The following is a 144,179-nucleotide window of genomic DNA, read 5'->3' on the forward strand; positions in this document are numbered from 1 at the left end:
GAGCACTAATAGAGGTTTGTACATTGGAAGTTATTCTGGGAAATCAGGGTATCATTTCTCTTCATTTTACTGTGATACTAAGAGTGTTATGTTTAGCCTTTTTTATCTTTTAAATGAACTGTGGAACCCGAGTAGCTTTGGCACTGTGGTAGAACCTGGACCTTGCTCTGGCTTGTTTTGGTCAAAGCCATGGATCAGATTTGTCATTGAGAAGCAAAGTTTTAGAAGCTCCAGGGATGGCAGGCAAATATTTAATAGGTCAAAAAATCCATAGCTCATTTGTGAACCTTTCAGGAAGGCAAAGAGGATACACATTATAACATAAATTTATTTCTGAATAAATTGCAACATTAAGAACTACTGTACAGAGAAACTGCATCACACTGTTACAACTCTGTCATGATATTTGTGCTTTGTAAACATTTATTCTATCACAACAAAAAATTGAATACTGATAACTAACTGTATTTGGTTTAAAAATAAATACACTTTCCCATTTATTAACTCAAACAAAGCACTCTATAATTCTTGGTGCTTTTCAATAGCTCAGCCTCAGAAATGCCGAGCATTCTCAGTTGCCACTCATGTTAGTTAGTGGGAGTTAGAGATGCTTAGCAGTTCTTAGGGGTTGGCCCAGTGACTCCAGTTATGTTCAGTGTTTGCAATAAGCTGACCTTTATTTTGAGTGTAAAGTGACCTCTCCTGTGTATACTGCAGAGTAGACTGAGAATTACTCATGTTATTTAATGTTCCACATTAGATTTTGATTTACTAACAATTTGCATTTTGTAACAAATGAGTGATGCAATCATGCAAGTCTTCTAATGGTTTTAAAGATAAAACTGAGAATATGGCTCTTTTTCATAAATTATTTAAAACTACTTCAAAATTTTGAAAAATATTTAGTGCAAAAGGATAGGTTTTTTTTTTTCAAGAAATATTACAGAAGCATATACTGCTATATGGAAAATAAAATTTCTCTTAAATATTTTTTTTTGGGAAAAGCAGGCAAGTATTCTATTACACTATTTGGGTAGAAGAGATGAAAAGTAAGTATTTTCAAAATAACAAACTGCAGAAGAGCTGTGATGTAATAAGCTGTTTTTACATTTAAATTCACACCCAGTCTCTTTGGCAGACTCAAGAGAATGTATTACTAAGTGCATGATACCAACAGGTCATCTCAACAGGACAATAGCAGAGATATCTTATCAAACAATTATAGAAATGTTATAGGAATGTGAACTCTCACATGTAGTCCAAACAGTTATCTTCAAAATGAACACATATGTCTGCTGAAATTTTAACAAACATTTTGCTTCCTTGTAAGTTACAAAAACTAACATTGATATTTGTAGGACAAGATGGTGCTCTTTTCAGATATGCATTTCTTCACCTCATTAACAATTTATTCCATTATACTAAAATTAAAGCAGTACATTTTTACTGCTTTTAACTGGTATGTAGAATGTTACATAGTGCTTTCAGCAGAAGCACTTTAGGTAACAATTGTACTATCATGATTCCCTTTTGCCAGGCAGGGACACTGAGGCACAGAGGTGAAATGACTCGCCCAAGGACTGGGCTGGGGCAGGACAGGGCTTGAGAACTGCAGCCCTGGCTCACAGAGCTGTGTGCAGGAATCTGGCAGGTGTAGCTCTACTGATCTGCACTGCTTCCCAGGGAAAAGGAATCAGCTTTTTAAGAAAAGTCACTGAGAGATTGGATTTTATTTCTTTGGAAAGGTTGCAAGAATCAGGAACAGCTATGGAAGAGAAATAAACACATGGGAAAAACCTAAAATGTGTTTTCAGCAGCTTTTTATTGTGTTGTCTAACTGCAAAGGTGTTAAGTGTTCAAAAGCTTTTACCTTTTAGCAATTATGGGGATTTCAAAAACCCATAGATACTACTTATCTAGGGACAAGGTGCCTCTAGGCATTCTGAAGCACACTCTGCTTCTAACAGTTAAACTGTACAAATATTAGTGTTTTTTTAAAACTGAATGTTAGGGTACTATCTCATTTTACCCTAATTGATGAAAATTGAGTATCTTAGATAATTAAGCCTTTACTGTGCAGTTCATTAATTCAGAAGGCTAAAAATCCATCCCCTCATAGTACAGTGCATCCTATAGCACAACATGTCAAGAGTCCCTCATGACACAGAAAGACACAATAAATTTGGGTTCACTTTGCCCCTGGGTCAGTTGTGACACGGACTCGTGCTGTTCTTGTAGAGTCTGTACATCTTTGCACACTTTATCAGGGATGGTCAGAAATCAGAGTGTTATACAAACCACTGCTTATTTAAACTGGAACACAACAGAAAAGCTGACCCAGTGAACCTTGCTAACCCAATTCAAGCAGCCAGTCAAAGAGGCTGGGTGTGCTCTCTCTGCCCTCCTCGCTGAGCTTGCAGTACTGCACCACGGCTTGGAAGATGTCCCCCACTTTCCAGGACTTCCGCTGGACTAACTGCACCACATCTAGAAACTAAATTAAAAAAACACAATGAAATACACATGGGATTTGGTGAACATTCTCTAGGGTTTTGTGGAATGCATACACACAAACTCTTGTTGGCCCACCCTTTGTAAATGCACAGCTGTATGAGGGAGTGGACACCATTCAGTGCACAGCAACATCAACGCTCTTGCTATTTATAAAAACTTCATTTCTCAAGTTCCAGAGCTCCCCAAAGACTGATGGGCTCTCATGACATTTTCTAAATTAACTGCTTCTGTCAATTACTTCTTATTTATTGCAATGAAAGTGAAAACAGACAAAGTCAGTTTGATAAAGGATCACTATTTGCCATGTTATCAACAACTCATTGTCAAAATAATGGATGTGTGATTATCCATCTTAAAAAAATAATTTTGCATTACCACTAGCTATATTTTACTTTATGTTTAATTTTCTGTATTTCCATATATATACATCCCATAGTATTTTAAATATTCAAATAGTACTGGTGAGAGGGAATTCTGTAAAATTTTGTCACATGAAGACATTTATCACAGCTGTGTTTTAAACATAGTATCTGTATTTGACTTTTTTTTTTTAATTTCCAGAGAAAAGAGAGTTTAAATATATGTTCTTAAGCAGCTGTAAAAAAACTCCTGAGTTTTGTCCACTTGGTACTTAATAATGGGCTTCACAGGGTCATCCATCTTGTCTCTTTTTCTTTTGAAGCACATAAATGAAAAAGCTTTTAGCTTCTTTCAATTTCACAATAATTAGTTTGCTCCTTATGTTTCTAGTTTTAAAGTACGAAAGAAAAGATTGTGTCTTTAGTTAGTGTAACTGTTTGCTATTTACATACTGCAGCCTAAACTTTTAATATGTATTTTAATGATATTTAATAGGCACGTGATTTCCATGAATGCTGTTGTAGGCAGGATGTGCTTCATTATACTCTAGTGTATTTTTGCAATTGAATTAACTGTTTGCCAAAGCACATGGGTAAAGCTGACAGCTGTTTCTTTAATTAGATGCAATTTGGACTGTTGCTGTTGAATGCATTTTAAATTATGTTTATGATTCCCAAATGCATGAAAATCAGACAATATCTCTGTTACTCAAAATGATCTTCTCATTAGAGACCAAAATACTGATTTGTAATACTTTTTTCATTAATTGACTTAAATACTAACATGTTTTTAAGTCTTAAAGCTTAAGTTCTCTTGCTGATCTTGGAAATGGGTTTCTTAGTCTTTCCTGAAATGCTGTGGCTGGTATTTGAAAGGAGCACCAGCTGAGGAGTTTGCACTTCTTGTGGCTATTTTGTATTTCAGTGTTGCTCCTGGCTCTGGCTTGGACTAGCACCTCAGGAGGTTTCTCAGTGATCTGTGTCTGTCCACTCTCTCTGGAAAGAGACTTCTGCTCTCACAAGCTGTATCCCCAGCTGGAGCAATTTATGAGCAGCCAGGCACAAGTTCACACCAACCTGAGGCTGTTGTAATTTGTGTTACAGGCAAAGCAGAACCAGCATAAGGACTGAAAATCTCGAGTCCAAACAATGTCTCACATTATAGTGACCAAGCAGCAGAACATTGTACATGTCCACTCACAAATGTTTTTTATTTTTATTTTATAAACCTTTGTACTTAAACTCCATGTAAACCATGTGCAGCCTTTCAAATGCAGCCATGTAAAGGACCCTGTTAATTCTGCCTTAGGCATTATTTAATATTTAATGTATCATTGATAGGAAAAAGTGAACAGATTTGTCAAAGCTTTGCCAAAGACTTTGTTGGAGAAGGTCTCAAGCATTTTCTTATGCCATAGACAATCCACTACATATTATACCTTAAGTTCTGACACACCTGTCCTCTCATTCCTTTCTCTCACAGACAGCAGTGTTGCCATCCTGCTGTAATGAAGATGTTTTTGCATCTGCTTTTAAGCTCAGTAACTTCAATAAACCATAACTGTTACAGTTATGTGGACATTAACAGTATGACCAAATCTGTAAACACTACCTTTTCAATTCTGTTTTCCTGAGATTTCTTGAAATAGATAGTTGGAATTCCAAGTTCAGAAGCAGCTATCCACTGCAGGGTGGCTCGCAGCTCCACGTCAGGACACTCTGGTTCCAGATCAAAGTTTATCACCAGGAGGTCCTTTTGACAGTTGGCTGTTCCCACTGAAAGCTCAGAAGTACTTTCTGGAAAATAACCCCATCAGTTACTGTGCAACTACTTGTGTTATCTTCAAACTGTATGTTTTAATTGATATGGTTCAACTTACCCTCAGTGTTTTCTGTCTGTTCTTTAAGGAAAACCTTTTCTTCTACTAATTCACTTAGAAACAAACAACAACAAAGCTTATTAGTCATACTTAGGAACAGTCTACAACATTGCTTCATGATGAATAAACTTCTCCCTCAATGCAAGACCTAGAAAACTGCAAGAGAAAGGTTACATAGGATGAAACAATAAAATGCTGAATATATTTCATTATTTAATCTGTGAATCAGGAAAAACTGTATTACAGCATTTTTCCATAGGACAATGAAGTACTTGTATTAGTTATGTCATATTATGTTTCACCAGGATCTGTACATCTTTACAGTTCACATAATGACAAGCAAACGACATTATGGTAAGACACAGCAAGTCTCAATCTGGGTGGAAATGCTGAATTTCCAATGTCTGTATTTTGCTGTGATAATTTTCTGGTGTCACTGACTTCAGGAAGTTGCCATGTACAGTCTGTATGTTTGTGCAGTGGATGTGCCCTGGCTGCATAATGACATTCACCAGCTGGCAGGTTGTACCAGGATCTTTAGGCAGGATGTACTTGCACATCTCTAGATAATTAAATTGGGTGTTCAGTAGAAAAATTCCCAGAAAAAATATTCCCAGATTATTATTGTTATTATTATTGGAAAAAATGAAATTGGGTTTTTTAAATTGCTTTGATCCTTATTTGCTTGACCTTCCTTGGTATTGCAGTAGAGTTCTGATACTATTTGAAGTTATTCAGAGAAGAAGGTTCAAAGACAGAAAACCAATGCCACACAGACCTGTCTTCTGGACAGGGTGGTTGATGGATCTGGGTTCTCAAGAGATCCACCTGACTGGGTTTTCCTGTAGTTTTTCACTGTCTGGTGCCCTCACTCTGCACAGACACCTGCATGTGCTTTTTTCTGAAACCATGGGCAGGCACAGCAGCAGGTGCAAAGCAGGGCTTGGCATGGTTTTAGCAGTGTAAATGATTTGCAGTTAAAATTGGACTAAACATTAAGTCTCACTTCAGTGACTACTTACTTAATCATAGGAGAAGATGGCACGTTCTCCTGATAAATTTCCAGGTCCATAATGCCAAGACTGCTAGTTGTACTGCTGTTGCCATTGCTGACAAAGCAAAAGTTTAAGTATTAGTGCCAAGCTGTGCTGAACATGTCTCCATACATCTTCTAAAAATTTATTTCTGTAAAAAACCAAGTAGGGAGCAGCCCTGTTCTATAAAATTGACTGTGCTCAGCAAGTGGTTCCCTGAATGAAGCACACTAGTCTGCTCAAAATAGTGAGGTTTTTATTAAAATAGTTCTAGACTGAGCATGTATCAAGTGCATCAATGCATCAAGTGATGCTGTAAATTGCAGGGAATAAAAGTGAACTCTCTTCTTGTGAATGGTTTCTGCAATGAACACTTGGCCTCAAACAAAAAACGAGTCTGCCTGAGTCACTGAAAAGAAGGATTAGCAGGTACAGAGATGTCCTGCAAGAAACCTGCAAAGATCCAGCCCCCTCTGAACAGGGAGATCAAGCAAGGCACTGGCTGCCCCTCATGCACTTACCTGTGGGGTGAGTCCACATAGGGAACCAGCAGCAGTGCCAGTGTATTACATCACACCCCAAATACTGTTTGGGATCTGATGGAACCCACAGGTACAGAGATGGCCCCTCATGTTTCTGACCACTCTGAAAGACTGAGATTTTAATCAAAGCCAATGCTCATTGGGACCACAAATACACAGAAGTATTCTCTTTGGCTTCTTCACAAGAATGAAGCAGCAAACTTGAGGATATTTGGAAAAAATATTACCAGTTCACTTTGTAACATCATTATAAATGTGACAGTGAATGTTTATGCAGATACTGTAATAGTCTCATGGACAGGTTGTGAATTTGCTGGCTGCAAGTCAATTACCATGAACAAATTCTGTGTGGCAAGTCACGGTGAACCACTTAATTTTTACTGAAAAACCAACTAATAGCATTTTCCCCTACATTGGAAGGATTGATTAGACAGTTCCTTTCCCCACCAGGGTGTTCTGAGACATTGTCAACATGCCATGCATTCAGACTTGCTGTAGCAATTTCTGTTCCAGTGCAGAGCTGAAAGGCACAATACTTCAGCTCTCTCAGACCAAGGACTTTGTTAAGGTTGGTACTGTAATAACAGGATGGATGTTCAGCTGCACTGACAGCCATGTTTTGTTCAGTAATTTCAGCCAGCCAACAGTGCTCTCTGACAGAGACTCCTTCTTTTCCCTGCTTCATTACCATAATGTCTTCCCTCCTTGTCATCTTAATACTCAAAAGATGTAATTACTTGATAATATTTTAAAACATAGTCTAAGAGCATGTGAAAGAAAAACCTTACTCAATTTGATGCTGTGAAAGGGCTGAAATCAAAATACCATCACTCTGTGAACTCCAAGGACTATGTAACATTTTCAAACATTTGTGCTGACTTCAATTGGAACAAAATCAGAACATAGCACTAGGAGCTCTTGAATTTATGACTACTCAGGGAAAAAGTGGTCATCCTCTGTTAATTTGTGTCCCTGTGCCAGTCTAAGCAGATCAGGGCTCAGTCTTTGTTCTCAGTGCATAGATTTCTGGTGGGGATGGCAGTCTTGTCAATCTAAGGAGGCTAAGGAGGTACCAAAATTAACATTATGCAAACAACAGCAAATAAATCAGAAAGACTGTAGCAATTAACTTGTCCCCTGGCCTTTTTGCTGTAGGACTGAGACAATTCAGTGGTGCCAGGAGGTTTTTTTTCTTTGTCTGAATCAAGCTACTCACCAATGGTAAAAAGCCCTGGCTGAAAATCAGAACGTGGGTGATTTTTTTCCCTTATTAAAAATAAAGAGAGAAAGTCTGCCATTAGACATTCTCTACAGTATTCTGAGTAAATCTCGAGCTGTTGCCTGTCCCTGCTGCTGCAGGGTGGGCTTGGTGGGCAGAGCCACTGCCCAGTGAGGAGACACAAGGTGGGTACCTCAGGGAGCGCTCACTGAGCTGCAGGTAGCTGCTGGTGTCATCAGGATTGTCCTCATCGTTGGCAAGCTGGGACCAGCTGCCAGTGCTCTCTTCACTGCTGCTCAGATGGGCTGGAAATTCTTCAGCTGCTTTTGTGTCTCCTATGACTTCAGCCTCCGATCTGCTCTGAGGACTGGTGCTGGCAGGGTGATAGAGAAGGCACACTGATATTGTAATACAGGCAAACAAATATGGTGCCACCAATCTTCAGGCAATGCTGCTCATTAAAGTCAACCAACTGCAGAATTACAGACATGCAAAAGATTGGACAAGCTTATCATTTATACAGAGAGTCCAGTGGAACATATGGCCTGAGATGCTCTTGAAAAAGGACTTTCTTATGACTGCTATAAATAAACACAAATCTTAGATTTAAGCATGCATAGAACAGTTTTACCCTGTAGAAAATGATTTAGCATGTATAAAAAAATCTGATCACTGTAAAGGTTTATTGTTTAATGCATTTCAGTCAATCAGTGGTTGAAATATGTGGTATATGGTACTGCAGAATGACAGCATTTCTTGAAAATATATATTGCTGCTAAATCCCTGTCCTGCTAATGGATGAATAAGTTTGACAGTGTTTTCTACTTTGTTAAAACTGTAGATCCAAAAGAAGTGAAAGTAGGAAAGTATTGTGGGTTGTGAATCACTAATGATTCTGAGTGTGCTGTGTACTTGGGATCTTCACTGCTTAGGCTGGGGAAGGAGAAAATATTGCAAGTCAGAAACCAGACTGAAGATGGGGCCCAGATTGAGTTTAGAAAGTACAGGGTTAAGGGAAAAATGCTTTCTAATTCTGCACACTTGATATGTCACATGTGTGTATGCCATACATATGTACACATGTTCTCACAAACACATATAGAAACATCAAAAATGTAGGGTTTTTTTAAAAGTTTTTAGAGCTAAACTGGAGTTTTAATACAAAGAAAAATAAAAATCAATCCCTCTAATAATTATATCACTGTAGTGCCAGAATAACAAGTAAAGCAAAAATTGTAGTTTTGTTATATTCACTGGATAGTCTGCATTTGCAATTTAGGGATTAAAGCAATGCTATGTTCTGTACTGGAAACACTCTGGATCTCTCTAGAGAAGTTCTTGCCTTCAGACCTTCATTTGTAGTTATGGTTAAGGCACCTGCCTTCAATTAAAGCAGGAGATCACACCAGAAATTCTACTGCTCCTGAGTAATTACCTTGATTAGGCATATATTGAGACAGAATCATTTTGGGTATCTCTTTTTGCCAAGCTCTCAGTCTCAGAAGTTGCTGCATTAATGCTGGATGACAGAGAGGTGCAGCCTGGGCAAGGAGAACAGGACTTGCTCCCCTGGCAGTCAGCTCTGCCAAACCCCTGTGCCCTGAAACCCTGAACCTCAGGGCTCTGCACTCTCTGACACATGGCCACAGGGCAGGGCTGTTACCCAGATTCTTAGTACAGGACAGGTGGCTCCTGATACTTGGTCCAAAACACAAGAGATTTGTGTGGGCGGTGTTTCTTGGTGTTTTGGGTTTTGTTCGATTCATTATGCAATTACATCTCACACCAGCGATGCTTTGAACTGACAGTTCCCCACTTGTGAACAGTCACTTGGAACAGTTTCTGTGTAACTGTGACAGGACTGGCTCTGTTGCACTGCCTACATACAAGGAACAGCTTTTTTTTCCATTGCTGAAGGCCTGCATGGCTTTTTTTTCCCCCTACCTGATTGTGTCTGCTTGATATTCTGCCTGGACTCCTATGTACCTGCATCTGAGCTAGCAAGCAATTTCATGCAATAGGAGTGGATCAAAGTGATTCTACTGATGCTCTTATAGCTATATTGTATCTATTTTTAGGTTTTCACTTCAGCCTATTAGTTCAGACAGCCATGCCACAAATGGTTCAGATCTGTGTGAAGAACCTCTGGAGGCTTTGCCTTCCCAGCAGGGATATGAGCACATCTGGACAGCACTTGGGCAGCTTCTCTTTGAGACTGCTTTGGAAGAATTCTGCATTTCGTGCTGCAAATGAGGCTGAAGCACAGAAGTGGAGGCAAGTTGAACCAGAACTGCATGGCATTGCTGAGCCTCTGCTTACTAACTCTGCCCTACCAATCCTATTGCTTTAAATGTCACAGCCATGTTGGGAACTCTGCTTCAAAGGCAGGGGGAAAATTATGAAAGGGCTCGTATACTGCAGAAATAACTTCATTTTTAAACAGTCAAGATTCCAAATAGGTGTATTTCTAAATTTATCTTACTAAAAGCAGGTTGCATTTTAAGGAAGAGAAAGGTAGTGGGGGGGAGTCAGTATGAAAGACTAGTGACACCATGGTAATTACCCACCTAATTGCTGCCTTACACAGGGAAGTACTTACAATCCATCTACCTTCTCACTTCAAGTGAGAAAGCACTTGTGCTTTATCACTTCAAACAGAGCTTTGTCAAATGCTGAAACACAGCACTGCCTAGAATAAAATGAGCTACAAAATGGTTTCTAACACCAGCACCTGCACTCTTTCTGCCACTCTGAGATCACGAGGTGCTGCAGTGCTCCAAGAGACTGGCAGTTCAGACACCTCTAAAGTAACAGATATGATGAAGCAGTGATAGAGGCAGTGTCTTGAGAGAGAGCATTTCCTTCACCTCAGAGCACCTACAGCAATCCTCTGCAATTGCACTGCACTCTCATGCTGGCTCACACTTCACAAAAGCAAGCTGTGGATTTCCTTACAAAGGGAGTACAGCTGTAAGGAGAGGGTGGTGAGCTGTGATGTAAACTCCATCAAACAGCATTAAAAGAAAATGCTCTTTTTCCTTATCTAAATTCTACCAGAGAAGTCTTGAACTAAGAGGCGAACTTAGGCAAACTAAGAGAGGAACTTTTATTCTTTTAATTCTTTCACAAAAGAATTTTTATTCCTTGTAGCTCCAGACTGTAAACACAAAGTTAAACTTCAAGGTCTCAGAAGTCTGGTCTTGTTTCCAGGCACACAAAAGGTTACTTGCAACAAGGATAGCAAAGAACAACAAGTCAAATCATGCTATCCTCTTTTATACACTAGTACTGATTTTTATTTATCTAGTTTTTGGTTCAGCTATCACTCCGTGCTAAATAGAAGTTTAAGCTTTTGTCCATCTTTCCTGTCTTATGGGAGGCTTAAATGTCTGTAGAGAGAGAACTTGTCTGTGCAGTATTAGATTTAAATCTTAAAACCATGATGTCATATTCAATGTAAGTTTTCTCCAGAAAGTAGCATTGTGACACATGATTGGGTGATTTTATCCCAAAAGAAAATCAGTCAAAGCTTAGTCTGCTTATTTCTTTAAAAGTACCACTCTTACCTTCTTCCTCTATCAAGATAACTTTTACTCAGAAAATAAACCAAAGACAAAAGCAATGTGCTGATTTGCTGTTTTGCCACTTACCTACTTACTGGGGAACTAGAAACTGTGTGTTTTCCATCCAAAGCTTCTGGAGGCTTTTCTTTGCTTTGATGCCCCTTTCCAGATGGGCCATATGAAGTTGACTCTGAGTCTTTATCTGGCTCATCTCGCTGATCGGTTTCTATCTGAATTAAAGGCACTTCCCTGAGCTGTCCTGCAGGGAGGCTTCCAGAGCTCTTCACATGCTCTTTTTTCTCATCCGAGTTTACTTCCTCCACTTTGGGTTTGGGCTGTACCTGGGCTGTGCTTTGGGGATGTTTGCTTTCCAGCACGTGTTCTCGGCTTGTTAAATCAATGGAGTCCTGCTGGACAACGATTAAACTTTTACCACTTTCAACAATATTTGCAGCCAGTCTTTTTGCATATTGTTCCACATGTGGTGGAGAATCACTGTAGAACTGGTCTGCCTCTGCACCCTCTGCCTCATCTGCTATGATTTTGTTCTTGCGCATCAGAGACTCGATGGAGCTGGCCCAGGTCTCGTGGATCAGCATGTCTGTGATCTGGTCAGTCTTGCCTCTCTGGTACAGGCACGAGTCAGACTTGCAGAGCCCTGCAGAAGCCACAGTACTGACAGGCTGCACACTTAAGGAATCCTGGCGATGGTGGGCAAACCCATCTAAGGAATTGGCTTTAATTGGGACGTTCACTGTGAGCCTCGAGCCCGAGGATCTGCTGTCGGGCACCGACGACTGCCTGAAGCAGAAAGGTGACCGCAGAGAGGGAGCCAGCAAGCCACACCAGTCCTTTGAATTCTGAGAGGACGATGGATTTTCTTTATTCTCCTTTTCGATTTCTTTTAGCATATACCTATAAAACTCTTCTGTTATACTTTCTGTGCTGGACTGTTTGGATGGGCAACTTGGTCGTACATTAAGATGGCCATTTTTCTTGGCTACCTGTTGCAAGGCAGAAGTTAAGATACTGTTTGCATTTTTTCCTGCATAATAATCCAGTAATAAATCAAAACCTCTTCCTTCGTTTTCCATCTGGTTCACCATAAATCTTGAAAATTCATCGGTAATGCTTTCACAACTAGACTGCTTCGAGACAGAACTTGTCTGGCTCAGAGAGTGACCAAAGCTGTTCATGAGGCCTAGGGTATTGAAAGAGGCTTTGGAATCTGAGTCCTCCTCTGGTATGCTCTCACAGCTTGAGGCCTTGGCTCGGCTCCACCTTTCACAGTGCAGTCTGTTCCTGGGGTGGTTTGTACCTTGCCAGATGCTATCGACCATGGAGAGTTCAGTGAGGTTCATGATCTTGGCAGCCACTTCATTTGCAAAGAGATTGACTGAATCTGGTGTGTCCTCAAGGTTTATAGATTCATCCACTACCCGATTCATCAATTTTTCCTTTAGCTCAGGATGCTCATCTGTTTTCCTTTTGATCTCACTAAGCCGAGGTGCCCTGTGCTTCCGAACCACAGAACCATTGGTGTGGCTTTCCTTCTTCCTTTTCATGGCTCTGCATGACAAACTCTGGGTCACCAGATATTCATTGCCTCTCTTCCATGCACAGAACCAGGGTTGCTTGCCATTTGAATTTTCTAGACAAATGGCAGCTATTTCTGTTGCCATAGAGACAACAGTTTCTGCCAATTCTTCTGCAAAGTCTGTTATACAATATTTGTCCCTTGAATTTTTCACCTGTAGCGCAGGCTGAGAAGGAAGCAAGACATGGTTTCCTAACAAAGACAAGCTAAGTTGAATATCATTATTTAGCACAGAATCACACTTAATCTTGGCTTGGTTTTCTGTATTTATGGTGGCACTGGAAGACAACTGTTCTTGAACACCGTGCCTGCATTCACTGTTTGCAAAAGTATTTTCTCTGTCTGAAAATGATCTGTAGTCTTTCTTCTGCTGATTGTTACTCAGATTTGGGGATTTGTAACAGTCTCGTGCAGTTCTTTTCAGGTATCTCTTCTTGGGAGATGTTTTTGCACCAAGTGTGTAATGCCCTGTGTCTTCACTTGGTTCTGAATTCAGTGTGGATCTTTCATTGCTATTTACATCTTTGATATTACACTCACAAGTGCTTGTGACCTTTTCAAGGTCTTTGCTAGTACTGGTGCTGTAGGATGTACCAAATGGCTTGGCAGCAGAGCGATCAGGGGGGCTGTGTGAAGTTTCACATGCTGTTGCCAGTATTGGCCATCCTTCTGCTCTTGTTACCTTCTCTGCTTTTGTGCCCTCAGAAAAGAGAGGAGAACACTCTTCAACTTGCCTTATGTCATTCATCTTCTTGCAAGTGAAATATATTACATTAAAAAGCAACTCATTTGCAGTCTCTGTGAAAATGTCTTGTGTACTTGAGCCATCCTCTGAATGGGCTTGTAGCTGTCTCTTCTTCCTAACCTCTTCCATAGAATGTCGCAGAATAATATTGGATAAGTTTTGCGCAAGTTCGTCCCTGATTGCTCCATCGGTGCGTGGAATACGTGGTCTTGCTGCTGTTTCAATAATTTTCCCGCTTATACATTCCATAAAATGCCCTACATTTTTGTATGTGTTGGGTTTTGTCAGAATCACAGATGCCTCTTGGAGAAGCGCCTCCGCAATGCTCTCATTCAGCCTCTCCATGCTGCTCCCAACAGCTAGGCTGCAGTGCAGGGTAATGGCTGCAGAGGCCTGAGCAGCGGACAGGAGTCCACTGGACGTTGCAAGGAACTTCTCCTCCTTCGTTTCCCCCAGGCCACAGATGGCTACAGCACTTGCTACTTGAGTCATGCCACAGAGCGCAGAGGGGAACGAGAATTCCGTGCCAGCACAGTCACCAAGGAGCTGGGAGGATGCTGCAGGCACCTCCTCATCAGCACCCACTCCACTCCTCGAGTCCGGGACCTCCTGGTCCCGGCGGAACTTCTCTGCAGCCTGGGGACTGGAAATGGTTCCAATGACAGTGGCTGCACAAGCCAGAGCCACTTCCAGTGCACTTTGGTCGTGTCTGTCTGAATGTTCTTCCTCGAAGTCATCTGAAACTTCAGCAGAGCTTTCTGCCTCAGCCCAGTGGCCCAGGCTGGGGAAGGCAGTCCCTGGCCAGTCAGGGACATTCTCAGAACTGTCTGGACTTTGCACTATGACGATCTTTGGGAGCTCATTCCACGATCGGGAAGCAGATCCATCTTCTGACTTACAGGAGCTTCCTACAGAGATGCTGACTGCAGCCTCCTCACTGAAACTGGGTCGAGACTGTGACAGTCTAATGAACGCGTCCTGCAGAACAGATTCTGCTAAGTTTGTGGCGTACTGACCCGTGGTCGCCTGCTCCTTCTGGGAGGGAGGATCAGTTTTCCTGTTTCCTGCACAGTCTTCCCTGTCTGTCTTGCTGCTGTGTTTTGTGGAGCCACCCTGAGGCTCCAGCTCCTCTTTAGCCATTTTGGTTACAGATACATCTTCTAACATGAGTGCTGAGTTTTCAACCCCACCAGTCAAATTAGTAGTGCTAAATGATGAAGCACCTTTTTCAGCTAATTCCTTCTGCCACAGTATTTCCTTGTCTGATTTATCTTCAGGTTGTGAGATGCCATCTTCAGACACAACATTCACACTTTCAGAGACCTGAGTAGTTGCATGATCTTTACTAATGCAGTTCCCTTCAAGAATGAATGGCAACCTAGCTTTTCTATAGTGAATGTTTTCAAATCCCTTCCCTTTATTTTTTTTGACATCTGAAGATGCTTCTGAAACATTTAATTTTTCATGACCTGTTGAGAAAAATAAAAAATTAGTTTTTGCAGAATAACTTGTGACTTTTAAAAGAAAAGAGCTGCACAACTTTGTACTCCATTACTGCTCTGTAAAAGTACTGCACAGCCATGTCTTTGAACCATGCCTTTGAACAAAAAATTTAAAAATATGAATGGCTGTCCGTTTTCTAAATTACATATGCTTGAATTAACATCAAGTGGAATTTCTGTGAGAATTGTTATAGCTGTTTTGCAGTATGAACAACAGCAGAGTTATGCTCAGTCCCCCTGCTTTTACCAGTTTTATATTCATCAGCCTCGTTGTCATCCTCAAGGTGCTCGGAGGCTGTGAGGAAATCTTCTTCTATTGAGGACACAGAGCAGTTTGTGTCATCCTCAGGCTTTAGGACACGAGTTTCTATCTGCAGCTGCCTCTCCTGAACGAGCTCAAGTCCAATCAGAAACTTGTTTATTTCAAAAATGATGCAGCTTGCACTGTTCCTCCTGTCCCCCCTCGCACACTGAACCAAGCAGACATCTGCCAGCCAAGGACACTAGAGGGGAAAAGAACCACAGTTACTCAATTAAAAAATAAAACTTATTTTAAGCTCCCCTGCCTATAAACATCTTGGGAATGTTCTGCTGCAAAGATGCAATATGATTTGTCATTTCACTGTTAGTAGCAGTGTGCAGTTACATGTATGCCAAAATAAGCTTTCTTGGACTGACAGCTTTTGTTATACAAGTGTTTTAGTAGAGAAGCCAGCTGTATCACAGGGGATACTTGGCAATTTTGTGGAAATTTGTTTGTTTTCAATCAATTTGTTGTTTAATGAAAGAGACTTATTTGATGTTAGTCATCAGACATGCTGTTATTAATGGCCTCACACTACCTGATATTACCTCTCTGGAGGGAATTGTTTGTGGGCATGAATTCCTTCTCAGGGTCATTTCTGTTGCAATTGTCTGAAGACAGCCCTGTAAATACTGGCTGATAAGAATGTGAAGAGCAGGTCACTGTTAGATGTTCAAACAGATAATTTCTAAATAAAAAGTGTTTTATTTTGTTTCTTTGCTGCTCTTCCTCTCATTCCCTCTTTGTCCAAAGCCCCATTATTTCAGGCAATCAATACAAGCTCCCACTGGAAATGGGGCTCCAGTGCACAATGTGCTCAGCCTTTATATAAAACTGCCTTCTCTAGAGGAGCTGTACAATTAAGTTGAAAATTGGACAGAAACTGAGAGGAAGGAACTCTTGTTATCCTCATTTTACTGATTTAAAAACAGTTGGACATTTATACAACAGAGCTGAGTCGATGTCTCTGCATGGGACCATGCTTGTTGTATGGATATACCCTGAACTAAAGCCAACTTTTGCAGCTTGTGATATTGTGCTTTGAACTCCCAGGAAAGAGCCAGCTTGGGTGGGACCAACTTTGGATTGGATTGAGGCAGAACCTTTAGGCTGTGCAAAAGATGCTCGGGACCCCCTGGGCATTTGCAGAGTATCTAACATAGGAAGGTGACCCCATCCTGGGCCTTTTGTCTTTGACTGTGAATGCAAACCAAATATCTACTAATAAAGAGAGTGGGATGAGTGTTTAACATGGGTTAACATGTTTATCAGCTTGCTCTTCCTTTCCACCTAAAAAATGTGTCTGAACAGAAAACCAGATAAATTACTGTTAAAAAAGAAAAGATAGATTAGATAGCTGCTATGAAATTGAATCAGGCTTGAGCATTCACCATATTGTGAAAAATACTATGAAAAACAGATGCAGCCTTAGATCAGACATTTCCCTGCTTCTTCCCCAGTCCACAGTTTATGGGGTTGTACTTGTGAAAATGGCTTGAGGGGGAGGAGCATAAAAATCCTTTCACAAAAACTCTGCCACTCATCTTACAAATGAATTTCTCTGAAAGCCAAACTACAGGGTGACTGTGGCCAATAAATCTCATCCAGTCTCAATGCAAAGCTTTACTTAACAGAAATTTATTTAGTTCCTGTTTGTCTCTTGCCTCCACTCTCTGTGAGAGGGCTGCCAGTCTTAGTGTCTGTAGATGGGGGTGACTTGGGTATTTCAGTTACCTTGTTTGGGTCTCAGACCATCCCTGTGTGTATTGCAACATCTTGGGATGTGAGGTTTGGAGCTCCATCACTCCCACAACAGCCTTGTGATTGTATTTGTTAAACATTTCTAAATTCAGCCGTTAGTCGTGAGTGGCAAGAAACCTCAATAATCAGGTAATTGCTCTCTTTAATGATCAGCTTATTGGTACACCATAAAATTCAGTGATCTTTGCCATACAGCTGTCATGGAGTCTGCTTCAAGAAAGCTTTTGTGCACAAGGTAATTTCAGTGAAAAGTTTCCTGTTTTTCTTATCTGCAGCAGACAATATACCTGTTCACATTTTAAACTTGTTGAGACAGTTTTGTACTCCAGGGTAACTCTGCAGTTTTAATGAAGTTCAGAGGTGAAGATGAATTGAGAATGAAAGTGGGAAGTGGCAAGACCACAGGGAGTCTGTAGGAGCTGTGCCCTGGCCCAGCTCTATGCACAGAAGTGTCACTTCTCTCCTTTCCCCCTCTGCTGCCCTTCTGCTACTCTTGAAATCTGGGTTTATGAATCAGCCATCTCTGCCACCAGTGCCTGCCTCCCCTGAAGGATCAAGTGCTAATGTGGCTTAAAGCATTACCAGCTGCAAGCCAGACATCTGCAGGATCCAGGGGGAATAGCAGGAGCTCTCAGCTATCTTTGTGTACATGGTGTGTGTGTTCCCCACCGTGCTCCACACACTTAAATCTGTCTGACAAAGGCTGTTTGCATGTTTGCAAACTTCCACTCATCTCAAACTGATCTCAGGTCTTTCATGGTCCTTTTCCCATTTTCCAAATTCTATCTTTCACAGGCATGATATGACATTAAAGATGAGTTTGATTTCTACCTGGGGAACCTCATAATCAGCCTGCAGGTTTCCTGATGTCAGTCCACTCAGCAGAACTATTTCATTTTCCTTCGGTGGCTGCACGTTCATTGAACTGATGAGTTTGGGCAGATTGGGTGAGACACTGATCAACTTCTGTAGTAAGAAACAGAGATTTTGCTCTCAGGTAATGAAGTCAGAGTTGCACAGTTATAAATATTAAAATGAAATATCACTTATAGGCATCCTTTTAGAAAGCTCACTTGAAAGTATTACTTCAAGTAGATTAAGAATAGAACCGGCAGCATTAAAATGCACATTCTTTCTTTTGAGACACCAGACAAGGATGACAGTATAAACTTTTGCTCAAGTGTCCAGCAGGACAATCTGCCATCCCTCACACTGCTACATGCTAAACATTTTGACTGGATTGGTGCATCTAAATACTTCCTATTACATATGAGTTCATTGGGCTGTGAAAGCAGTGTCTCCCTCATGATCTGAAACACAAAAGCTTCAGTAGGTATGGTCACGAGAACAGGGCAAATTTTCCTGACCAGAGTTACCTGGAAATTGCCAACCAAATTGATGCAATGCTAAACATGGAACACTAAAAACATTGGAGATACATGAAATATGCCTTTCTTTGCTGTTACACTGTGTACCTTCATGACCTTCCTTTGTAATGATACAGTCACTCCCTACATGTTATGTATTTGCTAGAGGCAAAGGCAGTAATAGTCACAGCATCAGTGATGCTATACAGATCTGTACTGTCCCCATCACGTGCAGGGGACATTTGTGCTCCTTTGTGTACAAAGGCCAGGCCAAAAAGGCAACACCTGCTCTCAGAGTGCAGCTCTCTCTGCCAAGGATCTTGGTGTCCTCGTTCTGTGAGCAGAGAACCACGGCTGACCCCTCAGGGCAGGAGCAGAGTAAATACCACCCCCATTCTCTGCACCACCATGGCCCATGTGTTAGTGCAGAAATGTGGCAAAGCCCTTCAGGGAGTGCAGATTTGGGCACCCAGCCATCTGCTTTAGCTACTAACCAAGGCAACAATACTGCACTTTTCTTCCGTTCCATCCTCAAAATACTAAGCTTGCAGTACTGTTATTTTTCCTTGGATTGAATTAGATATAATAAAACTTTCTGGCTTAGGAAAGCTAAATCAATATTGGGAAACCATTCACTTTTCAGGGGACTGATCTTTAGATGAGACTAAGTATTTTAATGTGACATAACTGAATTCAGTGCTTCAATTCAGTTTGATGTTTCACTGTAGCATAAAAAAATCTTCATCCTTTTTTTTTTTTTTTTAACTTTTTTAAAATTACAACCTTTCTGTTATCACAAACACTTCCTGAAATATCTCTATTTTTCTACTGCCAAATTGCCACATTTTATCAGATTTCTTGGGTAGGAAATTATGGCATTTTATTTATCTTTTACTGTGCTTCTATACCTTTTCTTCAGAGAAAAAAGAAGTCTGGAAGCATAGTTATTTTACACAAATCCTGCAATTTAACCCATTCCAAGGTTCAATCAGTAATACAAAATCCTAAAAGTACCTATTAGTAAATCAAGTACCTGCTAATAAATAGCTATATATTTCATGTGAACAACAGCTGTGCCAACATCTTCAAAATTCTTCTAAGAAGTAATTTCACCACAGCAGTGTATTGTATAAAATTCCATGCCACTCAATGATAATTTACAAAACCTGCTTATTATACACAAAAATAGGGATGAGGGAGTTTCCCTGGAAAAGAATGCATAGCACCTATTACCTACACTGAGAACAGATGTCTAGTTCTAAGATTGAGGGAGAAACTTCTGGTGCTTCCTCTTATAGCTTTTGTTCCTCAACAAACACTGTAAACAACAATAAAACCACAGCATTTTAGAAAACAACCAGTGCTTCTGTGGCTCTCAAGCTGTTCTGCATAGTTAACCTGCTGATTCAATAGAAAAATCATTTTGCTGCAAAATGCCATATTTATTTTTGACAACTGAATTTTCACAGATCCAGGATGCAGAAAACAGCACAGAAAAACTGTTCCTGCTAACAAATGACTTGCAGGAGGCATCAAGGTGCCAGTACTGGCTGTTCTATGAGCTAAAAGTGTTTCTAGCAAATGAACTGTAATGGTTTATCCAGGAGATCCTACCTGTGCTCACTCACTACACATTGCTTCTGCACTGGTGTGTCAAACATGGGCACTGAGCCAGGATGATGAAGAGGAGCTGATAAAAAAAATGTAAGCACAAAACTGACACCCAGCCCTTTCTTTAAAATGTGACTTCTGCAGATTTAAGGGTTTTTTTCTGGAATGGTATATGTTTTAAATATCATATCATATCAATCATGATGTAGTTTGTCTCAGTGTTTGTAAAATAACCAAGGTTTTTAACTGTTTTTTAAAAATTTCTTTTTTCCCACCCTTGTAACTTTCAGTTAAACAGATCAAACCTGCCTTTAGTTCTGTTAGATCTAGCCCCCCCTCCTCCTCCTTAAGAGCACATAATCTATCTAAGTGGAATTTGAGTAAGATCTCAGCTGAACAAGACCTAGATGAGTGGAAGATTTTCAGAGGCTTTTAGCAGGAGTAAAGAGAAAGAAATCAGAAACTCTTTTTATGTAGCACTATGCCAAATTTAAAAAAAAAAATAAATATGTATGACATGTCCATGCTCACTTCTCTGATAAATGCAAGAAATCTACTCATATAACTGCTGTGAATTCAGATTGCAACAATCCATTACAAAGTTCTGGGATGGGAATAAGAAATAACATAATAACATAGTTCACTGTTGATCCAATTTCAATTGCAACTTTATGCATTGCTCTCTGTAACACTTAAAAATCTAAGGTTGGCTTTGATTTGTTCATAGAATTTTAAACTGTATTTTTACTGGTGGTCCTGAATAGATCCACTGTGAATGTTTTTAGGACCTAAGCAGTTACCTGTTTCACTCGCTCATCGCTGCAGTCATCTCTGCTGGCATCTAAATTCACAAAACAAACCTGTAATGAGAGAGAAAAAGCACTTTATAAAGTTCTATTAGAATGGCAGCAACCCTTTTTAAATCACTATACCTTCCTTTTTCTAGCCTTGCAGCTGAACCTGTGAAGCCTTTTCCTAGCACAAGAAAAGTAGAAATGTTAGTGAAGAGAACAGCAGAATAGATGTTAAGAAAGGAGGAAAAAAAGGAGTAAGAGTCATGACTTTATCTGTGCTGATAATTGGCTGTCTGATGAATGAGCAAATGTTCCAAATAAACTGTAATACAGAAGGTGTTAGTAAAGGTAGAGGAAATGTTAAAAATGCATTTGATTATATATCTGATAAATTCTCCATGCCTTGTATTTCAAATTTACTTCTTTTAAGGCACTTGTTGCTAAATGTTTTGTAAGTGCAATTGTGCATTGGTTTTAGAGTTTTTCTGCACACCACATAAATATTGGAGTATTTTCCCTAACTTTCCAGAATGTCTATGAGAAAATTTATGAAAGTAATTTTTGAAATTCGGCTCATGAGCCAATATTCAACAGGAAGTTTTCAGCACTGCTAACTGGGCACCACAGGTGCAGAACAGCTTCACTGCCTGGTGAGCACCTGGAAGTTCTTTGGATGACAAGGGTTTTTATCACTTTGATTATGATGAGTTTCAGCAACTATTTAATGGTAGTGAGATTGATTTAAACAGAAACTTCAGATCTAAAGACCATTAATTTCCAAAGACTTTTATTTTATTATATACTTACTGGAAGGCCATTTTCTGATGAGAAAATCTCTCTTCCAGCTCTGAGTTACAAGCAGGGACTCCAAAACTAGGCTGACTGTGAAATTTATGAGAGTTTGGTGTTGTCCTCATTTAACCCAAAACCTAACAAATTCAAGGTGCACCTGAAGCCAACACCTAATTCCAAATAAACTGCAGATCCAAAATTTAACATAAAAGAGCTGAGTAATATTTTTTGATTCTTTTTTTCAGTGGAGAGGAAATACTTCCATTATTCCATGTAAATATCCCACAGAAAATGAAAATGCTCTAAATTATCCCCTTCACCAAGACTGTTGTGTTAGGCACCCAAGCTCCTGTTGTGTGCCTGCTTTTACACCAAGACAACCCTGATTTCAGTTTGTATATGCACATGCCATATGCACAGATTATGACCATCTGCAGTAACAGCCAGCACAGCAGATGGAAAGATCCAGCCAGTGCTCCCATTATAAACCAGAAAAACACCCAGTGAAGAAGAAAGCATTTTGCCCTTTTAATTAGTTTAATGTAATCTTTACATGAACTTACAAACATATTTTCCAGCCCTTCTACAATTTTAGCAAAAATATTTCTATGCCTGATAATGATAATCAGGATATGCCACTATCACGTGCTGAACTTTTAAGAAATAGTTATAAAAATGTCTAAGCTTCAAAATAGTAAAAATACCCTCTAGCAACATAGTATGGTGGTTATGTAATGTCCTAAACATTACAGTTGATTAGACACACACTTATCTTACTTTCTACTGGGTTTTCATGAGTGACCATTTAATATATCAACAATAGGTAGTTACCAAAAAGCATTAGGAAATGACACTCTTGATTTGCATGTGAACTTGCCCACAATATGAGTCTGCAGGTGCATGGAGGTGTGTTCGCTTTAATTTGGCACCAGGGTAGGAGTGTGGGAAGGTGTGGGGCCAGTTTCAAGTCCTTTCCAGCCTGGCCACCCCATGCTGAAGGCAGGGCTGCTCTGAGGAGTGTTGTGAAAAAGCTGCACAGGAGCACTTGTGTCTTCAGGGATGTTCCAGCCAGAGAGCTGATTCCCTGACAAACCCTGGTTTGCCCTTTGCTGCCTCCATGGGATGATGGCTCCTGACTCTGCTGTGATGGGCACTGGCACTGCCATCCTAAAGCCAGGCCCTCTGCAAGGGCCAAAGCATCCATCGTCTCAGGTCCAGGTGTGCATGGCACAGAACTCACTAACAGCTCCACAGAAGAAGCCTCAGTACAAGCAGGAATATCTAGTATTTTAAGTAACATTATCTTTTTATTAAAATTTTTTTTATTTGATTTTCAGAACCTAAGGAACTTGCACCATAAAACCTGCAGCAGTACTGAATCCAGCTTCCAAACACACTTGGCAAATTCCATTCACATTGATTTACTACACAGCCAATGCAGTCTTTTAGCATCTCCTGTTCTGTGGATTTTGCAGTTTTAATGATAGGCAGTTTTTAAACAAAAAACAGTTTCACATTGGTGAAAGACATTGACAAACTCATTTGCTTTTTCCCTTTGCTGTGAGCAGGAGGCAGGACTAGATGGGGAGGTACTGTAACCACAAATTCCCTCTACAGTTCCATCCTGGTCTGCTCTGCACCACTGCTTCCTTCTAGGATATTTTTGTTGGATACTTTTGTTGGAGATACTTCACCAGTGGTGCTCAAAGAGAAAATTATCTATTATGAAAAATCTCTCCCTGTTTTCTGCTTACACAATACAAGTTTCAAGCTCTCATTAGCTTGCTTTGCTTGATTAACTTCTAGTAATTATCATGGACACCTCCATCAAAACAAGGCAAAACAACACTAGAGAACAATTAATAATCTTTAGGATGGAAATACTGCATAAATTATGAAGAAAGAGCCAAGGTCAGGTCAGGATTTGCTAACCTCAATTTAATTCGGATTTTTATTTTTTTTTATCAGATGCAGCTTAGTTTAGCTGTAACCCAAGCTTCTCCTCATCATGGTATCTTTAAATGTCAGTCCTTTCCCAGCCACCTCTTTACACTTCACATCCTTGACTTCCTACAAACACCTTTTCAGTTCCAAAATGTGTCTGCTTTCCACTTACACTGATCTACTGTCTGGAAACCATACAGAAACTTCAAGATATCACTTTTTTTTTTTTTTTTTTCTGTCTCAGGAAATACTTATTTTGGAGGGAGAAAACAACAGAATTTAAAAGGTGTTGCATAATACAAAAAGGAAACAAGGCACCACCCAAATTCAGGCTTTACACAGTGAGAGAGTCACCCACAACTTCCCGGGGAGGTGCCAGTATCTACTTTTGGTTCAGTAGTTTTTCCAAGTTTAGAAATCCCATTTGCTCAAGAGAGAAAACTGCTGTTCTTTTGGTGATCATGTACCACTGCACTGAAGAGCAGGATGCAGGTTCCTAAACCATTTAATGCACAGGCACACTGTAAATAGCAACTCTTGCACTGTGCAGATTGTTGTACATCAATAGCACAGATTTGGGTCTGAGCCCCAAACTTCCTCTCATCAAACCCTCCAAGCATTTCTCCTAGGATAGTTCCAGGCAGGTTATCATCACTAACTTGCTGAGCTCTTGAAGAAGTCTTTACTTACCAGAATGATATAAAAAGAAAATAGAGAAACTTTGTTTTTGCTTCTTCTTCTGTATTTTATATGATAATTTCTAAGACTGGTAAGAGCTGCATGGGGTAAATTCTATAGATCAGTGAAGTCCTGAAGTCTGCTCTTGAGTTGGTGTAGAAATTATGGAGACACTTCTTAAAAGAACTATATATTAAGAAATTATTTTGTATAAAGTATTTAAGGATGTAAGTAAACACAGTATATTTTCCTCACTGACAAATGGCTTAAGGATATAGTAACCTGGTAAGCACAGTGAGAGCCACAGGTCTGTGCTGTAAAGGACTAAGGTCAACACTTGCTTCAAGTGACAGGAATGAGCTTTTTTTCCCCCATAAAATCAAATACATCTACATTATACCACCCTCCCAAAAATTTCAATATCTATTTTAAAAGAAAGGAAGTCAAACTGAAGAGACAAGACTCAAAAATGGGAACTATGTACAGATGGCTTGTGCAACCTGAATTTTACCTCATATGCCCACATTTATGCAATGCAGTATTGCTGCCTGATTCAGTGAACAGGAAGGCTGAAAAAAGGGGGAAAATTATGTAGAATCAGAGTACTGTGTATCTGCCATTTCCTAACATGTGAGCTCATGACTTTGTAACCTAGAGGACACTCCTAAACACTGTTTCTTAGTTTCTAATCCATCAATAGCTGGATTAGGACAACACAGTTAAATAGACCATCAAAGTGGTAGCAGGACTACAAGCAGGTGACACAAACTGCTGTCACACTTCATCCCTGTCACTCCACACTGCACCCATCCATCTGGTCCTCAGCTTTGGCCCAGGTGTCACCAGCAGGGTTTGGTGCCATACACCTCAGCTGAGCCTAAATGTCTGTGCAGATGTTTGGATTTGCAGCAGGACTGTGTAGAACTCTCCATGTTCTGTGCTGTCCTGGTTGTATGTCAGGATGTAAATGCTGTCTAGAAAATGAGCTTATTGAGTCTTTATCTCAAAGTCTTCTTTTCCCATCCTCTTCCTGACACATCACTGAGTCAACTCAGGTGCCAGTTCAGACACCCCATGAGACACTTAGAGGGAACAACTTGTTTGGGACTGCTCTTTTATCTGCCCATAAAACTGATATTTAATTTCCTACAAACAGAAGTGAAAAAGTAATTAGCCCCAGGAGAGATCTCAGGAGAAAGCAGTTCTGAGCAGGCAGCTCCTGGGTGCCAAGTTAAAACAGTGTAAATGCCTAAACTTGGGGATGTGCAGGATACAACTGTGGGATGGGAGAAGGTGAGCAACTGCAAAGCTCAGGACTGAAGGCAGTTTTATGTAAAACACCAGGTGAAGTGCTGGTAGGAATGCAGTGCTCATGGCAGAGAACTGCAGCTGCAGGGCAGGAAAGGCAGCATCAGACTCTGCCCCCCTTGCAGACAGAGCTCCCCCAAGTCCTCAGCAGGGATTTTGCTCCCTTTGAACGCTCCCATCTGCTGCTGACCAGAGGGCATGGCAGGAGCAAAGGGCAGCTGTGTCAGGACAGCCAGCTGTGTCCTCTCTGTCCTGCTTTGGGTGACCAGGCATGCAGCTCTCCCATGTTTAAATGTTTAAATTAACATGCACCTTGCTGCACTTCTGTGCATCTTGCCTTGTTGCTTGTGAGTGACATGCATCTTACACCAGAGCAGTGACATTCTGATTATTTAGCATTGTCCTTTGAAATACTAAAGGCTTGGCATTTTACTTCCATGTTGTTTCCTCTCCATATTTTGGGCAGGTATTGTTTATTCTCAGGGTGTGTGCTGTTTCTTATATACCATTATTCAGAACACTTTATGCCTTTTTAAATGTAGGACTGTGAAGGTACAGCTTGTGAAGAGGGTCATTGAATTTTCCATCAACTGTGATTGCTGTGACAGTTTAATGGAATCTTTGACCACAATAATTTCTGCTCTTAGCAATAACTCTGTGATAGGATGGCAGATTTGGAATTCTGAGCCTTCTCATCCTAATTTCATCTCTGCAAAGTAGAAAAACAATGCAGTTGCTCTAAAGTCTGAGTCTCCTGGCTCTGGAAAGGTTAGATCACTGTAATTTCCCCACAGCACAGTAACAGAATAGAGCAGCTCCAAGGCATTGCTCACTGGAATGGTGACTATTTCAGAGAACCTACAGCTGCATGATGGGCTCCCTCAGGAGCTGAAGTCAGCAAAAGCCTGAGGAAAAAATATTGTTTTACCCTGTACTTGAGAGCCAAAGTAAACTGTAACCCAGAGAAAATATCAAAGGAGAGGCAATGTGCCAGATTCTGTTCAGAAATTTGCTGTGAGCTTTGTCTCTTTGAAAATGACCTGAATCACTCATATATTTTTGACTTATATTAGGATGGCATAAAATGCCTTTTCCAGCAGATTGTATCCACACAGCCAGTTGGTGTGACAGGAGCATTTGTTTTAATGGCTATCAAAATGCTGATCTGCAAAGCTCTCAAATAGAACTTTGCATGTATTTTCACTTGTCTTATTTATGCTAATGTGATGGCTAAATAAAAATCCTTGGACTTCTTGTGTATATAGAGATAAATGTGTGTGTAGACATACATACATACATACATACAAACATACATACACACACACACACACACACACACATACATATATATATATATATATATATATGTTTGATAGCATATATACATATACTGTCTGAAAGGTCCCCTAATCACTGACCTCTCCATTCTTGAAAACTACAATTTCTTAAATCTTGTAATCCCAATAGAGTTTCAAGTACTATTTTTTAGAAAGATAAAAACCAAATAGCTGTGAAATGATGGTTTCTAGATAAATGTTCTAAAATGTCACATAAGATCATCTATTAGCTAATAAGGAAACTAATAGTTTTGAAGATCCTAGGAATTTTTTTATCATCTAGGTCTGGTAGGACTTGTGTGAAAGGAGGCTGATTGCAAACTTTTTTTGGAAGCTTGTGGCTTTGTTTATTCTCAGGGTGTGTTTCTTACACACTATTATTCAGAACACTTTACCACCTTTTAAATGTAGGACTGTGAAGTACAGTTTGTGAAGAGGGTGATTGTTTACACCAACTGTGATTGCTGCTATAATGAGGCTTCACCACAATTATTTACTGAAAGAGAACTTTCATAACTGATACTTGAGGCCTCTATGGCTCCAACTCTCAGTATAAATTCTACAATATATTCTGATTCATGTGCTGAAAAGCTGCTCTCAGGTTTTCCCTGTGACTCAGGCTTTGCAGAGAAGTCTCCCTAGATTGCATCTTCAGACATTTGGGCTCTTGGGCAAATTCACTACATTTGATGGGAATCCTGTTATCAACCACTCTCTGACTGCCCCAAGGAATATACACATGTTGGGTGCAAAACTTCCTTCACAGAAATCACATTGCACCAGGACCAGGAGCAATAGCCAGCCTAATATTTCTACCCTTTGCTTGTCTCTCATTAATATTACAAAGTTAATTTTTTTTCTGTCACTTTTATTTATAGACTGGCATCAAAAGGAGTTTTTACTGCAGAATGAATAGAAAGTATTACTGCTTGTGCAAGACTAAAGAGTTAATTTACATTTCTGCACAATCTTAGATGCCTGCATTAATCTTCTTAATATTTTTGTAAGTCTTATTATGCTTATTTATTTTCTTTCTGTTTCCATTTAAATGTTAAATAGAATCTCAGAGGACTAGATAATATAGCTGTGACAGTTAACAGATCTGATTTCAAGGCAAGTCCAAATAAAAAAAGAAAAGATGAATATAAACCAATAAACCATAATTGAGACCATCATTTAGCTTTGTTCAAGTTAATCTTGACTTTTTCCATTTCCTGTATTTGAAAATTATTGGCATGGAAAAATTATGGTTCCATCAGACCGTTGCAGGAAGTGTTATTTTAAAGGAGAATTTGTTCATGAGGAAAATAATAAGTAGTAACTTGAAATCAGTTTGTGGGGTGCTCAGAAGCTGGTCCTGCACTTTATCCTTTTCCTGCCTCCTCTGCCCCCCTGATCAGCAGGGTGGGCCTGTTACTGAACACAGGACTTCTGAATTTTAGACACTTCCAGGGAAAAGATTTCATAGAAACTGTTCAAACTTTAAATCACCAAAATGCAGTGATGCAATAAAGCTTTAACTGTTGTGGTTAATTATAGGCCAGACTCTGCTAAACAATTCACAGAAACAGAGGTAAATCCCAAAAGGTTTTGTTTAAAATGACTGAAACCATCACTGGCTAAAAACACTGTCCCAAATGCACAAAAGAACACAAACTATTCAATGGTTTTGAAAAACAAGCCATTTAACAATGAAACCAAGGTGAAAGACTGACTCCCTGCAGCCCCAATCCTGATTGCCTTGGCAGTCTCTGCCCAGGCTGCTTTTGGTAAGCCAAGAAATACAACTGCCTGCAGTCTGCAAAGCCAAACTGATGAATTCTTTGATCCTATAAGCAACTGAAGCAGGAAATTATGATGATGTTTGATTTCCAGAAAACAGAATATTGATGGCACATTACTAAATGAATGCTCAGATTTCTGGGACAGTTGAGTATTTTCTTAATGTCTTTAACACACCTAGATATTTTATTTGGTACATGGCTCTGAACTACTATAAAAATCAATTATTTTTCTCAAAGACATTTGTGTGACCCGCAGAAGCTAAAAATGAGATTAAAGCATTATAAGCACTTAAATCCATTCTGCTTATCTGTGCACAGCAAACTGTTCTGTGGTGCTCTACAGGATTTTTCAGTACTTGTGAAAGATGAGGAAGTCAATGTGGCTAAGCCTAATTAAAAAATGCAAATGGTTTTGCTAAACAAAGATGTCAAGTGAAAATATTCTATAGCAGAGCCTGTGAGAGATGATCAGACTCAGGTTCTGCCTGCTCCAGGTCTCTGGGGTGTCAGGATGAGCAGGAATTATCAAGGTGCAAGTGGAGCTATCAGCAGATAGAAAGAGTCAATTGTGCATTATACAACTAGATACAGGTCTCAGATCAGCAGCTAAAACACCAGTATGTGGAACAGTGTATTTGGTTTTGAGGTTTTGGACTGAGCTGGTTCTTCCTTACTTGCCTCTGTTACTCTAATTATACTTATCACTTAATTATAATACACATTATGTTCCAAACTCCCCCATCTTTTAAGTAAAATATTAGCATGCATAATAGCTCAGGCCATATATCTGATTTTTGTTCTGTTTTTCACACAGTGGAGCAGGTCTATATTTTGCAGTCTCCCAGTCTTAGGTGCCTCTTGTTCTGGACTACACTGGGGGGAAGAAGGAAGGGGGAGGTGGCACTTTGCAGGGCAGCAGGGAAAACCAGCAGCTCCATGGTTGTCACACTTTATGAAACTCTTCCTGATAAATCTCAAAGCTTTCTGTGAAGGGATTTCAGGACTGTATCCAGCAGATCAGAAACACTTGTCTCTAGATGAAAAACATCTCCCATTTCTCCTCTGATTAAAAAATTCTTCAGTAAAAGCAGATCATTCTGTAAATTCTCTCTGCTTTTCAGAGGATGGGGTGAGAATTAAGGGAGGAAGCATGCAGGTCTGATGATGGGTTTTGACTGAGCTCAGTTGTATGATAAATATGCACCATTATACACTGTAAGAAATGAGGACTGCAAAATCTAACTGATCTGGATCATTTCCTCAGCTCTTCCTTTTCTTCACCAGGCCCATCCTGGCCCCAGCTCTCCTTCTTGCTTCCTGGCTCGTAAAATTACATTTTTAATCCAAGACCATTCTGTTTTCTCCCCTTGAAAAGGATTGTTTCACCCTTCCCTTCACAGAATTTACATTCAGCATACAAAAGATCCATCTACTGCTGACCACTGCTACAAGCAACAGAAATGACAGCTTTGGGATGGGTACAGTTTGGTGACAGTGATGGTTTCTGTCATTTTTAACCAAACCTTTTGGGACTGACCCCTGTTTCTGCTGCAGTGGACGTGCACAGCATCTGTCTGCTCATGCATGCTCTACAAATTGCAGGGCAGCTCTGCCCAGCTGTCAGACAGATCATAAATAGGTAGAGCTCTGAGGCAGCTAGATTACCTGGAAAAGAAGGAATGGGACAGGTTCTTGTGCTTATGAATCAGTCTGGAAAACAGCTGGCTGTCTGGCTGTGAGAGTGCTGAGATTAGAAGAGTCTGCTTATCTGTGCATTACCATCTTAAGGTTAACTCTTCACATGTTGATGTGTAAGCTCTGCCCTGGCCACTCTCCTCTCAGTAGACTTTCATTAAAGTGTAGCCCTGTCTGGTTTCTCTGTTGTATAAGGAAGGTTTGAGTTCACAGCCTTAAATCCCTCAGTTTATCTGTATTCATGAAACCTGTAGGAACTCTGGCTCTGGAACCTCTGGCCTATTGTCAAATTAGACAGATATCATCCAGTAAGCTCAAAAGTCACTACTTTACTTGAGCCTGAAATTATTTCTGTTGGTAAACAAGCAACCAGAAACTCTAATCATGCATCTTTACAGAGGCTGCAATCCCAGGTGTTCTCTTGATTCTTTAAAAAAACCTAATCAAACTAATTTAAATCTAATTCAACTGGTTTGTCTAATTATTTTTATTCACACAAACCCACAGCTGTTTTGAGATAATGTTTTGCCTAATCAAATGTATTTTTTGACAGATTTAGGTCCTTCCCCAGTCAAGGTCTGTTTTACTGAATTCCTGAATTCAGTATGAAATGGTAAAGCTAAATAAGTTCCTCTCACAGAATTCTTGAGGGAAGTAAAAAACAAAAAGGATGCATGTGTGGATTTGGAAAGACTGAGCTTACCCAAATAAACTGTTCAAGAAGCAAATAGGAAAATTCTTTAAACTCTCATAGTAAATAAAGTGATTTTAAGTGGGAAAATTAATTTTGGTGGATTTGATACTAATTCTTCCCATACACCTAGAAAAAATTACTTAAAAAATATGACTACCCACATTTATATACTGTCAGTTAAAAAGAGCATGGAATGTTTCAATTAAACATCTGCTACAATCTGGAGGAGGTGGCTGTGGCATCAGAATTATGGAATCCATCCCTAATCCCTATGTGTCAGGCAGAAGTGCCTGTACTTCTGCAAACTAACCCATCCTCACAAACTCTGCAATCCCAGAGCCAGACCATAGAGCTGCTGCAATCAGAGATGTTTCTCTACTAAATTACATAGCAGCTGACAGAAATAAAGATCAGTCCATGAGTCAGTTGGATTATTAGCTTTATCATTACTATTTTTAAGCTTTGCAATTAAAAAAAAATAGTTGTTTGTTCCACATACTTAGTTGCATACACAGTTGGAGAAAAAAATAGCTGAATAACACTTCTGAGGGGTTTAAAACAAACCCTGGAATAAAACAAGAATCTTCTAACTTTCCACTTCTTTTATCTGAAATAGTGAAGCTGGTAATCAGAAAAGCATTGTGGTTTGAACTTCTTTGCCTAGACAAGCTTCTACCAGGAAAATATCTGCCTTCTTCATGATCATCCTAAACCTGCAGACTCAAACTACAGAAAGAACTCCTACAGTGATGATTAAAGGCTGGGCCTCTGTAGTTCCCAGTCTTTGCAGAAGACCAAAGAGATGAGAAATATTGGCATTTACTTGAGGATTGGATCTTTTTGGAAAAGGAGCTGGAAATGTCAGTCTGAGCTGGGTTCCTGCAGTACAGTAAGGAGGGTTTTTGGTAATTTCAGTGACCCTGAAATGGGCGGTGATTTCAGTTCTCTAACTTACAGATCCTGCATGGACAGCTGCAGTGCATCTTTCAGCTCACAGGGCACATGACACACCATTGGTCTCCACAAGGTGCTGACAGAAGCTCTTTGGACTGGGGAGCACCTGTGACAGAACACAGCTGCAGCTGGGTGCACCCTACAGTGGAAGCTAAGGCTCCATGCTAAGAGCACAAAGCTGTGCAGAAGAACTTCCACCCTGCTATGTTGTTCAAGCTCCCACAGTGTCACAGGGCTTCTGTGCTTATGTGTGTGCTAAAGAACTGCTCATTTCACCAGGAGGAGCTCTGCTGCCACAGCCAGCAGCACCCCAGCTGGAGCAGAGCAGTCACACCCTGCCTGGGGGCACACGGCTCCTGCACCCACTCAGACCCACTCAGACTCCTCAGCCATTTAAAGATTTAACTGTGCAGTCACACAGACACTAATGAAGAGGAAATGAGGATTATCTGAAGCAGGAGTGTGCACATGGCTTTCTTTTGCATATGGTTTCATAATGCCCAACATGTCATCTTCATTCATCTTCCTTCTGGTTTATAGCAGGCTTTAAAATGCCTTCATGCAGAGCAGTGAGGCTTGTGACACTGCCATTATAATGCATGTAATGGAAAAGACTCTCTTACAATTTCTGGAAAAGAGAGATCTCAGCCATTAACAAACTGCTAGCTGAAATGTGTGGGTTTCAGGTAATGTTATTCACAGTGTTCCTTCAGAGTGTTCTCCCACTTTTTTTGTTATTTAATCATTACTATTATTTTGCCTTCTATTACTCCACCTCAGAGTAGTTTTGGGAAGCAGGCAGGATTTTGTTTCATGCCTTGTTTTTGAATTGGTGTGCTGTCTTGGGATGTAAGAATGCATACAGGTAACTTCCAAAAATGCCTCCTTTTCCTGAGCATACAGATAAATATCTACTGAAGAAGTACATAGAGTGTATATAGCATATAGTGCTTTAAGGATTGACATATTTTTGTGAAGATCTGCAATATTATAAGAAAGAAGGAAACTGAAAATAACCAGATGTTGCTTTCCTGTTGCAGGTATTTGTTTTTAGATTACAATTTCCCTTCCTCCACTGAACAAATTCTGCCAACTATTTTCACTGCCATTGGCTCTCATCACTTCTTTTTTTGGGGTCATTAGTAGTTATCACTAATATGCAGAGTGCCCATTTTCAGTAGATAGGAGACTGGGAAGGAGAGATGCAGCTCTCTCCTCCATGCATGGTAAAATCTGACCTTTTATATTGAAATGGTTAAAGGGGACCTTGCACTGGAATATGTCTTATATGAGGTGTTTGAAATAGTCTGATAGTGACTCAGAATTTAAAAAAAAAGTTTCTAGAAGACAGAGCTAATCATCCATTAGCATTTGGATGCAATGCTTGTCTTGCATTAATTTCCATGCTTGCCAAAATGATTCTGGCAGAGGAACCAGCTGTGAAATGTAGAAATTAAAATATTAGTTTGGAAGTACTCAATATGCCCTGTAGCTGCTCATAAAAGGATTTGCATGAATGAAAATGTGAGGCAGCAGTATTATACAGGTGGGAGAATTTCTGTCCCCTCTTTCTCCTTGTCCCCCCTGCCTTCTGTGCTGAGCACAATGTCACATCTATGGAACATCCCTTGAGCCAGCTGCTGTCCCAGCCTGCTGTGCACCCCAGTAAACTCACTGGTGGGGCAAAAGGACTTGACTCTGTGCAAGCCCTGCTCAGGAGTAGTAAAAGCACCTCTCTATTATCAACCCTGTGTTCAGCAGGAATCCAGAACACAGCCCCACACCAGTCACTGTGAAGAAAATTACCTGCAGCCCTGCACACAGTGGTAACCTCAGAGCATGAAGCAGCTCAGGCCCATCTTCTGTACTACAAGTAACTCAAGAGGCTTCATGACAGGTATCCCTCAGTGGTACACAGTGGTACCTTCCTTATCTCACCAAAGTCAGATCAGGCTACCATAAAAAAATCCATTTGTGTCAAAGTAGGACCATGGCACTCTACCGACAGTTTCTCTGCCCAAAATTACAGCAGGATGCAAGGCAGGTTGAGGAAACATCAACTTGAATTGAGATCTGGGCTTTCCTTCTGTTGTATGGCCCTTTGCATGATTAATGAGAGGCAATTTCCATCTCCAGCTGTGAGTGGAGGAAGCCCTTTTCCCCTTCATGTCCTATATTTTCATTGGGATGGCCACAAAAGCCACATTACCCCTTTCAGTTTCCATGTAAAAATCTGTCCTGTGAGCTGCACAATTGCTATCTAACATGAGATGAGGTTTCCAAACACTCTTCTGGCAGGTCCTAATGGAGTATTTCCAAAAGCAGACAACTGAGTGCATCTCCAGTGAGTCACTCACACTCACCTAAATAAGGTCCTGATATGACTTTCCCTCATCTCCCCAGCCCAGCCACAATTCTCTTTTAGGTACATCTTATATGTTGTCATAAGGATGTGTTATAATGTTCTCCTTCCAGCATTTTTAGCAGTAATGTGTTTGAAATTTAATCCAAATTATTCTTCAGAAGGTGCTTATCTCAAATGACTTGGTGGATTTATGGTTCTTGATATTTTAGAGACTATCCCTATTTTAATGGCTGGGCTGCATTAATGAATCTTTCCAAGTTATCTCTTCATAATCCATTGCTTCAAAACCAGCTGTGAATATTTTCTTCCCATTAAAGCTTATTCCTTTGGGTTTGATGTAATTAATTGCCACTTACAACTTAGAGAAAATATTCCAATAAGTATTTATGTCACATGCACCATCTCCTCTCTCCAGTGCCCTGTATACTTAATGTTTAACAAATTTCTGTGAACCTCAGCCTGCAATTCATGTTAGAGGGAGCCTGTGGTTTTAACAGCAGCACAGTCACAGATGTCCACTCTGGAGGTAGCACAGGAATCTCATTTAATGATAAAGCAGGTCATGGAGGCACTGAGAATATGCCAGAGTGGAATGCTGGAGAGGATACAGCTGCAGTGCCACGCTTGATGCTCCCAGTGCCTATTTACAGCTTTGCCAGAGTAAGGTTAAGCATCTGCTTCTCTTAAGCACAGACAGAAAACCACTGCAGTGTGAGACTGCCATGGAGGGACAGGAAAGAACATGGCAGATCTAGACAGAAGATTAAAGACTGCCCCAAGTCTGAAGTGACAGGAAAGAGAAGAAAATCTATTGCCAATCTTCCACATTCTGAAATTCATGAGGCAGCTTTTGACTGCTCTACGATATATGTGTGGTACTGAAAATGTGGAAGTGCCACCCTTTAAGGGCATATTTTAATTCTGTCTTAACATTAGCTCATATGTGAAGATATATTTTTCAGAGCCAAGTATGTACAAGAGCAGAAAGTGAAAAACATATTTTACAGATGATACAAGTAATCCTTTCATGGTCTCTAAAGCAAGTGCTCAGTCTGCCTGCACTGGGCTCCATAAGGCAGAGAGCAACTGGTGAAGAGGAGGGGTTTTATTTATTCCTCTGTGCAAGGCAGAGAGGGGCTCTCTGGAGGTGCAGTTCCTTACCACAGCAGCATGAACACCCACACATGCCTGAGAAAGGACTACAACTCAGTGCCACGATTCAGCCTGCTGCTGTTGATTCCTGCACCTTGTCAGGATGTAATTAAGGTATCGTCAAGCTGAATAGGAAGATGAGACTTAAACCTAAAAATATCTCCAGTAATTATGGTTTGGATCTGGAAAGCAACGGATGGATTTTGATTTCTGAAAGAGACAATGCTGTTCCTGAAGATGGTAGAGTAATTATGGAGTGAAAGGTACAATAAACACCCTTGTAATTCCCTGTCTATGACACAGTGCTGAGGTGTGCAAGCAATCTCCTGAGGGAGGAAAAAGGTCTTAGTACATAGGTCTGGTGGTTTTAGGCAGGAAAAGAGGGCTTTGCTATGTTTGCTAGCAACTGTAAAACTTCATTCAAACACAGTAAAACACAGCACCAGTTCCAGCTGTGCATGGTCACTATTCAGAAACATGGCTTTGTATAAAACCAGCCAACAAACAAAAATCTCCTCCTTTGGGATTCAAGTTTGCACTTCTGTGCTTGCCTGTGTAAAAAGCCTTGTTGACTACTGGTCCTGGGAATAATCCTTTCTGAGCTCCTGTAAGACCACACCATCACTCTTCAGTGAGGGCATGCTCTCATTCTTTGGACACTCTGAAGAACATATTGGATAGAGGGGCCCTGACTAAGGGATAGAAAATGTTCCTGACAGTGTCTGCACTACTGCTAGCAAGGTACCTGGAAGTAAACTAGTATCAAGGATTGATGCAAAAAAAAAATTAAATCTGTGTATTTGTATCTAAACACCAAAAGATATGTAGTGCTGTATCTTTAAAAAGTCTTGAGTGAAGAAAATAATGAAAACCACTCATAATCTATTTTAATTCAAGTGAAAGCTGCTGTCCTTTGTATCATCAAGATACACCTTGCCAAAGATTTTTCCTTTTTGCATATGTTATCATTCAGTTTGAATTAATTTGTGGGAACTGTTTCCTGGATGTTTTTGTTCCATCCCCTGAGTGAGCACTGGCATTTATCTCACAATATGGTGAGATGATTCAAGGAAGACTTGGCTAGAAAAACTAATTTCTTAATTTCATAGTCACTTTTCTCTCTCAAATGATTTACTACAGACTTGTACAAATGCCAGGGCAGTAAATGAGATGGAGCAGGAGCTGGAGGAGGAGATGAGACCACAGAAGCCCTGATTTGACCAGCACAAATTAGTGCATAATGGCATCCTTAACCTCCTCCTGAAGCTGTCTGAAAGCTTGATGGCTAAACTGCAATGAAAATGATAATGCTGAAATACCTGCTAGGGCAGCAAAGTGACATTCTTCACTATCTCAGTTATCAGAGACACCACAGACCATGTGGTCCATCATCACATCACCTGTTTGCTTTGGTAATGATCTGGTTTCTCTCTCACTTTCTCTCTTCACTAAGGTGAAGCATTGCTCCCCTTCTTTGAAAAGCCCAAGTTTGTCTCCTAGGTTGGGTATGTTCTGCACTAAAATAACCAGATTACACCCTCAGCTGTAATCCTTTCTCTTTCTGTGCTGCAGATGCATTAGGGTTCTTCCATGTGGCATGAGCCCACCCAGTGGTTGCTGCTGCCTCCACTGCCCCACTCCCCCAGTCATGTCCTCCACTTTCCTTTGTGCTTGCACCACCATCACCATCATCAGAGCACTTCCCAAACACAGACCACTGCCTGTGTCTATGCATGCATCCTGCATCACTTACATCCCTGCAAGCAGCATTCTGGAGTGAGCATTTCTGTAGTTACAGAGTAGGAGCACTTGCAAATGGAAAAGCTGCTGGACTATTTCAAGAATGTTTCAAAACCTTTAATGCATTATTGAAACTGTTGTCTCATTCATCTGCCCGAAAATCCAGTTTTTTTCTCAGCTTTAAGGAGATACAAAACAATTCAAAATAAGCCCTTGTCACATTCTTACTCTTTAAGAAGTGTTATCTTGTTATGCTAGGTAAGAAATAAGCACTATTTCTTAGTGCTTTGTTTTAATTGAACAGCAGGTATTTTCCACCTTCCATACCTATCACTGCCATGTAGGGGTGTAAAGTTTCTGCTTTTCCATATTTGACAAGGAGTTTGCAGGATTTCTGGCAGTATGGGAATCCACTGTCCCTCACAAAAAGGCTTGGGAAGGAGAGGTTCTTCCTTCCTACATCAGTGGAAGTGGTTCCTCAAGGAAAATTCCTTGTTAGGTGTGTGGAGTGGGAATTTCTTTTTCCCAGCCTCTGTGTTGGGACAGGATGGTCATGAAAAGAGTGATGGGGTGTGATGATTTTTTGTGGGGAGACCATTGAAGTCTGGGTGCATTTTGAGAGAATTTTTTTTCAGTGCAAATACAATTTCTAATGGCTTTTTACTGGCCTGGAGCATGAAAGGCCAAAGAATTTATTGAAAATTCACTTATAAGCGTCTTGAACCAATGAATGCCAAATATCTTGAAGGACTATAGTGCCTTTTTTTCTTTATTCATTTTTGTATCCTGATTTTTTCCTAAATAACATTTTCATGACTATGTTCATGAAGAATTCCTAAAAGAAAATCAAGATACATCTTGAGCAGTGTGGCAGTACCACCTTAAACATGGAGATGCTGCAGAAGCATTGTGAAGAAAAGTGTTAAATCTTAGCAACTGCTAGGATAAAGTCATAACTGACATTTCTGTGTGCAAGATGAAGAGACTGTGCTTTAGGAAAGTCCAGTGCTAGAAGAAAACTATAAATAGTGGACTAAGCAAAAATATATTTTTATGTGAAACTACTTCTATTTTATGAGGTCACTCCATGGAGTAAGAAGAATGTTGCATTATAGAAATTTTAAGTGCATTTATAGATCACTGTGTGGAGCTTATGCATGATTATGTCTCACAAATCCATGTATTTTATTCTATTAGGTGCATTTTGATAGAGTTTTCATCCAGACATGCATAATTAAACTACCTTCAAAATACTACCTGATTATATTAGCAGGAAACTATGTATCCTAATCTCAGTGGTAAACTGCTGCTAAACAGTACCAATGTTAATTGAAGTAAGTTTAATGAAATGTGTAGCAATTAGACAAATATCCTCCAAAGATAAAAAGCCCCCTTACAATACTGGTGTAGAAGAAAAAGCTCTTTGAGGCAGTTCAAAGCAGACAGCATGGCAAAATCAGAAAATGTTGCCTGAAATAGGGAGGGTAGTGATGGCATAATCTTTCTGTAACAACTTATCCTTGCTTGGTATATCCAATCTATCAGAGATAAATATAATTTCCTCTAAGCTTCTGTGGAAAATTGAGCAAAAGATCAAAGCTCAACAGGTCAAAAAGCAAACCATAATTAATTCTTATATTATTATTTGAGATAATTTCCTCTAAGGAAATAAACCATATTTTTAGGATATTGAATACTAAATAGTAAAATTAAGTGACTGTAGTCAATATGTTTTGCATTAAAAGTAATCCCTTCCTATATGAAAAAACAAGGATCCCACAGATAATCTGCCTGACGAAGATGGTTAAGAATGTGTTCAGGCTCTCACCTTGCAAGGCTGCTCCCTTTGCACACTGAGATTAGGTTGTGTGTTTTCTCACTCTGTCTTGTGCAAACTGGTGAACCACTGCTTGGTATGACTGAATTAAGCCCAATAACCTCTGGCCATATTCCTGAATGTCAGGACTGCAGTGCCACTGCAGTGTCACCCCTGCTCCCAGGCACTCTGCACTGCCCGTGGGATGGAGACTCAGTTTCCTGGCAGCAGCAGCCTGGGCTCATCGGCTGGAGCTGTGTCCACATCCTTGAGGGAATCCCAGCAGACTCCATGAGAGCCCTCAGCTGGTCTTTAGGCTGTGTGCAGCACAGGCAGTGCTTATTTGAGATAAAGCTGATCTTTTCTAAAGCCCTTCTTTCTCACTGACACCAGGGAATTGCATTCAAAGAGGATTCTGAGGAAAGACCTGCTCTTCTGACTCCTCCATCAAGTAAAAAACTATTAAAAACACAGCTATGTATTTCCATCCAGTTTCATGTAGATAGTTTATAAAGCAACATAACTCCTATTTCTTCATGCACATTGTTAAACAAAAGCTGATCTTAATGGCATTATAACCCACAATAATGAGATTGAAATTTAATTTCAAGTGCAAAATAATTCTGCTTTGAGTTCTTCAGCAGCTTCCCCTCATCTAACATGGAAAGAGCTTTTTCTCCTTAATTGTGTCTCTCTGCCTTCAGGAACATTGAGCAGCCTTTTAAACATCTGCTCTTCACCTGCCACTTGACAAGTTATGGTTTGGAATCATTTTCTCTTTGGCTTATTTTTCTCTCTTGAGAGCTGCAGATTATGACCATAAAAAAATACAGAGAGCCATCCAAGTCTGAAAGCCAAATGTGGGGAAACCTCTGCAGCAGTCTATATTAATGTGCTCTGTATAGAAATCTGTATTTTTAGTTTATGAGTCTGCTTTTACAAGAAGGCTGGAAATTACAGACTTTTTTAGTTTACCATGCACTGCTGTCAGCCCCACACTCTACCCAATAACTGTGAAGGAACTTTTCTCCAGAGGAGATGGCAGTGAGTACTTACTGAAGCACAGTTGCTTTCCGACTTGTCTTCCAGAAAGCCAATTTGGCATGGTGTCCTCTGATTCTGCAGCCAGTAGTCTGTTGATTCTAGCAGACTGTTACTGCAGAGAATCTGTTAAAATAGTTAAAAATAGTTAAAATAATTACAATTTTTTTCTGAGCGCTATTGTGCTTTGGGGGCCTGAACCTTACTGTTGTAACTCAATGGAAATTTGGTTGACAAAATTGGTGGGAGAAAGATGGACAAGACAGACCTGTTTGGTTTGGACCTGTCCATTTCTGCACCTTTAGTCACATCACTTACATATCCCCTAAAGTATGAGCCTGTTTTCTTCCAGAACTGAGAGTCCTTGGAGATAGACATTTGAAGGAAATGCCCAAACCCCGTATTTTTATTGGAAAACATTGCTATGAGTTTTGTTCTCTGTTAAAGTGACAAACAGACTTGTTAGGAAAACCAATTATTCAATTACACCAGAGTACACAGCAGCCTTTATGACTGACTGTATCTCTCCCCACAGTCGATCAACTCAGTCTGTCAGCAGCCTCATTTCAGGACTTCCAAGGCTCCAAACTCCTTAAACAAGTTTTTCTGTTTTTTGAGAAGCTTTAGTACTTTGGTCCTTCTGTAATGAGTCCTGAGGCCAGTCAGCACCCTGAGACCAAAACTTTGGGTTTAATCTCTGTGTTGACTCAGCCCTACAGCCTGTGCCACAGCCTCCATTCAAACAAAATCAAAATGGGGCTACAGAGATCTGTAGACTTTAAAGAGCCAAAGCCAGTTTGCAAAACTGAATTCTTTACTTTCTGCCTCTGTACTAATATTCTACCATGAAAAAGAGAGACCATTAGTATCTTCAAAACAGCCAGGGAACAGCAGGAAAAATCTTGCTGCACCATTGGTGCTACTTACAGAACATTTTCTATGGCTTATCATCTTCCCTAGGCAGCAATGTTAAGAAGTATGTTTGTGAAATAGATGTATATTTTATATTTGTACTTCTTGCAATTCTTCTAATACATAGAAATAGCCTGTACTCTTATTTTCGGACTTTTAATAATGATATTTAAAAATATAAATTTGTTGCTATACCTAGGGAAAGAAAATCTATCTACAGTACTTTACTTGACTGCATGTTTTGTATTGACACACATTCGTCCTACTTTAAGAACACTTGATCTCCAAGCCTAGATCCCTTCCTTAGGAAGAGAAGTGAGAATAACTTGTGAGTCCTTCTCACTTCTCAGGGAAGATGAATGACTGTGGAAAGCTCATCTGGCCAGCTGACACATTTTTCTAATACTTGGGGGCATCCAGAAGTAAGCTTATTACCACCCACAGACCAACACCCACTCTCAGTTTTATCTTTCTGGTAGAAAGTCAGTTACACAGTTAATATTTCACTCCCTGTATTATACTGGTTTCTGAATAAAAGTCAGCAGGAGAGGGATGAGGAGGTAATGGGCAACACCACAAGCCCTGAGCTTGGATTGCTTCAGTGCCCTTTTTTGGTGCCCTCCACAGAGACTTTCCACCTTTGTGGCTGTTTCTCAGTACACCAGCCCTGCTATGGGTTTTCTTCTAAAGAGTTTTAAAACACAAATTTAAGGTTCACAGGAAGTACTGTGCCCAAAGACTTTCTTCTACGAATGCCAAAGGCTCATGAATGCTTCACATGAACAGCAGCTCTTCCTGGGGGCTGCTAGCTCATCTTGTTTACCAGTGCAACCACTCTGCACTCAATAAATTTTATAACCTCCCATCTCAGTGCAAAAACATTCCTGCCATCATAACTAACTCTGAGATTAGATGGGGAAAATAATATACTCCATATCCCAAAGAAACAATTTCCTGTTAGTGTAATAAACTATTGTGTGGGTTTGGTTATTTTTTTGAGGAAATCTGGAATTATGAACTGGTTGGTAAAATCTAGAATTAAGCATCCTTTTGCTCTTTCTGAAAAATTACCATTCTCTGAGGCTTTATGAAGACAGCATAGAATTGAACATACACAAACACACATACTCATATATATATATGATTAAGATATCTTGTTTCATTTCCTTAAAGATCACAGTTAATTTTTCTTCAGCCTTAATCACTTTAGATCTTTCTTTCCCAAACCTCTGACAGTTTCTGAGAAACTGTGACAGGCAGAAGTTTTTCAGGCAGAAACAAACTGTAGGTATCCTCGGTGCTGCTCGTCTTTGTCTCAGGACCTGGTGTAGATTTCAGAGCAGCTCCATCATGGCAGATGTACACTGTACATGTAAAGCCATGAAATGGGCTGGGCAGTCCACACTTCACCCACTTTGTCTCCTGTGGGATGACCCTTGGCAGCTTTACCTTTCTTTCAGAGGATGTTTTTATCAGGAAGCAAATACCAGGAAAGCAGCTGCAGAGGAATAACTCTCCTGAACAAATGTTTTGGTCTGGTCAGGTCAGGTCATCGTTGCCAAGCCTGAGTCACTCCAGGGTGGTAAATGAGCTCCAAGGCTTTATATTGTATTTAAATTTTTGTATGCAACTTTTCATAACAGACTTTGAAGTCAAGGGTAGAAATTACTACATGGAAGTTTTGGAGAGCATGTGATTTCTAAGTAAGCTCAAGCAGATGAACACCATTAGCAAGATTATGTTTTCCCTGGGTCAGATTCTGCAATCCTGTGTGTAAGGAGTTCTCCACACACTCTTGAGGATGTATCCAGAAGTGTGAAGAGGGGTGAATAGGTGTAACATTTTTAATACTGGAGGTTGCAGAAAATAATTCACAACAATTTGGATTTGAAAAAGACAGGTGAAAAAAAATAAAACCATTTGAATCCACACAGCAGAAGCTGGCAGAGGTCAGCTGGTCAGATCTAAGGAACAGAAGCTGGCTCAAAATCATCTGGAAAGGCTCCAGAAACTGCTCCAAAAAGAGCCCTGTGGGAATGGGGAATGCAGGAACGTGTGCCAGAGGTGTCCTTGCACATGGTCTGGTTTTACACAGGGCTCAGTGGTGCTCAGGACATGGAGGGGACATCTGAGTCACTGGTGGCAGGAGTGAGGGGTAGAGCTTGGATCAGGTTAAACTCCATCTTATGAAATACAAGTTCTTGCATTAGGACCATTATAGACATGATATTGCTCAGAGCTTTCCCATCAGTACTTGTGGAGGAAAGATAATTTGGGCCACCCTGCAATGCTGATAACAGGCAGGGTTACACACACCTGCTGTGCAAAAATGTATCTCTGGAAGCCATGTGAACTTTTGGGCATATTTCTTTGGTAATAGACAGTATTATTGTGGACAAAGACACACATTTGGTAAGAATAAATGGAACATTTCTTACAGCCTCTTGCTATTGTAAGGCAATTCTCCCTGTTAAACAGATTCATGTGTTTAGACAAAGTGGGAGTTTGCACATGCATGAAAACTTGATGGGATATTAATGCTTTTAAAGGAACATACTGAGGTCCTTATAATAAAATAATATATGACTGCTATGATCAGAAGTGAATGAGCTTGAAGGAGTTGATCTAAATTAACAGAGCTAGTTAATTAATCAAAAACAATGTGAGAACTGGTGTTGTTATCTCTACCAGCATATTACCACTGATTTTCCTGTATTTAAATATTTTTTAAAAAATACACTGAGGTGATCTGTATCAAATGGCAAGAAAACTAAAACAGTATCACTTTCCAAAATTTCATCCTCCTGTCTTGTACTTACTTCTCTTCATTCTTATTTAATTAAGACAAGTGCAGGGCAAATCCCACTGACACATTGTTAGGATTTTTGCTATCAGCTGAAAACTGAAAGCAGAATTTGATTCATTGACCATACTTGTGACAGCTGCACACACTACATACTGCTGTATATCTGGTTTGGAGCAGGACCATCACACTCAGAAAATAATTCAGGATGAATCTGCATCATGCACTAAATGTGAAATCAGCAGTAATTCATGGTTCTAAAAAAAAGTTTTCCACTCTCATCTAGAGACTCAGCCGTCAGCATTACTCAGTGTGTTGTGAATCAATGAACTAAATCAGCCTCTAGCAGAGTGTGGATTAGAAAAGTCACTCTTTCCCAGAGGAAAATACTGCATATGAGTTTAGTGTAACAGCTTCCTGCTCCCTGATTTAGATCACAAGGCATTAAAATACAGTAAATATCTATAACCAAGACAGCATTAAAAAGGTTCTGCTCCACAAATGAAACATCTGCATCTTCGTGACTGAACATCTTAATTGCTTTGGTTAATTACTACTCATCAAAAAAAGATAGGAAAGTGGGACATACAGAATAAAACGAGATATCAAGGGGCTCATCTTCTGCATTTGTTTAGGTTGGTCTGTGTAGTAACTGGCTACATCTCACATGGTTCCTTATGGCTCTCAGCTGGTTCCACCAATTACATATTTAACTTCAAAATCACCTAACACAGGCTAGAAGAGAATTCTTCCTTTTCCACACATACACAAGGTAAACTTTCTCTGGCAATGGTGTAAAGAAGCCCAAAATATCCTGCTGTTTGTCAGAACTATTGTCAGAAGTGAACAACTTCTTTTAGTGTGATAACAGTCATAAAATGGACTTGTTTTAAAATGAACAGATCAAATGTATGGGATTGGACAGGTGATGCAGCCCTCAACCATGTGATACAGGCTACCCTTTAAAATAAAGTGATGCTTCTGAAGGTGACCAAGCAGGAGCCTTTTTTTGTAAAGGCAGTGGCAACACTTAGTGCTGTGCCACTGTCCTTCACTCTTACATAGAAGAGACAATTCTAAGATTAAATGAAAATTTAAGATGTTTTCCCACACAGTAAATTTTTCTGCCCATATGAGGATTCCACTTACAGTCAGCAGCATTTTTAAAAACCAAGTATTACTTTGCAAATTAACCCTCTGATCAAATGAAATATTGACACTTTATCTTTTAGCCATGTTGGGGTGAGGAAGCCCAGTCCCAGCATACATCTGTCTTACTGAGTTCTCTTTTTGAATCAGTGATATTGTACCTAACAAAGTTTCTGTGTGTGGTTTTCAGTATAAGGAAAATAAATCTTCAGCATCTACATGCTTTATCCTTCACTCTTCCTACACAAAACAAACAGACAAAAAACTCTAAACCCAGAAGGAAAGCATTATTAAAAGTCAGAATTATGAGAGGACTGAACAAACTGTGAAAGTTTAAAATGAATGCTATTTTCAGCTCTAGAATTATGCCTGTGTGAGACAGTAGAGCTCTGAGGTTTATTGCAAAGTGAGAAGTGAAAGACAGCCTGTCCTCCTCAATAGCTTCTGGTAGTGCTCCCTTCCCTCACACTGTACTGCACAAGGTCTTCACCTTTGTATTATCAGTTGTACTGAAATCAGCTACACGCATAAAATGACATTCGACCCCTCCTAATGACAAACATACAAACACACTTTCCCCCCCAACATGCTCTAAATTAAATTATTACATATAAACCTGGTTTTAGGAAACAATAACAGCAGCCTGTACCACCTTTTGTTGTAGAAACCATTCCAGTCAAAGTTTTTTCATGAATGACACTCCACTGGATTGACTGAGAAAAGTAAAGCTCTGTCTGGGTCCCAGAAAGTTGTTATTTATTCAAGAGCAGTCCTGAAGGTATTTGTGCTATGCACTGCTTTTATTTCATATAATGAAATGTCAGATAATGAGGTAAATTAGAAATGTTCAATGGGAGTTTATCTCCCACATATGCATAATGTATTTTGGGACCAGACAAGTATAGACCACACAGACAAAACTTGCAAGATACCATAACAGCACCATTAAGTTAATTTTCTGTATGAAACCTTTTCTAAGTATCACTTAAATTTTGTATTCATCACTAAAGCTGAAAGCTAAAAAGCAAAGCTATATATAGACTGGATTTTGAATATAACATAAACTTAAAAGTTACCTTCTTACATGCTGTGACAGAGCTTCCCAAACTGCTTGCAGAACTGTCTGTGCTGCTGCCTTGGCGCTCTGGGACTTCATGCATCAGTGGAGATTCAAAGTTGCTGAAGAATAAAAAAGAAACAAGTCCCCAAAAACCTTTCCAGTGACTCAGCTACATAAATAACTCAATACCAAAACACAGGTCAGTAAAGAGATGTAACTTAGAATACGAGATGCTGTCTGTACTCTCCTACCTGGTCAGCAGTCTATTTATTGCTAATTTTCTCTTTTTGGAAGACTATCCTGAGCTACACACTTTGGATATAAAACAGCAGACTGATGTCTCACTAGAGGAAAGCATAAACTGCCTACAACCAGACCTGTCTGTCTTGAATGCCACTGTAAGAAGTGGTACCAGCTTGTTTTCATAAGCAGGCAGCTTGGAGCAGCAAATGAAACACTTGCTGCATTAATTCCACTTGGTAAACAACAGAAATATTTGTTGCATTTTACCTGCCAGGAAGGAAGGAAAGGGGTAGTGATAACAAAGTAAAAAACACAACAGGAGAGGCAGCATTCTGTAATCCAGGTGGAACAGCTCGATACCCTGTAGGTCTGGGGCTAAGGTAAGTCATGCACATTTTCTGTTTTGTGGTTCAGTGGTACACAACAAATATGTTTACTTTGGGTCTGCACAGATATGAAGTACAAAACCATAAAAAACTAGCTCCCCCAGCCAAATTATTGGCACACACAGCAAGAACCAATCCTCATACTTTTCTTTTGGAATAGTTCAGACCAGTCTTCAAAGATCTTCCATTGTATAATAATTACATTGGTCCAGGATTAATGAAGCTTCTCCTCCTGGTCACAACATGATCACAGTTAAAGGCCACATGTGCTAAAGGACTATTTATCCAGGAACATACTAGGGGTAAAGTACCCTACATGACCATGTTCTTCTTCCCAGACTGGGTCTTTGGATTGCTTTTAATTATTGCAAGTCATCTATGAGAATACATGAAACATGTTGTGATGGACCACAGAGTGACAAGGTTACCATGGCTCAAGTCATGATCTCTATTTGCTTCCAATGGGATAACAGACCATGTGCAACTCCTGCTATGCCCAAGCCTAAAGTGCATTTCCCTCAGTCACCTTTACTGGAGTGTAAACCAGTATGTTTTTTTCTGAAATCCAGAGCCAAGCATGACTAAGGCTACCTTTCCCTTAAAGATTCATGCATGTACATTTCACCTGATACTGCTTAGGACTAGCTATGAATATATGCATTCCCACTGGTAAGCACCTGTAAGTTCTAGAAGTATCTAGATGTGCTGAAATTAGAAGAGTGAATAAAAAATATAAAAATAATTTAGGACTTGTTAATTGCTAGCTGAGGGGAAGTTTAATGAATCACATGGGAGGACTGAATATAGATACTCAAGAGAGACCAGAGGGTTAACTGACTTCACTTAGAAAGCGTGTTACCACTTAATACTCTGGAAGATACCAGCATCATTTGTACTTAGAAGACTTTTGCCTGTTTACAAAACTCTGCTTCATTGCTCAGATGATATACATACACAGTAATACTTCTGGGCAGTAACTTTTTGGTATTTGACACAGCAAAATGGCTTTTTATAAGCCTTATACTGAGTTCTGTAACAGAATGAGGTAAATTAAACACATGAAGTAAATTCTGACTATCTCCATTTAAAGTAGGAACCTATATTCAGAGGGTGAAATCTTATATAAGTATCCCCCTTGATAAGGCCAGATTGAGATGAAGCCTTCGGACAAGACAAAACCCACCACTACCAGAAGAAGCTGTGCACTGCCTCTTTTTATAAGATGCATCACCCCTGCAATCTAAGAGAAAATTACAGATCAAGGCTGACCTGCAGGCTGGAGTACAAGGCCTGTTGTACTGTTTTCTCCTGCTCTTCACTGAGAGGAAGACTGAGGGGCCCTGCCACAGGGAGCTGATGGGCTGCTAATGATTATTTGCTCTCAGTTCCACTGTCTGCAGAGAACTGAACTTCAGTGCCTGAGTATTGCTGAGTCCAAAAGCAGCAAAGATAACAATTTGACAATTACCTGAAGGTGTTCTTTGGAACTTAATTAAACGGTACAAATAGAGTATCACATTGAAGCATAGAGTTGAAGAGTCACATTCTGGAGTATCCACAAATCTGTGCTATCTCTGGACAATATTTCAGCCAGGGGTAGCACATGACACGTCCCATACAGAAATAAAGCTCTCCTCCAAGTCATGCAGAAAGTGAAATGATCTGTAAAAGCTTCTTAATCCTTTAAAATCTGTGTTCTTTTCAAAATAAGCCCACTTTTAATTGGTAAATATAGAAAACCTTGTTAAAAGCACGACTGAAATAAATGTAGAATGTCATTAAATATTTTAAATGGCACTAGGCTCCCACTCAGTCTAAAGTTCAGACAGGGAATCTAACTGCCTTTGGTGGCCCCAAAATTTGGTAAACTTAAATTGTCCTGTCACCTATCCCAGTCCTCAGAGTTGTATTTCATATCCAGCTGATTACTTGCAGCACAGGAAAAATCAAGCAACTCTGTTTCACAGGACAAGGGACAATGCATTTACAAGTATCTCTAACACTTCCAGAGCTTCTGCTTTGTCTTGGGTTCCCGTCTCCTGTTCTGTCACTGCAGAGCAGAACTATTCTCCTGCTGCACTGCAGTTCAACTCCTGAATTGTGCCAGGGACAGGAACTCTGGGCTCCCACCACTTGCAAGCAGCTTCAGGGTCAGGGTTCAGCCACTGAAATGCAGAAAAATTCTAACAAAGAAGAGTCAAAATAGGAGAGTACATTCAGTTTGAGACTCCACAGCCTTTTCCTTATTGAGTTTATGGCTACACAATTTCTAGAAGCAGCACAGGGAAACCCTGGCCACTCCTGCTGGTCAGTCAGGTCATGAGCCCCCCTAGGTGTGACACAAAGGAGACTTGCAGCAATGGAAACTGATAGGAAAATGACCCAGCTGTGCTTCTTCAGGCTGGGAACTCAGCACCACAAATGTGAGTCTTCCATAGGTCAGGAGGTGCAGTGAATGAGGTCCTGCAGAGATACCTTCAGGGGCACAGGTCTTTCTTCCAACATGGAACACGGATTTGGCTTTTCAACATCTCTTTTTCAATTATCTCAGCTCTCACTTAGGGCAAAGTTTCCTCTTTGTCCCATGGGTACCCTTCCTAAGCTTTCATTTTCAACAGGTATTTCTCAGGAGGCCCTCCTCAGGCCATACAGCTCTGCCACCCTCTGTAGCAAAGGCAGTAATATAAACTTATTTTTCATTAACTCTCCAGGGAATAGCTATTGAGGCTTTGAGAGGCTTCTACTCTCATTAGTTTCTCAATAGCAGGAAGCAGAAAGAAACTCTTGCAGAGATGTAGCCAGCTCATCATCAAGTGATAGCTCTGCATTCACATACTATGCTCCTTACTTCACATTAAGAACTTACACCTAGTGCTGGACTTTCAGGACATCTGGCACAGATTGGAGCCTTTTCCCCACAAGATAAAGAAAGCTCTTGGAGCTTTTAGGTCTCAGTTCTCAAGTTTTCTTGGCTCCCTTGTTTAGTATGTCATGGAGAATGCTAGATGGGCTCATCTGACTTGGAAGTATCACAAAAAGCCACAGGCACAGCAAGAAATGTCTGTTAAGGGATGGCTCATTTTGAGAGTTTTCTTTTGGTGTGAAAGGTCTTAATCTGTAATTCCTCTTTTGAAACTGAAGTTGGGAACCTGGACCTAAGACGTGGTGCTAAGTGCACCATTTTCACTTTGGTACTTGCATTAACAGAGAAGCTCCACACTCATCTGTCACCAGGTGCTGTCTTACTGATTCATGAATTGTAACTGATAATTTTTTTGTACAAGCTCTATGCACTCACAAAGAATACAATAAAGTTTCCTGGAAATTAGAGGACTGTAGTAAATAGCTATGTGATTTATATCACTAACTGTCATAATAACAAATCGTGTATTACTGTCCATAATGCAAACGAATTGCTTCATCTTTCCTGTGTTAAATAATTCAAAAATACTGACCTCGATGACTCAAGACTTAATCAAAAAACCCACAACTGCTCCTAAAAATAATTATCTCCTTTGCAGATGTGGCAGATGGTGCTACATCAACTAAGATGAAGTAATTTAAAGAATTCCCCAGGTTATCACTAAAGAAAATTAATCTTGTGAAACAATATCAGAAACTTCAATTTCCTACCATCTTGATCAAGCACAGCCAGCTTCCCAAAACTTGCTGTTCAATAATCATTCCTAAGGAGCAATCTCAATAAATAATAAGTGACCATTACATATATATTTTTTGAATCAATCACATTACAGCTTGCTGCTTTTCCTCTTTTCATTATTACTCCTAATCTTGGCATTTTGAACATAGAAAATGTACTGATCCATGAAAAAAATAATCATGAAGGAAGTAAATGAATGAACACAGCGAGGTTTCTCAGTGTAATTAATGCCAAGCTATAGTGAGCTACATTTCTGGTGTTCTGCTAATATTTACAGTGAACATCATGAGCAACAAAACAAGGATAAATCTCATTTTGAAATAGAAATACGAGAGAAGTGATAGCAGAGCAAAATACCTTAGCATCTTCTTACTTCTACCTTCCCAAATAAAACCAAAAGCTAACTAAGCAACTGAGGAAAGCAGCCAGCTTAATCCAGACCCTAAGCAAGAAGCAGTTTTGAAAGGCATGCAGTGTTCAAACAGCATCTCTTAACTTCAAAGCCTTTTTGAAGTGGACAGACCAGTCATACTCTTTCCTCATGCTATCTTTCAAATTTTACAGTTTTAAAATATACCTTTGCAAGTAAACAGGACAGGAAAGCCACTAGGAGCAAAATCTTTAGATGTAACAGTGTCAAAGTTACTATTCCAATCCATAAAAATGGTTTTTCTCAGTCCGGACAATGTGTATGCTTCAATCAAATCACAGATGGTTAGTCAAACAGAAGCTCTATAAATACCTCAAACAAATGTCTCTCTGATTTTGTTATGGATTTGGAGCTCAAGTACAGAATATAATCACTGGCAAGATCAGGATCACATCTTGTAAGGTATTCACAGACCTCAGCCTCCCACAGCTGCTATTGGAAACAAAAACATTGAATACTTCCCTTCATTGTCTGTGCAATCTAACAGGTACAGGATTGGGCTTTACAGATCAGCACACTAAAAAGTCTAGAAATTTAAATGCCTTATATTCAGATTGCTCATTTCATAGTGTCTGTTGGGTCTTCTTGATTTACATTTAATTTTTATCAGTGATACAGCTGCCAAAAGACCAAGTCTTTAGCTACATGCTGATGAAAAACAGATGCAGAGAAAAGACAACCTGTGCTGGGGAACACTTCACAATGCCCAAAGAGCCCTGAATGACCTTTATGCTGCTCCAAATTAAACCAGTAAATAAATCTGTAAGTCTCTGTAAGCAGTAGCAATCATCAGCCTTCTTTCAAATCATGCTTTTAAAATATTATAAAAGAACAGACAAGTTTTACCAAAGAATAAATGTAAACAAAACTAACTACATTTTTTATGATCTACTTTGAAATATTCCTTCCTTCCTTTCTGAGTTTGCTGATTGAATTACTAAGGATAAAATAACAGGGCTTTATATACAAGTCTGACAAACTCCTCCACATTCAATATCTATGGCAGGATATATTCAGATCAGAGAGCTGACAATCAAATCAAAGAGTTGGCACTCAGGAGCTGAATGACAGATGATTGGGCTGGTGGGTTCTGATGGTTATCTGCATTTCAGTAATTTACTGACAGAGCCAACTCAATATAAAACTGGCTTTTGCACACAGCTGATAGGCATCCTGACTTTTCTGTCCCCATCTATCTCTGGATATTTGACATGGCTTTAAGACAATTCTAGATGGTGCTTTGTTATGCTGGTAGAATGGCTACTTACTAAGGAAAACTTCCAGAAAGTACAGGCTTGGACCTCAGTCAGAGGAAACTACAGGAAAGAACAGGAGGAACTGTGAGATCTCTTCTGGTGGGAAATGCCCATAATTCAAGCTAACAATTCAGGCTAACAGGAATTTCTGCTGAGTTCCTGTGGTGGAGGGTGCTCTAGAACCCTGGATCAACAGCCAGGGACCAGCAAGGTCTGATGAGAAGAATGACTGACTTGGAAAAGATGAAGGAACAGACCCTTAAATGCAGGGAAGGCTAAAGGACTTTACCTTATGGAGATGGACTGAAAGACAAAGACTGCTTTTCTGCCCCAAAAGCAAGGAGTCTGTACTCAGGTCTGGAGTGCCAGCCAGTGGGAAACTAAGGCTCTGCTGAGGGCTTGACTGCAGGAAAGATAAGAAATCTTGTTAAAAGAAGGATTCTTTGAGCAATTAGAATGTATACACAAAATTTAAGAGCAGTGCTGATTGGGAAGATGATTTTAGAGAGATACAGGCACAGGTACCACAGAAGCATCAGAATAAGGCAGTTTCATTTCCTCTGCAGCAAAGCAAAAGAATTGCTACTGTTTAAGCCTACTAAGTCAGCAAAAAACAATATAAAATCTGAAATATTCTTGAAAAGATGTCCCACAAAATATTCCTTACTCACTTAGGATATGTAGGTGTACTGTACAATATTACTGGTCCTTGTGCTGTGCAAAGGAGAACAAAAAGGGAAATAATTGTTTTTCCATTCTTGCAAAAAATGTTCATGACTGTGTATTTATTAAGAAATTTATATTATTTCTGCATTTTTGATGGCAATGCCTATTCTTAATACAGGATATGTTGTTAGTGCAGCAGAATGTAATAGTACAAATGTATGATGTTATTTGATCCTCCTTTAAAAAAAAAACAACAGAAAAAGCATTGTGACACAGCTGGAAACTGGTGGAATTTGGTCCAATTTAAATACATAACAAATGTGCAAGCAGCTCCCACAGATTTCAACTAGAAATAGAAATTCTCAGCACTTTTCAGGATGAAATCAAAGACATTGAAAATTAAGCTTTCATGCCATAAACCACTGGGTAATTTTTTCACAGCCTGTTTTGTATGTTTCTTGTATCTAACAAACAACTTGTGTTCACTGCCTGCTCCTCTCATCCTTTTGCTGAGCACAAACTGTCAGCTGGGCATTTCAGGACAACCAGTGCAACACGACACAGGAAGACTCCACTGTTTTTATGTGAAGGATGTAAATCTTGCCTTAACTCATTCATCAAGTATTTTTGGCATCCTATTTATATCATATAGTCAAACATCACAGTCAAACTTCTCAACCAGCTTTTGTCATCAAGAAATGTGATCCTCATTCGGAGCATCAGAGCAACAACAGGAAAATACTGACAAAACAAGCCTCAAAGCACAGCACATGCAAACAAGTATTTCACTATCTGACAACTTTTTTTAAAGGCCATCCTCTAAAGATCTCAAACTTAATTTATAAAAGCTTTTCAGTGATTATATTCAAGACAGATATTGAGTATTTCTGAAGGGAAGAGTAATGTGATGAAGACGCTCAAAATTTAGAAGTAAATGCATATGTCATGATTTTATTTGGATAGAAAATGCGTGTAGCTAATCACAACTTGCTCTTTGTGTGTTTTCCTTTTTAGATTGATTACAAATCAAATAGACTGTACAAGCATAATTGAAATGTGGTAGGTAGTCAGGATTATGTGCGTGATCAGAAGGTGAACATCACTTTCATCTTTTGAATGGCATTTTCCTAATATTCAGCAGACTTTCTGAAATTCTTTGCACCACCTCTCCACAGAAATAATAAATCTGGCTTTGCAATTATGAGACAAGAAAGGGGTCCTGTCTGTACCTAAATACAGATATTTAAGATAGGGGCTTGGGAATTTTCCACTGTTGCAGTATCATTTTCAGCTACTTTCAAAAACATAAAGGGCAAAACTGTCAGTGAAAATGGACTACTGATACTGGAAAACCAGATTTTTCAACACAGAATTTGAATTATGGAACAGCTTGAGGTCTTGGAAACAGAAAAGTATGCATATGATAAGCCAAGTGGTTATAGTATCATGATGTACAGTGCTCTTTATTACAAATCATGAGAATTGACTTCAGTGTAGTGAAGATGCACCTTTCCAGATCACAGAAGTTAATGTCCGTGAATACTATAGGAAACTATTCAAAATATTCATTCCAAAAGGTTGAAGACTCCCCACCAGTAAGCCACAGAACTCATCAGTAAAGCATGACAACTTCTTTTTTCTTCTCCTTTTTCCCTTTTTCTTTTTTCTTTTTTTTTTTTTTGGGGTGGGCGGGTAGGGTCAATCAGAGCAGAAGGAGAAAAATATGGTCTGCTCTTCTTCCTCTGTTCTCAGTAATAACACTGTCCAGTTGTAACATCATTTCTACAGCTGTAAAATGAAGGAGATTTGTAGCCTACTGTAATTATCTCCTTTGGTCAGGCACCTATACCAACATATCCACACATTAGAAAAATAACTGGTCTAAATCACGCTATATAGTCGTGATATTGATCCCTACTAAACTCAATTTGATTATGGCAAATATTTTACCTTAACAGTACCTAAAATACCTTCAAAAGTACCTATCCAGCACATGTATTATTTCTAGTGAATGTACATATTTCTTCAACTCCATTCTGTTTCCCAGCCCTTTTAATTTGCAAGAAAGCCAAGTTGGTTTAGATTCCTGCTAAACCTTCCAAAATATTGTCTAGGGTTATAATAGAGTTCAGAAAGCAATATGTTTTTATCTTGACTAATGATACTAGAAAAGTAAAACAATAGTCTAAAAATAAGTGTTTTCATCTGAAATATTCACAGAAATTTCCTATTCTCTTTAATCCAGTATTGTTTCTATGACCACCTGCAGTTATATTCATAAACTTATCTAGTTAAAATGTCAGGGTACATTCTGCTTATTTTAGTGCCAAAAATACATTTTGTCTTTGCTTATTCACAACAAATCTTATTTTAATATATTTTACATACTTGAAATATTCTTGAACAATACTGATTTACTACTAATATCCCAAAGAAAGACAAATCTTTTCAATTTTGATACTGTGTAAATATATCAATGAGTACAATCTGTGATTAGACAGGAAAAATCTCAAAACTCATTTGCTTAAGTGTTTTTTAAAAAAAGCATGATAACATTGTCAGAGATGTGAACAAAATGAAGCTGCCTATAATCAACTTGGCTTTTAATATGATAAAACATGCTTTTGTGCCATTCTGTCAAGATGCTGAGAACATTGTATTTGGCTTAACTTGCTTCAATTTGTGAAACTTTTTTTTTTTCCCATGGACTGTAATGTGATTAAGGGAATTGAGTGGTAGGTGAAGGCAACATTCACAACTTTTTCCTCACTTATACCAGCTTAAAAAAAGCATGCGATTTCAGTCCAAGAAACTACGATTGGGCTTTTTTTGGCAAGACGAATACTTCTTTCTACCCTCTGAAATCTACAGCCTTTCATACTCTATATAATAAACATGGGGCATGATCTCTGGGAGTCCAACAGTGAATCAGGTCAATGTGTTATTAATTTAATTAATTCCTTGGTGGCGTGATGTAGATAAACTGCCACTGCTTTGCAGTGAACTTCAGATGGATTATGAAACTGTTGTGACACCTGGGCTTGACACGGTTAACTTGTTCCCACTGGGATGCACAAGGTCCAGCAGGACCATCTGCACCATGGACTGAGCTCAGGTTAAGCTCTCAGACAACTTTATTACTGCCTGCAGCACGATTCTGTGAGTACCTGCTAAATGAGTGCTCCTACACTTACACCTAATGAAAAAAAATATAAGTCAGCTCTTCCTATTAACTTCATTAAGAGTAGAGGTTGCCACTTGCTTCATACCTTTGGGTGTGTTTAAATTTTACTCTGATCACACTAAGCTCTTTCAATTCAGAGGAACAAAACCAGAAATACTCTCTGAAACCCAGGTTTTGTCAAATTCCTACTGTTCCATTAGTGGGGGTCACTGTAACAATTGCAGTTACAGGAAGACACAGGTAACACAAAGGTCTGGTTTGTGTCTGCAAAAGCAACCCCTGCAAAGTACACCCAGTCCTACAGCCTCTTTCTTTGTTTCACTACTGCACTTGGACTAGTATTTGTGTTTATATTACTTGTTTATGGTCTGTCACTATTTTTTTCAGTAGTTAATTATTTTTCTTATACATGATGCCTTAAAAGCCTTGCCTTCTGAATCAGAAAATCACCTGCTGCACTCAACAAATACGTACTTACCTATGAATTAATTTCTCTTGTATAAAATAAAAATCTGCTACTGTTGCTAGTACCAAAAGACACCTCTCTTATAGTCATATGCACTGCACTGTTCCATAATGCACAGATTTCCAAAATCTGAGAAGTATGGGTATATTTGTAAAAGTACCAAAACTCTGTGTTTGATAGCAATACTATCATTTAAATTACATCATGCAGACACTGATACAATTCATATAGGCTACCTGTGGGAATGTGAATAATGTGACCCACTGGATTTCACTGAATTTATGGCACAGATTTTGTTTAGGATTGAAGGTCTTGGCAGATACAATGTGATCATATAAGTAAGCTCCCTAGGAGCTGTGCTATTACTTCTGTATTTTTAAACATTCAAGAAGCAATTTTTTTCCAGAGTTTATGTGAGGATAACAGGTTTTCATTTCAATACCACAGCATGCAAATCTTTTCCTTTTAAAAATAAATGGCCTGTTCATTTTTATTAGATGTCTACAGTGGTAATACACATTTTTCACTGAGAAGGAGGACATTGCCCTGACAACATAGAAGAGGAACAATCTATAAGTATGTTGTTGAAACATTACCCTGCTGATTCCATCTCTTCCCTTTTCAAATTGAAATAGCACAGATGGTTATAAATGCATCTTAGGGGAAACTGATTGGGACCTAATTTAAACACAGTTCTGAAAACCAGGAGACACTGTTACTTTCTCCTGTTAATATTCTGAAGAGCCACTGCATGTAATGAACAGCTCCACTGCTGACAGAATGCCTGTATATGAAATTCTGATAACTATGCAATCTCACAGGGACTGCATGAGGACCACACAACTCAGAGCAAACATAACTTTGATAAAAACTGTAGAATAGCTTGTAAGTGTAGGAGAATAGTTTGTAAGGATAGTGCAGGAGGCAATCTTTCCCAATGAATTACAGCTGTACTGATCACCAAGGAGTAGAAACAGCCTTGCCTGCCCCATGAGGGTGGGTATTATAAAAGAGTGGGCTAGCTGGCCACAGGTTACAGCTGGAGTTGGAGACTCAGAGTCTGCTGCAATTTGGGATGGAGTGTGCTGGCTGTGCTGTGAGGAGGAAGGGGTAAGTGTCATGTAATGGACAGATAAGGTAAGGAGATGCTGTGTGAGGGACAGACAGGGTTAGGTGGCTGGGTATGGGGCAGATTGGGTTAGCTGGTCATGTAGAAGGAAGAAGGAAACTTGCAGAGAGGGCACATCTTGAAGTGAAGAAAATTACTGAGAGAAACTAAAGAGATTAATGACAACAATCCAAAGGTTGACAAGACTAAAAAAAAGGAGTTTTAAATTTCATTCTGAGCAGCAAAAAAATCCCAGATATCATAGTGTTAATCTGCACATGTTAACTTTGTAGTTCTGGTTAAAAGAACCAGAAATACATGGAATGATTTTTTTTTTTTTTTTTTTTTTAAATCTGTTTCAGTGAAGCAGGAGGAAGGGAAGCTGAAGCACTATCAAATCCACTGATAAGCAAAGAAGTTGTTAAAAAACTTGGAAGCAACCCCCACAAATCTCTGGCACTGAGATCCTGAGAGATGTCAAGTTTTTCAAAGTGCCTCATCCCTGTGAGTGCCAGGCAGGCTTCCCCTCCCTGCCTCTTCCTAGAGCACAGCCAAGAGCTTGTACAACACACTGGAGAAGGGAAGCCACTGCTGCATTTATCCAGTGAGTTGGTAATTAAAGCTATTGTTTTGATGTAGAAGTTTAATTAATTTTCCTTCTTCTGAGGAAAAAAAAAACTAAAGCTGCCTGCTGGACTTCTGAGTAAGTGCTCAAAATTACATGGCTATTATTCCTGGTCCTTCATGTTGAAGCTGTTTCTCCACTGAAATAAGTCAATACTGTGTCTGAGAGCAGCTGCAGTGGGTGTAATACAGAGCAGTGAGCCTGGAGGGAACACTGCTGAGATCCTGCCATCCCAGGCTGCTGTCCTCTCCCTCTCAGCCTGCTCCTGCTCATCAGCACCTCTGGCACATCTCTCTGCTGTCTGCATGGGACTTCTGGCTGTTCAGGTGCCAATCATGGCTTAAAATGCTGCTCTTTAGAGGGTGTTTTTGCACTCAAGTTTAGGGAAGGTGAGCTGCATGAGGAGTGACCAGGATTCATTATCCACAGTGCAGATAAAGGTTCTCATGAGTCTATGCCTCTCTCCCCACACCTTCTCAGCTAACAGCAAGAAAGAGTAAAGTGATTAATGTAGGGGTGAGGAAGGAGATGACAAAACCCCGATGAATTAGTGAGTGTGCCTACAATAATTACTGGGAGGAGGTCAATCTAAATCATACACAAAATGAGCAGCATAGCTACAGAATATGGATGTTCCAAATTATCAATGATAATTGTTGTATTTTTCATGTCTGTCTGAAGAAGAAGAGGACTGAATGACAGAGGAGAAGGGTTGGTATGCAGTGGCAGACTGTGAACAGAGTGACTAACACTGCTGCAACTATTGCAGTCATAAAGGGGAGAAGGGATGCACCGGATTAGAGCCAGAGCTGAAAGAGGAGATTAATGGATATTTCAGGAAAACAGTGAGAAATTCATGTGGGAGGCTAGGGTAGGCAGGATTAAAGAATTCAAAACAGATGGAATTGGTTAAATAAGGAAGAAGTGGAGATACCAAGCCTGGACATAAGCAGTGTGGTTTGGTCATTGCAGTGTGCAAGTGGGTTTGTGAAACATAGCATGGAAATGCAAGAGTTAAATTCTTCACTACTTGTACAAGTTTCCCTCCTCCCTTCATCCTCAATCCCATTTCTCAAGGGATCAGATTCCTCATGCACAGACTTATGGCCTTTGACAATTTAGGTTCCTTATGGTTTTAGCTGATTTTTTTTTTTTTTTTTTTTCCCCTCCCCTGGCCTCACTGAAGAAAAGCATCTCTGAGAACTTTGTCTATGTTTAACAACACAGGTTAGCCAGGGTAGTTAACTGCTTAAAGTAATTGCCCATGAAAACAGGGCACAGCATATCATTTCAGGAATTCCAACCACTGAGACTCAAACTAACATTTGAAGAAGTTAGTGAATATTGAAACTTATCAGATCATTTTTCTGGCTGCTCCACTCATAATATCTGGTACATTCATCTGCTAATTTGCAAATAAAAAGCATACCCAGCAAGTATTAAACTGATTCCTCTGGTTGGGCTGCAGTACTAGTTCTGCATGAGTGCAGAAAAATAAACTTCATCCTCATGTGATGCCAGTTGGTGCTCTAATGCATGTAGTTTCCTGATAATGGGAGTTCTGACATTACTCACTTGTTCGGGGGATTTATTTGCTCTTTCATTTAAGTAAGATTTTGTAATACATTTGGTTTTCCTTCACTCATAGAGGTGGAAAAACATGGAGAACAGACCTGGAAGATGTGGTCTAGTGGTCAGTCCCACCAAACACTACCCATTGCTCCTCTTCACTTATACAATTTCACTCATTACTAGTAATTTTTCAGAATAAATTTTTAGTATTTATTTCGGTTTATGTATTGCTTTTCTGTTTATTTTTGTCAGCAGTCTCTTTTCTTTAGTGATTTATTTAAATTAATTGTTATTTCTAGCTTAGTCCTGTGGCTGTTATGAAGACTTTGCCTGCAATCTTGTCTCCTTAAAGGATCAAAGTTTTATTTCACTCATTCCCAAAAGCATCTTAGTTCAAAGCCACCAAATCTGTTTTCTCTGTTACACAAGATGCAGGCTGCTTTGCTGGAGCACAGGAGCAGCTGTCAGCTCTGTGACAGTGTCACTGTGTGTGTTCCAGTGGCACTGAGTGTGTGCCACATGCCTGCTGCCTCTAAGGAAGCTCTGATACAGCCACAGCTTTCAGATCTCTTCTCAGCTTTAAATATCTTAACTTACCCCTTTACAGTCCTAGCATGTTCACCAAATGTAAGCAGTGCTTGGCTTCCCATCAGGATCCTGTAAAACCAGAAAGGCTTTTCCTAGCCATTCTTTGTGCACTATGTGCCACACCAGGTATTTCTGAGATTTAGCAAAGATCACTCTGTGTTGGTGATACAACACCTCTTTCATTACACACAGAGCAAATTCTCAGAAATAGCCAGACTTCCTTGGGCTTGTCTTTTCATCTTTCAAAATGTAAAACATGTTACTTCTCATTTCTGTTGAGTGTACAGGCACTTTAATCTATCCAAATTACTATTCAGTCTAATGTTGCTTCTGAGCTCCACTGCTGTTTCCAATTCTGAATTGAAGAGCACATTTAATTCCTCCATTTCTTTCTAGTATTTACAGAAATGGTGTGCTGAAATCAGGTGCCAGTCCAGAAGACATGTCAGAAGACTTTCGCTTGGCAGCCAGCATTGGAGATACATGATTTGTCAAAAACTGTGTATGTTTATAGGTTTGGTTTCATAAGCTTGAGCAGAGAAACTGCACCCTCACTGAAGGGGGTGGTTGTATGTCCTTAAGCAGCTGTGCAGCAGCATCCTGGATAGTCACTAACACAGGCAGCCAGAAATAAGCAAGTTCCTGCCTCGTATGTAAAAAGTGCAAAGACTTTTCTTGCTGTCACTTTATTAAGCAAAGTGCAAGCTGGGATATTTAAGATTTTAATGTGGGGGTGTTTTTCCTCCATCATAAAAACCACACCAAACCAAAACCAGCCACCACAAACAAACAAAAAACCCAAACAACAAATCTTTATACCCCAACTGCAACACGCATCCAAAATGTCTTTTAGCTGCTTGAAGGAGAAGTGGCAGCCACCAGTTCTGTGCAGTTCTCTGCAGCTGCTCATCTGACCCCCCAGGCTAAGTGCTTCCTGCAAGAAGCTGCTGCTGGAAATGCTGAATTATCAGTGGAAGCCACTTGCCTGCTCTGCAGTGACTGCTGGCATCCCAACCCAGGGCTTATGGCTCTGCCTTCAGCTATGGAAGGAAGGGAAGGTACTGAGCAGGAACTGATGTTCACCCTGAGTTTCTGTTGAACTCTAGGAATGATGGTGATGTGTGATAGCAAGTGAGCAGAGCTGTGGCCTTCATTTAGGAAGATGTGTGTAGGTGACTAAGATAAGGCATAAGTAGCCACAGAAACAGGTTAATGCCTGAAGTGATTCTATAAGGAAAATGACAAATACCTTTGATTAATAGCAGTTTGACAGTGAAAACTTTCTTTGTTGAGGTCAGTAAAGCTAACTCCTAAATGCCCACATACAAAGTTTGTGTTTCTAAACAGCTGTTGTAACTACATCTCAATTAAAAGTTGCCTAAATATTGTGTAGCGGGCATAATGAGCTGAAGGTGTATGACAAATGATCTGTCCCATGGCTTCCCAGGTGCTTTTTTTTTTTTCCCCACAGAGATTCTTGGTGAAGACAGGAATGACTGAATAAACTACTTGCTGTTCTGGTCACCCTTTCTGGAGTCCTGTGATCCTTACTCACAGGGAGAAAGCTTACAATTAAAGCTTTAGCAAAGAAAGGGTTACCTCGTTTGACAAATAGCAAAGAACTGTCAGCAGTGAGCCTCAGGAGATAGAAGATGAAAGAGAGAATGGTAGTTCTTGGTGCAGGGACATCTGACCTGCTCTAGGAAGAGTCACTCTTCAGGAAGATGAAAGAGGTTCCTTGCTCACATGAACAAGATTAGCCTTGGCCTTGCTACAGAAATAGGCAATTCTATCTGGGTTAATAGGCCTATAGCAGAGGTGAAGAGATGACCAGATGGTAGAGCTCTGGAATGGAGTAGGACTGGTTTCCTCAGGTCCTAAACACAGTGACAAAAAGCTTGGCAATAATCATGGAGTTGGAAGATGGCTGTAAGGTTATGAGGGGGTAAATTTGTAACAATGAGAACAAGACTATAGGCAAGGAAAGCAGCAGCTTGTCCACTTTTGATACATTTAAGACTATCTTGTTGGAATGTCTGTTTATCTTGGGGTTAAGATTTCATTGTACCCAATTTTTGTAGAGTGTGAAATACAAGGTGTTGTATCAGATAACCTAAAAGTCCCTCTTCCCTTGAAGTCTGCATCCCTCTCTTTTTCAGATTGTGACTTACCATAAAATACTAAAGTTATTATAATCTCTTTGTTATTCATAGTGTAAAAACTGCATTTAAAAATTACTTGCCATGATTAACAACAAAAAATACAAAGCTAAATCCTTTTTATTTCACTCTGAAATGCTAAGGAAAAATTGGGAAGGACTATTTCTAGATCGGGCAATTCAGATCAAAGTGCAAAAGCATTATTAAGCTTTGGTCAGTAAATATTTATTGGTATGAAACACTATTCAATCCAGTCAGTCTCTCTAAGGGATTGCTTTAAAGCTTTTTGTTTCCTTCTGTAAATAGAAGCAATTTCTTCTCAAAGTAATTATCACCCACTCAGGTGCCATTGTCTCTCCCTCCCTCTAGTTCCTCTTGTGTGTTTAGGTAGTTATACATCGTTTCACCATCTTTCTTTTAAGGTTGTGCGTTCTGCAAACTTTATCGGTTTTTTGCGACTCATTTAGACATTGCACTGGGAATAACTAAACCAAAACGAATTGCAGTAATTGACAACATATGGTTTTTATCTATGATAGCCTTAAATGGTACAATTTCTATAATACTTCTGTCTGCCTGCTACTATCAAAATGCAATTTACTTGTGATTGTTGCAAATTATGCTTAACCACATCTTGCATCTCCGGTAGGCTCCTGCTACCCGCGCGTCCATTTCCGTCTTGCAGGAAGTTTTGCGCTAATCGGTTCTTCATGACCGCTATAAATGCACGTTTGGTGGAGCCAGGACAACAGAACTACAGTCTTTTTTAGGTTTTCCTTTCATCGTGGAACAATCTGATTTACTAGGTAGCGGACACGCGTCGAAGCGATTTAAACACAACATCCCAAAGGTATCATTAAGCACTAATTGACTTACCGACTCTCTCGAGATGCTACGGCATGAAAACCAGCTGTCAGATTTAGATGACCATGTCTACTTTGTCTTTCTACCGTAAGAAAAGCCCTCTAGCTCCTGCTTTAGGCGCAGGGGCAGAGCGGCGCGGGTGCCCGAGCACCTCCTGGCAGGTGCAGCTCTCGCCCGCCCTTCCGCAGTCGCCCGCGAATTCCCGGAGCCCGGCAGCGGCCCCGCAGCCCCCAGCGCGGCTCCTCCGTTCCCTTCTCCGGCCGGGAGCCCTGCCCGCGCCGCGGAGCTGCCGGCGGGGCGCTCGGCACCGACACTCACCGGCGGGGCGCTCGGCACCGACACTCACCGGCGGCGCGGCCCCGAGCGGAGCTCCCGGCGGGGCGCTCGGCACTGATACTGGCCCGGCGGGGCGCTCGGCACTGATACTGGCCCGGCGGGGCGCTCGGCCCCGAGCGGAGCTCCCGGCGGGGCGCTCGGCACTGATACTGGCCCGGCGGGGCGCGGCCCCGAGCGGAGCGCGCGGCGGCGGCGCGCGGGGAGGGGCGCGGGCCTTACCTGAGGGCGGCGGGCGGGGGGCGCCCGGCCATGGCGGCGGCGAAGGACGGGACCCTCCGCTCCGGCCGTGTCGGGGCAGCGGCGGCGCGTCCCCGGCGCTGCGGCGCCTACCGGCCCTGCCCTCCGCCTCTCTCCTCCCCCGCCCGCCCCGCCGCCTCCCCCGGCCCTCCCTCGCGGCCGGGCCCCGCGGGGCGCTGCGGGCACCCGGAGCCCCGGCCGGTGCCGTGCCCCGCGCCCCCCGCACCTGCGAGCCGCCGCCTGGCAGGCGCTGCCCGGCCGGGACATGCGGAGCCGCTCGCCGGAGGGATGCGGGAGGCGGCGGCTGCCGGAGTTCAGGACGGCTGCAGAAGTTGCGGGCGTTGTGCTCCGGCTGCGCTGTGGGAGCAGGGACGTGACAGCGAGGTGCTCGTTGGCTCCGGAGAGACACGGGCGATCCTTGCTGAGCTCTCGTTACGAATGTCATGATGTTCTTGGAGCCCCAGCCCCGTACACCATGTGATTGAAATGACGGGGGTTTCGTTCTGGCTGTCTCAGATGTGACACCCGAGCATTTACAGGAGCCTCGAGTTAACGACAATTTATGTCCTGTTTTGACCTCATTCAGACTATTTTATTTCGTTCCTTTAAGCAAACTTTATTGGTTTGTTTGCTTTTTCTTTTCAGGAAAATGCCTAGTGCGTTCAGGCTTGGTATCTATCGTGTTTGCAAAACCATGCCAGAGAATCTGTGCAGTGCAGATGATTAGCATTGCTCTCTAGTCATGAAAGGAGCGATTAGAAGCACTTGAATCCTAAGTGATGGATGCACGGTGCAAAGATTGCTTTGAACCCAGGGTTTGGCAGGAGTCCTTTTGCCTTGGGTGTGAAAATTGGAGGGCTGGAGACAACTGGTATCGCCTTGTAGTTGCAGGCAAGATTCCATTTCTGCTGATTCCATTTCTGTTTTCAGTAAGTTTAGTCTGGCGGTCAAAGCCCAAGATCTGCCCTGTCCAGTTCGTTGATGAGTATTATGCTTCTGTTAGTTCCATAGCAAACACTGCTTAACAGGAATTCAGCAGTAAAACCATGACAAGAACATTTTATACAAAACTACAAATGCTGCTGAAAGCTTGACTCATATATGGTGATCCCTGCTCTTTAGTCAATGCCCTGTTTAGAGATTTTTTGAGTGAATTCAAAGACAAAGAAGAAGGGCAGGGAGCAAAGGCAGTAAATCCATGTTTGGACAAGGTTTTTGGGTTTTTTCTGCAATAAAGATTCAGTGTTTCTCTAAATGCATCATTCCTTTGCCTTTTCTACACCTTGCTATTCCCTTTACCTGGCACATCATTATGAAATTGTGAAGTTTAGTGAATTTTGGAAGGACCTGGGGCATGTGGAGAGGATTCTTTTATATATTAAATCAGGTTTTTGTTCGCTGTTCCAATTTACAGTGCAGAAATTTCTTAACCAACTGGCCAGAGGCACAGTATCATTTAACTACTCAATCAACACTTTTTGTTGTTAAGAAAGGCTACCTGAAACCTGAACGGTTTGTTCTTGGTGACTTCCCCATAACCAAGAGGAAGAAGTTTCATCATAATTTTTAAGTATCTCAGGATTTTGGGCTAAGAATATGGGTTACACCTTCTGCCAACATGTGAAGTGACATAAGAGACAGAAAAGCTAGCAACTACGTCATGGTCGCTAGAGTTAAAGGTGAGTCAGAGCAAAGGGAAGTATTGGGTTTTAAATGTAAAGTGGAGAAGCTGAGGAAACAGAGACACAACAGCCTAGCAGGGGGATTGGACTGGACAGTCTACTGAAGTTTCTTAGCTCCTGATTTCTGTGATACTACCTAGGTGTCTCTTAGGCTGCATTTAGGCTACTGATTCAAGCCAGGCAATTTGCTTGACAGATATGATTTTCACATTCATATGCCTAGGTTTACAGAACAGCTTCTTCAGGATGGTTAAAAGGTTTTGCTTCTGTTGTGAAGGGGAAGGACAGACAGACCTTCAGTTAGGGACTGAGAAAATAAATTACCATTTTCTCTCACTGATATTGTCACTCCAGAAGTTCATAACAGGTTTTCTACTCTCTAATTTTAGACTTTTTTTCTCTTGTTATTTGACAAAAGGGAAGAGCTGTGAGACAGAAAAAGATAGGACAGGTTTTTCCCTTGCTAGGGGTGGGACTATATGTTTAGTCTCACCTTTATGTTTGATTTTTGTTCCCTGATGTGAAAAGGCTCTGAACCCTTGTTTTTCCATCATTGACACTGCTATTCATTGGTCCCTTGCTCCAGCAGATACCACTGACATTACCAACAGCTTCTTTGTTTGATTTTAATCATATCCTTGTAGATAATGTGAAGTCCTCTGATTCTCCCCACATAATTTGACTTCTTCTTTTTTTTTTCTTTTTTTTTTCTTTTTTTTTTTTTTTTTTTTTGTTTTTGCATTTGTAAATCTTTATTTTCTGTTTCTGTCATCCTGCAAAAACTCCAAACCTGTTGCACAGACATACCCTCTTCTATTGCTTCTTTCAGAGCCCTTCTTTGCCTTCTTTGAGCCAACCATTACAACTTGACTTCTTCACAATCTACCAGAATTATCATTTTCTCAGGTAGCCATTGCCCCTCTTCACTGAAAGCCGATAGTCTTAACTTCTGAGGGATTTAGCCAAGTACTGCTTTGTGCCTTTGTTCTTACTCCTTGACAATCTTGGCACATAGCCTAAAAAAACCTATTCTTTTTCCTGGAATCCAACTTGACAGAAGAGAACTGATTACTGTCACACATTGACTTGTTTCAAAGCTGTCACCAGGAGTGTATTTTTCTCTCAGCTTTTAGATATGAATTGGCAACAGGAAGAGAATGCTGTGGCATTTTAGTTAGCTGTCTTTTATGTGTCAGCCTAGGACACTGTTTCCATACTGGATGACAGAAGGCTATGGCCAGAGAATACAATATTCTTATGTTTTAAGGGTACAGACTATTCCAGTTAAGATTTTGCTGGTTTCAACTTTTATAAAAACCCAAAGGGCTGCTTAAAAATAATTAGTCAGCCCTTCTATTGGGAAGAGAAGCAGAAGAAACTGCTGTGCAGCTGCTAGTTTGAACTGACAGAAACTGTGAAACAATAGCACCAAACCGAGCTGACTGTCTCCTAAGAAAATATGTCAGTCATTCCCAAAAATCAGAGAGAGCCAAACTTACACTAGGACTTTGTTTAGACTTCAGCCATTTTTTGAGATTTCCAAACTCCATCTGGACATGGTCCTGCACAACCTGCTATAGCTGACCCTGCCATAGCTGACCCTGCTGAGCAGTGGGGTTGGAACAAGTGCTTTCCAGAGGTCTCTTTCAGCCCAGAAGATTCTGTGCTTTGTAAGATTCTGTGCTTCAGTAGATGTGAAATTTTGTTCACTTGCAGTGAAAAACTCTCCCCAAAACTTTGCTTATGAATGACTCTGTTTGTCTCAGGAACTTTACACTCTGTACTGACCCTGTAAGTGGAAGGTATTTTCAGCAAAAGATAGATCAATGTTGTATGGGACTGGACGAAACAGCATTTTTCTTTCCACTTCTCTTTGCTTGTACACTTCTCTTTAGCTGCTTTGTACAAAACTCTGCTAATTAAAAGTACAGAGGTGAAAAGCTTAGCATATTGCAAAAACAGAACCAAAAACCTGTTTTTATTTTGGCATTTTCTGGACACAGGCATAATATTTCCAAAATAATTACGATATTGTCAAATCCTGAGTACAGGGACCATCTCTCTTACATAATAAAAAAAAACAACTTGATGTAGTTAGGACAAGCAGCACCTAATCCTTTTGACACTAGCATTAATCAACAAGTATTTTAGGATGAACTTCTGTTTATCCTCCTCACCCATGTTGCTGTGCAGCTGGTGCGTGCAGACAGGTTACTGTTTTGATGGATATTTAGTTAGTCCTTTGCAACTAAACTATATCCCTTTTCCAATGACTGTTAAAGGGGTTCTACATGGTTGTCCTGTAGTTACTGAAAAGTTTTTAAAATATAAGCCATCTAACATGGTTTATATTTGTTTACTAGATGTTTATTTACCAAAATGGATATTACAGTTGGCTGTATTACCCTGTGTTTGATTATTGTGAATAAGCAATGACCTTGTGCAGTCAGGTTATTGATGAGATTGCATAATTCTCTTTGTGTTGTTGCTCAATAGATTGGTTGAGCACTGACACTGTAGAGGAGCACTTCTTTTACCCAAAATACCAGGGGTATTTTGCTTATAGCATTACATTGGTTAAATTGTTTGCAGTGAAGATTAGGTTGTTACCTTTTTGTATGTTACTGTTTCAGACAAAGTTTTTTGTCCTGTGCCTTGTTTGTTTATTTTGTTTGTTGCTTTGACTTGTTTAAGGTTTGGAGTTTTTTACAGTTACCAAGTTTTTTTTTCTGTCATTCAAAGTCCTGTTCCCTTTGAGATGAGTACTTGGGCAGTGTCTAAAGCTAAGTCAACAAACAGAATTGAAGAGGTGTCATAATCTGTTGCAACAAGTAAGCAGCATGACTTACTTTAATTTATGGCAGAGCTGGCCAACAAGATTCTTATTGACAATGGCCAGGTGCTTTAGAGAAAGATGGTCTGTACAAGACAGCTGTTGAATGTAGTCAAAAGGAGAATGAACATTTGTTTGTTGCTTCACTCCAGACTGGTGACACGGCTCCCTGCTTAATAAATGCAGCTCATTGCCATAGGGCGTGGGTGTGAGATGATTTATTTTTCATCTATGTACATATCAGCAACTACAAAGAGAATTTTTTCTAAGATAACCTCATTTTTTTGAGTTAAAAGGCAAGTTTAAATATTAAACCTACTCTCTCTGTTTGCCTGTCTCTCTCTAGCTCCCAAACCTTCACTCTGTTTTCAGCCTACCTGTGTCCCTGGATGATGGAGGAGAAGGGGCTAGGAGATAGCATTTAAATTCTGAAGGCTAAATCAAGAATAGTAAGTTATCACAGATTTTTGAAATTTTGAATAGTTTGTTGTCACTCTCATTCCAGTAAATTAGAGAGCTCCTATAACTGAGTGTTCCAGCTGACCTCAACTCTATTGTTCCATAAACTGAGCCATGCAGCTCCTCTAAGGTCGAAAGTAATGCACTCATTTTATTCAGAACTGGGCTAGAAGCTGATAATAATCTCCAGCTGGTAGGCAATGAGCCATCATGTGAAGCATTAACTGAAATCTTTTAGGCATCTGAAGGTGATGATGCATGTAGAGTAGACAGAAGGTGACACATTCCCAAACACACTCTTTGAGTTCATCTATGCTGCCCTGGGTTTTTGATAAAGATGAAAAAAATGCTTTTGGCTTTCCCCATTGTCTGAGCATCCAAACCTAATGTCCCATGAGCCGTGAGAATGTATTGCAAAATTGCTATATGCTTGCTCTTGCCTCTTCCTGCAACTCCAGAGGTTGTTCAGAATGCTGCTGCTTCCTTAAAAGGCTGTGGTGATAAGGGTCAGCTCTGTTTTCAGAATACATGTAGAATTTTTAGATTATTCTAAGTAATTAATGAAAGTGGGATCTGAAGTTCTGAGTCTTCCTGAAAATCACCAGCATTTTTCATTGCTAAACTATTTTTGGAAATTTTATCTAAATTCTAGCTGCCATCCTCCAATGTAGTGTTTCCCTCAGGCTTCTTATTTTTGGCTGTTCTCCTGGGTGAAATTTTCAAGTGCTGAGAGCAGTTAGATTTTAAATAGGTAGTATATTTTGTATGTCTCTAGAAAAACAGGCAAAGTCAAAAGACTTACTGAACAGGTCTCATAGTAGCTATCAATAACAACTATCAATTGTTCCTTCATCTCAATAAGCAGGTAGAAAAGAAAATATGAAAGAGGTCAAAAAAGAGGCTGAAAAATAAAATGCAAATACCAATATAACTGATAAAGCAGAATGTTTGATTTGATAGGGTTGTCTGTAGCTATAGTGTTTTGTGCCTTGTAAGATTGCTATTGAAGCATACAAATTGCATAGATGGTATGAACATACAATTAAATGTGAAGAAAAAAAAAGCATTATTTTTTGGTAGATTTTTTGTTTAAGAGTATACCAACTGCCGTGTGCTAGTTTTCTGTGTGGATTATATATTCATGAGATGCAATGTGAGAAATTTGTCATGCAATGTATTTGGATAAATGACAGGATATGCTGACAATAAAATGCAGGTGTATGAAAAATGCAAGACAGTTACTATTGGTAAAAAAAATAAAAATATCTTCAGTCCTTCAATCTCATTTTAAACATCTCTGGCTAAACTTGCAAGAGAATAACAAAAAGCTAGCAACCTTTTTACAAACCAGAAGGACTTAAATAAATGTGAAAGTCTGACCTTTTATGTTTTTCATACTTTAGACTGCTAAATTACCATGTACAGTTGTTTAAATAGCTGCAGGAGGGGAGACTGTAAACAGATGCCAACAGTCACGTACAAAAACCTATGGAGTTAAAAGTTTCAAAATTACTGTGAAATCAATTTTCATCACCATAGTAGCTAATGGTATTTCTAGAATCATAAATACCAGTTGTTAAACTGAAATGTGTATTTCCACTGTAACAGGTACACAGGCATTTATCATAGTTCAGACCTCCTCTCTGTTCTGAGGAAATTTAAATAATGTGACCCCTGCACCCCAAATCCTCTGTATTTTTTCAGTAAGCTTGTTAAAGTTACATGATAAATTTTTGAGATATCCATGAGACCAGGGTTGCATCAGAGCCTAAATTTGGAAGGGCTGAAACACTTTTGAATGAAATTTTGTTTGTAGAGAAACCTAGGGAAAAGACAGATAGATAACTAGCAATAAGGCATACTTGGGGAAGATTTCAAGCAGGAAAAGGCAATTTAATTTATAGTTCTGAACAGAAAGAGCTCATCTTGATTTGGGGAGAAGATGGGAGTGTTTAGAGCTTGATGACATCCTGAAATAATTTTCTGATTTATGAGAAAAAAAAAAAAAAATTAAGATCCTATAACTGCATGTGAAGGCAGACATTTAATTCCATAAATCTGTTTTTCACTATATGCTTTTTGACTTCTGTCAGTGAATTTGCCCTTCAGTGTTTAGGTTATTTACATTTTGATATAGAAAATAAAAATAAAAGATAATAAAAATGAAGCAAGCTACATGTACTTCTGTTATGTGTCTGACTTCTAATTCCTAAAAGCACAATTAGCTGGAGTCAGAGAGATGCCTCATTTAAAAAGGTAATTGAATATTCATCTAGGGAACGGTATATTTGAGAAATAAGTGAGTGTTTCATGTGGATATGCAATGCAACTTCACTTGAATTGGATGAATTGCTCATGATTGGAAGAGGAATGGGTAAAAAAACCTATTGCTCCTTTTAATGAAAAATTTTGAAACATATGATTCCCATCCCCAGCTTTTTGCAGGGCTTTTAGATATCAAGTTGTAATAGTTTGAGAGACATTTCGTTCATGATGTATGTTGGGAATTTGTGGAGGACAAAATTCTGAATATTTCTGGCATGGTTAAACATACCCAGAATGAGCAAACATGCAGTAAATATTTAATGAGTCCTAGTTTGGTGATGGCTAGGGGTTTTCTAGGTCTAATTTTCTATTTTCATATTTTTTATTTGTGGTTGCATTTAAAGCATTATGAGGGTCTGCTGTCCTTGCAGACCACAGTAATTAGGAGTTCTCAGAGTCTTAAGAAATTTGGTTTAGATAACAGCTGGAAATTTACAGTCACTAAAAACTACTGTGGGATCACAGGATGCTCTTGGGAGTGGCTAGGAAGCCAACAGTAAGGAATGAGTTTAGCTACACTGAATGAGTGTATTAATTACACTGATACTACAATATGGGCTTGCTGACTTTAAGTTCTTGCCAGTATCAGTTTCTGTATGAAACATGAAAAAAATTGAAATTAATTTTGTTAGTTTGAAGAAAAACACAAATACATCCAGAGCAAACAAAACCCAGCTATATTAGCAGAATAACAGATCACACTTCAATGAGCTCTCCCATGAGATTATCTTCTCATGCTGCTATAAATGAAGAGTTTGGTTCTGACATTGTACAGTAAATTGTGAAGGAAGGATTATGTCCTTTCTGTGTAGGTGTTAGGTTAAAAATTGGTCCAGGTGAGTAATACTATTAAAGTTTAATTCTGGCAAAAGGATTTCTGCTACTAAACTATTAAATTATGCAAATATATTTCTTGCACTATTTTGATTATGATATTCTGATGTGAAAATCAGGAGATGGGAATAAATGTTGCTTTTTCTGCTGTAAGCTATAGCTCATTTTTTGTGGTGTAGTAAAATTTTATCTACAAGTTATATGGTTTCATACAGAAAACTGCTCTGCAAAGCTCTAATATTTACAGGTTGTTTTGCATTTGGCATATGTTTGTGTGCATATTTTGTGTAGAACTCAATTTAAATCTTGATAAATGAAATTTAATTGAAAATTCATTACTTGGCCTCTTAGACTTAAAACTGGAGGCTCAAAGATAAAATATATAAACATCCTATTTAAATAGTTTTAGATTAGATTAGATTAGATTAGATTAGATTCTGCACCACTGCATTTCTAAAGTACTATGACCATAGCATCATGGGTCCTAACCATGAAGAAACTATTACAGAATTTACAAAATTACTGTTGCTTTGAGGTGAGAAAATACATATGAAACTTAATTTTCAAGAGCTAATCCTTTTTTGGTTGTTGTCCAGAATGAATTTTTATTGTTAGTATAGAGTGAATAAATATTGGAAAATTAACATTATGTTTAACATCAGTGACCTCCAATGGAAAATGAGTTTCTGAAGTTTAACTCATATTCATAAACTTGATTAAGATGACTAATTCCCATTTATGTTCAAGAATCCAATTGCTTTTCTAGTGTTTTAAGAATAAAGTAATGCTAATACCATTGTTAATGCTAATACCCTCCCTGATGCAAATGTTAGGACTTGGTCAGTCTGCATTGGCAGATGCTTGTGAGTGTTTCTGTTGCTGAAGAAGGGAATCTGACACGGTTTTGTATGAACAGATAAGATAAGGCACACAACTGGAGAAAACCCTTCTGATTGTTTTGGTGTTTTATTACACTTTGGAGATTTCTGTAGTGCAATAGGAATAGCTTGTGTGAGAAAGGCTGAAGAAATGGAACTCTGAAACACAAAGCTCTTGGTAGCCCTCTTCAGAGATTCTGGATAGAGATCTATAATTTGTAAGTAATTGTTTGGAATTTTTTTTTTCAGCTATGTGGGACAGCCTCCTGAGCAATGTGTAACATCACAGGCTCAGGCTGTACTTGCTGCAATGTGTCTTTAGAGAAGGCAGTGCTAATCTGAAACTCTACAGCTACTGCTTTTATGTACTTTTAGCACTTCTGCTCTCTTTGAAACAAATAGATCTGTCAGCTCGTAGTAGTCTCTAGAGACTCATCACCAGAGTAGCCATGTCATTAAACTTTAATCAGGCCACAGTAATTCAGTGACAATAAAGATGTGTGTAAGGATAACCTTTCAGTCTAAACAAATGGGGATTTCCTCTGTTTAAGGACCTACAGATAATGTGAAAGTCATTATTAAGAACTATCTTATTGCATGTTGATATTCTGGCAATGAAAGTACGTAATATGAAAAAGGGTGTGATAAAATGGAAAGGATGGGATGTCTTATATGGCTTAGATTTCATGATGTCTATTACTAACCTTCCAGTTTTCCAAAGTTGAGCCATATTTATTTACAAGTAGATAAATAATGGCTAGTTTTTTATTTTATTTTGGAACAGGAAGGATTAGAGTTTAGATTGCTTTAAAAGAGCCTAAAGCATTAATTACTAGGTATTTGTTCTTGAAATTAAAAGTATTTTGCAGAATTAACAGAAGTCAAGACCAGAAATGATAGTAGGATGAATTTGTAAAAATATCTGTCATGGACATCTAATTTTAAGTCTCTTAAAATAGGGCAGAGGTTTTGCTTGTGTTTGGTTGGTTTGAAGGTGGAATGTTGCAGTGTTGCTACTTACTGAAGTGTGTAACAAGTTACTGCCTAATTAATTTGAAAATTATGACAACTTAAAATTTAAAAAACACTGTGAAGTTCATTTTGTTTGGGTTTAATATCTCAGACTTCTCCCACACTCCCATTTTGCACTGAGCATTTATCGCTCATACCTTTGGTTTTTACTGACATGCCTAATGACACTTCCTACATTTCCTGTATTACATTTTCAACTAGCAATATTTTTCAAAACCAGGCAGCATTATCCACACTATCCATACTGAATGTCAAACTGCACCAGTGGGATTTTTAGGAGTCCCTCTGTCAGTCAGTAATTGATAATTCAGTAAACTCAAGAACTGCTTCATCTTTCTTCATAGATTTTTCTTGACCATTCTGTCATATTTCCTCTCCTGATCACCTAAAAACAAGAAAAATACTGTGCCAGCTCTACTACTTTTTGCAGAGTGAAGCTGGTCTTTAATTATAACCTTCAGGATTGGAATTGCCAACTAGTTTGGAATCTGGAAAATGTTATATTCTGTGCAAGTCTTTTCATAGGCACAGCAGACCTAATTTTGGTCCTCTGCAGGATTAACATTTTTCTTCTTCATAAATTGTACCTGTTCTCTCTTCTGACTGAATCTCTAGCACCATGAGTCTGCATGTGTACGTGCTCTGTACCTGTACAAGAAAGAGTGCATGCATGAGAAATGTAACTTTTCCCAAATTTTGTATTTATTCCTTACGTGCTCTGATCAAATCCCTTTGCACTCTGCATTTTCTCAGGAAAGAGGAGATTGGGAATTTTGGGGTTTTTTTAAGGGGGAATATATATTGTATATATATGTACATATATATATATATATATATATATATATATATATATATATATATATATATATATATATATATATGTAACAAATACAGTCTATATCCTCTTCCCTGAGTGCTCTTGAGATAGTCTCAGGAAAGAGAACTGATAAAAAACAGTCTCCTTTCTCATTGACTTCTCATTACAGTTTAAACCCATCCTCATAACAGCCACAGTCTGGGTTTGGGTGCATGTACATAGATGTGCTAACACTGATTTTGCGCTTTTTGTGCTTAGTGACCATGTCATCTGCTGAAGATATTTTGGTTAAAAGTACAAATTTCTTGAATAGCTCTTGACATTAATTATTGTGTATGATTTTTGAGATTTAAATTGTTACGGCAGAAAATTTTGTTGCAGAAGAGGTCTCTGAGGCATCTGTAGTCTTTCTAAAGGCATCTGTTGCTGGGAGTGGCTGAGCAGGGACAGTGCACTGGTACAGGACCTGTTCCTTTCTGCCAATCTTCAGTGCCATTCACAACTCCTGGAAAGAGCTGGCATATACAGTAGGACTGACCTTCTAGTTGACTTTTGCACCTTTTTGGCTTGCCAAAATGTTTGTACTTCACAAATGAATGGCCTATTTCACTGTGCCTTTACAGGAACCCAAATTTCAATTCAAAATGCAGGAAGCCTGGACAGGACTGTAAGAAATGCAGTGTGAGTAGTGGTCTGAATTCAGGCTGGGCAGCTCTACTGATCCCTGATCTCTCAGGTTGCATGACCTGTCCTCTCACTGAAGTCATGGCAGTTTCTGTTCTGGTTGCAGTGTATCACCTTCTTTCAGATTCCTAAAAGTCACACCCAATTTCAAGCTTTAAATTTCCTGCCAAACACCCCAGAGATTCCACTCATGCAACTCTGACATCTGCCATGTCAACAGCTCAGCCTATTCCTGGATTCAATACAGACAATCTGAGCACCCACCAAGCAGCTTAGACCTCTAGCAAGCAGCAGTGGAGCCCAAGTGAGAGTAGGCTCAAACTTGTATTTGGGCTTCAAGTTTCTGATTTAGGGCTCTTTTGTTTCCTTTTAAATTTTTTAAAACACCTACTTAATCAGCCTTCAGCAAGATATTATACTGCATGTACAGACCTTATGAAGGGCAATCCATTCTAACAATAGAAGTATATTTAAATAATTTCCTGAATATAATTCTTGCATTTCAATTTTGGTTTTGGTAATAAAAGTTAAAATGGAATAACGGTAGAGCAACAGTAAAGCAGCTTTGTCAAACTGAGTTTGTAGTTCAGTAATTTAAGTAAAGCCTGATAAAATTAGACCTACTTTGATGGGGGTTTCCCACAGCTCTCAATTACAGATTCTTAAACCTTAGGGAAAGGCAAAGCTGATGGTAATTGTATCGTGACTTGCTTCTCTGAATGCCTTACTTTCTTATTTTATGCTGTACTGAATTGGTATAACTTTGGTTAATCTTTATGTATGCATAAAATAAAATATTTGGAGTAGCCTAAGGAGTATGCAATCACTCACTGCTCTATGCTACATGCTCAGATTTCTTCATTGTTAGTCTTCCAAGCTGAAATCCCTGCAGCCATTCCCCTACTCTCATACAAAGCTGAACACTGCATAATGCTACCAGGTCCTGCACTTATTAGGATTAGTTTTCTGTTGCTAAATCGACTTGAACATCCAGTCTTGCTCTCTACAGCAATGATGGCAGGACTCTTGCATTTCCCTAGCACAGTTTGAGTCTTATAAGTAAGTACTACCTGCTTGGGCATATGGGATTGCTTTATGAAGTGTTTGGGACAGCTATGCTATTTGTACTCCATAACCTGAGTTTAACACGAGGAGGGAGTGGGCAAGTAGAATAATGGGTGTCATTCCCCTTCCTGAAACACCATTAAGATTGCACATTAATATGTAGTACTTAAAATAAACGTCACACATTAGTATGTGTGTGAGAAATCTAAAGGCAAGCTCATTCTTAATTTCTGGTTGATTTATTGGAAAACACCAGGAAATAAACATAAGACTGAGGTTGACTAAGGTTAAGTTTTATACTGTGTGGACTTAGTTGATTTGTTATTGGAATACAAAAACTGCTGATGCCATGGGATTTAGAGGGAACTTCTCTTGTCCTTGGCTTGTATGAACCAAGGTCAGGTCATATGAACCTCTTAAACTTGACAGAGTTCTGTTTTGTATGAAGTATGAGGTTTTGCATGCTTTTCATATGGCAGCTTGGTTCTCAGCATCTAAAAATTGTTCTTAAACTAAGGAGTAAGAAACCAGATATAATAACAATAGAAAAAAAAGGGCTTTGGAATATCAGCTATATCAGTAGTCCTTAAGTTTAAGGGAAAAAAATTGACTAGCTTTACAGCTTTAATGGGGTTTTGGACATAGCTAGTTTTTATCTGTCACCAGAATCTTCAAATATTCTTGTTGTTATGGAGCTATGAAGATGTTTCCTTGTCAGAAAACACTTGCTAAGAAGCAAATTCTAGAGAAAGAAATAAAATTATTGTGTGGGTTTATAACACGCTATAAATACATGTAAATTGCACCATGGATCAAAAGCTCATTTATACTAGCTGGTAATGAAGATAGTTATACTGAAGATTGAACTCAAGAACATTGGATTATTTTTCTAAGGTGATAATGTGTTGGGGCTTGTTTCTTTATCTCTATATTGAGGTCTTAGGGCTGACTCAATGTATTACATACTTCTAATCCATTACATATAGGGAAAAGTGTTCACTGCTTCACAAAATTAGTTACATAAAAGTTTATTGCTGTTGCAGCCCAAGTTGTTCTATTGCAAATTAAAATTTGAAGGAGTTTATTTTTTTTCTTTTTTCATTGCTGTTAACATTCATCTGTAAATACACTTCAGTCAGATGTGAAGATCTTTCAGAATGGTAAAACACTTTGGACGAATTCTAAACATGTAGAAGTGTCCACCAAAATCTTCAGAATGTGGTGCTTTCCAGAGGATAAGAGAACAGCTGAAATGGAAGGGGAGTACTAACAGACCACAATATGTGTGCACACACCAGGATTAGGAGTAAGAAATGTGCATTATGAGAACCATGGTTATATGTAGCATTTACGTCACCAGACTCCTCTATAAATTTCCATATTTGATGCTTTGACCTCTAAAATCACAGTGGGGCACAGAAGAGAACAGTGGATCCACAGCAATCTATACAGCTCCCCAGGGAATTGGGATAAGTCAGGCTGGGAGGAACTTCAGAAGTCCACACAGTCACACCACATCCCAAGATATGTGAACTGCTGCTGTTTTATAAATTTGTACAGTGGTTTTAATGCGGGTATGCCATGAAATTGTACAGAATAGGTCTGGGAAAACCCGTGAAAGTTAATCTCCTTTTCTGCAAGTAATGTCAACTATACTTAAGCAACTGTCAGAGGCAGTTAGTCCAACATATTCTTAAAAATTCCCTCTGCTAGACATTTCCATAAGCACTGTAGGTAATTATTCCTGTGCCTCAGCATTATTGCAGGGTCAGGTGTCCCTGTACCACAGGTCACAAGCACAGTTAAAACAGCAGGAGACATATAGGCTCAAATTCATTTATCTAATACCAGCTTCAAGATACTGTCTCACTTTGGGGTTCCCAAACTGATAAATTCTGCTACAATTATGCTGTGCTTTCAACTGTCGATTGTCATGGTAGTCACAAGAATATTTATCTTGGGATGTTTCAGCTGGAAGCACTTAAACTGAGCCTAATTGAGAGAGACTGAAAAAAAATTGTAATAAGAGGACTGATGTGAAAACAATTAAGAGTATACTTGGATAATTATGAATCTACATCAATTCAAGGATTTTAGAAGAGGAATTGAGTGGAATTGTCTGGAGGATTTGCTGGTGATACAAATGCTGTTATGCTTGTGAAAGTTAGGTAACCATTAGTTGAAGTAGTTTATACAGCTGTGAAAAAAATTTATATGTAATTTATATTTGATCAGAAGAACACAAGGCAAAGGCTGCTGAATGATATGAAAAACTGGGAGAATGCCTGCATGGAGACTTGTATTTTGGGACTAGAAATGCAGAATGTAGACCATTAACCCCTGTGTAAATGAGCCCCTCCAGGCTTTCCAGAGTAGTTCAGCTAACACCAGCATTTTGCTGAAGGAAGGTTGCTCTATTATGCTGAAAAATGCCAACTGATTTCTACAGAGCAGCAGTGTAATGATGTCAGTAATGCTGCAAAAGGCTCTATGTGAAAGTCTCATCCTTAGTCCTTGTTGCTGCTGGAGGTTATCACGACTTGCTACTTTCATGATGTTCTAGGAAAAAATATGCACTACTAGATTATCTGTTATCACTGTCAAAGCCCAGCATTCTCTGCTGCTAACATAAAATGGAATTATAATCATCAAAGGGAAATGAAAAATCAAATCCAATTGCCTACTGAGTGACTCAATTGCATTTTCTGTTTATTAGATGTGATGACAAGATAAAATACCATCATTCCTGGGCCATTCAAAAGCAATCACTGGCAATTTATTTGATAGTTATCTCTTTAGGTTCTGCCTTTATTTCCAATCTGCACAAGAAGTATTTATCTGCCTAAATTTAGCCATTTTCCTTGGATGTCTGTGTTTGCTGGCTTGTCTTCTAGTCTGCCTAGGAGAGATGGAAACACCTTCAGAGAATTTTTGAGTAGGTGTAGAACTCTGAATCACTGTCTGGGAGAGCCCACTGAAGCCTCTTTCTCCATATTTTATTGGGCAAGTTGCCTCCTTTATGTAACAGCTGCAAGTTGGCAGTGACTAATGTGACCCCTCTGTGTGTGAGCTGAGATAAACTCCGTGCTATGCTTCCCCCTTCTTCCTTGTGCTTGGGACTAGGGTGGGTATTCAAGGAGAAAAGTCAGTACATGTCAGCCTTTGGGAAGAATAAAATGAGATAAGAAAGGACCCCATTAGATGTGCTCTAGGATCTGTCTAGTTGAGGTTTGTTTAAAATCTGTGACTTCACAAGCAGACATATTACTTATTCTTTGTGGCTTACAGTTATTTGAGAGATACCAGCATGGAAATAGCTGTTTTTAAGTTTTAATGTTTTTTAACAAAAACTCTACATCCCAAGGCCCTGCCTCCAATAAAAACCAAAAGCAAATATCTAGGACTGAGAATGAGAACAGTACGATCATATGTATATATATATTTATATATATATATCCACCATCCTCTAGTCCTTTCCCTAGCCCCAAGTATTTTTAATACAGAAACATGTTCAAATAATATTATGTAAAGAGTAACTGCTGACAGATATCTCTTCCACAAAATTTTCTCATTTCTCTTTAATTAAAAAAAAACAAAAACAAACAAACTTATAAACTTTCACTGTTATATGCAAGGGGATCCACAGCATTACTAGTTTTGTATGAAAAAAACTAACCCTTTTTGTTTCTTTTGAGTTTGGCTTTTGGTGGCCTCTTGCATCTTCCACTGAAAGAGGTGGTGAATGGGTATCTAATCTTATAATCTCTAGGACATTCACAGTTTTGAAGATGTGTTTCATTTGTCTAGATTTCAAATCTTGGACATTAATGGCAAGCATTTTCCTGTCTTTTAGACAGCCTTGTTTCCTTTCTGTGAGTTTTGTCTAATCCTACTTTTTGAGAGGAGACCAGAACTTTCCACAATATTTCCCACTGCTCCCTCACTCTTTTACCTTGTCTGACATGTCCTAGGGTTCATTGACATGACATTTTTCAAAGTTGCAGCATTTGTTCAGATTTGGAACAGCACAGAACATGCACATAATGTGTATTCTAAATTTAAGGTTCCTATTCTAGATAGTTTTATTTTAATAACTATTAGACATGTTTCATCTTAGGAGAAAGCTTGAAAATGGTTGAAACAGAAAATGGAAAATTTCAGCTGTGTGCAGATTTTAGCACATTCTTCTACATATTTCTGTGTAGCTGAATGGGAGTTATGCACTGAAATTTGCTGCCAGAGGCACTCTGCTCACTGCTCTGACAGGGAGTGGTGTGTAGAGGTGAGTTGCCAAATGCAGGAGGTCTCCTGCTTACTTTGTTGAACTTCTTGACTGCTGTCTTTTTTATTCAGTGGGTCAGGAAGCTGGTGAGGCAGTTTCTATGCTCTCCCTCTTTCATGTTCCTCCAATGCAATTTGAATTTTCTCCAAAACGTGCGTTTTGTAGGAACAATAGTCATGTTGATATGACCTCATGCAAATAATGCTGAACCTGTCTAGTCTTCATGCTTTTGCACATGTATTTGAAGTGTACTGCAGTGAAATGATACACCACCTCATTTTCCTTTCATTTTCCCTCTGGGGCTAAATTTGCTGGGCTCCTATGCAAGCTGCAGCAGAAGAGTAAATCCTATTATGGGATTTCTGAAGCCAAACTGAAGAGCTGACCAAAAGATGGGTCAGTTCACCTAATCAGCTTTGAAATGTATTAACACTTCATTCAGGAGAGATGACCTAGAATGGTCAGCTGCCTGCAGTGTCTGTAGGACTAAGAGGACCAAGCTGCAGAGCCTGTCATTGCAGGGGTGTAGTGTTGCTCTGTGCAGACAAGCTGCCTGTTCACATCTCTGGGTGATGGGCATGAGAGATTAGCACAGTGACTTCACCATTCACTTACACTCACATATCTTGCTGTATGTCATGATTAATCTGAACAAGTATCCCCCAAAGGATTTTATCCAGTGATCATCCTGCAGAAGGTCTGTGTGAAAAATACCTAATACTTGACAGATGTGGAGCTGATGTTGCTAATTGTAACACAACTGCTGCACAAAGCAGGCAGCAGCTATTGTATTCACAGGACAGATTTTAGCATAAGACGGCTACAAGCATTCTAATGACTCTGTTGATCAGCTCTTCAGTGGTGAGGTAGCAAATCAGGCAAATTTTGGTGGTAATTACCTGTGTCAAAACCAACTTCATTGAAGTCAGAACAACCACTGTTTGGAATGAAAGTATTTGTGCAGACCTGGGACCCAAGGTGATTAAATAACTATAGGTTTCTCTCTTAATTGTACTCCACTGTCTTTCCAGGCTACTGTCTATGAATTTGAGCAGTCATTTATTAGATTATAGTGGCTATACAAGCTGGAGAAATGCTTGCAAAAGAGCTCTGATCCTGTGATTTGGAAAATGGGAGTGGCAAGGGTTAATGAGAAAGGGTTGCTTCCTAGAAGCAGTAGGTGATGTGCAACAGGCAAGTCCTGAGCAGCAATTCCCAGGTGTGTAAAAATGGTCTGGTGCCTGCAGTGATGATGTGGCTCAGAGAAAGCAGAAGCTACTGCTGCTAGTGTAAACAGAGATGTCAGCGAGACAATTTGAGTATACAGAGCATTTGTTGGATTATTATCTGTGTAACAGCAAGAAAGGTGCTGGGTTTCCACTGCCATGTCATTGTCCTTTTATTTAGACTAATATCAAAGCCAAAGGGAAGTATGAATTATGTGAATGATAACTAACACTGGTCAAGAACAAAGTATGTGTGTGTTTGTGTTTGGTCATTTTGGTTTCTTTTTTTGTTGGGGGAGGAGGGGATTAAGTATGAAGTATTACATAGACGTTTATGTAATTACATTGATTGTTTTTGATGCACTGAGCATTCTTTCCAAACGCATGGAGAGTATCAAGGTATGTTATGTAGGAAATAGAAGTTACAGTGAGTGAGGTGTAGCGAAGAGTGGCTCTGTAGAGTTCACTGGTTTTGGGAAAAATAAGGAGCTGTGGCAAAACACAGATGGCTTTAAAGCCATTCCTATGAGTAGAAGGAAGAATGGGTTTATATTGTAGGCTGAGTCTAGTTATAGCTCATGTTAAAAATCTCTTGCTTCAACATCATAAGTGTTAACATCAGTCATGTTAGTTAGATAGCTGGGGTGCATTTCCAATGGATTGTTGATGCCAAGATTTAAAAGGAATTTCAGTGCAGAAGTACCATTTCATCCTTAATTCATCATATGCCCATGTATATAATAATAGGAAGCCATTTCACATCTGCTAACAGCACAGCTATAGCACAGAAGATGGCTACAACTAGAAAGAAGTTCTATTAGGGGTACTTGAACAAGCATTGTTTGTATGATGTTACTTCATATCAAAAAGTTCTATTGAGAAAGGACACCAAATGTGATTTTTTTTTAAACTGAGAATTCTGCAGATTCTTACATATATGGAGTTTCGTACATGTTCAGAGTAGCAGATGAAGATGTGCTTATGCAAATACTTGCCTTGTCTGTTAAGTCAAACAATGCACAGATAAATATAGACCAAGAAAAGGAATCTAGTAAAGTATTTGACTTCATATAACAAAACCTATGTAGGGGGACAGCAAGGTTACAAATTTAGCAGTCAAAGACAACAGAAACAGAAACCCAAAATTTACTGTGTGCTTTTGGTCTTCCACCTGCAGCTTTCTTGTTTTTGTCTGTGCTTTTTTCCAATTTCTAATCCTGGCTCTTGTCCCACCTTCCAGTTTGCTTTCCTTGCCATATCGCCTGGGTGAGAGGAGCAGAAGCATTGAAACCCAGGAGTGAGAGAGTTTTTCTGCTTGCATTTCTCTGCCTGTTGCCTCGACAGCCTGAGCTCTCCTGCTGGTGCCAGGAGACTGAGCATTTGAGAACATAGGAGCAGCTCAATACTATCTTTCATAGAAATGGTGGAGAGTACATTCCTGATGACAATGAATGCACATACATAGAAAGATGTTTAAAAAAAATGTTGTGGATATTGTTAACAGGAGAAAAAGAGAAGTTTCTACTAATGCAATTTTTTACAAATAACTGAAGTGTTTCTGAGACAATGTCCAAAAAAACCCCAACCAACAAACAAACAAACAAACAAAAAACCAAAACAAAAAACCAAAAAAACAGGACTCAGTAAACTCAGTATGGAACAGATAGTATAGGAAATCTTCAGTTCCATTTCTTGGAATATGAGAAAATTCTAAAACTGCTTAATATTTCCATTATAAAAGTTATGCATTATAATGGTAGGCACTGTAATGGTGCCTTTAGGCAACATTGTTTGCTCTGATTATTTTCATTTACATGTCTCTTATGATTTAGCTCATGGGCTTTCCTAAAGTTTTTCAACTGCATGAACAGTCTGTCTCACCTGGCTATTCCTGGGCTGCCCTGTTTCTTCCTGTTGAATTAACTCTACTAGGGAAAATATCTGTGACATTGAAGTTTGTTGCATAGGTCTGACCATTGCTTAAGAACATCACGTGTTACAGTATTACAAGTAAGGCCTTAGAGTAAATGAAATAAATTCTTATTAGGAATTATTTGTTTACCGCTATTTATTATTATTATTTTGAATTGTTTATAATCAAGAATTTTGGTATTAGAAAAGGAATATGATTATGGTTATGTCTCTTTTGGAGTGTTTAAGAACCCAAATTACTCTCTACATGTGATTGTATCAAACTAATTGTTGAAACAAAGCAAGGTTTATTTGCTAAAATCCTCATGACCAACAAGACAAAAACAGCCAATATATTTTCGGTGTAAAGTCTTGTTTTGTTTGTTTTTAGTGGCAAGCTGTTGTTTTTGGCAGTTTAAACTACTCTATAAACCTTCTTTTGGGAAACTGTTTGAGTATGCTGTATTTGTAACATAAAGAGCAGTGCAAAATAACAAAACTCCTAAATTTCTGCCATAAGATCATCTGCACTGACCAGTGAATTGATCTGTATACATATTAGTTCTGATGGAAAGGCTCTGCAATAAAATTGACAAGTACAAATTTCAGTATTAGCTGCTCCAAGGATTAAAAACTCCCACATAAGTAAACAATGTGTAAACAATAGCAGGTTAAGAAAAAACAAGGGTTTTTTTCATGTTATATTTGCCTTTGACGTTTACTTTTTTGTCTCAGTCATGAATATTACAATTGTTTTTGTTCCTAATGGAAACTAAGCTTCTCAATTAATGCCTTATGCCAGAGCTTGACCCTTTCAGAAATAAACTAAATAGCACAAAACTTGAAGCAGAATAGAGAATAAATGATGCTGTCTTGACATTGCACAGAAATGTTTATTAAACAACTCCATCAATATCATGCTTCCAGGCTTGTTCTATACTCCTGAGTTACTGGTATTGTTCGAGACCTGAACTTTTGAGCAGTTCAGCTGTATTTATATTTACTTTGCATAGAGATAGAACAGTCTCACTTGTATTAAATGACTGCAGTATGTGTTGAGGATTGCAATGAGAGAAGTGAAGGAAAAAATATATATTTAAACAAAGGTTGTTTTCCCTGTGTTGCCTCCAACTGAGGCTTGTCTCTCTAAGTGCAGAATTCTATTCTAACAAATGACAATTAAATATCAAAGATTTATATCTAGATAACTGGTCACCTCCTCAGAATACGTTATTTAAGTTGGTTTTACAGACATCCAAATCCTGTCAGGCTGAGCTCCAGTCTCTTCCAGCTTTATGGAACATTTCCAGAGGAAGTATTGAAATGGATAGATTTCATGTCTCAGTTACTTCCACCATTACCTAGTCTCAGTGCTCAGTCATAAATTAACTTGGCTCTTTTAGATATTTAAATATTTTTTTCTCTAATCCTGTTCTGAATTCTTGATCTGACTAATATTTTTATAGTCTTTTTGGGTATGTAAAGTTACAGAATCAGAACCAGCATCTGCTACAGTAAAGTTCCTTACAAACAGCCAGAATAATAGCTGTATATCTCTTTGAAGCAAAATACAGTGAATAATATGACTTTTAAGGTAAGATGATGAGTCTGGGAGCTGAGTCTCACCTGCTGTAAGCTGGGCTACCCAACTAATAGGGCAGTAGAGGCAGTAGGATTGAAGGTGTAGGTAGGTTTACTGCTGAGGACTCCTGAAGCTGCTTGACTCTGACTGTGCTAGCACATATGTTTTAATTTTTTAATGCTACCATGGCATCTGAGTTAACAAACATTTAAAAATTAGTCCAGAAATGTTCAGCTCTTATCTGCCATTGTTATGTGGCACTTTTCAGAGTGATCAAGATCCCAGCATCCATCTGAGGTCACGTCACCTAGAGAGTCAGAATTTCTACTGCTGTGCTAAACTCCCCTTACTACATCCCTGGCTTGGAGCTGGGATGTGACAAACAAAAGTGCTCCACAGAAACCACTCCCAGCCCCTTAACCCCCAACATTAACGTATGGGAAACGTACATATCCCCCCTACTCCCACGGCAGTCTGATGGCTGCCCTACTACGAAGCATTTCCCGACGTGGATGAACTAAAAAAAATTTGATTTAAAAGGGCTTTAATGAAAACAATTTGTTTCAGAGCCTCCTGCTGACTGGAGCCCTGTAGTGCTAAAGGTGGACTATACTATAAAAGCTTTTGGATGTAATGGAAAAAACCCCCATGGTTTGCAGTCTGTGATAGATCTGGTGTGTGTTAATGTTGAATATGGTATAAAATAAATTAAGGTGTTAAAATGAATTAAAGTGTTTTTACTAACTGGAAAAGTCTAACTGACCTATCTAGAATGTTTGAAGATGTATATGTCAGTTTATTTTCTCAGCAATTCTAGCAGGAGTGGCTATTTAAAATACATCATGATCCAGTTTTCATTTAAGGTTTGGCGGTTGGGTTTTTATTACTTATTTTTAAAATCTCTTATTTTCACACGAGCTGGGCCATAAAACAAAGCTTAATTGTTGGCATGGCCTTTCCCTCCTGCCCAAGGCCCTAACCTAAGCCGAGCTCATGGCCCCATGGTGCAGGCACAGGTCCATGGCGGGGCCTGAGGGGCCCTCACAGAGCCCTCAGCCGAGCTGGCAGCCCCATGGTGTGGGCACAGGTCCATGGTGGGGCCTCACGGAGCCCTCAGCCGAGCTCATGGCCCCATGGTGTGGGCACAGGTCCATGGCGGGGCCTCACGGAGCCCTCAGCCGAGCTCATGGCCCCATGGTGTGGGCACAAGTCCACGGTGGGGCCTCACAGAGCCCTCAGCCGAGCTCATGGCCCCATGGTGTGGGCACAGGTCCATGGTGGGGCCTCACGGAGCCCTCAGCCGAGCTCATGGCCCCATGGTGTGGGCACAGGTCCATGGCGGGGCCTGAGGGGCCTCACAGAGCCCTCAGCCGAGCTCATGGCCCCATGGTGTGGGCACAGGTCCATGGTGGGGCCTCACGGAGCCCTCAGCCGAGCTCATGGCCCCATGGTGTGGGCACAGGTCCATGGCGGGGCTGAGGGGCCTCACGGAGCCCTCAGCCGAGCTCATGGCCCCATGGTGTGGGCACAGGTCCATGGTGGGGCCTCACGGAGCCCTCAGCCGAGCTCATGGCCCCATGGTGTGGGCACAGGTCCATGGCGGGGCTGTGGGGCCTCACGGAGCCCTCAGCGCCCGTCCCTGCGCTGGGGCTGGAGAGGCACCGCCCGGCCTGTCCATGGCTGTGCTTCAGCAGAGCAGCAAAATGGGCTTCCGAGACGAATGACTGTGGCTCACAGAGCTGGAAAGGCATCACAGAGGTTGTCTATAAGCTCACAACCAAAATTAAAGTACTAAACTGGGGCCCCGGCCCTCAGTTCCTCCCAAGGGCCACAAGGGCTCTCAGACTCTCCCTTGCTGTGGGTCTGGAGGTTGTGCCTCATATATCCCAGTTTATAAATTTATTTCTGGAATATCAGTCTTTCTATTGCCTAGAAATGAATCCCTGATTGCTTTCTTTGAAACAAAATGGTATTTCTTTTAAAAATCCAACTTAGAATTGCCTACCCAGTTTCATGGAAACCAGTGAGGAAGTCTGCTTCCCTGAACTACCAATAAATTCAGTGTGTGGGTGAAAGTCATTATTTAGACTCTTTTGTAAAACATCAGGAGAAAAACCATGTAACATAACATTATCAAAAAGGCTTAAAATCTGTGATTTTATTGCAACTGAAGGAAACATGGTTGAATGTAATGACAGAAAAGGCATTAAAATGCCTTTCACTAAGGAACTATTTCTTCTTTGCCTTTCTCCTTTGTTGTATAAAGCTTGCAAATATCGGGCAGTTGTGTCCTGGTGAGGAAGCCGCTGTGAGGGGCCTCTGGGCAGCGGCTGTGGCTGCAGAGACAGCAGGAAAACATCACGTACACAGCTAAAGGATGTGCAGCTGTAACTCTGATCCAGGCTAGAGAACACCTGCCAAGGACTGCAGCTTGCATAAAACTTCTCTCAGGTGATTTCAAGGGGTGGGAAGGGAGATGACTAATATTGCTATGAGGTAAAAATTCTGCTTTTCCACTTCAGAAGACCCCAGGGATTTAGGTATCTCCTGGCAGGTGTCAGTACTAAGCTGATGACTTAAAGTTAAATTTAACCTAAAAATATTGTAGACTCCATTCCCTTAAAGCTTAAGGGAGATTTTTGTCTCATATTGGTGCCCTCATCAGTAAGTATATTTACTGGAAGTCTTTCATTTGGAGGCAGAAGTTACCTAATACGGGTCTTGCACTGAAACATCCCTCAGGCCCAGCCTTGGTGCCTGTTGCTGTACAACGTTGACTTTTTTTTTTAAAGTTCTACAAAATACTGGTTTTGTTAAATGTATTGGAGTCTTACCAGAGGAAATAGTCTTAAACACAAAATAGTTATTGTTTTCTATGTTTGTTTTTTAATGGTCAGTTTTGGCACGAAGTTACACAATTTTGCAGCCTCAAAAGAGCTCAGTAGGCAGACTTTAATTTTTTTATTAATGCGATTTTGTTGTTCCTGCTGCAATAGGCGAATCTGTTGTGCTCCACACAGAGAGCAATACTACACTTATCCAAAGCATGGCCTCAAGCTAGCATTTGAATCAATGTCAGTTTGGGATTTCAAACTTGACTTCTTGTTTAGTGTCTGGAAATACTTTATGAAAAAAAATAGCTTACCCACACAGTCACATTCACCTGTGAGACCCCTCAGTGCTTTATTCCTCATTATGCAGAAAACCACTCTTTAATAGAGACATTTATGACTTTTTATTACTGTAAATGATAGACCTGTCTCTGTGTTCAGGGTATATCTCAGCTGAAATGATCCCAGCCAGCTGCTCTAAGCTACCCTTTAAGCTGTCTAGATAAAGCACAATTTCTTTATTTTGATGAGACTCACACTTTTCATGAAACAACCTGATGCCTTTTGGGACTACCTAAAAACAGAGGCCAGACAAAATTAAGGGAATAAAAAGTGGTTATTTTTATTGAAGGGCCTTCAGGTACATTTAGGGTGGATGAAGCCCCCTACCAAGGGCTGCGTCCAAAAAATAGACAATGGTTCATGGGTTTTCATACTTTTGTAAGTTTGGTCCACTTGCATAATGAGGGTTAATCTTCCAATTACAGCTTCAGGTAAGGAAGTAATTTATCCCAAGTTTGCTCCCTCCCCAACTAACTTTTGTTTACATTTCTCAGGGCCTGAGACAGTGAAGTGTCCTGATTCCCAGGCATAGAGAGAAATTGTGTTGTCTGACCAAAATGGGAAAGCAGTAGCTAACAGTCTATATGGAGTTTGGAGTTATACACTAAAGAACTGCATCCTAAGGCATTATACTAATTATATTCCATGGCTGCATAAATGTTTTTAGACCAGTTTGTTGCTTATTTTGGGGTAGCATCTTAGACAATGTTTGTCATACTTGCATATTCAGTTCTGATCATGCACTTACTGAGTATGCAGGGTGATCTTCAACAGGCAAGTGAAGGAGGTCAGATGCACTGAAGATTATTCATGCTCTTTAACAAGAAGCTGCTTTAGCAAAACCCCTAATGATGGATCAGAATGTGGGAATACATCATGAATACAGGGTTTGTCCAGAAAAAACCCAACACTTTTCTTCAGAGGTTGGACACTGATGGATTGAGGAAATAGCAACAGTGACGGGGATGTGTGATTTCTAACATAAAGGAAGAAATAGCCTCAATATAAAGCTCTCTAGCCTTATGCAGTGCATGCTGGTAAGATTGAGACATCTTATTGTTTTATCATAGAAAAACTGGACTTTGGCATGCACTAGAGAAATGAGTTTAGCTGTATCCAAAAACCCGGTAGTTTTATGGGTCTAAAAAGGGTTTCATATATTCAAAGAGAAGTACTATTAGAAGAGCAGAAAAAGAGAACTGGAAGACATCTCTTACCAACAGGCTGAAGCCATGGTCTTGGGCCAGCTAGGCAGGATGGGAAGGAATCTTGGTGTAGAATTCTTCATGGCAGTCAGGCATCCCATATTTTTACTTCTTTGCACAGATATGGTCAACTTGGTCCTTTGTCAGCAAGGCTCCTAAGTGCCTTAAGAGCACTCTGACACTAAATGGAGGAAGTGCTTGAAAGGATTGCACAAGCAGGCTTGGAGATCAATTCCATAATGTACCTCTCTTTTTTTGGAGTGGTAGGGTGGTGAGACTAGGAGAATATCTTTAGTGCTTCTCCTGCAGAAGCAGATGTAAGTTCTTAAAATGGCTTGTGTGACTTGAGGAGGAGGACCTGTGTTTTACAATACTTCTCTGTTTTTCCATTCCAGCCTTTAACTCTAAGAATGCAGTGCAGAAGGAGGTGACCTGTTAAACATCCCCCAGCTTCCTATGCTATCCTGCTGGGGGTTGTTTCAAGAGCTGCATCAGAAGGGCAGCCCATAACTGCTGTTGAGTCATCATTAAGTATCAATTGCTACTCCATATTGAAAGTTCTGCTTTTTTCCTAATTTAGTTAATTTAACTTACACATTTTCCACTTGGTTTAACTGCACTTACAGGTACATTTTAGTATCTCTCTGTGCCTAATGACTGCAGGAGAATTTATATAGTTCTTGTTACAGCTTCAAAGCAACAAGATAATACAAGTTGATTTAAATGGAAATATTAATGCACTAGAGAGTTCCCTGTGCAGAATTTCCTGTGACTTCTGTAATCCCTGTATTTATTTTTTTCATACAGCTACTTGCACATAATTTATCTGCATGTTCAATATAATCCTCAAAGGCTATAGTACTTGGATTTTTGGTTTTGAGCATGATTTGTGTTTCTGCTATTACTTGGAAATCAGTCTGTACATAATTTCTTTAAATTTCTTTCTGTAAGAATCAAATGTATCATTTTAAATGAACAAGCCCACAGGGCTTCCATATTTTATCAATGTGCAGCAAGTAATTTTATGAGAAATGTTTTTAATATCAAATCTCTGCATTTGAACTTCAATAGTCTCAAATCTTACTGTATGACACAATAATGTTTCTGACAAGAATGATTACATCTTGGGCATTAGGACAGAAAGGGACAGGTTATATTTTCTGCACTCTTTATCTGTTTCCAGCTCAACATGCTCTGTAAGACCACTTAGGAACTTAACTCATTTACTTGTGATTTTTAATTTGTAAGAATTTTTAAAAAGTACACCTCTTCTATGAAGACATCTGACTTCTGATGGGAATTTCTGCAGCAAATACTGCTGATACTCATTCTGAATCTTCTTCCACAGCAGATCCAAAGGGATCCCATCTTGCATGATAACAAGCTTGCATGATAACAATTTGAACTTTTTTACTTTGACTATTCAAAAAAAAAGCTTGCAAAATAAAAAAATAATTAAGACTAAGTGGTTGAAACATGCATGCTTACACCTAAAGGCACTCAAATTTAGATTGTGGGTCTTCACAATTTTATTTTTAGAAAGTATCCAGTCCCCTGCAGATATATTTGGAAGACAACACTCAACAGCTTTTAGGTTCTGAACTCCCTTCTTTGTTTTGAGTTGTTAACCATATGCTAATGGTTACAATACTAATTCTAGACATGTACCTACCATTTTGCCAGCAAACAGTTTGCAAAATATATTTCAATTCATACAGAAAACTACTTGTTGAGCCAGCTAGAAACTTAGGGGTTCCTTGTGTCAAGTCTTATCACCACTGAGATAAAGAACTGCTGCTTTGCTCTACTTGCAAAATTTTATATTTAGGAGTAAGACCTTATTTGAGCAGAGGAAGGTAGAAAAGCTGCAAGAGTCATCAGCATGAGGAATCTAAGCTCAGCTGTGGAAGATTCTGGTCAACAAAAGGTTGTTCTGAATTAATCACCATCAAAGGTAACTTGGGTAGAAATGTTGCACAAGACTGGGGCACTTAAATGCTTCAAACTCTCCTACAAGGATCTTGCACATACAAGATAAACCTAATTAATGTCTTTAATAATTATGAGACCAAGTTCATCATTTGGCACTTGTAATATTAGCAGAGAAGACTGTCTCTTATATATGGACAATATTGTAGAAGATTCCTACTGTTCTTTCCTTTTCCTGCAATATTTGAGGAACTCAGTGTAGGGCAGATGGCATGAAGGAAGTTGGAGTGTTATTTTTCTACAAAAAAGGTAGAAATATGTTCAGTACGTAGCACAACAAGCTGCTTCCCTACTGTATCATGAGCCTGGTGTTTCCTGTACTAATATTCCAATCAAAGCCCATTCTAGCCCTTAAGGACCAAGCAGGTCATGTATAATTGTAGTATTGTAGTGCTTCCTTGAATCACAAAACACTGAGCACAAGCTTTTTTATTTTATTTGTCTTTACCTTGTATTTTGTTGGTGTTTTGCCTCTCTTCCATGTTGCAGGTAGGAGCGTTATAAAAGTTGCACAAAGATGGGTGCCCTAACTGTTAACTTTGATGGCTAGCTCTGTCACAACCTTCTTTTCTTCTTAACAAAAGGAAAGCAATTGCCTTGAGTAATGCATGAAAATTGGCAGAAGTTACAGATGGCACTGTCAAATAGCAAAGAAAAAATAATGTCCCATCTACTGTGATTTGTCTGGCAGAATTGAGGATGCTTCTGTCATTTCCCTGACACGATGCTATACTTATCCATGGCACACGGACAAGACTTGTCATTTAGATAAGAGCTGAAGTGAACAGAGAAAGCAGAGCCACAGTAGATTTATTAGTTTGGATTGAATTCAGAAGAAAAACTGCTGTTGAGAATTTTGATATTCACTTTTTTTGATTCTGGACTTGTTGTAAACTATAGCAGCTTGATCCAGTAAAGATATTCCTGCTTTTTAAGCATACCTTTGTCTGAAGGTAAAGTGCAATATCTCTTTGCATACCTTGTAAATGGCTCATCTATGCTGATGATAAAACTTATGCAAAACTGTGGTATCAATCTTGTGTTATTTTTGTTTTTAAAAGCCACCCAAGTAAGTAGAGCAATCCTAGCAATCTGTATTGTTACATGCACAGAGTCAGTTCACCAGCTTCTAGCCTTTTAATGTTCTACACTGTGTTCTGTACAGCAGCCATATGTCAATTGAAAATATGTGTTGCCTTTTCAGGTGTAATTTGGTTTACAACAGGTTTATTCTCAGCAGGCTTTTCTCTGGTCTGTGCGTGACTCTGAAACCACTTCAAGATGACTTGCACAGTGTGACAAACCTCAATAATAGTAATAAAAACAACTTAACTATAATAAACCAAACCTAAATCAAACAGAAAAATCCCCCACCCAACTAACAGAGTAAAGTAAAAGTTCACCTTATTTACATTGGAATAGATCCAGAATGTGTAAGTGGAGGGAAGTATTGAAAGAACCTGTGAAAAGGAAGGTTTAGTTTTGGTAAAGGAAATGTGAACAGGAAATCCCAGAAATGGGCAGTTAACACAGGTTGGAGGATCCACTCCTCGTTACTTTGATTCAGTGCAGTCCAACCATTCTTAAGGGAACTCACTTGTTCTCTGTGGCTTTTGCTGCCTCCCCTCTGTGCTCTCTGTATATCCAGCCCCCATGATGAGAGGTGCTTGTGGCACTGCTGCTCTGCTTGCAGCAGGGTGGGAGGAGCTGTGCGCGTCCTGCAGGGCTCCGCCACTGCAAAGCTCCTCCTCAATCCCTGTTTGACAGGAGAGGAGAGGTTATGGCAGTGCCCAGAAAATGGTTTGGTGTAAAACCTGGCAGCAAGTCTTTGATAGCAGGATTTGTTCACATGTTTGTGACCTTAGCAAGGTCTCTTATGAGCTACCTTCATGTTCTGCAACCGAGATATTGACAGGTGTTTTGATTTAGAGGGTAAGTTCATGAGAACTGTGTCTTCACAGACATACTTCAGAAAATTGAGTAAGTCACAAAGCCTTGGTTTCCCAGTCTTGAATGGCTGGAGAAAAATGGTTTAGAGAGGTTTGGTTAGTAGTGGAATTGTTGCATGATATTTCTTCCTTTCCTGTTTTAAAAGTTTTTTTGGTACTGACCAAGTGACAGTGTCTCTCCTAGGAGGTACTGCTTAGACCAATACCCTTGGATGCCATCTTATAAGAACCATATATTTCAAAGGACTAAGTCACTTTGAAAGACTGCTGAAGGCTCTCCTGGGTGTAGGCTGTTTATGCTGTCCTGGAGTGGGAATGGGGGAGAATATCCTGGGCATGAGAGGGCCCTGGGCTGATGCAGAGTTAGCGTGGCTGGGTGGCACATCTCTTCCATGTCTGTATCCCTCCATAACGAGGAGGCAGTCACTGATGGCTTGCAACAACATCTTAAGAACTTGATAATTTATGTTAGTGGATGTGAGGGGAGAAGGGCACTGGTGTTCTTTACCAGTGTAAAGAAGCAATTAAAACCTTCTGTGCTTCTCCATTGTGTATGAATGTATCTGTAACTGGTATTGTCCAAAGAACTTGCAGAGTGTCTTAATGTCTTCTTTACTTTTAAATTTGTTTTTAAGTTTGTTGTTTTTAAATACTAACTTCCTAGAGCTAAAGACTAGTATATATTGGTAGGTTTGGTCATAACAAAGATGGGACCTTGGAGAAATTGTGTAATAGGGATAGAATTCAGTCACTATAGTTCAATATTGCAAACAATCAAGGGAGTAAATATGTAATGGGAAATAGCTTGAGATCACATAATGAGAAGGAACAAATGTAAAATGATGAGGATGCAAATCCAAAAGCTCTCAGAAAGCAGGAGGCATAAATCAAGCAGCTTAGTTGCTAGATATGACACTATTTTTTTTCTACTGCACTCTAAAGGACAATGAACATAGTAAGCAGCTGATGTGAGGCTGTACCTTTCTTTTGAGTGCTCTCTCTGGAATCAGTGAGAAGTAAAATGTATATTAAAGGCAGAATTTGAGATAGAATTCTCAAATCTTTGCTTAGATTCATTAAAACATATCCCTGCAACTAGAATAAGTGACTCAAATCAATGACCAGACTTTTGGAATAACCTCAGGTTATCTACATTTTTCTCACACAAAATCCAATATATCCATACAAATATTAGGATTCTAATTAAAAGTGATGGGGAAAGACCCACCACCAAATGGAAGCACGTGGAGGTACTGTTTCAGCCACATGCTTGGTAGTAATAATGACATAACTGCAATTCTCTATTGCTTTTCAGAACTGAAGAATTAGCTAAACAAAGGGGTAGGATCTTCTCTCACTGATGTAGTCTAAGTTGTGAGTCCCCTCTCATGGGCAAATTTGCCAGTTCCCTTTTGTGTGTTGGGGCATCCAACAGACTGATCCTAAAAGTGGATAGCATGTAACCCAAACTGTTGTGTTGCCTAATAAAAAGCCATTGCCTGTAAAGCTCCACTGCCAGTAGGAAACCCTTCCCCTATTGGAAAACATCAATACTTTTATCTTCCTTCTTTTCCTTGGAAGGCATTATTTTGTTTACCAGAATGTTGTAGTACTTCAAGAAAACAAAAAAAAAAAGCCCAAACCAGGAACAATTTTACAGTGTCAGACCAAAATTCTGTTTAGCCATCTTTAGTCTTCAACTATGGCAGTAGTGAACAGATGTAAAAGCAGGATAAGTGTGAGTGATCCACTTCCATAGGCTATGGAAATCTGCAGTCAGAGCATACCCAAGTGGAAGAATTGTGGATGAATTGTGTTAGTGTCCATCGACGGGCCTTTCGTCCATAAATTGTTTCATTCCTTTTTGAACTTGCTTGTTTTCCTGATCACCCCAGTCTTCTGTGGCAAAATAATCAATGAAGTATGTAAAAATATTTATTCTTCTATGTTTTTAAGAGTAGCAGTAAATAGCATGACTTGGGTAATTGTGCTGTTCTGAGAAACAGTTGATAATCACTTCCTATTCATCTTCTCCACACTGATAGAGATGCATGAAATGAGCATACTCCATCTTTATTGTCAGGTTTCCACTCTGAAGAGTCCTTTTCTATTCAGTCTCTATTTTTAGAAAATAATTTTGTCTCTAATCATCCTTTGTTGCCCCTTTCTGCTATGTGTGTTATGAGGTTACTAAAATTGTCCTCATGATTCAAAATGTGGGCACTCAAAGGATTTATATAAAAACACAATGATGTTTCATGCTTTGTTCTCTGTCTCAATTTCTTATTTACATTTAGACTACTGGGCATTGAAAAGATATTTTTATCAAAATAACTGTTATTTTTGACCAGTATCGGAGATACTTCATTACTTTTTGAGTAGGAAAAGATGATTTCAAGCACATAATTCTGTACTTATGTTTTCCCTATGGACGATTCTTCATTTATTGATGATGAATTTCATCTGCCTTTTAATTAGTCATTCAGCATTGTTAGTTCTTTCTGGAGTTCATCTGGGTTTGTTATGGTCTTTATTACCATGACTAATTTATCATCAACAAGAGAATTATTTATTTTTATAATTTGCTTTCTATCCTTTAGCAAATTATCAGTCTGCCAGGGAGTGTTCCTTCTTATCCAATGACAATTTATTTTCCTTAAAGGTCATTGAGAGACTTTTCTAAATTAATTTCTTTCAGAAGATCTAGGATTTTTTGTGGCTGGACTATGCTAGCTTGTTTGCAACTTTAGAAACTTAATAAATTAGAAATTTTATTTTTATTGAAAAGGGAGAAAAGTTGATTTGCTTTCCATTCTGTCATATTTTTGAAAGCGTCCAGAAAATGTATTATTTATTTTGCTTTCAACTTCTCTACAACCTCCCAATTTAAAAGCTTTTGTCAAGGTTTGTAGTTGCTTGGATCAACCTTGCCAATATTCATTTATCTCATATGGAAGTCAGTTTCAGGGATAGGGCTTCATAGAGTAGCAGATAGTAAACAGGCAATTTAATTAAGATTTTTTTTTTTAAACTCTTGGCTGAATATTATCAGTATGTTGTTCAGGTGGTGATTTGGCTTTATTAATTTAATTGATTGCAATATTTAAACCTCCTACGGACACTGCAGATTTTAATGGATTCTTAGATGTGACCTAGTGATTGTTAGGAATGCCTGGTGTGAGAAGATCCCCACAGCTCTTCCTGCACTGTGAACATCAGCACAGAGAGATCATTGAGCTTTATCCTATGGTTTCAGCATCACTGAATATTTGCCTGCTCCTCAAGCACTATCCAGAATGTATCCTGGCTTTTATGTCTTTAATAAGTGTTGTCTTTAAAATCTCTGCCTGGCCTTGATAGTTTCACATTAAACTCTAGGGTGTTTTGTTTTGTTTTCCATTTTTTTTTTCTATTTTTTTAAGGATTTTAACTCTCTACTCAGTAAAGAACCACCCCTTTAAACTGACAAGGTAGGTTTAGATTAGATATTAGAAAGAATTCTTTACTATGAGGGTGGTCAGGCCCTCAGCAGGTTGCTGAGAATCATGGGTGCCCCATCCCTGGTAGCATTCAAGTAATGCCAGGTCTGTCAGTCTGGTCCAGTGGAAAGCGTCCCTGTCCATGGCAGGTGTGTTAGAACTTTGGGGTGGGATAATCTTTATGTGCCTTCCTACCCAAACGCTTCTGTGACTCTAGGCTACCCTGCTGCCCAACGTGGACTGAGAGTTTGCATCAGCTGAGTGTGGAAGAAATTCCAATTGAAAAGGGGGCTTTGGCAGAGCTCTTTTATTTCCACACCTTATTATATCAGGGAAGAAATACTCTTTGTGTCTTTTAGCAAGAGCCTTTTTTCATGCAGCCTGTGATGAAGATTCACAATTCAGTCAGTTGCCAAAATACAATTAGGGTAAATAAAATAAATTACATATCTCTTCAATAAACTGCTCTTTCCTAACAGGTTCAGTGTGGTTAAATTGCTCACAAGAGAACCCCCTGAAGACAAAAATTAGGCAAATTACCTAGGCCAGTACTGAGTGACTGAGAACTGGGAACTTTTAATTAAGTTGATATAAAACATTTATATGTTAAGTATTCTTTACCTAATATTGGCTGCATAAATAATTCATCTGAGAAAGAAGATGAAGATTCTTAGACTAGTTGATTTGACAAGCCAGATTGTGCTCATGAAAGTGTAGACAGAGCTTAAAAATGATATGCTCAGAACAGGGATCCTAATGTCACCATTATCACAAGTTATTGAAATGGAAGAAGAGCAGCCTTAGCTTTTACTTGCTAATAAAATTTGGCTAGTAATAGCAGCAGCAACAAAACCAGCAGGTGCTCTGTGCCCATTAGTCAAATTTATTATATAACAACAGTATTTGATTACCAGACTGATGACTTGTGAAGTGCTTCTGTGTGTCTGTGTGTGCAATCCAGAGACTGACTGCAAATACCTGATTGCCAGACAAATGTTGGGTTCTTTGGGTTTCATTCCTAATTGGATGAAGCACTTGTGCAAATAGCTGTTTGCAGTGAAAGTCCTTTTGAGAGTCTCCCTGGTTGAACCAGGAAATAAATTTGGTTGCCTTTTGCTGTCTTATCACAGGGGCAGACACAAACTATCTGAAATCACAGCAAACTCATGTTTATGAACAGTTCTTAAAAAAGAATCCTTAACTTTTTCCCCATTTATCATACTTAATACTATTTTCTACTGTTAAGTGTGCTACTGGAGTTCATGGGAAAGGTTAATCCACATCAGAAGTCTGGGGCCAAAGAAATAGATAAGAGATTGCCTTCTGCAAAACAGTCCCAAGTATGATGCTAAACATGTATATGTGTAGTTTGTGTCCTAAAACAATTGTTGTTAGGATTTCTGCTGTTTTGTATCTGGCATATACAGGTTTTGGCTTCATATACATATGGTTAATTTCCATTTGACTTTAATGAGTGTGTGGATGGGCTTTACCTGCTGAGCACAGCTTCAAGAGGGAGCAGCCAGACTCCCTCTTGATTCCGAGCTGGTACTGCTGCACAGAGTTAAAGGTGGGCAAGAGGGAAGTGGGAAATGGATCTTGCAAGTCACAGCTCCTTTTTGCTGCTTTGGAAGAAATGAAGCTGAGCACTGTATATTAATTTCAGACAGTTGTTCTAAAAAAGCAGAACATTTTGATTTACTTGGGTTGGGTTTAATATAGACATCAAGGGAACTATTTGGGTTTCCCCAGTATGAGGAGAGGAGAATGCAATTTTTACCATTTTCTCACTGCTGTTTGGCTGCAGTCTGGCTCCCTTTATTGTACTGGAATAGCTGTGGCTATTAGTATTTTATTCGTTCCTTCTCCCTGCCAGAGCTCTACGGCCCATCTGGAATAGGCAGGAACAAAGAGCAGGGAGACAGACTTTTAAGCCCCAGGTCTGTCAGAGAAGACTCAGACTGTTAAGCAGAAGCTGTTAAAGTAACACCAAAGTGCTGAACCTGTATTTGTGTCATAGCCTCACCTCTCTATGCACTTTCTGTTTTGCAACCACCTGTGTTCTCTTTCCTGGGGTCTTGATTACACATTTGTGGCCAGGGCAGGGTTAGCACATGGGCTGCCTTGGGGCTCACATCTCACAACACGTGTGAGGACATCTGTGTGCAGCAGGAGAGGACAGGAGGCCTGACCTCCTGCCCGTGAATTACTAACTGGATCTTCCTCTCAATTACTTGAAAATGTTAGAGAAAATTTGTCATTCAGCTTTTCAGAGCACTTACCCTGAGATGAAGGCAACACAGAAATCATGTGAACTTTCTCTATGAGTGAAAAATGCAGTTTACTATGCTTATTGCTATCACAGGCAAACAACAGACTGGAAATTGTTTCACTGCAAAGTGAAATAAGAGATAAAACATTAGAATCACTCTTTACAGCCTAAAGTGTTAGGAAATGAAGTGTTGAAAACCAACTGAAAAGAGATTTAATTATTTGTATTTAAATCTCTAAGATCTCAAAGAGAGTAACACATGATAGAGAGGCTTGCTACATTGTCTTAAAGCATGAGTGTTTTTCAGAGTTCTTGAGTATATGTGTATGAGGTTACATTGCAAGTGAAGGAGGAAAGAATATATAAGATAAATTTAATTAGCTATTCACTTATCTAAACATTAATATAATAATACATCTATTAATAATTTGATTTCCCTCTAACCTATTTCCACAGCACATACTTTGCTCACAGACTGGACTGGAAGGGACAGTGTGGTACTGCTGAGACTTCACTCTGGTGAAGACCAGCTTCTGTGCAGCACAGTTCAGCTTTTAAACAAAAATTAAATATGGTGGTTGAGAAATTGTGCTTTGAATGTGAAATGCACTGAAATAGCATTAGAACTTTTATTATACTGGAAAGAGAACTTCCCTTGTGCCCTGCCTGCTGTTGGACTCTTTAGTACCCTGGGTGCTGCAGGTTGAGTCTGTGTGGGGAGAGTTTATTTGATGTGCAGAAAACACTGCATTTCTTGCTGGGAATCCTACTGAGCCCACACTGCTCATAATGCAGCAGGTGTGCCTGTGTGTTACTTTGATACACAGGACTGTCTGCAGTTTTATTTTTATTTTTGTTAGCTTGTTTTTGTTCACATGTTTTTTATTTATTTGGATGATTATATTTTCAAGAGTGGATTTATTCTTGAATCCTGGTTTCTTATTTCTCCTGTAACTGGCTGTGAGAAGAACACTTTGGTTCTAAATAGTGAGAATGTGATATGAAATTCATCAAGGGGCAATAAACATAAACTTGATAATATAATTAAATGTGTTTCTGCAAGAGACATTTTCTGGCTCTAAGTGCAGTTCAGCTCTGAACCCTTATGCAGTGACCTCATTAGTGGTGCTGGTAGAGACTGCAGTAGGACTAGCAACAAATCCTCAAATAGGGCAAATTAATCCAATTCCACATCCAAGTAATTGAAGCCTTTGCAAGCTAAGAGTTCTAGAAAATTGCTTTTCAGTTTCATCCTTTCAAAAGATTGAAATTATACATTGTTTTCTCCTCTGGTGATTTTGTAGTTTTCCATTTGGAAATGATTTCTTCGTGTGAGATCATGGCTGTGGCTATGGCTTGCAGTAGGAGAAGGAGAAGAAGATAGTAAGAGGTTGTGGGAAGAAATTTGGAAGTAGCAAATTGCCCTGCATTCTTACCTGCAGCAAGGGTGTTTCTTACCAATCCTTTTTCAGTTTTGCCTGGACATCTTGTGAAGTGTGAAGGAAAATGTGCACAGCAAATTAATACTGGGGATGAATCTTTGGCTCTGGCATAATTAATTTTCTTATGTTTCATTGCCTGAGCTGTAAACAAGCAGCTGGTAAATGATTCAGTTTCTTTGTGTGTAAGAAAGGTGGAGATAGCAATTTTCCTGGGCTTATTTGTTCCTTCTTCTTCACTGCGCTTAGGTGGAATTAAAGGGCTTCTGCAGGTTAGGTGTGGCTCTGTGGATTTTTCACACTTTCCCCCAAGTAAATACAAGTTCATAGAAACAAATCTTTCTGTCTTGATGGGTCTGTTTTGGTAAAGCTTCTATCAAAAGAATCTGTAACTCCTACACATTCATCCCTCTTCCTCTTACCTGAATAGTCTTTATATTTCTCTATAGCTTTTACCTGGTACTTGGAAATCAAGAACGTTTACTGTACCATATCTGAGTGCTAAAGTTTGAGTGCTGTAGAGGAGCCTTTTGTTTAGCTGCAAATGAAAAACAAATGCCAAAAGTTTGCTAAGTAGAGGTCCAGTTTTACAGGAAGTTTTAGTAAGGACAACTGCAGGAGAAACTTTCCTATTTTTTTGAGACTCTCACTCATCCTTTCATCTTATTAGATTGTCAGAATCTGTAGGTGGAAGGGCTGATACTCTGCAAGATGTGGCAGACCTGAGCTGTTAGGAGAAATCTGCTGTAATTGGGTGTATCAATGGCAAGGTCAGTGCTGGTTGTAAGATAGTTTTTCTACTGTAGCAGTGTTTTCTTCTGACTTTCGTTCTCCCTGAAATGAAGCCTAAGTACCTTTGGCTTATTGCTGTATACATGTATTTGTGTATTATTTATCGAAAAACATGCCTACAGTTGTAAAGCATCAGCATTACCCACTCTCTCCTTGCAATGCTGTGATGCAGAACTACCCTCCTGCAGTGTTCTGTCACATCCAGTTACAATGCCTCACTACAGACTACAAAATGGAATGGCAAATTCACATCTACATTTGTAAAAGAGCATCCCTGCATCACTTCTAATTCCAGTGCTGCTTGATCCTGCTCTCCTGGTGCCCTGAACTGGGAGGGATGGTTGGAATCTCTGTACTGCACAGTTCTTGATGTAAGAGTCAGTGCCAGCAGGCTGACAAGGCAAAAGCTGAGGCACCTGAGATTTCATGGCCAAATTCTGAATTCAAAGCCTATTAACGATTTGTTACAGATAATTGCAATGCCCATATTTTAGTTGTGTTTTTATAGTGCCACGGACTAATTTTATTCTTCCTCTGTAATGTATTTTTATCTATGAAAAATTCTGTTAACTAACAGATATGAAAACCTCGTGTTCTTTGGAATGTTTTTAATATGGTGTTAACAGGTATGTATGTTTACTTATGTCATATTTCTTACACTGCCTGTATGATTTGAGCTTAGAAAATGTTTTGAGATATTATTAGTCTTGTAGCAGTGTGCACAATGGTCATGGAAGGGTGTTTAACTTCCCTTGGGGCTCTGTGTTATTTGAAAAGTCACAGAGAGAAGATATTGAGAAGGCATAGACATATTATAGGCAGTATTGCAATTTTGCTATGATGTTAGATTAGATTTTAATATACATACCAGTAAACTATGTTCAAGGCCACATCCTATGAACTGTGAAAGATCTGGAAAATTAAGTCAAATATTGCATCTTCACCTGTGGCTTTTTCTGAAGACCACTTCAGTTAATCACTTACTCTTACAAGTTGCAGTGGAAGATGAATGGGCATCTGCTTTGCATTTCAGTAATCTCACTCTTATGTTAGTACTGTGCTAAATTCTCTCTTTTCACAGGTTCAGTTTCACTTTTTTTTTTTTCTTTTTGGTTCCTTTCCTGATCAGTGTCACAGAACATTATCCTTGCCAATGAAAATAGCATTGAAAAACCATAAAATACCCAGCCAGTTACAGTGGGAAAGTAAAAAACCCCAAATTTTAACAAAAAGTATCCTTATGTAGTGTTCATTCAAAAATGCTGGTTTATTGGTATATTTGCATATTCTGTGTGAAAGTACATAAATAAGGAATTAATGCATAAGTTGTGTTTATAAAGCTGTTAAGTTAATGACATAAACTTAAAATGGAGATGTTACAGGAGATGGAACCTTATAGGGAAAAGCTACTATACAAATACTTGTACCAGTCCCACCAGCTGTCAATATGTAGTAACTTATGAAGTAACTTATCCCCTTCGGTTAAGAATAAATAAATCATTAACCAGACTAAGAATCTTACTGAAAAACCCCAAACCAAACCAAAACAATCCACAATAAAATAAAGCAAGCCCAAAAAATCCCCTCCACAAACTGAACTAAGAAAATTAACAAAATTTAACTTAATCAAGTTGAAATAAGTTCTATGGCCATCTTAAATAGCTGCAGTATTTCAGTTTACTTTGACAGGTTTATACCAACCTATCTGTCTGGGATTCCATATGTTTGACTTTTCTGCTTGAAGCCTACTGACTTCTGTGGGAGTAATATAAATTATATGAAAGGCATATCAAGCACCAAGGCATATAAAGCACCACAGGCCCATACAGATAGGAATACCAGAGCAATATACTGTAATTATGATTATATGGTACGTTATCTTGTTTATTTGGTTGGTCTCTCACTCTTTGCTTTTTTAAAACTAAATTATTGTTCTTCATTAATGAAGTACCTGTCATTGTGACAATTTTAAAAGCAAAATTTAGAGTGTTCTTAAGTAATTTGAGCTGAAGTACATTTGAAATTCAGTAGAAATATGGTCATTACTCAACTTTCTTGGCTTCTTCATGAACTGATATACTCTGGTGCGAAATAGGTTGGACTTGTAAAAGTAGAAGATAGCTGCACTCCCCAAAAGACTGCCAGATTTTTGCAGTTATGTGTACCTTCTACAGAGAATTGACTACATAAAGTAAATCATGATAAGATAAAAATGTGGAGAAAATATTTTGCCATTATGTAGTTTGTAAGTGGCTAAAAAATTATGAACAAATTTAACAGTGGAAAAATGAGGAATTAATAGATGTGGAGGGCATTATGCTTTATTATTCTCATACTTTTTCTTTTGTTATATCCTTCCAATACTATAATCAAGTTCATGCCACTTTGCTTTCTGAGGGTAAAGCTAATGTCTTCAATATGAGGCTTGTCTGGAATTTTAAAGTAAAATTGAATAGCTGCCCAATGAGGGGTGTCTTTCACTTCTTTGGTGGCAAATCCAGATAAGTGGAATTGAAAGCAAATCCGTGAGAAGTTGATACTGGTTCTTCCCATCAGTCTCTTTCCATGCTGGTGTCCCGTCCTAGAGCTAAAGGAGATGAACCCTATCAGGAATTATTCCCAGCCCCTTTGACAAGGTACAGCACTTTATCTGCAGGAAAATCCCTGTTGTCCCACACTGCCTCTCCTTTCAACCTGTTTTAAAGGAAGGTGTACTGATTTTCCCCCCACTTCCTTATCTGGGGCTAAAAAAAAGGTGATATATCATCAGTATAGATAGTAAAACTACCAGAATTCTCATCACACAATGAGCTAGAGCTAGAGTTCATTAATGAACTCACATCACAAAGTTTTAAGAGAGCTACCTGAGGAGCTGGGCAAGCTACTGGCTGTTGATCTGTTTAGCTCATTTCAGAACACTGGAAGAATTGCTTAAAAGTGAAGGAAGCTAAGGCTGTTTGTGTAATGGCTGAAGATAGGGAGGAACAATCAGTCCTTGTATAGTTTTTGAGTAGTTGTTATACGATTCAATAACAAAGTATTAAAAGAAGGCTATAGTAAAAGAAGAAATAAGTGTATTGCTAAACAACCAAAAAATCATTAGTTTGAAAGGATCTGTCTCTCTGTTTGGGTTACAAGTTTATCTGATGCAGGCAATACTGTTGATAGAATTATTTTTGCAGAAAATCTGAGCTGCTGATGGTCACAATTTTGTCTATGAAATGAGAACGATAGAAAGCTCACCATTACATAGAGCAGAGATTAAAACTTGGATAATTGTCAAGTAGCAATCACTGTCAGGGAGCTGCTTTTTTTGTGTGTGCAGGCTGTGACATTTGACATAGTTATAGTCAAAGTAGTTATTGGAACTGCTAAAATAACCATTAAAACTTGCATGTGACACATAAGTGAGCAATTAGACATGTTGGAGGGTGTATTTATTTTTCTTTTGTTTTCCTCTTTAACAGAGGAAAGATATTGTATCACTGTGACAATGTCTGGGTTGAGGTTAATTTCCATTGCTAGCAATTTGCAAGCAGGTATCCATCTCCCTTCCCTGATTATTTTGTTTTTCTGAAGATGAATGTTAAATTCCATTTGAACATTAGTCTTAATGTCTTCAAACTCTATGTTCAAGCTCTCATCTGTGTTATTTAAGGTGAGCATATTATTAACAGTGGTACCCTATACCTTTTATACCAATGTGAGTCTCCCCAACCTCTAAAGCAGCCACTTATTTCTTCCAAATAAAATAAGGTTCAGAAATATGCCTAAAGGTGAAATTCCATAAATAATAAACTGGCTTCTGTCCTTTTGTCAACAAAACATATAAAAATGCCCTTTCTTTTGACTTTATAAAGTCAAGTTATTACAATTCTGTTTGTGCTCTCTTGTTTCCATGGAAACAGTCAGTCTAATTTTAAGGAATACTCTTCACTCCTACCATTCAGTTAAGCGTGACATAAATTTATGTCGTACTGCTGGTGTCTCTTGCCCTGTCATCAAGAAAAATCAAAATGTAGTTGGAGGCAGTGTACATATCAGCCAAGGAGAATGCTAGTGAAAATTTCCCGAAAGAAAAAACCCAAACTCCAAAAACAAACAAATGAAAACAAAAACTGCAAAAAAAACCCAAAACCCCAACAACCACAGAAATCTACTGTGTGAGCTTTGTGAAGTACCTCTGTGTTAGATTAAGTGTATTGCCACTGGATTTGTCTGAAATAATATTAAGGGAAGAAAGAGTCCAGCAAGAAGTGGATTATATTTAACTCAGATATGTAGCAGACCTTTTCCTTCTGGATACTTAAATTTTAAAATAATTAAAATATACATTGTCACATGTAAAAATGAAGTAGAAAAGCAAATTAGAAGAGAGGTGGAGAGACAGTGCTGTTCAGTTTTGAACACCTGAATAACTTAATCTGTGTTTATAATAAAGATGAAGCTACCTAATAATATAACTGATGAAATGTCACCTATAAAGTCCAGGGTGCCTGTATTAAATCAATAGTGCCAGTATGTTGCATACAACACCTTAAGGAGTAAAAATGAGGTGAAATCTCATATCTCAGCTATCAGTAGAGTATCAGCAATGGAACAGAACCACCTAACCACCTAACCCTTGTCACACCCAGGAGCAAGACTTTTGCTTCTGCTCACACTGAAATGGGGACTTTCAGAGCATCAGAAGCTCTCAGGAAAATTGTGCTTCCAAAGATTAGGGAGACATGAAAGAGATTTAAGAGTTCCAGCTTTAAGAATGGCTGTGTCTCATAATTTAAGCCAAATAACAGTTCTAGAAATGTATCTGTACTTTAGCACAACCAATGATATTCAGGACATTGCACTAGGAAGTGCACAGAATGTGTCTAAAGTTCTTAGCATTGAGATGTATTGAGAGCAAAATAATCTGTGCTGATGAATGTAAAAGGAACAGATGTCATCTGCATAAAATTTTATTCAAGCAGATTTAGTGTCATAAAGAGCCCAATTGACTTGTAGGGGGCCTAAAGAAATTAGTGTGTGCATAGTGTTTGCTGGTTTTGGTTCATGGCTGAGCCCCAGACAGCTCTTGGAACCCTGACTGAACTTAGGGTGACTAATCTCAGGCAGTAAACAAAAGTTCATCTATAGCACTGGATGCCTGTGTGCAATCATATGAACAAAGTTCTGTAAATTGCTTCTCTAACAATAAACTACTGTAGAAATAAAATCGCAGAGAATGGATTGTTAATTGTCATTTCCTTAACCCAATAACATTATTGTGGAGCTAACAAATTTTTATCTTCTCTCTTGTTCTCTTATTTTTAATTATTTTACGATCTAAGAAGAATTTTAATGGATTGAATGTGTGTGGTTTTGTTTTCTTTTGGCTTTGGTCTTGAAATGTTATACCACATCTATAAATATGAAAGATAAACCTGTAATATAGAAAGTAGCATCACAGAACAGCAGCTAGAAAAGGGTCTTCACAGAAAAAAAGTAATGCTGCTATGTTTAAATTTGCTAATAAAGAATCTGGGATAACTTTCACAATATGCTTCAGAGAGTTAACATAGATCCCAAAACGTGTAACAAATTATTCTTTTCCTTGAATTGATGTGAGCAAGGTAGCTTATTTAGATTTGCATTCAATAAACTGAGTGGCTTTAAAATATTTTAGTTAGAGATTAATTTGCTGTTAATATCAAAGATACTGAACTTCCCATTTTTAGAAGTAACTTAAGCACTCAAGGAAAAGTGGTTCCCATTTAACAGGTGTCTGGCATTTTTAAAATATTTCACCATGCTTTTATAAAATGTGGCAAAATTTTTTGAGAGCAGTGTGACTCATTAGGCATCCCATACCCAGCTTAGAGGTTCCTCTTGTTTGCAGAGGAACATACTTACATACTTACATGAAGTAGCATGTGTGCCATGACCATTGTACTGTCTTCACTTCTATATTAAGGTCATCTCTTCGACATTTCTTCTAGAACTCCCACATAAAATTGGTTTTAAAATTGATTTTTAGCAGTTGTTCTGTTTCTAGTTGTATATGTCTGGTGGCAATGAATCTCTTCCTCCTTTCTCTCGTGCTCCAGCAAGCACATTTTTTCTGTTCGTGTCAGGAGACCTGTTGCAGTGCTTTAATTTGTGATTTGTGGAATACATCTTGTTAGAAACAGAAAAAGCTACCCCCAGACGAGTACAGTTGGTGACAGTGCAAGCAAGACAAAGGAATTGGCAGCAGAACAACACACTGCTGGGAAAGCATCTGTGCTGTGCTTTCAAAAGTAGTGTGGGGAGGGAAGCAAGAACAGTGTGAGAGGTAGAAGCTGTAGCTCCTGGCTTATACCTCAAACAAGGTCAAAATAAAAAATTAAAATACTATTAATAGTTTAAATTCACTTACTCAGTTTTATTAGTTTTCTTATTTTGACAGAGTTAGGAGGAAATTATTCTTTCTGAGGGCTGCCAGAAATGTACTCAGGCTCAGGTGCTCATTGAAGTCTTTAGACCACCTGCTAAAAAGCCTTGCTTGTGTCCTGACCCACCCTGTGTTGCCTTCTGTTGCCCTTCTGACCAGCCATACCCCTCTCTGAAGTTTATATATATCTCTCAGCAAGACATAGCTGGATGTTTGACCTGTTCTGGTGCCTTCATTCCTTTTGATGCTTCCTGACAACATTAATGGAAGCTGCTTCCTCTCAATTGATGTATTAGCTGAAAGAGGCAGGGCTGTTTGCTTTTTGTCTAAAACTTCTTCGTGTGTGGTGGAAGAGGGAAGAGGGCTCACATGGCTCTGAAAGCTCTTGGCTTCCCAAAGGGCACAGTGTCAGATGGAGCTCAGGAGAGAGCCTTGGTCTCTGTGATGGCACAGCACACTCAAAGAGATGCTTCTTTAGTATCCCAAATACTTATGGAAAGTCCAGCATGGAGTGGCCCTATTTGTGCTGTCAGCTTTACAAGTGAAAGGCAGGATGGAAACTGTTATGGTAACCAGAAAATAGCCCTGTGGCTTTTGGCTGTCATACAGAGGCGTCCTATGGAAAGACTATTTCACAGCCTCCACCCACCTTCCTCAGCTGGTTTCTGCAAAAGATGCCAAAAACCCCCAGCCCAACTACTCTCCCAGTCCCCATAAATTTAGGTGGAACCAAGCTGTAAGTATTATTTTTCAGAGAAGAAAAACTGGTGAATCCTGGTGGTAATTTAAGTTTGCAGGCTTTTCTTGGCTTGATTAAACATGAAATTGGTGTATGAGCTGAACCTAGATGATTTTCCTCTTATAACAAAAAGAGAAAATGGCCTTTTAATTTAATTTAAAACCCAAAATTTCTTCTGTTGTCTAAGCTGACAATGGAAAAAGCCGGATTTGCTGCATGTTCTTATAGCTAACAATAACAAATTAAGAGCAAAATTAAAAGCCCAAGAATACACCATAAAGACAATTTTTTGTGCTTGTTTAACAAGTGCATGGTCAAATTCAAATTTACCTGTCATTTATGTATAAAATGCTGGACCATTTTACTATATTTTTCTCAGTAAGTTGTGCTGCAGTTTTTGAGATATTTTGAATGTTTGCAGAGGAATAATGCAATCAATTTTACAAAGAGAAATGCTGTGCATCAAGCTCAAAAAGCATGAAATGGAATAGTAGCAGACTAGACAAGAATGCCTGGTATTAAGTGCTGTTATCATTCTCTCAAGGGCACAGGTCACGGTCACTCTTGCCTGGCTTACAGATCTGAAAGTATTTCTGTGTTAAGCTGGAGAAGTTTCTTAGCCAATGCTGTTCAGGATCAGAGAAACTGTTTGCAGAACAAGGATCTTACCGTATTTGCAATATCATCCTGGTAAATTTTTCGCTGCCATCAAAGAAAAAGCCAGTAGTTCTTCTGGAACTCTCAGTGTCACTGAGCACTCATGGCATTCAGGGAGCTCATGGGCTGATGCTGAGGTGGTGCAAACCCTCAGCTCCTCCACAAGGCTCCCAGCCTTGGTGCCAAAGAGGATGTAAATATCTCCCACTGTGACATTTTATGCAGAAGGACTGCAGCTCAGCAGACATCAGTCTGGTTCTGCTGGAGGGGCTAAGATAATTGTTTCTGGTAGATATTTTAAGGTAATTTTGCTATACCTGTACATGAGCTGGTATTTGAAAACATTAAGTGTTGTTGTCTGTGCTGCCCTTGCCCTGTACACACTAAGATAAATAACACAATGCAAGATGTCGTCATGATTTGAAAGGCTCTTCTTAAATACCAAGTGCTGTTAGGTGCTTTCTTCCAAGCTATCAAACATCTGCAAAACCAAAAGGATTATTATATGTGTATTTCTTGTCTTTGCAAGTAAACAAACACATACTTTTAAATTACACTTCAGTAGTGTTATGATTGTGTAACAAATTAATAGTGTGGTATGTGATTAACAAAGACAGTCATGGTAGCTGTGGTGTCCCTTACAGCTAATTTCCCAACAAGATTTGTTTTCAGCTGGAAGGTTGGCATTCAGCTTTCATCCCAGTTGTCCTGTTGCTACAGGATATTTTGCATACATTGTATGAGAGCTGACATGTAGGGAAACCAGCTTCTACTTTGCCTTTCAGCAATCTCCTAATTCTGTGGGGGAAACAGATGCAGTTTTAATCCTTTTTATCTATTTATTGCAAAGTGATAGTGCATATTATGTAGGTGAAAGGAAGAACAAAGTCTTAATGTATTTATTTAGCTCTCTTGCATGTGATTATTTTTCTTATTTTTTTTTTAAAATAACTCTGAAAAGACTATTGAAAAAGACTACTGATTTTGGCAGTCTTTATAGTTTAAAGTATTTTTAAAGCAGAATCTCCAGTTCCCTGGACTAAATCATATAGATTTGTTTGAAAATGTATGTGGAAATGATGAGAATGATTTTCCATGAAAATGTATGTACCATGGAAATGATTCTGTGATTCTCTTGTGTATTGGAGGGAGTATGTACAGGATCTGGATTTACTACAGAGGCAGGAATTATGCACGCATTTAGCTAATACTTGTCTCTGATATTAACCTCTAGTGATTGTTGGTTTGTTTTTTTGTTTGTTTTTTTTTTTTTTTTTTTTTTTTTTTGGTTTTTTTGTGGGTTTTTTTGTTCGTTTGTTTTGGTTTTTGATTTTTTCCCCACTTTTCTTGTAAAGCTTAATCTCTTATTTCTCACTTAAATGGTGCAGGTAATTTCTGCCCTGCAATCTTATCCATGGCAGGGTGGCTTGGTTTCCAAGTTGTTGGACAATTTCATGCAAGAATGTGAAGTTCTAATCCTTGCTTTTCAGAATGGAGAAACTATTTCATATATACCTTTTGTTCAGAAAAGACTGGCTTGTGTAAGAATATCCTTCTCACTGGATAGATCTTAGTGGATAGAGTCATAAATAAAGAAAAAATGGGAGAAGAATCTTTACTGCATGTGTGTGTGGGTGAAGTGAGTCCTGCTGTTCATCTTCTCAACAGTCATAGGACACTATTACCATTCTCTCATCAGCCAGTGGATAGGTGAGGAACAGGTTATTTATTTTTCTTTCAAAAAGTGGTTGAGCAAAAAGTAATACACACACAAAAATGTTACTTTGGTTTGATAATGCAAACAAAGAAGAAAAGGAGAGGGGCAAGCCAGAACTGAAGCTAGAGTCAGCATTTTGAATTAAGTTATTCTCCCTCTGCTTCACTCCCCCAGTGTTCTGGCACCACAGCTGACAATAAGCAGTTTCTAGTTAGATTATCAAAACTCTTAATATCTGCAACAGCACTGTTGGTGCTGGAATGCATCTGTGCAGTGAGAATTAAACAAAATTACACATTTTAGCCCTGTGGTGCTACAATCTGCAGCCAGCTCCAGTGTGGATGTGTTCAGGTTATGCTCCAGGAGATCTCCAGCATGGGGGCCCTGCTGTTCTGAAACGGGAGGCACAAAGAGAAAATGTGTTCAAAGCCTCCCTGAGTTATCCCAAAGCCAGGTACTTTGGATTTCCTCACCAATGAGTGGATAGCTTGGGGCTTTGGGGTCTACATGAGGCTGTCAGTGCTTGTTCTGCAGTTTAGGCTGCAACATCCCTGTATGGGTTTACCTGAGTTAGAAAAAGCATATTCTATGTCAGTTGTACCTCTGTTGCTCTGTGTGCTTTGTTTGTTCAAAATAATTGTGCAGGGGGTTGCACTTCAAATATGGACCTAAAGTCAGAGCTGTGAAATGCATTTGTTCCATGGGAGAAGCAGTAGATCTTGTCTCAAAATATTTGTTTTCTTTATATGCAAGTGATGAAATAATTTTTAAAAGGCATGTGTGTTAATTTGAAATCTGAAGAAAGGAAGCCCAGAGGGTTTCTTCATGTAGTAACCTTTTATGAAAGTCAATGCAGATTTGTCTGGGAAAGAAGTGAATAGGAAAGTTAAGAGTTTCACCAAAGCTGTGTTATTAATAATGTTATGATTGATAATCTTATTAATCCTAGAAAGCTTTTATTAATGGAGCATTTATGTGAATGTCGAATTACTAGTTTTGATTTTCTGTTGTGCATTTCCTATGCTTGGGAATAATTTTCCACATGTGGGGTTGCTATCTGTAGTCATTTGCCTTAAAATGAACTGATTAGGTAAGTGGAGTTCATGCAAGAGACATAGTCTCCAAAGAGCACTGGAGTGATTTTTTTTCTCCCTCATTCATTGTGGTGAAGCAGAAGTAGTCTGTGTTCTTCACAGAAATATATATTTTTTTTCTTAACTGCTATATAGGCACAAGGAGGACATGAGAATTGTCTTAATTACTCATAATTTTTGTCTTAGAATAATTTAATATCTAGCTGCCAATATCAGCATCTGGCAAAAATAACAAGCCTTTGCTTTGCTTTCCTCCCCCCCCCCCCTCTTTTTTTTTGTGTGTATCTTTATCTATTTCAAACATTCATCCTTCATTTCATCCATTAAAGCTCTTTGGGCAATGCCCTGTATTTGCTCTTTGGTAGAAAAATCATCAGAGTGTGTTCATGTTAAATGAAGATTAGAATTTTGCAGCTGACAGAACATGAGAGCAAATGCACTGTTCACATTAATTAGTTATAATTTTCCCATACTAATTTTGCAGAAATTGATCCTAAACCTACAAATAACATGTAGTTCTCCGTGGAGTTGTACTGATAAATACTTTAGAAGGCAAATCTTAAAAGGTGTCAAACATCAGCATTAACAGCTTTCTTGTATGCATGATAGAAGAAGCAATACATTCCAAGGTGTGTCTATGAGTTAGGTTGAAGAGATTCATTGCACAGATTTTAGGAGTAAAAGAATTCTAAGCTTTGAATCATCCTCTATTCTCTTAATTGTGCTCCAGCTGAAGTCAGTGAATCTGAGCTGCCATTAAGGGGAGTTGAATTAAGCCTGTCTACTGCCAGCTCTAGCTGGGAAAGGGAAATGTGCTTAAGCAGTGTAAGAACTCCTTTGATAGTCTTTTCAGATTCTGTGAAATATTCTATTTCAATAGTGTGAGAGAGATCAGTTCTAAAGGATGGCACAGTATATCTTAGTAAATGGGCAGAACCCTGTAATTGTACATGCCATCAAAGCCAGCAGAAAATGCTGAGCCACCCTGTACCTGCTGATGTGGACAGTGAGAAATGGAGAGTTTCAGAGTAAAAGCAAGGCTAGCAGGCTGTGTAAAGACTGTTATTTTTGTGCTGGCTTTGTATTTGTATTTGCTATGGGGAAAGCTGCTGGCTTGCTGGGCTTTGTGTTGGAATGCATCTATTTACCTGTTGCAATGAGGGGGCACATGCAGTCTGACCTTGGATGATAGAGTTAACATGTCATTATACATTTTTATGAATGCCCTTCTTTCGTGAAGCTTTTTCTGAGGCTTGATTTATTCTTGCTGTTTAATGCTGTCATTAATATTGGCTTCCAGTATAAGAGAAGCAATACCCAAATCAGCTGTGCTGGGGAAGGGCTTGGCTATTTCTCTGCTTTCACTTCCAAGACCCTTTTGTTGCCTGTTTCTTTATCTCAGATTATTGAAAGTTATCAGAAAGATGTTTACAATCCTCTCTTTCATTATCACTGATGGATTCCTTTAGCTTTAGAGAGAAATATATTTTAAAAATACCCCAACCCAACAAAACAAACAATGCAGATGTTTCTGGTAGGTTCTCTTGATTGTAACATTAAAAAACTTTCAAAGCAACTGAAATAAATGATGAGTTTTTTGCACCTCTAATCCTAAAACTGTTTCTGTATCTCTGTAAACCAGCTAATTGCTGAAAGCCCAGGAGAAAGAGAATGATAGAGCTGCCAAACAATTGCATGTTAGGGTATCAATGTATTCCTATTTATTTTTCTCAATCACAAAAGAATAGGCATTTTAGGAGTCAAAGAATACATGCCATTGCTTCCCTTGCTTTTTTTTACTTTCCCCCATATTTTTGTCTTTCTGTTGCCACTAGGTCAATTACAGGAGCTGAAATGCAGTTTTCTTGAATATTACTTCTTTCCATAGAGAGGCTATCCCTTATTTGAAACAGAAGGCTTGTGCTCCCACATTACTCTGGCAGAATCCTTGTGCAGGTTTTTTTTTTGTTGTTGTTGGTTTTTTTTTTTGTTTGTTTGTTTGTTTGTTTGTGGGTTTTTTTTTTTTTTTTTTTTTTGTTTTTTTTTTTGTTTGTTTTTTTTTGGTTTTTTTTTTTTTTTTTTTTTTTGCCATTAGCTTTGTCATATTCTGACTCATAACTCAGCCAGGGGGTAAAGGAGAAAGAAACTGAAATTATATATATATCTATATATATATTTCCTGGGAATTATTCTGTTTCTCGGTAGGATTTGGTCGTCTCCAGTTATAAAGACATAATTTCTGTGCTTTGGACCTGTATATTCTGGTGGCCTGAATCATGTTCGTCCACTGGTGCTCATTGTTATGGCTGAGGGAATGAGCAGTGCTGTCATCCCAGTTAGCTGGGGAAGAAGCTTAGGTCTGATGTTCAGCTTCTGACACCTGATCAGATAAATCAGTTCAGAACAACTGAGATGCTGCCTGCTGGGCCAGGGCTGCAGAGGCTGCTGCTATTTTAAGAAGACACACGGTACATTTAGCATACTGATGGCAGCACTGCAACTGGCAGGAAGTCAAGTGATCTCTTCTAGGAAAAGTGGTTTCAGGTACTGAAACCAGCACACCTACATTATTTTTAGCCCTTATTGTGCATAAAATGATAGTGAAAACTTTCACTGAAGTCCTAAAGTTAAGACAGGTCACAGGGATCTGTGGTGAATGTAGGGTTTTGTGTTTGTGAGTTGAATACTAATTCCTTAATGGTATTAATTAGACCTAAGCAGGTGTGATGTTCAGGCTGTGTTGGCATCTAGTGCTACACCTGCTGTAAGAGACTACAAAGTGGCGTTAATTGGTACCATTTTTTTCAGACTCACTTTGCTTCTCTGCAAGAGCAGAGTTAGTTAGGCAGCATTCATCCTTTTAGCTAACACAGTGTTTGCTGTTTTGGGAAAATACAAAAAATAACCTGTATGGGTGGATTTTTTTGGATTTTGCTTTAATGTTTTTTCTTCCTGATGGAGTACCAGAACGTTGTGGTTCTTACAGCGTGCTAACTGATGTCCCTAACAAACAGACTGAGACTGTTAATGAACATGGATAAAAACAATTGATTATTCTACTGTAATTAGACCTCCACTTTCTCACATGATCACTGCAGAGTCAAATCAGGTAATTTAGCTGCCTGAATCTCTCATCTGCAGGACATTTGCAGGATTTGGAACAGCATAGGTTAATTAGCGAAATGACAACACCAGTAGTGGCAGATAGCCTTGGCAAAAGAAGGTAATCATTGTATAGAAATAATGAGCATGCACAGTAAACCCTCCTTTAACCAAAATTCAGAGTGTGCATCTCAGCCCATTTTTCAATCTGCAATCTGTACTGATTTAAAAATGAGAAGCAAGAAACCCAAACAGTAGACTGGAGAGCAGCTGCTGTTGTAAGGGGGAAGTCGGAAGAGAGCAAGTGAATGATGAAGTGGAAAAGAATCATCTGCATGTATTAAAAGGTTTTAGTCATAGCCTCCTCAGGAACCTGGCTGCTTTCTGAGCAGAAAGAAAATGATGGATTAGATGAAAAAATCTTACCTAGATCTAGGAGTCACCACCCATGTGTACAGAGCTGTTATCCCTGAGAGAGAGGCAATGTTGCTGACTTAGAATGAAATTATTTTACTCTTTTTTCTTTTGGCCCGTGGGCTGGCAACACAGTTATTTCCACAGCTCTAATTACAATCCACAGAATGTATATTTTTCAGAAAGTAAAGTTATTGCCTCAGCCTCCAACTCCCTTTCGGGCCTAACCTTTCAAAGCAAATTACCAGTTGTTTGTTCTCTAAAGGCTTTTAAGTTGTTCAACAAAGTATGAAATGACTGCAAAGTAGTAATGAATAAGTGATCCTTTTGGCTTTTACTCAATCTACTGACATAAAGAAATCTTGGTTCCTGTGTAATTACTGTACATAATTAAAAATATGAGACTTTACTGCTTAGTTCATTTTCTCTGCTTTAGAGCTAGTTTCCTTGGTGTGGCTGTAGTGGACTGGATGCTTTGGTTGGTGGGGCTGGGATGCTGCTGGGATAGCTTGTGTTCTCAAGTAGACAGTAAATCTAATTCTCTAATGTCCATGTTGCAAGATCAGCCAGTCCTTGGTGCAAGTCAGCACACACTTAGTTTTCCTTGCAGTCAGTAATGCTGTCAGCAGAACAAAGGGGCATTTTGTGTTCATTTCTCTGGCTGAGCACTGAGGAGGAGGCAGGAATAGAGACCAGTGTGGTGGCTTTGCTTTGCACAGGCATTTGTGGCTGAAAAAGTCCTTGAGAGGATGGAGGGGCAGCTGTGGCAGGTATAGCATTTCAGTACACTACAGCTGTTTCCTTTAGGAGCTCTATTTTTCCCGTTTTAATTATTCTAGAACACTGTCAGAAATAATTAGTATTAAAAGGTCAGCAGCAGTTTCCACTTAATTAGTTCTGTAAACATTTTTTTTAGAGAGAGTCCCACAGGGATATTTTTCCACATACAAATAGGAATAAGAAGTGGCTCTAGTGCAGAGTGAAGCTGCCTGCAGACCCTGCAGACCCCTGGGCACTGCTCCAGCCTCAGGGTGCCCAGCCACAGCCCCAGGCACTGCTCATCTCCTGGGGGCTTCAGCACCCAGCTGAGAACAGGGCAAGGGACGTGTGAGAGTCCCTGTGGTTCCTGAAGGTCCCACATCAGTTACAGCACATCTCAAACAGCACACCCAAAACCCATCATGTGTGTAAGGGCCAGGCTCAGGCTCAGTTACTGCTGTTATCTAAGTCAAGCACCAGCAGATTCAAACTATACTGGGGGAAGGGTGCAAATTAATTCTGTCCACAGCACAGCTGACTTTACATATGACAATGAGCTAACACCAAATTCAACAAGATTTATCACATATATCCTTAGAAAAATATTTTAAAAGAAATTCGAGGATTTCAGTGCATCATTTCTATACCTGCAGCCTTCTTCCTATCAGGTTTTTGTGGTATATCTGCTTAATCAAAGAGCATTCAATTAGAGAACATTCCTATTAATATTTTTTAACTTTTCTGCCTTGTGTTTGGGATATTGTGATATATCTAGCTACATCACAATCATTAATTTGAGTCTAAATCTCTATTATTTTGCTATACTTTGATGCAGAAACTTTCTGTTAATGTGAACCCCTGACCATACTCTCTAAATCAGAGTTGGCTCTTCTTAAATAAAAAGCTCTTAATTGCACTGTAAATTGCAATAAACTTTGTGCTGAATACTGAGAAGTAAACTTGATGTTCTCAGTTATTTCAAGTTGGCTTAGCTAGGAGGGAGTGAATTTAAAATGGAAAAAATAAGTTCAGCAAAATGAATGTAAAATTATTAAGAAAATAATTATCATTGTATATGCACAGGTAAAAGCTGATGCAATTTTTTTTCTGTTAAACTTCTATAAATATGCTTTGGCTGTTGTGTTGGCTTCCTGCAATAGTGTTTTGATTAGCTTTATTGAGTAATGTATTGGGACTGTAGTTTAATTAAAGCATTCCTGCTGATCTAGTGTGTTTGCATTTATCCCGGCTTTCAATTTGGCTACCTCTGACAATTTCATGGGCATTAATAAATTAACATCCATAACCCTGAAACTGGTAAGAGGGGATTAGTACTCCTATTTTATAACTGTATGCTGAAATTGGAGTGAAGAGAGAAATGTGTGTTGCAGGTCAAAATCTAGCATTGTGTTTTTGGAAGGTGTTTGCAAACTTTGAGATTAATGAATATATAGACACATACACAAATATATAAATATATGTATATGCACATATATATACGTACCATAGAGTGCTGAATTGTAGTTGCTTAATAATGATCAAAGATTAAGATGGTGACAGTGTCAGGGATAGAGTTCAGAATCCTGTCTCTCAGGTGAGCACTTGAAAGAGCAGAGTGCTGTTTTTCATTGATTTGGGGTGTTATTCTGACCAGTACCTCGGAGGTAACTGTTTGAAACTGAAATATCTTTTTTTGTGCCTTTGAGTAAAATCCACTATGGGATTTTTTTACTGGGAGGATAGTTAGAGGGGCTTACAAATAGTTTTTTAATGCTGTTTTTTTTCAATGCATATGGGGAAAAAGGCAAGTTAAACTTTGAGTATTGAAATGGTTTGGATCCCTGAGTGGAATGGATCATTTTACCTTCATGTCTGTGGTACTGTGTCTATCAATGCTATTAATACCCCTCTGCATAGACTGGCATTTTTGTATAATTTTGGTGCGAATTTGTCTTGTGTGTAATTTGGATGAGGCATATTGAAACCAGAAACTTATGGATAAGTAAATGGGCTGTTTTTTCTGATAACAGATGCTGACTTGTGCCAAGTTATTAGCACTGACATGCCTTACACTGTGGAAATCCTCAACACTTTAAATATGGGGCTACTGAAGTGCAACTCCCTTATCTGAGTAGTGCAGAGTTAGCCAGAAAAATAGTGATATGCTTCTTGGTCAAGCAGGCCTTTCCCTTTTTTCTTTTCCTTTAGAAAGATCTTTCTTTTTGAAATTTAGGAGGTTAATTTTGTTGACCTTGATAACCAGAGATGGTTTGCTCCGTCAATTATGTGCAGATATGGGATGGGCTGCTGTAAATTGATGGAACAGTTTGTTGCAATCCATGGTTCTGCACCCATTTCAAAATCTAGGACTCAGGTCTAGAGAGATATTAGGCATGCTGATATCTTAAATATCATGGTCCAGCTGAATCCAAGTCCTGAATACTGTGATTTAGCTGCTCCTCTCTGATGTGTTCTCTTTACAGCCATCCAGTATCTCCCTCAGGAGCTGCCAGCTCTCCCAGTGTGTGCCATGAATGGCCAGGCAGTTACATTCAGCAAGCTGGTGCCTGTATTCCTTCACAGATCTTACCTGAATTTTCTGCCTGTCTTTAGTGCATGCTGTACTCTCCCAGACAAACCATGGAGTTTGTTCATTGCTGGGGACATGCAGTACCACAGCAGTTTTTCACCAGAGAGTGGCTGGGCACTGGAACAGGCTCCCCAGGGTGCTCACAGCACCAAGGCAGACAGAGCTCAGGAAGTGTTTGGACACTGCTCTCAGCCACATGGTGTGACTCTTAGGGTGCCCTGTGCAGGGCCAGGAGCTGGACTTGATGGCCCTGGTGGGTCCCTTCTCACTCAGCCTATTCTATGGTTATGTGATCTGATTTGCAATCTATGTGCTGGTGCTCATCTCCTCTGTGCCATGGTAGTTAGATTAGAGCCCTCACAGAAAGTGAAGGGAGCACAGAGGGCTAAGTGCCATTTCTGCTGCCAGCCCTAAAAAGCTTAACTTGATATGGAGAAGGATTCCAGAGCTGAGTAAGGGAATCTGTTCTAAATGCAGTGGAGCTCATCTTTTGTGATCAATGTGGCAGTAACAGCTCCTTCTGTGTGCTCTGCTGCATCTGAAGATTTCCAGGAAAGCAAGCTCTTTTGTGTGCCTTACTCTTCACCTGCTCTTTTTCCTGTCTGCTACACCACGGGTGCACCCACGTGTGCAGAGCTCCTGTGTTCTTGGAAAATGTCAGTCACACTGAACCTCTGAATATCCCATCTATTTTAACAGCAGCAGCCTGGAAGATGTCAGAAGAGTTCAGGATTATCAGAGAATATTATTTATTCAGTAATAAATGGATACTATGGATCATCCAGGCAGACAAAGTTCAGCAACAAAGGCTTTTAAAACTTCCTTTACAGTCATATAAAAGAAAAATGCAAAACCATTTACATTAAAAAGAAGAAAGAAACAATGGACAGTTAAATACATATCTGCTAAATACTGCACTACTCCTGTAATTTAAATGGTTAAAAGGTATCTGAACTGCTTAGATGGTTTAGCAACCTTTAGATACCTCTCCATTTTTTTGCAAGTCAGACCCTTAGTCACCCACCTCATTGCCCATTCTGTTTCTAGTTTCTTAGAAACAGATATAACAACCTTTCTGTGTCTGCAGTGAAGCTGTAAGGAAAAATGGATCAAAATGTTGTGCTGTTATTCTTCTGTAACTTCACAAGCATTTTCACAGTATGAGCATTTTTTGGAGCCTAACAATTATTAGTTGTACTGTGGTGTTCTTTGTTGGCCTTATTAAAAGCCAAGAGTTCCTAATAATATGCCTTAAACAGAGACTGCTACAACTTTTTGGACACAAACAGCACATCATCCCACCCCAATGCCAGATCTAGCATAAAGTTTTTGCTGTTCATGTTTATTGTTTTGCTGTCAAAGGGTGTATTGTACTTTGAAGGCATTCTTGTTTTCAGTTTTTCATGGTAGGATGCACTTCTGTTTAAAAAGCATGGTATTTATCCTGTTATCCTCCCTTGCTTATGAGTGATGGATGATAACTCTGCAAATGCAGTGCTGTTTGTTTTGGTTTTGATATGAAACTGCAATTTGCTTTCAAAAATTGCTTCTATTTTTGTATTTTTAATTACATCTGTGATGTCAAAAGAGAAAATTGTCAAGTGTCTCTCAACCTGCTTTGTAAACCAAAAGGTAATGGAAACTGTTTATGTACTTGAACAATAAGAAGTCAAATATATCTGAAAGGTAATAAATTCTTGGATTGCCTAAACAGACATTCCTGAGCTTTTACCATTTGATCGTTCCACAAAATAAAATGTTGTCATTCTTTCTTCAAAACTATTTGTCAAATATTTCCAGGAGTGGCTCTGTTCAAAGAAGTGGCATGCAAATTTCATTGTAGGTGTTTGGTATTAAGAAAAACCAAACAAAGAAGGAAACCAACAAAATTCTCATCACCCAAATCTCCAGATTCATTTTCACTTTTCTCAATATTCAAACAAGATAGGGGACTGGTAGTTTTCTGTCTATTTTACCTGGCACTCTGGTAATCATGAAGAGGAAATAATTTTTTGTATTGGTGGAACAGTCAACACTCCAGAAGATATAATCAATTGAGTAGGAAACAATCACCTACAAAGTTCATAACATTATAAATTATGCAATAATTTTGCAATGTGGATGTTGCTGAAGAAATAAAATATTTACTTATGTATGCAGAAACCTGGTTATTTCAGAAGCTCACCTCAGACTCTGATAATTACAATGTTCTTCATATCAGACTTATCTGGAAAGCAGTGCTTGGACCAAAGATTTTATTCCTGAAAAAAAAAAAGAAAATAATTATCTCTAGTCTGTGTAAAGGAGTAAATAAATGTAAAATCATAGGGAGTTAGGAAAATTTTAATAGAAGGTAATTTTGAAAAAAAAAATTAATTTCAAGCTTTCCTATTTGTCTGGATTATTTTGCTTAGATCAAATGTGCAGCAGAAATGTTGAAAACAGAATTGCAAGTTACAGTCTGATTTTCCAGGTTCTGCAGAATGCTTTGTGTTGCTTCTATTGATAGCTGTTCACTTCTCTAGTTCCACCCATGATGATATGTCAAAGCTTCTAATTAATTAAATTAATGTGTGATGCCAGGTGAATAATGCAGAAAAGTCTCAGAAAAAGTTCCATTTTTGAAATGGAGTGTTTATGTTTGTTGTGTTTCTTAATTAGTTTTTCAGTGTATCAGTGTGTTTCAGTCCTCTAGTCTTGAGAACAGAAGCATCACAGAACCTGCCTACCAAAACTGTCTTGTGAGGCTAAATAGGCAGTCTCAAGTCATGATGTAATAGAAAGGGCACAAAGGCCAAGTGTACACACTTGAAAATGATGTGTAATCTCTCTACATCAAGTGGTCAAAGAAATTGCTGAAGTTTTCCCATTGAAGAAAGCTCTGAGGAAGCATCTGTGGGTTGTGTGTTGCAGTCTAACTGATGAAAATATTGTTCCATTTTACTTTCTACTCAGGCAGCCATTGCCAGCTGTATTGAGTAATAAACATGACAAATGTCACTGGCTTGCATACAAATATTTGTGTTTTTAAGATAAAGTACAAGCCAGAGTAATTATAAAATCAAGGCAACTTTATAGAAATAGAAATATATATTTATTTATAGATCTATACACAGTCAAAAATCCTAAATACCCCAAAACCAAAATTTCCCTACTAGTTTGAACTACTTACAAGTGGATCAAATATCCTGGGAATAGTCTTGAAAACAGTCAAGGATGCTGTTTGCTGCTTATGTAAATCACGTTGCATATCTAGGGGAAAAAAAAAGCCTCAACATGCCTCTTGAGATTTTGTTTTATTGCTAAAATTGTCCTGAGTGGTGTTCTGACAAATGAAAATTGCTATGCAGGGAAGACTTCACACACGTCAGCATTAGCCTCTTGGTAAAACTTTTAAGCACTAGACACTCTTACTTACATATCATTCTTTTATATCTTTTCTTGAAACTTCTCTGCACTACTTTTGAAATCTGTTCTGTCCTGTTGAACTAGGCCTAATATATTTGCCCCTCAAAATTCATGCCAGTTGCCCAGATATGAACTGCACAGCATGGAGCCAATGATATCAATGAGACAAAACTTTTTCATCAGAAGAGGATTAATGCATATTTTTATTGCCTGACCCGTCCCTCATGTGCAGAAAAAGTCCCAATAGTCATAGGGCAGAAAACCACAACCTGATGAGATGTGCAGGTATAGGTGTGTAGGGAATGCAGCCAGTCTCTCTTGTGTGTCTCTGCTGGGCTCTACTCCAGCAGAGGAGGAGGTCTCTATCTCCAGGTTGGAGGTCAGTGTTGTGAAAAACACCCGTGTTCAGTATCATTGGGAAATTTTTAATCCCTGCTTTGCTCCTGGCAATATTTTATTGCACTAACTTGAAATACCTCTTCTGACAGTAGTATACACATTGTACAATGGATTTGATTTTGTTTACTGCAAGGACAGGCAGTGAAATGTTTATTGGGTCTTTTTAATGCTGTGTAATGATGAGGATCATATAAACCACTGGTGCTGATATTCTCTTGATAGAGTAAATAAAGAGAGGTTCCTTTGTGTCTGCTGACAGCCTTCTAAACTTTGGTAAGCTGTTCTCTCACTAAAGCTGAAATGGAACTGCCAGAAACATAGATCTACACAAGAGGCAGGTTTGCAGAATGTGCTGAGACTCACTAGGGGACTTGTTTGTTGCTCTTTTTTTTTAATGTTTTTTGAGCCTGTTTTTACTCTGTTGAATAAAATATATATCTTCATTATTTCTACATTGAATTTATTGTTTAAATATGATAATTAGATGTCAGATCTTTTGCAGAATTTCTGAATCAAAACAGTTTAGTGAATTAAAATAAAATGTTAAATATGTTTTCCGATTTGCCAACTCATACTGATATCAAGGCCAGAAAATCCTCACAAATACAGTTTTTCTGTCAGATGTGATATGAATTGCAATTTCACCTATTTGTATGTATATAACATGTTCTCTAGCTACTGGCAGGAGAACTTAAATCTAAATGTGTGATGAAGAAATACATGGAATTGGATGCAGAAATTGTGTTCATAGTTTTCAGAGCAATTGCCCTCCTACCAGCAATGAATTGGATGCTGAGCTCCTTAATTATTAAAAAAAAAGTGCTGGCTGTACTGAGAGTTGTTAAATTAGTGTTCCCCACATCGATCTTTTCACTGATGTAAGGAATGTATTATGAAAAAAGCCTGAGGGATTTAATCACATTCATTTTGAAGTCAGTGATGGTGTGACTGTATTGACCTCAACACAGAGACCTGTTGCCATGAGTTTCAGGACAGAGGGAATGTAGAAAACATGCAGAAATGCCACGTGTTTAAAGTCAAAGTCCTAAAACTGAAGTATATTAACTTCCATAAAAAAATGTAGTGCTTGACCTTGCTTCAGAGGAAAGAAAAGCCTTTCTGCAGTGGAATATTCTTGTGGCATCTCAGAATGAGTTTGTCATGTTGAGACATCCTGGATCATAATGCATTGATTTACTACACTTCCTACTTATTTATGTACGTTGTGATTACCCTCTGCAGCGTATTCATTTGTTCTTTGCTTAGATTACACTTAATTTCACTTTGAAAAACAGACTGGATGTGGCACTTGGTGCCATGGTCTAGTTGAGCTGTTAGGTCATGGGTTGGACTTGATGATCTTGGAGATCTCTTCCAGTCTAGTTATTCTGTGATTCTGTAATGACAAGGTCCTTCATTTTAAGGTTTTAACTATTGGAATTATTGGAATATCTGCAGCAAATCCACGTGGTGAAGGAGAATTAAATGCATTGCTTTTGGTAGGTTATGTGGCAGCTTTCATTCTCTTTAACCTTAACTGATGTGAAAAAAGTTCACTTTGAATGTGAACTCCAGGACATAACTTTATGTTGGTTTCTTGAAAGTAGGGGGGCATTATTTGGGAGTTGATTTTTTTTTTGTTGGTTTTTTTTTTTTTAATCTAAAGAAGATAAATGAGACAGTGTGGCAGTTGTTGCCATCAGAAGGATAAGTTTAAAATTTGCTTACTTGTAACGCCAGGATCAGCATTTTTGCTTGTTTTGGGTAAGTAGCTAATTTGATAGTAGGTAAGGAGCTGGCAAGTGCAGCTGCATGTTAATTTTAATTGTAATACCAAATTAATTATGGTTAGAAAAACTTGCATGTGACTAGAAAGCATATGCATATTGATGGTGCTTAGAGAATTTTCCCTATAGAATATAAATGAGCACAGCAGCTGGTAAATCATACTGTAAATAATTTAAGGTATAATTTGTGAAACACATTCACATAAATGGTTCTTTTAAGTAAGCATGTTTGCACAGCATCAATTTTGCTATCCATGAGGGAAAAATATACAAAAATATGATATTTGATATTTTTTGTGTATATATCTTGGATCTTCATTTGCTTTATCTCTCAAATTTTTATACACATAATGAGGAACTTATTTATACTATAATAAAAGAATACAGATTCTTTAAAATAAACAACTATGTGTCAACTCTGATAACATCTATTATAATGCTACTTCATTTGTTGTTGGTTCTGGCCATTTATCAGGACTGCTTGCTTTTGTAGATGTATGGGATGATTTAGATGTTTTATTAATTGACCAATAATACCACGTCGCAGGCAATCTTTTATTCTTTTAAAATTCATGCTATTTTCTTGAGGGTTTCTTTTCATGGGCTGAAAAAAGGATGAATATTTTAGAATAAACATATTGATGTGCTGTCATGTGGTGAAATGTATGTGACTTCTGCAAAATGTCCCCACTGGCCACGTTTGATTAAATCACACTAACTTGACCTTTTGGCACTGTGATTCATATGACCTACTTAGAAGCTGTTTTGAAACTAAACCTAGAAAATACTCAATCTTCTCTCATCCTAATTGCATGGGTTAAAATGATAGATTGTCAGGGAAGACACTGGCAAAAAAAAGGGATACTGCTTTCTGAAACTACCAGCTGTGCAATTATGTCTTTAAATGGAATGTGGAATTGTTATCTTCCAGGGAACTCATAGTTTTAAATCTAACTTATGCTTAAACTAAGTGAAATCTGAATTTCCACCTGCTGTTAGCATCTGAACTGGTACTCATTGCAATCTTTCTTACTGAATAGTTAGACTCAGACCCTTGGTTTCCTAGCCAATGTCACTACATGGGACAAAAAAGTATCCAAGGGGCTCCTCTCCTCAAGTAAAAATCTCTGCTTCCTTTTTTGCCTTTATTCCTCATTTTTGTTGCAACTTTGGTCTTCTTCTGACTCTTTTCCCCCTCGACACTGCTGTTCTCCCCTTACCCTCTGGGCCCCCTGGATTTCCTGGGTTGGCTTCAGCCATTTCTCATCTCTAGCTACATTTACTACTCTGTTCATAATAGGTCTAGTCTGGACTTTAAATATATGTGGAAAATCTGAAAAAAAGGAACGAACTAGTGTCTGGGGTCAACATTCAAGAAAAGTTCATCCCCAAAATGGCTGAATAGGATCTCAGCACGCAGAAGTTGAGGCTCAACCTTTCATCATTACAGCTTTTTTGTTCTGGCAAAGGGTTAAAGATGCCACTCCCCACAGTACAAATTGACTGGATCATCTTCCATGGTGAATGGTGCTAGGCCCTGGGATACCCTCTCTGCAAGGCTTACAAAGTTCCCAGGCAGCTGAGTTGAAGATGGCAAGATCCCTGGCATCATCGCCATTCCACACATATCTGAGCATACAACAGTCTGTAATTCCACCTGGGAAAATCAGTAAGAACTGGATGTCTGTGCTCTTAGGAAAGGTAGGGCTTTCTTCCACATTTTAGGAAGTTTCACATGAGGAAGATTGACTGTGAAACATGGAGTAATTCCACGTAGGGTTTTATGGTTTGTTTGGTTGGTTTTTTAAAATCTTATTGTGACAGTGTTTTTCCTTTTTCTCCAGTGTTTTTCTGTGCTGGTGAGGGAAGCTTCCTACAGTCTGCAGGCATATGTAGGCTTCTTTGGAGTCCCACCTTGACCCCAGCCTGGGTTGTTCACTGGCATGTCACTTCATTTACAGGCATGTGTTTGCGCTTAGAGTGCCTGTGTGCATGCATGAGTGTGTGCCTGGAGTGATGCATGCATGGATCTTTTATTCTTTCACTGCACCCTTTGGATGCTATGTGGTTTTTTGTGTGACATTTTAATCTAAAATTTCTGAAAGTGAAATTTAGCTCTTGGGTCAAAGCTCCAGGTAGTATGAAATAATTTAAATTTGGCTTTGATTTGTCCAGGCTACAGTCTGAGCCACTCTTTTTCCTGAAGAGTAATAAAAGTTGGCAGAAAGAAGTTCTATCAATCATTGCTAGATTAACATGAAATCACTCAGCTATTATTACAGTGAAATTGTGATGGTTGTCAAAGAACTGACATAGATGGACTTTCTTGCCTGATGTAGCTCAGCCCACTGCATTGGTGTCCTGTGTATCTGTTAGAAACAATATTGGGCTAAATCCTGCTCATCCTCTCCCAGCTATTACTGGCCACACAGTTGGCTCAGTTGAAGTCCCTGTGAGAAGGCTCTATCTTAATGTGGGGGGAATATTACTCTTATACAGCCAGGAGGATGTAAACACTGTTGCTATGTTGTGTGATTTTTTGGTCACTCTGAATGTAGCAGACACTGTAGTTAAAAAAAAAAAAAAAAAAAAAAAAAAGAGATAAAGTCAATTTGGCAGCAGGGTTCAGATGTTCTCTGGTTGAATCAGCAGACAGCCTCTGATATTGGCTTTATTTCACCTATCATTACTGTAGGCACTTTCATTTATAACCACCAGTGTGCATCAGATATTTCTTACTGAAATCAGAGAGACAGCAAGAACAAGTATCAGCCATAATCACATTAATACCCAGCTAAATGCAACATCTAATACAGCCAGGACAAATTTTCTGCCAGGCTGTCTTGTTGATCCTTCAACAAATTCAGTGGAGCCACATTAATTTGTTCAAACTGAAGTTCTTGTGCAGACACTTTTATTTTTTGAATGGGCTTCCAAGTCACTGGAAAATAAAGAGTTTAGTGGCCAGTGGAAGGTGAAATAATAAATTCTGCCTGTGGCACCAAACGAAGCCATTCTTCTACCTCGGAAAAGAAACAGACCTAACAAAGTTCTGTAGCTCAGCTCTAGGCTACAGCTGCCCACTGTTTCAGTCGTAGTGTGGGATGTGATCCTTTAAATATTTTATCATGTCAAGTGCTACTGTCAGTAAGGTTTTCTGAACAAGAAATGAGAAGGGTTTGCAAATGAAATAAGTATTTTGAGAAAACAGAATCACCTCTCCTGCATATTTCTCTGAGTTGAGATGTTGATTCTTCAAAGGATGCTGCTTTTGTGGGCCATGGCTCTGAAAATACCATCACACAGGACCAACTGAAGGAGCTTTTGTGGGCTTCAGTGTCAGGAAGTTTGAGGCAACTTGGCTTCTATTGTGCCCAAGAGCCAAACCTGTTGATGAAGCAAAGGAAAAAGAAAAAGTAATCATGCTCAGAAATTTTCAAGACAGTAGTTAGTAAAAAAGGAGCTGAAGAAATTAGAGCCTACTCCTGAAAATATAGGACATGAAGGCTGGTTCTGGCTTTAAGGGCCAGCTTCTAGAATCTGTCAGTGGAAATTAAGTTTTTGAATGGAAGCTTTTCTCTTTCAATATTGATGGCAACATTTCTGTGAATATCAGTGGAGCCAAGAATTTCAGTCTATACATTCTGATAAGTCTTTAATATAAATGTCACAACATTATTGGTGTATTTTAGGACCTTATTCACTTTACCACACTGAAATGAAGAGAACACTTTTTCATAAATGAAATGCATTAAGCTGAAGTTTGGCACAAAAATGCCATGTTTTTACAGCAGAATGTCCTCCTTATGAGATTTAGAGTATTGCTGACTGCAGAGGTCCCTGTGCAACACTTATTTTAGCAAATAGTCTATTTTTAGATCCTGTTTGTTTCAAAATCTAGGTCAGCTTGCTTGGCAAACTGGAAGGAAGGATATGCTGTAAGACTGGAAGATGTAGTTCTGAAAGACATTAAAGACATTGCCTTTTTCATAATGGTGATATTAATTTTATTTCTGGATTAGAAACTTCTGAAAGCTTTTAGGATTTATATGTCAATACTAGAAAGTAGTGGTGGTGATATGCTTCCATTGCAAATACTTTGTAAATTCTCAACTTTTTTTTTCCACCAGAAAATATTAAAAAATATTTCCAGAGGAATTTATGTCCATAAAAAACTGAGTAAGTGGAAAAAGCAATTTAAAAAGCATCCCTGATTCTCAAAGACATTTATGACTGTTCACACAGACATCATATGTGGAACAGAAAAATCATTGTATTTCATAACCTTCAAGAAACCATCATCTTTCACTTTTTGTACTCTTAATGTATTTATGGTGTGCAATAAACAGAGCAGTAAGAAAAGGGGAACGTTTTCTTGTAAAACTGGTAGCCAAGCTTACCCTAAGACTTTCTGAGTGCTCTGAAAAGTTCTGCAGATCAGGAGGGACTGTTTTGCTCAGTAGTCCCAATTTCTACTTGCTGATTTGAAGGGATCAGAATTATTTTGATCTTATTCAAACTACATAGTTTTATGTAATATTGGGCTATATCTCCTGAGAAGGAATATTTTTCCCTTGAGCTTAGAATTTTCTTTCATATGAGCCAACATTTGCTTTAGGCAAACCTGTCAATGGGCACAATGCAAATGCATTTGCAAAGAGATTTCTCTGTGGAGAGGCAAGATTTATTTTAATCCCATCTCTTAATTGGATCCTAAATTTGTTTGGGTTGAAAGAGACCTTTAAAGATCATCTTGTTGAATCCCCCTGCCATGATCAGGGATATCTATCAATTTTTCAGGTTGCTCAGAACCTTGTCTAACTTCACTTTGAACACTTCCACTGATGAGGCATCCATGTTTTCTGTGTGTAACCTGTTCTAGTGTCTCACCACCCTCATTGTAAAAAAAATTTTTCCTTAGATCCAAACTAAATCTTTCTTCTTCCAGTTTCAAATCCTTGTTCCTTGTCACTACAGGCCTTCATAAAAAGTCTTCTGATCAATTTTTGGAAGATGGTTGGCCCAGGTGCTTTTGCCTTTTAGAAAGGTTCTTATTTGACTGTAGGATTTTTTTTCCTCAGTTGTATTTTGCTTTACTCTTTCTTGTCATGTTTTTATGGATAAACAGATGTTCAGGGGAACAAAAAAAAATTTCTTTCTAAGTATTTTCTCTCCTCCTGCAACTTTTCTCTACTTGAACTCAACATCATCTCTCTGTAGCATAACAGCTATTTGCAGACTGTGACTTCAAATGAGACATATTCAGGAATAGCAGACGAATGAGTGGTGAAGCATAGACCACATTTTCATGCAAATATGCTACTAATAAGCTGAGGGAACAGCCCTGCTCTTGAAATTAAACATGCTAGTTGGTAGAATTAGCATCTAAATTAAACCTTTTTCTAATCTTTCTAGAAGGTTGTAATTTGGTTTTTTTTTTCTGCCCTGTTACATACAATTTCATTTTTTATATGTAATGCAGCCTAAGTAGTGATGTTGGGGTTTTTGTTTTGTTTTGGGTTTTTTTAAATTTATTTTTGTTTTTTATTTTTGGTTTTTTTTTTTTACAAAATGCTATTAATTTTGACATATGAACCTGCCATCATAGGATTATTTTTTTTTAGGTAATTCAGATTGAAAGGGACTGTAGGAGATCTCTTATCTGACCTCACGCTGAGACAGCTACAAGATCAGATCAGATTACTCATGGACTTATTCAGTCTGGTCATGAAGACCAACAAGTATGGAGACCACACAGCCTTCCTTGGCAGCCTGTTCCACTGTTTGAGTGCCCTGAGGTTTTCCCTCTCAGCATATTTAGTCTAAAGTGCTCTTGTTTCAATTTATGGCTGCTTCACGCTTCCATCATGCTCTGTTGTGAAGAGCCTGCATGTGTGATGCTGATAAGTTGTCTGGGAGGATGCTCTCAAGTCCTGCTTGAAGCCTTCTCTTCCCCAGGTTTGACCAAGTCCAACTGAGTTCAATAGAAGGATTTGGTTCAGACTTGAAATCTGCTATCCAGACATTTACCTGCTGAACTGCCCAGAAAAGAAGCAGTTGAACAGGAAAACAGGAAAATTCACTGTTTTTGTTTTTCTTTCTCCTCTTCCTGTTCCTTTTCTCCTAGAGTTAGGGCTGATCATCTGAGAGCTGCTGGAGCTGTGGGAGCATTGAGCAGAGTGCAGTGAGGCAGTTCAAGGAATTCCAGCCTCTGGGCATTTCTTGTGTTCTGCATCCTACTTCCACTCCCTGCAGTTTTTAAACTCCTGTGTGCATGAGCAGCTAGTTATGTTTTTGTCTTTGTGTCTGGGACATTTTTTGAAAGTTAATATCCCAAACTGGTTAGAGAATGCTACAATAATGCTTAATTTCTCTTAGTCTGCTGGTCTCAAACTTTTTCAATTTCTGTCTAGAATATTAGAAGTGAAACAGCAAGTTGAATTTCTGCTTTGATTTTTAAAAGCCTCTAAAAAAATAGCAAGCTAGAAAACCCTGCTAGTGCCTAGGGTGCTGTATTCCACCTTTGCTAATCAGACATACATGAAAGTCTTTCCAAATAGCCTTTGAAGACAGAACTGAAACAGCTGATGTATTCATTCTCCCCCATGAAAATGACCTTTTACAAGGGCTGAGATATTTTCACGAGTGGATATTTTCCCAGAAAAGTGTTTCTTTCAGTATTTTTATTTTGGTAATTGTTCTTGGATTTTGGCTTTGTTTTTAATTATTTTTAAAGGCTAACATTTCATATACTTTGAAGTTCAGGTGGAAATGAAAAGAAGCTTTTAGTATCTCCTTAAATCCTTCAAAATTCTGGAGGTAAATAGTACCTAATGATCTTGCCAATTTAAACCTCTCCAGCCTCTTTTACAACATAATGTTTTAGTTATTTCAATAATTCCTTACAGTAAGGATGGTTTTTCTTTTTTCTTGTTAACTCTCCCCTGATGAAGGCAGAATGCAGTATTACTAGAAGAAGGATTTTGCTTATTACAATCCAACTAATGAACACACATCATTGCTTTAATTTGAAAGCAGTTTGCAGAGTTGCCATATGGGAAGTAAAGTCTCACTGATGAAGTTTGTGTTTTTAACTTGTACAGTGTGGAACTGATGTTCTTCTGCTCCCAGGCCATTGGCTTCTGGCAGAGTTACTGAGGAAAGTCTTGTGTGTGCCAGTAAACAGCATGGGACCATTTATGATGTTCTCCCATCCTGAGACATGGTTTAGTTCAGTCAGGTACCTCTGAGTGTGTCTGTGTAACTGAGCCATTTCAGTATATTTCTGTATGGATTTTGTTGTGTAAAATCAATTTTGCAAAGTGTTCAAGGATATGGTATGCTCAAGGCCATAAATAATCTGTAGAAGAGGTATTTGGAGTAGTGTGTTAAAGTAACCAATCAAAAATAATCATCACCTTTTTCAGTGAAAGCAAACCTTGTTTTTTCATCTGACAGGAGGAAGGAAAATGTGTGGAATGATTCCAAAGAAGGTTTTCAAGTCTTAAAGGAGTTTCCTTAAAAGTTGGTGGGGTTTTTTTCAAGAAAATTATATAGGCATTTTAGAAAACCATTTATTGATTACCATCATCTGCATTGACAGGACTGCAGCAAACAGTAAGATTTCATATATAGACTTTGTCAGCTGCAGTTTCCTGTTCAGAGCCATTAACTGAATACCAAAGGACTGATGCCAACTCCCACCAGCCTGAGCTGTCAAACATCAGTTCAGGCATAGGAACCAAACCTCTGCTTTAACAGAAAGAAATGAACTTTGGAATGCAGAGTTCTGTACTGTAGAAATGCCATCCTTTTCTTAAAAAAAACCATGTTATTCATCTACCACGAGTCAGTCAGACTTTTGTATGGATGAAGGACAGGTTATGATGTTGGAGGATGTGCCCCTCAGATATACTGCCAGGAGAATATTGACTTTTAGACAATTTTCCTTGCTGTGTTCAGAGGGCAAGTTTGATCAATGTATTGTAAGAAAGATAGTTTAAAATATTCATTTGGTTCAAATCAAGAGAGACGGCTGCTTAAAATGATGCTGCTTTATACAGCTTCCTGATTTTCCAGCCATAAACCTGTCATTCTTTTTAAGTGATAATGCTTATTTGCTCAAGAGCCAAGATCATAATTTTGTTAGGAAGTTATATTTGGGTGTTTTGGTTTTGCTATAGAAAGTTAATGGGATTTATGCAAAAAATTTCTTGATTGCTTCAATGAATATTCTCCCAGGGAAATAAACTTTGATCTTAATCGTAATGTTTAGATTTTTAATACCCTTGGCAATACACATTTACATTAATTTTTCATTCATTGCTTTATAATTGGAAGTTTCATTGAGCATTCTATGAGTCTGCAATGCATTCCTCTCAGGTACACCTTGCAAAGCTTACCTCCTTAATTTCATAGTTACTCAAAGGTTAGCAATTTCCACCTGCAGCAAAGCAAAAAGAGAGTTATGAATTTGCCTTATTTATCTTTAATAATAAATCATATATAGGAACTACTTACTTTTAGGCTGCAAATTGTATGGCCTTGCTGCTATTGTGCTCCTAAGTCATGTGTGTGACCTCTTAAACTGCAGTGGTAGCAGAGGTTCCCAAAAGCTGATCATGTGTGAGACTCCTGTGCAGTATAATATAGGAAACAAATATTAATGTGTTTGCATCCCTGTTTTGTTTACCTTTTAGGTTTTTTCAGCCAAGTTAGAAAAAAAGGGCTTTTTAAAAAGGTCTTTAGAGAGAGATCTCAGTGCAGGTATTTTAAGAGATATTTAAGATTATTTACACTCGACATTTGTTCCACCAGCATTCTAGGGAGAACTCCACTGTCACTTTCCCTTCACCCCTAAAGGACTTGTCTATAAGGCATTTATCAGCCCCACTTGTTTTGTTAATGAACTGATTCACCATCTCTTGATTTCCTTGCAGAGCTTGTGACAGTAGCCAGTGAAGTGTAAATACAACTTAAATATATCTCCACTTCCAGTGAAGTGGAATCAGAGGCTGCAGTGTTGAGTGTTGAAATGTGCTCTCTTGTAGTGAACTGGTAAAGAGCAGGGCTGTGTCCTTACTCTCCTCACTGTCTCCAGCCTCTCTGCCTCTGCTAGGTAGGTTTTACATGCACAGAGTCTCTTTTATTTTCTGCTAGTGCATGCAGGATGTGTTTATGCTGTTGTTGGCTGGAATGACACCCAGTGTTACAGGAACCTGCTTGGGGCCCCTCAGGAGAGAGAAATCTTGTTCAGTGTGGCTTCAGAACTTGTGCAGAAGGACTTGGGACTCAAAGGGGCTGGGGCACAGCCTGTAGCAGGGTAAGGAGTGCTTGAGGGTGCAGGACTTGCTGAGATGCTGATGGACTAGTGTGTAGAGAAAATGGTGTTCAGTGTGACAGAGCATCTTTTGCATCCCCTGTGTACAGACAGAATAGTCCTTGGAACAAACTATCCCTGGATGAACTACAGCACTGGAAGGAAACTAGTTCATCCAACCTAAAAATAGAGGTCTAAGCACAGACTAATATACATAAAATGTACATGATCAGACTGGATCAGGGCATGGAATGAATTGAAGAAAGTAGCTGTGACAAGGTTGTTGTACCTTTTATCTTCAAGGACGTGGTGTCTGTACCTCCAACAACAGATGAAAGAAATAATTTTGTCTCAGTGGCTTAAATTTTGTACCTAACTTCTGGATTTGCTTTGTTTTGTATACCAGGCACTGCTTTTTGTGATGATACTTCCTGCTGCAGTAAAGAACCCTTTTGTATTTTGTATTCCTTCCTGAGTGAGCTCTGTTCATTGATGTGGCAACTTGATTACCTCCTTTTTTTTCTTTTCCTGATAACCTTTTAGGTCACCAGGAGGCATTTGCTGTAATCCTGGGATTACATCTGTGTCTGGTTTTTGCTTATTTTCCAATTAATTAACAGCCTTGAAAAGGCATGGGTTGTGGGTTGTTTCTCTGTATCTGCTTACATGCCTGTATTGTGTACAGGTCATCAGTGGCTGGCTGGCTGGAAGGAGACACCAGAAAGGTTTCTGAGGGTTGACCACAAGCCAGCAATGTGCTGCTGGGCTGCATTAGGAGAAGCATTTCCACAGTTAAGAGGTGATCCTTGTCCTTCCACTCAGCAGTGCTGAGACAGATCTGGAAATCTGGGTGCAGTTCTGGGTTTTACAGTCTAAGAGACACAGACCTAAAAAGCCTTATGAAGGACCATGAGAGTGAGTGAGGGCTTGGTTCATCTCTCAGATATGGAAAGGCTGAGGGAACTTGCCTTGTTGAATCTGGAGATGAGAAGCTTTGTGAGGAGTGTCTTATCAATGTGTATAACTGTCTCATGAAGGTGTGAAAGCAATGAGGCCAAACATTTTTTTTCGGGGTATCTGAAGAAAGGACAAGAAGCAATGGGCTGAAACTGAAATACAAGAAATCCCATTTAAGAGTAAGAAAAACCTTCATGGACCTCTGGGCAAAGACCACTTGAAAGTTCCATCTTGTTTGACAAACATTACATAAAAAGTTAATTTTTGATACTGAGATCCAAGGGAGAGTTTTCAAATGATAGAGCTGACTGAATACAATTTAACAGCTTTTTGTACATAAATTAGTATTTGTTATGGAGTGCAGACACGCAACAGTCAGTCTCTTTTGAAGAAATCTGGCAGCAGGCAGTGAAAAGCAAGAAGATATTTAGGTTATCTCTGTCTTGCTTATGTTATTTGACAGTTACCCTGTAAAGGAGTGGCCAGATTCTGTCCAGAGTAACACTGTAAGTGCAGGAGAAGAGCTTCCCTCAAACTCCTCTGCCTGTTTGAGAAAAGAACTTGCCACTGTCTCCAGTCTGAGGAGCTTGCTTCCTGGTTCCATTCCTGCCTTCCCATGGCTATCTTTGTCACAGAAAATACACTGCAGTTAGACCTGCTATGTCTAATTATCCTGCTGAAATAGCTCAGCAAGGAGATGGGACTCACTCTGCTCTGCCTGTGCAGATTTACTTAGGGATTGGAAGCTGATAGAGCTTTGATCCTTTCACTAAAACAGGAAAGTGAAGGCTCCATGCTGGACAATGCAGTACCTCTTTATGTACAGTCCACCCTGAAAAATATTTAACACTTTTAAGTCTTTAAGGAATAGAGACTGTCTGTGGTTGCACAGTGTTCCTGGTAACTCTGGAATATTCCATACAAGGTACAGGCCAAGGATTTCAGCTTCCACCTGAAACTTTCCTCACACCACAGATACATTTTCAAACTTTTTTAGTATGAACTTGCCTGAAAAATTGTCTCTGCTGCTAGTTCCAACTTTTGCATAAATTTCCATAGGTGTTGCAAAAGATTAAAGTTCTGCCTAGTTGTTAGTTTTCTCACATCTGTCTCCTGACAAAGAAAGGTGAAGTAATGAGAACCACAGAGCAGAGTTTGGTCAATTAGATGCTCTTTTCCGTAAATAAAAAGGTGAAAAGCACAGAGAGCTGAACTGTTCAATGGACTAAACATGCAGTGGAGTGATGTAGATGACTAAGCACAGGAAGGTTAAGCTTTCTAAGCACTCCTGAAGATCAATTTGCCAGGCACCTGCTGTTTGCTTTCTATTTTATGGATCTAGGTCAGGAAGAAACTAATGGACATCTCACATGCTTGACATTTATTGTTTTTTTAGTCATTTTTTGGTTCTTTTTATTGATGACTTTTACACACTGATCATGTTGAAAGCTGCCCTGAAGATATTTGCATTTGAATCAAAGTCTGGCTATTCAGGGAGAAAGCCAGGTCACATAGAAGTCAAGATGTCCCCTCCCAAAGAGACAGCTCCCTCTCTGAAATAAGGCAATAATCCATTCACTTGACACATTAAAATGACAGATAAAATGCCTGAGGCACAGTCTTATTATGTGAGTTCAACTGAGTGAAGACATAAATGGCTTTCCTTTATACCTACATTTGCCCTCAGGATGCTTTGATTTTCCTGAGCTATGAAGGTTGAAGTGATGATATTTATATATCATTAGTTCAGAGGTAAAGGTGAGAACTCCAGGAAAGGTCCTCAGGCCCAGTGTTAGAGTGTCAGTGTCACTGCCAAATTGGTGCTTTTCAGAACTTTACAGATTGGTTGAACATGCACAGGAGACAAGCAAACCCAGAGAGGGGGGAAAAAAATTACCTGAAAATAGACCCACATAAGTGCAACATTCTAGATGCCATTACAGAGCAAAAGAAGAATTGATGGGAAACTGGAAAATCAGCAACATCCTGAGAATCACACAACCTCCTTGCTTATGCCAGGAATCTGTGTTGTGGCACTTCTCTGCTATAAATATGAGGTAGCCCTAATTGGTGGTGTGCCAATGCCTGTAGAGAATTTGTCTCTTGATGAGAGCTCTTGACTTCCCTTCAAAGCATTGGCAGAAGTAGAAGTCTTTAAACTTATGTAAGTAGACAAATGAATCTTTTATATTTAGCTCATTCTCAAGGAGTACCTCTGGGATTCAGCAATATCATTTCTTCTTATCTTCACTAGCATGTGATAACCCTCATTTGCTATGGATGAAACTAATTGTACAATTTTCCTATCATTCAGCAGACTGAAGTAAAATTTTAAAATTCCCCGTGAAAACCCATAAAGAGAGAAATTCAGCACATCAAAACCCAGGTTTTCTTTTCATATCTTTACTGCATTGATAAGAGAAGTGCCATGAGATACTTTATGTATGTCTTAAAGTTTTAATACATAGTGTAAAGTAGAGTGTTTAGGTAGGTAAATTTGTTGGGTTTAAAGGTATTCATGATGAATGGAATTGCTCTGTGTGCTTTGCTACATCTGAATCTGGAATTAAAGGGCATTGTGTCCAGGCTGCTTTCTGAAACAGGAGTTTTACAACACAGCTCTGAAGTAATCTCAGCTGGGGCCAGATGAATATAAAGCTTCCCCACTGATCTCTGTCCTGCAGGCTCTATTTCAGTTCTGGCAGGACAGTGTACTACACAGGGAGTCTATACTAGTATTCTTTCTGCTTTTATTTTAATGTCAGGGGAAAAAATTCAATGCATCAGGAGCTCTTTGAAGCAATTTTGATGTTTTGAAAGGATTATATTCTTTTTCTGTGTCAAGAATATTAACATTTCCAATTATGCTCTCTGTCAGTGGGGACAAAGAAACACTTTTTACCTCAGAGTTGCTGCTTGCTGCTGCAGAAGAGACTTGTACATTGTTCCCTGCCATGGGGATTATTTTTTCCATGTCATTTCTGCCAGAACTGGTAGAAGTCAAGCTAGAATTTGATTTTGATGTGATCAGCTCCATTTTGAGTGCACACCCATCTCATTATTAACCCTTCTACTTCTCTGAAAAGCTGATAATATTATACTGTTTAATAGAACAGCCCTAGATTTTAATGGGAAAGATACAGGTTTCTGATATGTAATAGATAATGGTTGTAATAACTGATACAGATGTGTCCTATAAGTTGTCAAGTAATGCTAGCTAACAATACTTGTTCTACACAGCCTTGACTCATGAAAGTTTGATAAATAATTAAAGATCAGTCTTAACTATATGAGCAAGTGATAACAAATTTAATATTTTTGATTTGGGCAGCCTATATCATGGCAATTGCATAAAGCTAGCAAAGGCTTAATCAGAATTAAATACCTTTAGGCAATAATAAGAGTTCTGCCATAAGCTTTGTATAAATTGCCCTTCAAGAGAAAATGTGACCTTTGTGGAAAACAAGCTGTTTGTTCATTTATAGTCAAACAAAATCACTAAGGAAGGGAATTAAGCTGGTTTACAGAAAATAAAGAGTGAAGATAAGAAAAGCTTAGTTGAAAAAACATTTTCCAAAGCTAAAAAGAGTGATGGTTGAGGAATAAGGATGATTTGAAAATATCTGAATTCTTCTGGAGTGCCTTGGCTTGCATATGTTTACTCCCAGCTTGAAGGTGGCCCCTTCTTGAGGCAGAAACAGAAGTCACATTTATTGCTGTCCTGTGCGCAGATGGCTGCGTGTCCTGGGCTGGCTTTGAACCTGTCAAAAGGGATAAGGGTCATTTCACTTGAAAAACTACACCAGGTGAGATACCATTGTGGTTTCTTCTGGCCTATCATTATTTGAGCTTTATATGGCAAGGCAGTATTGTAGCTGTCACATAAGTATTATTGACCATTTTTGAGGTTTTATGTAGCACATACTTATGTGCTGCTTTTACAGAGGTACTACTTTGTAGATTTACAGAGAGGATTAGAATAGAGATGATAACAAGGCGCAAGTTATGGGTTCTGTCTGGTCAGTGTGTCAAAGCATGCCACATAAACCTTTGGTAAAAATAGGCACTGGAACTCCTTTGCCTGTATTGCAGAGGGCAAGCAGTTTGCAGAGATTAATTGCAGAGGCAGGCAGCTGTTTATGGTTTCTTGCTTCACACTTGAGCAGGTCCAAGCAGCTTCTGGGAATTACTTTAGCAGCCTGAAGTTCCCTGGCTGCTTCTGAAAAGTGAGATTTGATGACCTCTTGAGAGGAACAATGAAATGAAAACCATTCTGATCCTTCCCTGGGCTACTCCTGGAAGGGCCTACTCATTTCTCAAGGTGTCAAATCTTTTGCATAGATTATGACTCAGTTTTCCAATGCTTTTTCTGGTGCCATTCTCAGAGACCCTACAAAGAGGTACCATCCAGCAGACCAGCTGGAGCAGTTGGTGTAGCTGGAGCATTCAGTGGAGTCTGCAACTAGAGACTTTGCTTTTCAAAAGTAGCTTGCATAGACTTAGAATTTTAAAGCTGTGACATGCTGCACCTGCTGGTGTGCTGTGTTCTCACACAGGTGCTGTGCTGCTGCAGGTGCCCATCAGTTTGTGGCTGCTCCCAGATGACTCACTGGGCATCAGTAGACATGGCACTCTCAGAATTAGCAAATGGAGGCATTGTCACCACCTTGCTTGGTGTGGGAAGGGAAAGCACATTCATAAATGACAGGGGTGTGCTCAGTTCCTTCAGTTTGTGGGGAAGTACTGGCTGGGAAAGAATTGCCCAGAGAGTTTTAGGAGTATTGCCTTTCTGTGCTGAAAGCAAGACATTTTCTTTGAATAATATACAACTCAGTCTTTCAGAAAGCAGTTTAATGAATACTTCATGTCCACCCAAGCAGGTACAGCATTGTAGTCAACACAGGTCTTTCTCTTAAGTTGTTACAAGCATTTATTTTCTGCTAAGGCGAAAAGCCCTGAACAAGCAACAATAAAAAAATCACTGAAAACTGGCAAGCTATATGCATGAGTCTTGAATAGAAAAATTCCTTCATAGTTTTTTAGTAAAATATATATATTTTTTCCTACAGTGTGTTATAATATTTCCTTTTGTTATGTAAAGATAGCTGTTATAGGAATGCATTCTTAATAATGGTCTTAACATTACAATAGAAACAGGCACTGTTTTCTTACTCTCATTTTAAAATGCATGCTTAAATAAAGCTGAAATGCTTTTTTCTCAGTTAAATCATATTTTATTCTTATTAAGAGACTGATTCTGTGGAGACCCATGTTCCTGCAAATTCTTTAGCAGTTGCAACAGTGATGCCTTCACCATGTTAGGAGCACTCCTGCCTGCCTAGCAGGACCAAGTCCTTTATCTTTGAAGAGTTGTTTTTTTGGTTTTTTTTTTTTTCTTTTTCATTTTTTTACTTTGTGTGACTTCAAGGGTAGCTTAGAAGTTTAGAAAGGCTTTGGCTGATTCTGTCCAGGACATGCAGTTAAGAGTCTGTGTGAAATCAGAAAGAAACCAGAAGAGAAATGAAGCCCTGGAAATTGGAGATGCCTTCTCTTAAAATCCAATTATCTGCTGGGAAACAAGAAACAAGAGGAGAATAATTGAATGGGACAGTACAGAAAGTCTATCTTTGTAGTGCATTGAGCAGGCTGTGTTTCAGCTGTCGAGCTGTTATACGAGCATTGTTATTTATCTGTTGGCAACTTGCTTCTGACATTGTCACTAAATTGGTCCCACAGTCTGTTGTCCATCATCTACAATAATTCAAAGATGTGGCATCTCCTACTTGGTCTCTTTTACTTCAAGAGCACAACAAACCAAACTGTACATTGTCTTATAAAATAGCTCAAGTCCCAGAAATTAAACATGTGTTTACAAAAGCTGTTTAATCATTTGGTTTTTGCCTCAGAATGAAATACCTCTCAAATGAATTTTATTGAATATCATATGAATGTCAATTTTATTTATGACAGAGAGGTCATGGGTGAAAAAAGCATCTCAGTGCTAGTCTGCCTTTGTGAAGGGTGTTTTGAGGAAGGAGTTCAGTGAGTCTTAGAGTCTTAGTGCATGGGTCACTGTGAGAAAGTGGCAGGAAAATGGTGAAATTACCCAGTGGGTCAGCAGCTCTCAGCTCACAGAGGCTCTGCACTAAATCTCAGTCAAGCTTTGGTCTTGTTATCTCTCTAAAAGTTGATTTTTGGGTTTCTTTTTTGAGTCTCATCATGTCTGCCAAAGAGCTACAAGTTACATTTGCTATGATTTAGACTATTGGCAGTGTTTTATGTATTAAATAGTAGCAAAATGGGAACAGCATGGAAAGATGCAGTAAAAGGGTCTCTTTGAAAACTGGAAGGATCAGCAACAAGATTTGGATTTTACAAGGCCAGTCTTGAATGAGATGGATTGCAGGTTTTTCATGCCTGAGATACAGCACACTGAATACATCAGTGCAGCTGCCAGGGCTCTGGAAGCTGAAGCACAGTCGTGTCATGGTGCAGAGTATGGCTCATCAGCTCTGCTGATGGATGCAGACATGCTGAGATACCTGCACAGGGCTGGTGGGGCTGAGTACAAGCACATTCCTGATGCTCCAGATGGGTCAATCAGCCCAGTAACAGCTGTTGGAGCCCTGAGACTCACAAGGTACAAGAGCAGGAGGGTCAGAAAGGTTTGTTAGGTGATGTGCAGAGTGGTGCCCAGCCGTGAAGAGCACTACTAGTGCTGCTGGGCCTGAGCTGGGAGGTGTGTTCAGCACGTGGCTGGCGTGCAGTGCAGTGAGCTGGCTGCAGTTGCCCCAGCACAGCCTCACTGGGCTCTGCCCCTCCAGGGCTGGGGCTCCCTCAGCTCTGCAGGGCTCTGCAGCATGGGACCAGCTCTCTGCCTTAAGGATGTGAGAAGGCATTGGAAAATCCGGCCAGATGTCCCTCTAACGTGGTGTCCTGCCTCCTGCAGCAGCTGTTCCCAGCTGGGCCAGGAGCTTGGGAGGAACAGAACAGGGTCTGTGTTTGGTGACTCATCCCTGCGAAACTCCATCAACTGAACCTGCAGAGAGGAAGCAGTGATCTATATTTACTGTAGTTCCTAATTTGGGTAGCTTATTCACAAAGAGAGCCAGAACTTGAGGCCAGAATCTGAACTGCCATCTCTGCCCCAAATCTGCTTAGGGAGCAAAGCAAGTACAAGCTGCTCTTTTCTTCCCCCTTGCCCCAGCTCCTTAGGTATTACAGGTGCCTTGGTATTTCAGAAATGAATCTTCTGTGGTTTACATCAAAATTTACTGGACAAAAGTTAATATCATTGTCGTATATTCAGAACAGCCACTTGTTTATATAGATACTAAAATGTGACATTTAAATGTGAAACAAAATATCACTGCAGAGTATGGTTGATACTGCTAACTTTTTAATAGGATAATACATAAAGCTATTGCTGTCATCTCACTTCTTATGTCTAGAAAATGTAGGGATGTGAATTGCCAAAATTTTCAGCAATGTTTTTATTTTCATTGACCTGTTGTTCTGACCTGTGCTCCAGATGCATGTACCTGCCTAATCCAAATGTAAAGGAAGATTTGGAAAGATATCATACTGGCAGTGGTGGAGAAAGGGAATAATATCAAGTGGGTATACTTGTTCAGTAAAAAGAAAAAAAGATGGAACATAAAGTAGTTGACCAAAAAACTTGTAACAAGTCTTCAGTCTGAGAATGGATTAGCATAAATAGTACATAAATATTTGCTCTACTAGTAATGCCATGTTTTTGAAAATACATATTATCAAAGGAAGCACCAGGAGCCTTGAATTGATTTGATGACAAGTTTTCTGTTTTCCCTTTCTCTGTTAATTTAATGAATTTGAATGTAAAGAATAGTTTTGCTTTGAAGAGTGCTTTAAAACAAAATCTAGTGAGCAGCATTTAGTTAATCTGAACTTCCAGTTCTAAATAAAAGTCATCCATTTCTTCACAGGATTTGACTTTTTAGAATACATCTTTGCTTTATTTGTTAAAACAGATTCTAATGTGCCTGAGGATTAAACCACAGTGTTAAGTATGTATTATAAAGGCCATAATGAAAAGTGCTAAGAGCAGGGTTACAAACCCCTCAAACTGCAGGTGATTATCTAAATTTTTATGGACGAAGTTTGTCTCTCTTCATTTTGATCTGATGGTGTGAAAAGTGAAAAATAATTTTAGTGGCTGACCACAATGATTACTGCCCAGCCCAGCACTTGGGAGAGCTGTTTGGAGGTGTAGGATAATGACCCACAGTGGCTCCAAAGCTCCAGAAGACAAACACTTTCTCTTTTTCTGAATAACCAGTCACTACCACAGCAGCATTTAGGATTTCAGGTGTTTCTCTCTTTTTTATTCTTTTTAAATAAGTGAAATTGAAGAACAGCAGAGGGAAAGCCACAGGATATATGGCAGTATTTTGTTCTAAGAATATAAATTATCATTTGCTGACATAAATGCAAATAATAAATATGCCCTACCTTTTCATGTTTAACAAAACAATGTCTTGTTTTGCCAAACCCCAGTGACATGTTACTGGGCAATTAAACCATGCATTTTAAAATCTCTTGGGTGAGTAAGAGTCTGTAAAATATGGCACTCAATCTTTATGCATCATCTCAAATTGTCAAAGATAAAATGATTTCATGAAGGACAGGAAAACAGTTGGGGTTTGCTGCGGTATTTACATCTCCATTTGGAATACAAATGATGCTGAAGAGTGTGTTTGCCCAGTTCTTTATGGAGCTGCCAACCCTGAGCTCCTATCAGGCCAAGCAGCTGTTGACTCATCTGACCCTGGAGGAAAAATTGCTTAAAGCTTCATGTACTTTTAATCCTCAGTCAGGGATTACATCTGTGCCAGCTCTTGGCTTGCTTATCAAAGGTGGAGATGCTGGAACATATTTTTTGGTAGATTTTCCTGTTAAAAATGTTATAAACATCCATTGACAGAAGGAAAAAGACCACTATAAAAGGGGAAAGTACTGAAGGGGGCATTTTGCTTTTGGGATGAATGCCTACATAATTTGAAATTTTTAATTAAGGGACAGCATATGTGAATTGGGTGGAGAGAGAGAAAACTAGTTGGAATGGTATCAGAAATAATAGGA

At 39.1% G+C, this 144,179-nt stretch overlaps 1 protein-coding gene across 1 annotated transcript; it reads right to left on the reverse strand.

Annotated features, from left to right (window-relative positions):
- Positions 1–238: 238 nt before the first annotated feature.
- On the reverse strand, positions 239–64,269 carry SPHKAP (SPHK1 interactor, AKAP domain containing). The gene is made up of 12 exons (XM_056499266.1): positions 64,024–64,269; positions 46,033–46,135; positions 40,108–40,218; positions 20,799–20,858; positions 17,852–17,986; positions 15,203–15,458; positions 11,199–14,922; positions 7,742–7,921; positions 5,776–5,862; positions 4,754–4,806; positions 4,486–4,670; positions 239–2,494 (listed from the first exon to the last, which is right to left on the reverse strand). Exons 1-12 carry the CDS (start codon positions 64,062–64,064, stop codon positions 2,351–2,353), a joined length of 5,079 nt encoding a protein of 1,692 aa, XP_056355241.1. The 5' UTR covers positions 64,065–64,269; the 3' UTR covers positions 239–2,350.
- Between the last annotated feature and the right edge of the window lie 79,910 nt (positions 64,270–144,179).

This window comes from Oenanthe melanoleuca, chromosome 9 (genome assembly GCF_029582105.1).
Source record: "Oenanthe melanoleuca isolate GR-GAL-2019-014 chromosome 9, OMel1.0, whole genome shotgun sequence".
In the NCBI taxonomy this organism is placed as follows: domain Eukaryota; kingdom Metazoa; phylum Chordata; class Aves; order Passeriformes; family Muscicapidae; genus Oenanthe; species Oenanthe melanoleuca.

Excerpts from the sequence above, each read along its gene's own strand:
- SPHKAP (XM_056499266.1), bottom strand. The coding sequence starts at position 64,064 with ATGTCCCGGCCGGGCAGCGCCTGCCAGGCGGCGGCTCGCAG. Across the intron at positions 46,136-64,023 it reads TGCCAGGCGGCGGCTCGCAG|CAACTTTGAATCTCCACTGA; the intron begins GTGCGGGGGGCG and ends TTTATTCTTCAG. Across the intron at positions 2,495-4,485 it reads AGGAAAACAGAATTGAAAAG|TTTCTAGATGTGGTGCAGTT; the intron begins GTAGTGTTTACA and ends TTTTTAATTTAG.